At 45.2% G+C, this 144,179-nt stretch overlaps 1 protein-coding gene and 1 pseudogene across 1 annotated transcript; both read right to left on the reverse strand.

The window, feature by feature from the left end:
* Window positions 1-13,699: 13,699 nt before the first annotated feature.
* Window positions 13,700-81,547, reverse strand: LOC123138875 (F-box protein At5g03970-like; annotated as a pseudogene).
* Window positions 81,548-89,372: 7,825 nt separating this feature from the next.
* LOC123135940 (wall-associated receptor kinase 5-like) lies at window positions 89,373-92,966 on the reverse strand. The gene is made up of 3 exons (XM_044555209.1): window positions 92,072-92,966; window positions 91,583-91,732; window positions 89,373-90,538 (listed from the first exon to the last, which is right to left on the reverse strand). The coding sequence occupies exons 1-3, from the start codon at window positions 92,964-92,966 to the stop codon at window positions 89,373-89,375; spliced, it is 2,211 nt and encodes a 736-aa protein (XP_044411144.1).
* Window positions 92,967-144,179: the final 51,213 nt, after the last annotated feature.

Here is a 144,179-nt window from a genome sequence, read left to right on the forward strand (position 1 = left end):
TTCTAAAAAACCTAAATTAGATCATTATTTTTCGAGAAAATCCAGGCCACTCGATATTTTCTACACATTCTAGCACAAGTCATGGCAGAATTCACGAAAAATCCGGCATGACATTTTCTCAAAAAGGACATATCGAGCGCCTGAAATTTGCCAGAACGGAAATTAATCAACACTCCGGCAAAACATAGGCCACTCGGAGGTGTAACCTGAACATGAACGGCCACTTGGGCAACCACATATCCTATTTGAGCAACACAAGATATACATGGAGATTTGGCTGGTCTCACCTCGAGGTCGGAGGGGGTCGGTTACGGGGACGACGGCGGGGATGATGGAGGGGCTCCTTGAATTCTGCAAAAGAATAAAACCCTATAAGTTATCACTAATACATCCCAAATAATTGCTTAAACTAAAAAAATAGCAACAAATATGACATGTTCAACTAGTTTTATTAATTCAACTAGTTCTTACTAAATATAAACTTACTACAAATAGAAAAAAAACTAGTTCTTTCTAAAAAATAAAGTAGTTCAACTAGTTATATTAATTATCTTACTAAAAATGCATTAGTTCTATTAATTCAACTAGTTCAACTAGTTTATTAATTTACTTACTAAACTAGTTCAACTACAACTAAACTAGTTCAACTTGTTTATTAATTTACTTACTAATTATTTTAAACACTTACTAAAAACAATAAAAATAAACTACACTATACAATATTAAAAAAATCTACTATTAATCATACTGCCCTAGTTAAATAGTACCATCACTACTACTAATTAACATCTACTACTACTAAAAATCATTATCTATGAACCCTAAATTAACATCTACTACTACTAAACAACATCTAGTACTAACTAAGCAGAGAGAAAGGGGGTGGGGGGCGACGGAGAGGTAGGGGCGGCGAGGGCGGGATCGGGATTGGGAGGCGGCGGTGCTGGGCGGGCTCGGGTGGCGGCGGTGAGGTCGAGGGCGGTGGGAGGAGGGCTGCCGGCGGAGGAGGGAGGAGGCGCGGTCGCAGGCGGAGGAAGGAGGGCGCGGTGCAAGGAGGAGGGAGGAGGGCGCGGTGAGAGGAGGAGGGACGGAAGGAGGGAGTACCTCGGCGGCGGACGGATGAAGGCGGCGGCGGCGACGCACGGCGACAGTTATCGGCGCGGGCGAGAGTGACTGAGAGGGGGAGAGTGAGTGAGAGAGAGGGTCGGCCACGCGCGTGGGGATAAGGTAGGGTTAGTTGTAGCGCATTTGCCAAAACGCGCTACAGCTAATCGGAGTAGCAGTAGCGCTGTGCAGTGTTGTGTGCTACTGCTAAGTTGGACTAGCAGTAGGGCTTTGCAGTTAAAAGTGCTACTGCTAAGTGTAAGTATGCAAAAATACATTGGCCGTCAATAATCTTTTTGTGTACAATCTGAATTGCCAATATGAGCCCTCTCCGGTAGGAACCAGAGAGGACTCATATTGCGGCCACAAGTTCTACACATAGAGTTCAGTGAAGACCAGTTGGTTGTGATAGTTTCATAAGTAACATATTCAAGGTGGTAAACACCCTGTTCGCGGAGCGAGGTGGGACTAAACTTGTGGGCTGAACTTAGCAGTAGCGATTTTTCCAGAAGTGTGCTGCTGCTAACTTCTATAGCAGTAGCGCGGTTCAATATAGGGCGCTACTGCTATAACTAGCTAGACGGCAAGGTCATGGAAATTAGAGCAGTAGCGCGGTTTATTGCGCACGCACTACTGGTGTTTTCCTTTCAGCAGCGCGTTCTGTTCGCACACGTTGCTTCTAAATAGCAGTACCGTCGTATTTTGAGGAGCACTGCTGGTGAGATTCTGTGTATAGGCTTTTCCCTAGTAATGTCTCTCTCAGCTAGCGAGGTGGGACTAAACTCCCACCACCACGCCGCTGTGCAAGGCCTACTGGTCCCGACTGGTGGCACGAACTGGGACCAATGCCACCCTTTGGTCCCGGTTCCTGGCACCAACCCGGACTAATGCCCCACCTTTAGTCCCGGTTGGTGCCACCAACCGGGACCAAAGGCCTCTGCTTCCCGCCCTTTGGGCTGCTGAAAAGAGACCTTTGGTCCCGGTTGGTGGCACCAACCGGGACTAAAGGTGGGCATTGGTACCGGTTGGTGCCACGAACCGATACCAATGCCCTGGGTATATAAGAAAGCACTTAGCAGTTTCGACGAAATCCATCACTTCTTCGCCCCGACGCCCCTGCTCCTCCTTGTCGCCGTCACCGCCTGACGCCCCTGCTCCACGTCGTCGCCGCCACCGCCGCCGACGCCGTCAGGCTGCTCAACATCGTTGTCGCCGCCGCCACTAATGCCGTCAGGCTACTCAACGTCGTCGCTGTCGCCGTTGACGCCCTCTGCCCCGACGACCTCGGCGATCCCCGTGCCCCTTCCCGCCCCGACGCGTCGCCCACCGTGCCCCACCGCCCCCTGTGAGCACCAGCCTGCTCCCGCTCCCCTCCCCTGTCCCGCGCCCCTGCCCTGCCGCGCCGGCGCCGCCGCCGTTGTGCCCCTCCCCAATTTTTAGATCATGATTGTTAGATGTTTTTTAGATGTACTTGGTTAATTTTCTGCAGTCAATTTTTTGTATTATATATATATATATATGTTGTTAGATGTTTTTGTATATAGATGTTGTTTAGATGTTTTTGTATATAGATGTTTTTAGATGTTTTTGTAGTAGATGTTGATGATAATGATGATGATGATGATGATAACTTCGACATGAGGGGGGGTCGATATACCCCCTCCCCGGTAACATGAGGGGGGTCGATATACCCCCTCCCCGATAACTTCGACATGAGGGGGGTGGGGGTTGATATACCCCCTCCCCGATAACTTCGACATGAGGGGGGGTGGGGGTTCATGTGATGTTTTTTGTGCATATGATGTTTTTTCATATGATGTTTTTTTCATATATGTATTATTTTTTTATTTAGGTTGTTAATTAGTATATATCGATTTTAGGTTAGTGTAGAGGAAAAAATAAAACAAGGAAAAGGAAGAAAAGAGGAAGAAGAAGAAAAAGAAGGAGTGGAAAAAGAAAAATAAGAAGAGGGAGAAGGAGAAGGAGAAAGGAGAAGAAGAGGAGAGGAAGAAGAGGAGAAACAAATAAGAAGAGAAAAAAAGAAAAAAAAAAGAGGAGAATAAGAAAGGAATAGAAGAGAAGAAGAAAAAAATAGAGTAATTTCTTTTTTTTCTCCTCTATTCCTTTCTTCTTCTCCTCTTTTTTTTCTTCTTTTTTTTCTTCGATCTTCTCCTCTATTCCTTTCTTCTTATCCTCTTTTTTTCTTCTTCTTCTTCCTCTTCTTATTTTTTATCGGGTATGTCGTTGTCGATATACCACCTCCCCGATAACTTCGACATGAGGGGGGGGTCGATATACCCCCTCCCCGATTACTTCGACATGAGGAGGGGGGAGGGGATTGAGGGGTCGAGGGGTCGAGGGTCGAGGGTTCTAGGGGTGGAGGGTCGAGGGTTCGAGGGACGAGGGTCGAGGGTCATCGAGGGGCCGAGGGTTCGAGGGTCGAGGGTTGTTGACGGGCGTCGAAGCCCTTTTGAGGCCACCCCAAACCCTATAGAAGCGTCGAGGCCACTAATTAATATAATTCCTTGTTGTGATTAGCTAGCTAGGTCTACGTTTACCACTCATATATCCATCTATCATGTTTGTATAATAATTGCCATGTTGTAATATTTGCAGAAACTATGGAGCACGGCCGAGACGAGGAAGCAGAACAGGTGTTGGGGGACATAATCGCAAACGGAGGTGATGTCATGTCATTTCTCAATGAAAGCGATGGTCTAGAAGGAGAGGGTGAAGAAGGCTACGGTTATCGAACAACGGAGGAGGAAGGACATGATTATGATGGCTCCAGTGACCGAATGCCGGTGCAAGAAGGAGACCGTGATGACGGCTCTGGTGACCGAACAGAGTCCGGCCAGGTATATGTATTAATTAAGCCTGTGCTGACTAGCTAATTGATGCATTCATTGTTTTGGTATCTACACATATTAACTCTCGTCTTTCTTCTTTTTTCTAGCCCTCCGGGTCGAGCTCAACTTCGATAAAGAAGCGAGGCCCGAAGAAAAAGTTGCGCCCGGATGAAAGGTTCACGATCATGGCAATCGCACCCGATGGCCTACTAATTGAACCCCTTCGGGCCAAGGAGGCATTTACTGCTCAGTGCGGGGTTCTTGTTAGGTACATGATCCCGATCAGCGTCGAGTTATGGAATCATCCTAAGAAAGAAGAGCTTCAAGTTTCTTTTGTCGAAGATGCATAGAAAGAGGATCTTTGGAATGCACTGAAGGTAAATTTCACCCTACCGGAAGAGGAGGATTCGGAGAATCCAGTTATAGAGCCATTGATCAAGTCATGTGCTCTCAAGAAGATGGCAGATCCATTCAGGAGGTGGAAGAATGATCTGAAAGCAAAGTTTGTCGACAAAAAGAAGACACCAGAATTCACCGGCCGGTATGAGAAGATCAGAGATCAATGGGACGCATTTGTGGCCAACAAGACATCGGAGAGGAGTAAGAAGAAGTCAGCGACAAACAAGATAAATGCTATGAAGAAGTAGCATCACCATCGCACGGGTTCAGGTGGATACCTCAAAGCCCGGCCGTTGTGGGCCAAGGCTGAGAATGAACTGCTTGCTAAAAGGGTCGAACCAGAGACATTGAACTGGCGAGACCGTCCAAGGACTCGGTTCTTCGGGGTTGGCAGAACCTTGGACCCTGTAACAGGGAAGTGCGTTTGGACGAGCGAGAAACTGTGAATACCCATCATGAAGCTTCGGGACTATATCGCCGCAGTGCAGGAAGGGAGGTTCGTTCTAGATAGAGAGAAAGATGAGCTCACAATGGCCCTCGGGAATCCTGAGCACCCTGGATGGACACGAGGCACGCCAGGCTCCGTTCCGTGGAAGGTCGGGTTTTCGGACGCAGGCGGTTACAAAAACCAGGAGAGGAGGAGGAAACAGGAGCAGAGCGAACAGCAGGAGCTGCACGCAAGGGTACGGAAGCTAGAGGAACGAGAAGCAGTTTGAAGCAAGCGACCTGCCGAAGCTACCCTTGAAGCTACCCCGCCATCTTAGCGGAGAAGCAACGTGGCTTCCACCGAGCCGCTTCAGTTGGAACCTGTCTTCACAGCTCCTGCTAGCTACCCCGTGGATACTATCACGGAGTCTCAACAGTGCCACCTTATGACGCAATGGCAGAACTGCAAAGTCAAGGTGGTTGTCGGTTCTGTTCGACCTACTGAACCTGGCGCAACTTTTCACTGCCATCCAATTCTAGAAGGATATGCTAGGGTGATGGTGGAGAAAATAATAGAGGGATTTGAGGAGCTCGTGCTTGACCACCCTACCGGTGAAGGGGAGACTAGGCTGGGTTCTGCTCTAAAGACTCCATGCCTATGGAAGAAGGAGCTCATCAACCTTCCGAACTGGACGCCTCCACCTCCTCCTCCTCCTCCTCCGGTTAGTCAGGGCACTCCGCCTCCTCCTCCGCCTACTTCTCCACGAGTGTTCAGGGCACTCCGCCTCCTTCTCCGGCGCGTGGGGGCACTGCGCCTCCTTCTCCGCCTGTGCTGGCGCGCCCGACCACCCAGCCTCCTCCTTCTCCGCCTCGTCAGCAAGGGTGGAAGAGATCCGCCGCCGCTCCGGCTGCTCCGGCACGTTGTAGTCCTTCTCCTCTGCCTCGTAAGCAACAAAAGAAGACAGCCGCAGCCGCTCGGCCTGCTCCAGAGTCTAGCGGTACAGCCAGAGACGGGAGGCAATACAGATTCGGTCCATCTCTCAAGACTCCAGAGAAGTTACCATACGAGATGACCGTACAGGAAAATGAGGAGATCTGTCAAGCCCAAGTGAAGGACTACTTCAAAATGCAAGGAACTAAGAGACATCCACCTCCGGAGGAGAAGATAGATCCGGTGAAAGCGAAGCGCACTTTGGACGCCCTGCAGCGACCACCACCGTCTCCGCCGCAAACCAACTATGAGCGCATTACTGAAAAGACATATAAGGAAGCGAAGTGGTTGGGAAGTACTTACAGTGACAAAAGGTTACAAGAACTAAGAAGTGGGAAAAAAATTCCCCAGCTCGGCGAACAAGAGAACCAATCATGCCCCCTGCTCAAGGTGTCTAGCGATATCGTCGCTAATCATCCGGGGATCTTGCCCGGTACCAATCCTGCAGATTATTTGTCCGACAATGCACATTTTGATACAATGGAGGTGGACAAATTCAAATACGAGTATGGGAAGCCTCTCGTCATAGATGTTACTACTCTAACAACGATGATGCGAAGATTCCATGATTGGTACATGGAAACCTGCAGAAAGTTTGCAGGGGAGAAAAAAAGGATACTTTGACGCTAAAAGTTAAAGAGGATCATCACGACATCATTGGAATTGAGTAGTTGTCTGTTCCATTTGAGGAGTTCTTCCAATTTTTCAATCAAAAGGCCCTCGATAAATTAACGGTCACTTGCTACTGTCTGTAAGTACTACTTCTATCATTAAGTTTCTATATATAGCTCGGCTCTTTCATTGCATGTATATATAATTATCCTCACTATATTATGCAGGTTGAAGATCATCGAATGCAGAAAAGCTGAAATGTATAATATTGAGTTCATTAACACAAATCTCATAGATCAATTTACGGTTACATTTCATGCCAAAGAAACCGAGGAGAACTTGCTACGATCGTTAGTAATAAATCAAAACAAAGATACAATACTCTTTCCTTACAACTTCAAGTGAGTGTTACTATCTTGTGCATATTCGGTTTCCCTTAATTATTACTCGAGGTTATGTAATTGATGAGTTATGCATGTGTGCGCAGCTTCCACTATATTCTCCTAGATATTAAGCTTGAGCAACGACTAGTAAACGTCTTATACTCGAGACAAAAAGATCCCTCTGAGTATGCGGACATGTCTAAAATGCTCAAGAAGTAAGTTGACGATCATTATTGCACCATATCGGCAACTTTCTTCATTTCGTGATATCAAGTAATTGATTGCTCTGTCTTGCAGGGTTTGGAAAGTATTCGCCGCACAAGTTTTAGGACTGCTGCGGGAACTGCGATGCAATTACTCGAAAGTAAGTACTACTAGCTAGCTAATTCCGCGCATCTCCCGTTGATTCTAGCTATTTTTATCAATGCCCATTTATAACGCTTCATTATCAATTTGATTGACCTCTATTTCTCGTAAAGTGCTTGTGGCAGGAAGCCGGGAATAATTCATGTGGATACTACGTCTGCGAGTTCATCCACAACGTGATAGCAAAGAATAGGTGGGGCTACTCTAAAAGACAATATGAAGTGCGTAAGCAAAAATATTCACAAGTTTATTTTATTACCATCATTTCTGTTGAGTTTCATTCATATATATGTATTGACCCCCTTATTCAAATTAGATGTGGGAGATGCGGAATGAACTCCTACCACAAGATCGCGTGCGAGTAGTTCAAGAGGAATTGGCTGCATTCTTTCTTGACCACGTCATCAATAAAGCCGGAGAATACCACCATCCATGTGGAAGTTGAGTTCATATATATGTTAGGGTATTGTAAGAGATCTTACACTATATATATATAGACAGTAGAGTCGGATAGATATACGAAAACTTGTTGTTGACCAATCTCTCGGAGAAGGAGAGGTCGATCACTTCTGTATATGTTCATGACGATCTTCTGGACTTAATAGTTTCCTTCATTTGCTTACTAGCTAGCGTGTCGAGTCCTCTCTATACGTAGCGTCGACCAAGCACGGAGATAAGAGAGGACACTTTTCTCTATTAGCTAGCTAATACAATATATGAAACCCCTGAATTAACCCTATAAAACCCCCCAACCCCCCCCCCTCCCTCTTTCAGAAAAAAAACAAAAAACCCAGCAGCTGAAATGCTAACACGTGGAAGCCTTTTGGTCCCGGTTGGTGGCACCAACCGGGACAAAAGGCCCCCCTGCCTGGGCAAGCGGCAGCGGCCACATGGAGCCCCCATCTGTCCCGGTTCCTGGGCGAACCGGGACTAAAGGGAGAGGGCTTTAGTAACGACCCTTTAGTCCCGGTTCATGAACCGGGACAAATGGGCCTCACGAACCGGTCCGAATGGGGCTTTTTCTACTAGTGGTTGCTGATGCGGCTTGAACTACGTCGGTATTTCCCCAAAGAGGAAGGGATGATGCAGCACGGCTAGATATTTTCCTTAGTGACAAGACCAAGGTTATCGGACCAGTAGGAGAACCAAACAACACTATGTAAATGGTACCTGCGCACAAAGAACAAATACTTTCAACCCGACGTAAAAGAGGGGTTGTCAATCCCTCTCGGGTAAAAAGATAGATAAAATTGTAGTAGATTGGATAAATAGATCTCGCGGGAATGCAAGATAAACTAAAAAAAATTGCAGCAAGGTATTTTTGGGTTTTTGGATTAATAGATCTGAAAATAAAAGCGAATAAAAATAGATATCGAAGGAACATATGATAAAGAAGAGACCCGGGGACCATAGATTTCACTAGTGGCTTCTCTCGAGAAAAATAGCTTATGGTGGGTAAACAAATTACTGTTGGGCAATTGATAGAATTTCAAATAATTATGACCGTATCCAGGCAATGATCATTATATAGGCATCACGTCCAAATTAGTAGACCGACTCATGCATGCATCTACTACTATTACTCCACACATAGACCGCTATCCAGCATGCATCTAGTGTATTAAGTTCATGGAGAAATAGAGTAATGCAATAAGAATGATGACATGATGTAGACAAGATCTATTCATGTAGGAATAGAACCCATCTTGTTATCCTTAATAGCAACGATACATACGTTTCATGTCCCCTTCTGTCACTGGGATTGAGCACCGTAAGATCAAACCCATCACAAAGCACCTCTTCTCATGGCAAGAAAAATCGATCTAGTCGGCCTAACTAAACCAAAGATTCGAAGAAGAAATACGAGACTATAAGCAATCATGCATGTAAGAGATTAAAACTCAAATAACTTTCATGGATAAAATAGATCTGATCATAAACTCAAAGTTCATCGGATCCCAACGAACACACCGCAAAAAAGAGTTACATCAAATAGATCTCCAAGATACCATTGTATTGAGAATCAAAAGAGACGAATCCATCTAGCTACTAACTATGGACCCGTAGGTCTACAATGAACTACTCACGCATCATCGAAGAGACACCAATGAGGGTGATGAACCCCTCCGTGATGGTGTCTAAATTGGATCTGGTGGTTCTGGAACCTGTGGCAGCTGGAATTGTGTTTCTTCGACTCCTAGGGTTTTTGGATTTTCAGGGTGTTACAACATACACAAGGCTTATAACCGTGTTGAATGGGTTTTCGTGGAAGAGATCTTGCTGAACTTGGGTTTTCATGAGGATTGGGTCAACCTGGTGATGCAATGTGGGACTACAGACGAGTATTCTATTCACTTTAATTCTATTGAAACTGGTACTTTCAAACCCACAAGAGGTTTACGTCAAGGAGATCCTCTATCACCATACTTATTCCTATTATGTATGGAGGATTTAACTGCATTACTTGCACATGAAGAGGAGGCTGGGAATCTACTGCACATAAAGGTGTACAGAGAGGCCTCATTAATATCTAATCTCATGTTTGCAGATGACTCATTGATCCTTATTAAAGCACATATGGACAATGCCGAAACTTTAAAGAGAATCTTGGACTTATATTGTGCTACATCCGGACAATTGCTGAGTTTGGATAAATCTAGTGTTTTCTTCGGTCCCAATACTGATGTTCATGTCAAGACCCAAATTTTGTGCTTTGCTAAATATCATGACAAAAGCGCACAATGATAAGTATTTGGGATTGCCGTCTAAAGCGGGGATGGATAAAACAAATTGTTTTCAGCACTTGATTGATCATGTCATGCAGAGGGTGAATGGTTGAAAAGAGAGGCAATCATCATTGGGCTATAACGAAATCCTTCCCAAGTCAGTTGCACAAGCTATACCATCATATGCAGCTAGATCAGGAGGGTGCCGGTCCAAACGTTTTGGTCAAGTAAGTAATGTTAAGTTAGTAGGAACCAACGTGTTGGTCACGCGCCTTGCCACGCGTTACCCTCCAAACGACAGGCAACCCAATATGAATAATCGTTTTTAAATACAATAGAATGAAATAGTATGCACAGTGATTTTAGCGCACTCGAGTTGTCTGATTACAATGATAAAACTATAGAAGTATCAAATACATTACATGAATCATACAGATGGCAACTTGTGTACATAATCCCTCTATGCTATGTATGGCTAAATGATAGCGAGTAAAAGGCCATAGAGTAGTCCTTCACAGTAGATGTATGGTTGCCTCATGTCTGTCGCCACAACATCTGGCTTGATGGTCGTATACTGAACTCATCGAATGGTCAACAAAATGATACATCCCATACAAAATTGGCAAACCAAACATACCTGGTAATCAAATACTGGGACAGCCTAATCATGAAATAGAAGTGCGGGGAAATATTTACTTATGCATTGATGCTATTTACAAATGCTCTTAGTCTCAAGTTTATTTGCAGCCAAACTCCAAACCATTCATCAGATTGGCTACTGAAAATTGATCAAGTGAATTTGGCCATGAGTTGAAAGGTAAGATATACATAAATGTAGTAAATCGTGTATATATATGTAAGAAAAGATAAATACTGAATACTAAAAACTTTTAGTAATCTATACGTCATCTGAAGTGGGTTACAGCAATCGTCGACAAACCAACATGTTCAGTACTCCATTAACTGGCAGTTTAAACATCTATTGGCTATTGTCTTGCGTTGCACCAAACAAAGCCCTCCTTGCACCTATTTGTCCATAGACCTATACACCATAGCATTGGTTGTTAGATCAACAAGCAAAGAGCAATAACCTAACATACTTTATACTGAACCAGCAAGGCAGCATGCCATTATTGGCTTCTGCCTACATGTCTAAACTGAACCAGCAAGTCAGCACGCTATTTATTGACCAAGCAACATTGGTTTAGGTCAAAGTATGTTAGGTTATTGCTATTTGATTGCAGCAGTATATAAGGTCAGGTCATGGCTCAAAAGTGTTAATGTTATAATTAAACCATAAGTTCTTAATGAACTACATGCATTTCACAATCAGACAATCTTGTCACACATAAAGAGGGAAAAGCCAAAGAGCAGATGTCATCTTATAGCTATAGGGACTAAAGCCCTTGGTTTGTGTGGCTACTCTAGCAGACTATCTAAGACCCATCTCTAGTATAGAAAAACAGAAATCCAGGAGAAACATTTTAATTAGTTCTCCACTCAGCTACTGCCCTGATGTGTCCTTATGGTGAATGATTGATGGTGTATATTTTCCTGATAGTTCTTTGTATACCAACGTCTTAATTTTATCATTTTGCATTTCTCCAAACCTTTCATCCTCACTGCGATCCCCTGAGATGCATTATCCATAGACAATGTACTTTCTAATAAAACATGACGGTGAACTTGAACAGAGTAATTTACCTAGCTACAACTGTTAAACACATATCTTGTACAGGTTTAGCATGTCGCTTTGTAACACGCTATGAGGCCTTCAGGCTCACGGCATGGTAGTTAGGAGGTTTATTCTTTTTGTGTTTTATCTCTCTTATCTCCTAAATCCTCCTGTAATATATCTCGATGGTTAGCCTTGACGCCGCCATCTCCTGTACCGACTCCCACAATCAATATATACTCCGCGGGTCTCCATGTATGGAGATTGAGATGCTTAACCATAGGTTTCTACATGGTATACAGAGCAGTCCCTTCCATCACATCTAGCGCCATTAACCTTCACCCACCATGTCGTCTTTCACCTCTGTCATGTCCCCTGGCCTCAACAACAACACATCTAAACCTCTTACCCGCACCAACTATATCCTATGGCACGCTCAAGCCAGATCACAGATCATGGGCGCCGGCCTATACGGTTACCTCGATCAAACCATCTAAGAACCTTGCAAAACAATCACCACAAAGACCACCGGCGACAAGGATCAGGTTGTTGTGAACCCTGCCTATGCCCCCTGGTTAATCCAGGACGAACAAATCGTAGCCTATCTTCTCAGGAATCTGTCCAACGAGGTTCTCGTCCAGATTGCGTCGCTTGAGTGATCACATGCGATCTCGTCCAGAATTAAGCGGAACCTAAATCCACCTCATCAAAACATTGAATCCTCCTAATACCCCCATGTGTAGGAGCAGAACAGGGCAGAGACTCTTCTTCCAAAGCAACTAAGCAAGCATCTTGGACCCGGTCGGCAAATCTCATTGATACTTAATCCAAAACCAAAACTATCGTCAAAAATCCATCTCACTCATATTAAAAGTGCAGACATCATGCTGCAGTGTCCTCAAAAAACCATTTCGGTCATATGCAGAATACTACTGAAAATTATAGCTTAGCATACTAGAGAGGGAAATTTTGATAATAATCGGAGTACTGACCGCAGCATGAGCGAGAGGGAGAGAGAAGGGGGGCAGTAGTACCGGGAGTGGGCTGCTGCTGGGTGTCGTCGGGGACGAAGGCGCTGCCGTGGAGGAGGGGTCCGGCTTCATTGATTTTCCGCCGCTGCTTCTCCCGCTGAGCATCAGCAGCGTCGCCTCATGCTTCTCCCGCTGGGCACTGAGGAGGAGAGGGAGACGAGCGTGCCGAGGGCGATGCAGGCAAGGACGGCGAGCAGGACCTGGTAGGACGCCGGGGCTGCGGGCGACTGGGGGTCCTCGAGCGCGAGGAGGACGGGGGCGGGGAGGGGCACCTCTGGTGGAGTGGAGGGGGTGGGCGTAGCGTGCCGTCCTTGCTGTCATCGTCGCGTGGGGATGAGAGGAAGGAAGAGGATGCAGCGGTGTGGGGCTGGCCCTGGATGGCAGCGGGGCAGGGAGGCACGGGCCGGGCGGGAGGAAGAGGAGAGGGGGCAACGGCGGCGGCGCGAGTGCTGGATGGGTGCCTGGGCGAGCGACCGCAGCGGCGGCGGGGCAGAGAGGCGGGTTAGGGTGTGGAGAGAGAGAGAGAGAGAGAGTGTGTGTGTGTGGAAGGAGGTCGCGCAACAGGAGCGGGCCCATTTTATATCGTAGGACGTGAAATGATGAAAATGCCCTTGGCGGGGCACCGGAATTACACGCGGTGGCAGACGTTTTTTATCACTATTCATTCCTACAGTGCCGGGATCTGATCCGACGGCGTAGGTCATCCAACGGCTCGATCCGACGGCCCAGATCGCATCAAGCAGCCAGATCCAACGGTCAGAAATCCAAATCGCTGAGGAGACTCGGTGGAACAGTCCTCTCTTATTTCTGGATGTCAATCTTTAAAATTCCTAAACAAGTTTGTAAAGGAATATCTGACTCGATGTTGCACTAATGTTGGGGGGACAGTGACAACCAAAAGAGAATGCATTGGTGGATATTATGTGCGCCGAAGTGCAAAGGAGGTACGGGGTTTAGAGACATCCACTATTCTAATTTGGCTCTTCTAGCAAGACAAGCATGGAGGTTAATAGATAATCCAGATTCTTTGTGTGGTACTGTTCTGAAGGCAACGTATTTTCCTAATGGAGATTTGCTCAGTGCTAAATTAAGAAAGGGAGCTTCCTTCCTAGACAAGATCTTAAGGAGCTGCCTGTGTTTGTCCGTTCGCATTTTTTTCTTCAGAAAGTAACACTGCCGATGCACTCCATTAAACTGAAACGTTGGACAAGTCGGCAGCACACAGATTCAGTACAAACTGAGGTAGATGGCCAGCCCACACAATCTGGTTGCCATCCCCTAACAGAGCGCCTAGCACATACATTTTCTTTTTACATTGTCATATGCAACACACGGCAATTATGTAATTGCCATGTGCTTGCTTTAGCTTGTTGAAGCAGCGCCAAAGCTTCAGCATGTAGTGCGGAGCTGACTCCCTGAAGATGACCCGACGTCATCACAAAGAAAGCGCCCCGATGCCGCGGTAAGGCCCGATCATTCCTCGCAACAAAACCCCAGCCCCTTGAAAGAAAGGGAAGCTTGACGGATCGCCCCATCACAATCAGCGTCAATTTTAGCATGGCTGAGCAAAGGGAACGCCCACAGCAAGGAACTGATCTTTTCACTTTCGGAGATTTGTATTGCAATCCATACGTGTACAGAGCTGCAAGAGACCACCTCCTGTAAGCAACCTACAACCTGAAACCTCAACCTGACACAACATGAGACATAAGCAAACGATACAACTGACAGACGAGCTTGCCTTGGCGTGCTTGTTTAAAAGGCACCAAGCAAATGAACCGCGAGAGTAACCCAACACTAATTATTAATCCAAGCAAGTCACCGTGTCCTCATACAGAACATAGACGATAGACAGGTAAGTTTGCAAAGGCCGGCACAGAGGGCCAAATTATGGGTATAGCACATGGCAGACCCCGTGAACAGCATAGAAATTGGAAGAACCTACAGCACCATAACCATTTTCTGCATCTCGGCCACCGGAATTCAATCCTAGATAGCTGCAGAGCAGCCAATTTCATCAGTCAATGTTAAAGCTATGTATCACAATACATTCAGAGAAAAAACGTTAAAGTTATGTATCTCAATTTTTTGTACGACTCAAACAGTACACATTAACTTCACTGGTATTGTGGAAATCATGCCAAATGCTCCGAAACTGGACCGTCTCAGCGGTCAGCATCAGCAGACAAACCAACACTAGAAACAGAGAACCGCTACAGGAAAAGGGTTCATTTTTATCACCACACCTTCAACTCTTATTGTTAGGATATTCTCAAGTTTTTGGCTACATCTGTTATTCTGTTCTCAGTGAAGGCAAAAATCAAATAAAATCAGTGGTCCAAATAACTCCATTACAGGGAAATACTGGACATCCTAGCTTATCGAATCATTTGAAATATTCCTTGTTATCATGGGCACACAAGGGGCTCATGGGGCAACAAACCCAAACCATCTAGTTTATAGCTCATAGACATACTTTTCAGAAATGTACGAGCTAGCTAGTCGCTCACAAATAAAATTTAATTGAACTCATGTAGTAAAAGCCTCAACTGGGGATTGTGCATTGTCTTATTAACAGACACAGTTCCCTCGGCCCAAAATAGATGCATTATTCTTTCTTGACAACAACAAAAGCAATGCTTTGACCACTAGTTTACTGGTAATATTAATATGTCAGTAAAAAATACAATTTGTGACAAAAGCAGTGTTTACAGTGAATCTTTTAGTCATGGCATTTCGATCATATGTTTATAAAGTCTTAAGCACCTAAAGTGACCAAAAGTGCAGAAAATAGACTGCCGGCAAAGCATTGATACATATAGCTTGGACCAGACAAATCATGTTAGTGGATCATGGCAGATTACATATGCAAATTAGATAGACACTGAGAGATATGCTGAGAATAATATTTACGCAAACTGCCTTCTACTAGAACAATCATCCGTAAAACTGCAATAAATTGAGCAAAAGGATAAATAGAAATACAAAAATTAATGAAAGCATACTCTTTGAGTGTTTCTGACGATCATCAGTTCACTAGGTACAATAATGACCAAAATAAGAGCAGCAATGTGAAATGATATAGCTATCCCGTTTATATGAAGGAAGCATGAAGCAAATGGTCGTCATGCATAGTTATCAAATACTCACGTAGAGGTAACACCATATAAATCGCATTAGGATTTGATAGACCCATAACCACGAAAAACTAATCAAAGGCATGTAGCAACTAGTAGAAGTAAAACAAACAAAAAATAAGTCCATGAAGAACACAAAAGAGGATGTACTGATTATGTTACCACTTAACATATTCACAGAGGGGAAGGGTAATGAGTTTTGACTCATCTGGGAGCTAGAGGGAGAAAAACCTGCATTATCAGAAGGAACTGGGGGAGTACTGAGGAGGTAACTGAAAGCATGGCAGTTCGATTGAACAGGAAGGCAACCGGAAGTATTCACATCCAGTAGAGAGGGGATAGAACATTAGCAAATAAAAGAGAAGTCAGGTGGTTAAAGGCATATGGAAGAGAAGCAGGGCCTGGAGAAGACGTCAAAGATGCAGTCTGCCATCAATGCAAGGAGGTGACCGGGTGAACATGTAAGCAAAGAGTTGTGGATGATAATAAACAGATGAAGACAGTTTGCTAGCTCTGACTTGAACAACAAGAATTTCAGAAGTGAAACTGAACAATAGACCAATTGCAGGCCATCGCCAGGCTGCAGAGAATATACAAGACTATATACCACTAACAGATTTATTTTTTCTAACAAATCATAATCATTACATACAACGCCACCACACAAGAATCAGAATAGAAATACAGGAAACAATCGCTATATGTTTAAGAGGTCAGCAAGCAGCGAAAGGAACAAGTGATATGACACTACTTAAAATTGTTAACTCAACAGGAAAGGATGAACCATATATGCCATGAACCAATTATCAAAAATTAACTTGGTTTTGTCATAACGAACATGTCAAGACATGCTTTACCTGCAGCGTAGACACTTCTGAATGGATGATAATGAGAAAGGGGGTAGGTTCCAGAAAGCTTCTTGAACTTCATTGACTCAAGATGGACCGTTAAGACGATGTGATCTGCCCACACGAATACCACATTATTTTCCTCCTCGAGCCCTGGTATCAACATGTTAGTCTCCTGAGATTTCAGAGAAAGTAGCTTGTCCAGTTCAGTGGTTCTTCCAAGCCCCCATGAAGCAACACCATCACAATCAGTCTTCATCTTCCACAATTGGATGCTGCAGTCTGTCTGGATGAGTAAACCAAGGCCCCCACCCTCTGCCCGCATAATCAACATGTACTGGCCCTCTTCAAGGATATCCACTGGAACCCTTATCACAGCTAGGCTTTGATTCTCCAAATCAAACTAGAGAATTCCATCCATATTCCAAGCAAGCTTCCAGTAAAGGGAATCCCCAACCAGCACAGCAGGCTTGTCAATCGAAACCAAGGTGGGAGCATCACTCATTATAACGTCAGGTGGAAGCTGTGTTGAGACCAGATCACCCCACGCGCCGGTCTCTGACGAGTAAGCGCAGGCAAGCGCTCGCCTGTGTTGCTCGTCGTCGTTGTCTGCCACTACCAACACCACTTGGAAGTGCTGCGCATCGTCTCCGGCCGCATGAGCACGAAGCACCGCCCCATTGATCGATGTCTTCTCTGCATGTACCGCAACCCCCGGGGGCAAGACAAGGCGGCGCTGGTCGCCGGTGACGGGGTCCCACACCAGGATCTGGTTCTTAGGTTTGTTGGAGATGAGTACCAGGCCATGGCGGCATCCGAGGGGCATGAACCGGTCGCCGTCGCCGCGCTGCAAGGAGAAACGACCGGGGGAGACACGATCCGGGGCGTCGAGAGTGGGTACGAAGGGCAGGCCGTTATTCCTGCGGAAGAAACCGAGGAGGGGAGGGCTGCGGCGGTGGCGGATGCGGAAGCGGCGGGAGAATCCTGGGTCGGAGACGAGGAGGCGCCAGCGCTTGCAGACAGCGGAGGCGCGGGGCAGGGAGGAGGGCTGCGGGGGCAGGCGGACGAGGATCTCGGGGAGCAGATCGTCGTCCTCCAGTGGGCTCATCGCCGGCGAGGGGGGTTGGGGGTGGTGGCGGCGGCGGCGGCGGCGGCGCTGCTCGTGCCGTTGTGCGGGCTGTACGCGATGTGGTAGGTGGAGTCGAAGCAGCAGCACCCCAAAATGAAATGTGGAAATGGATCGGCCCAAACTTACACTGAAGATATCCTTTTGTATGTTTTTTTTTTCTCGCACAAGTGTGTATCATATCTCTCCTATGATCCTATCTATAGTATCTACACTATCTAAATCTACGTGATTATTAAAAGAGCAAACATGAATTCTCATATATCTATATCTATATCTATATCTATCTATCTATCTATATCTATACCTACTATTAAAAGGAATAGGTATTCTTGGTTTGGTTTAGTCCTTTTCGTTTGATTTACACACGCTAAGCGATCTGGACCAGGTACTTGTATGTTTATGGGCCTTTTATGGGCTTTCATAGAGACCGCAAAAAATAATTGGGTCAAAATAAATCAATATTGTGGGAATTGAACATAAGACCTCCTGTCTAACTCTTCCATGTAACAACCAACGACTTATGCGTCTTTCACATTTACTAATCCCAACTCGCTCTAAATATATGAGTGGAAGTAATCATGTTTAGCGCGAGCTAACTAAGCGAATGAGCTAATAAAGGAAGGATTGTTGGCTTAAATAGAATATTTAAATGGATGTGACTAATTAAAGAAAGAATTATGGATAAACCGGTGGAATAACTAAATGAAAGATTGTGGTCTTAATAAATTCAACATGAAGGATTTGAGGTAAAAAAGTAGGATAATTAAAAGGAAGGATATGTAGGCTTCAATGTGTTGGGGCTATTAAATTAGAAAAGAAAGGATTTGATTCCCTATTAAAACTGGTGAGGACGTCATAGTAATTAATAAAAGGATTATACTTAAATCACTAAATGCCATTAGAAAAAGAATTATACTTAAATGAAATCAGTGAAAGATTATGCCTGGCAAAGAAAATATGAACACGGCTAAATATCAACGTATTTTTTTTATGTTTATTTTGTAGAAGGATGTTGCGTTGCAGCTTCATAGTGAATCTGGTACTCTGGACATTATGTTTGCACAAAATATTATTTTTTTCTGTTGCAACGCACAGGCATATGTGCTAGTCGACATCAAAAAATATACAAAGGATTACTAGGGATGTTTGATCAATCAAATAAAATCATATTCGACAGTATCTGCCACACAAACTAATGCCCCTCATTAAATGTTCTGCGGGCAGACCACCTCGCGCACTTTCTTCATCCTCAATTATCGGGGATTACTATGCCATAATTGTTGGGGAACGTTGCAGAAAATTAAAATTTTTCCTACGGTTTCACCAAGATCCATCTATGAGTTCATCTAAGCAACGAGTCAAGGGAGTGAGTTTGCATCTACATACCACTTGTAGATCGCGTACGGAAGCGTTCGAGGGAACGGTGATGATGGAGTCGTACTCGCCGTGATTCAGATCACCGATGACCAAGTGCTGAACGGATAGCACCTCCGCGTTCAACACACGTACGGTACGGGCGACGTCTCCTCCTTCTTGATCCAGCAAGGGGGAAGGAGAGGTTGAGGAAGAAGGCTCCAGCAGCAGCACGACGGCGTGATGATGGTGGAGAGGCAGTACTCCGACAGGGCTGCGCCTTGACTTGGGTGTTCAGCCCTCCCCTCACCCCTCTATTTATAAGGGAAGGGGCAAGGGGGGCGGCCCCTCTAGATGGGATCTAGAGGGGGGGCGGCGGCCAGGGAGGGGGGACTTGCCCCCCAAGCAAGGGGGGGCGCCCCCTCTAGGGTTCCCCCCAACCCTAGGCGCATGGGCCCAAGGGGGGCGCGCCCAGCCCTCCAGGGGCTGGCTCCTGCCCCACGCAGCCCATGTGCCCCCCCCCCCGGGAGGGGTGGCCCCTCCCGGTGGACCCCCGGAACCCTTCCGGTGGCCCCGGTACAATACCGATATGCCCCCGAAACCTTCCGGTGTCCGTATGACAACTTCCCATATATAAATCTTTACCTCCGGACCATTCCAGAACTCCTCGTGACGTCCGGGATCCCACTCACTTTCTTGTAAACGCAGGCTTCTCCATAAGTCTGCGTAAACCCAAACGCTTTGATCATCTCATCAAAGCGAATGTTCCAACTCCGAGATGCTTGCACCAGCCCATAAATGGATCGCTGGAGCTTGCATACTTTGTTAGCATTCTTAGGATCGACAAAACCCTCCGGCTGCATCATATACAGTTCTTCCTTAAGATGCCCGTTAAGGAATGCCGTTTTGACGTCCATCTGCCATATCTCATAATCATAGTATGTGGCAATTGCTAACATGATTCGGACGGACTTAAGCTTCGCTACGGGAGAGAAAGTCTCATCGTAGTCAATCCCTTGAACTTTCCGATAACCCTTAGCGACAAGTCGAGCTTTATAGATGGTGACATTTCCATCCGCGTCCGTCTTCTTCTTAAAGATCCATTTGTTTTCTATCGCTCGCCGATCATCGGGCAAGTCAGTCAAAGTCCATACTTTGTTTTCATACATGGATTCTATCTCGGATTTCATGGCTTCTAGCCATTTGTTGGAATCTGGGCCCGCCATTGCTTCTTCATAGTTCGAAGGTTCATCGTTGTCCAACAACATGATTTCCAGGACAGGGTTGCCGTACCACTCTGGTGCGGAACGTGTCCTTGTGGACCTACGAAGTTCAGTAGCAACTTGATCCGAAGTACCTTGATCATCATCATTGTTTTCCTCTTCAGTTGGTGTAGGCATCACAGGAACATTTTCCTGAGCTGCACTACTATCCTGTTCAAGAGGTAGTACTTCATCGAGTTCTACTTTCCTCCCACTTACTTCTTTCGAGAGAAACTCTTTTTCCAGAAAGGATCCGTTCTTGGCAACAAAGATCTTGCCTTCGGATCTTAAGTAGAAGGTATACCCAATGGTTTCTTTAGGGTATCCTATGAAGACGCATTTTTCCGACTTGGGTTCGAGCTTTTCAGGTTGAATTCTTGACATAAGCATCGCATCCCCAAACTTTTAGAAACGACAGCTTAGGTTTCTTCCCAAACCATAATTCATACGGTGTCGTCTCAACGGATTTAGACGGTGCCCTATTTAAAGTGAATGTAGCTGTCTCTAGAGCGTATCCCCAAAATGATAGCGGTAAATCGGTAAGAGACATCATAGATCGCACCATATCCAGTAGAGTGCGATTACGACATTCGGACACACCGTTACGCTGAGGTGTTCCAGGCGGCGTGAGTTGTGAAACGATTCCACATTTTCTTAAGTGTGTACCAAACTCGTGACTTAAATATTCTCCTCCACCATCCGATCGTAAGAATTTTATCCTTCGGTCACGTTGATTCTCTACTTCATTCTGAAATTCCTTGAACTTTTCAAAGGTCTCAGACTTGTGTTTCATCAAATAGACATACCCATATCTACTCAAGTCATCAGTGAGAGTAAGAACATAACGATATCCTCCGCGAGCCTCAATGCTCATTGGACCGCACACATCGGTATGTATGATTTCCAACAAGTTGGTTGCTCGCTCCATTGTTCCGGAGAACGGGGTCTTCGTCATTTTGCCCATGAGGCATGGTTCGCATGTGTCAGATGATTCATAATCGAGAGACTCTAAAAGTCCATCAGCATGGAGCTTCTTCATGCGCTTGACACCAATGTGACCAAGGCGGCAGTGCCACAAGTATGTGGGACTATCGTTATCAACTTTACATCTCTTGGTATTCACGCTATGAATATGTGTAACATTACGTTCGAGATTCATTAAGAATAAACCATTGACCATTGGGGCATGACCATAAAACATATCTCTCATATAAATAGAACAACCATTATTCTCGGATTTAAATGAGTAGCCATCTCGTATTAAACGAGATCCAGATACAATGTTCATGCTCAAACTTGGCACTAAATAACAATTATTGAGGTTTAAAACTAATCCCGTAGGTAAATGTAGAGGTAGCATGCCGATGGCGATCACATCGACCTTGGAACCATTCCCGACGCGCATCGTCACCTCGTCCTTCGCCAGTCTCCGCTTATTCCGCAGCTCCTGCTGTGAGTTACAAATGTGAGCAACGGCACCGGTATCAAATACCCAGGAGTTACTACGAGTACTGGTAAGGTACACATCAATTACATGTATATCAAATATACCTTTTGTGTTGCCGGCCTTCTTATCCGCTAAGTATTTGGGGCAGTTCCGCTTCCAGTGACCCTTCCCCTTGCAATAAAAGCACTCAGTTTCAGGCTTGGGTCCATTCTTTGACTTCTTCCCGGCAACTGGCTTACCGGGCGCGGCAACATCTTTGCCGTCCTTCTTGAAGTTCTTCTTGCCCTTGCCCTTCTTGAACTTAGTGGTCTTATTGACCATCAACACTTGATGTTCTTTCTTGATTTCAACCTCTACTGACTTCAGCATTGAAAATACTTCAGGAATGGTCTTTACCATCCCCTGCATATTGTAGTTCATCACAAAGCTCTTGTAGCTTGGTGGGAGCGACTGAAGGATTCTGTCAATGACCGCCTCATCCGGGAGGTTAATGTCCAGCTGGGACAGGCGGTTGTGCAACCCAGACATTTTGAGTATGTGCTCACTGACAGAACTATTTTCCTCCATCTTACTTCATATCTCTCGACCCAGGCATGAGCTTGGAAAACTAGTTTCAGCTCCTCGAACATCTCATATGCTCCGTGTTGCTCAAAACGCTTTTGGAGCCCCGGTTCTAAGCTGTAAAGCGTGCCGCACTGAACGAGGGAGTAATCATCAGCGCGAGTCTGCCAAGCATTCATAATGTCTTGGTTCTCTGGGACGGGTGCATCACCTAGCGGTCCTTCTAGGACATATTGTTTCCTGGCAGCTATGAGGATGATCCTCAGGTTCCGGACCCAGTCCGTATAGTTGCTGCCATCATCTTTCAGCTTGGTTTTCTCTAGGAACGCGTTGAAGTTCATGTTGACATGAGCGTTGGCCATTTGATCTACAAGACATATTTTGCAAAAGTTTTAGACTAAGTTCATGATAATTAAGTTCATCTAATCAAATTATTTAATGAACTCCCACTCAGATTAGACATCCCTCTAGTCATCTAAGTGTTACACGATCTGAGTCGACTAGGCCGTGTCCGATCATCACGTGAGACGGACTAGTCATCATCGGTGAACATCTCCATGTTGATCGTATCTTCTATACGACTCATGTTTGACCTTTCGGTCTCTTGTGTTTCGAGTGAAGGAAATATGCCCTAGAGGCAATAATAAAGTTATTATTTATTTCCTCATATCATGATAAATGTTTATTGTTCATGCTAGAATTGTATTAACCGGAAACATGATACATGTGTGAATACATAGACAAACATATAGTCACTAGTATGCCTCTACTAGACTAGCTCGTTAATCAAAGATGGTTATGTTTCCTAACCATAGACATGTGTTGTCATTTGATTAATGGGATCACATCATTAGGAGAATGATGTGATTGACATGACCCATTCCGTTAGCCTAGCACTTGATCGTTTAGTATATTGCTATTGCTTTCTTCATGACTTATACATGTTCCTGTAACTATGAGAATTATGCAACTACCGTTTACCGGAGGAACACTTTGGGTACTACCAAATGTCACAACGTAACTGGGTGATTATAAAGGAGTACTACAGGTGTCTCCGAAGGTACATGTTGAGTTGGCGTATTTCGAGATTAGGTTTTGTCACTCCGATTGTCGGAGAGGTATCTCTGGGCCCTCTCGGTAATGCACATCACTATAAGCCTTGCAAGCAATGTGACCAAATGAGTTGGTTACAGGATGATGCATTACGGAACGTGTAAAGAGACTTGCCGGTAACGAGATTGAACTAGGTATTGGATACCGACGATCAAATCTCGGGCAAGTAACATACCGATGACAAAGGGAACAACGTATGGTGTTATGCGGTTTGACCGATAAAGATCTTCGTAGAATATGTAGGAACCAATATGAGCATCCAGGTTCCGCTATTGGTTATTGACCGAGAATAGTTCCAGGTCATGTCTACATAGTTCTCGAACCCGTAGGGTCCGCACGCTTAACGTTACGATGACAGTTTTATTATGAGTTTATAAGTTTTGATGTACCGAAGTTTGTTCGGAGTCCCGGATGTGATCACGGACGTAACGAGGAGTCTCGAAATGGTCGAGACATAAAGATTGATATATTGGAAGCCTATATTTGGACATCGGAATTGTTCTGGGTGAAATCGGCATTTTACCGGAGCATCGGGAGGTTACCGGAACCCCCCCGGGGGGTTATTGGGCCTACATGGGCCTCGAGGGAGAACAGGGAAGGAGGCAGGAGGGGGCCGCGTGCCCCTCCCCTTCCTGGTCCGAATAGGACAAGGGAAGGGGGGCGCCCCCCCCCTTTCCTTCCCCTCTTCCTCCTCTTTCCCCCCTTCTCCTATTCCAACTAGGAAAGAAGGGAGTCCTACTCCCGGTGGGAGTAGGACTCCCCCCTTGGCGTGCCCTCCTTGGCCGGCCTCCTCCTCCCCCCTGGCTCCTTTATATACGGGGGCGGGGGGGGCACCCATAGACACACAAGTTGATCTACGGATCGTTCCTTAGCCGTGTGCGGTGCCCCCCTCCACCATATTCCACCTCGGTCATATCGTCGCGAAGCTTAGGCGAAGCCCTGCGCCGGTAGAACATCATCATCGTCACCACGCCGTCGTGCTGACGGAACTCATCCCTGAAGCTTTGCTGGATCGGAGCCCGGGGATCGTCATCGAGCTGAACGTGTGCTGAACTCGGAGGTGCCGTACGTTCGGTGCTTGGATCGGTTGGATCGTGAAGACGTACGACTACATCAACCGTGTTGTGCTAACGCTTCCACTTACGGTCTACGAGGGTACGTGGACAACACTCTCCCCTCTCGTTTCTATGCCATCACCATGATCTTGCGTGTGCGTAGGAAATTTTTTGAAATTACTACGTTCCCCAACAACGGCATCCGAGCCTAGGTTTTATGCGTTGATGTTATATGCACGAGTAGAACACAAGTGAGTTGTGGGCGATACAAGTCATACTGCTTACCAACATGTCATACTTTGGTTCAGCGGTATTGTGAGATGAAGCGGCCCGGACCGACATTACGCGTACGCTTACGCGAGACTGGTTTCACCGTTGCGAGCACTCGTGCTTAAAGGTGGCTGGCGGGTGTTTGTCTCTCTCACTTTAGATGAATCGAGTGTGGCTACGCCCGGTCCTTGCGAAGGTTAAAACAGCACTAACTTGATGAACTATCGTTGTGGTTTTTATGCATAGGTAAGAACGGTTCTTGCTAAAGCCCGTAGCAGCCACGTAAAATTTGCAACAACAAAGTAGAGGACGTCTAACTTGTTTTTGCAGGGCATGTTGTGATGTGATATGGTCAAGACGTGATGCTATATTTTATTGTATGAGATGATCATGTTTTGTAACCGAAGTTATCGGCAACTGGCAGGAGCCATATGGTTGTCGCTTTATTGTATGAAATGCAAACGCCCTGTAGTTGCTTTACTTTATCTCTAAGCGATAGCGATAGTCGTAGAAGCAATAGATGGCGTAACGACAACGATTCTACGATGAAGATCAAGGTGTCGCGCCGGTAACGATGGTGATCACGATGGTGCTTCGAAGATGGAGATCACAAGCACAAGATGATGATGGCCATATCATATCACTTATATTGATTGCATGTGATGTTTATCCTTTATGCATCTTATCTTGCTTTGATTGACGGTAGCATTTTAAGATGATCTCTCACTAATAATCAAGAAATGTTCTCCCTGAGTATGCACCGTTGCGAAAGTTCTTCGTGCTAAGACACCACGTGATGATCGGGTGTGATAGGCTCTACGTTCAAATACAATGGGTGCAAAACAGTTGCACACGCGGAATACTCAGGTCATACTTGACGAGCCTAGCATATACAGATATGGCCTCGGAACACGGAGACCGAAAGGTCGAGCGTGAATCACATAGTAGATATGATCAACATAGTGATGTTCACCATTGAAACTACTCCATCTCACATGATGATCGGACATGGTTTAGTTGATTTGGATCACGTGATCACTTAGATGACTAGAGAGATGTCTGTCTAAGTGGGAGTTCTTAATTTAATATGATTAATTGAACTTAAATTTATCATGAAACTTAGTACCTGATAGTATTTTGCTTGTCTATGTTTGTTTGTAGATAGATGGCTCGTGCTGTTGTTCCGTTAAATTTTAATGCGTTCCTTGAGAAAGAAAAGTTGAAAGATGATGGTAGCGGTTACACGGACTGGGTCCGTAACCTGAGGATTATCCTCATTGCTGCACAGAAAAGTTACGTCCTGGAAGCACCGTTGGGTGCCAAGCCTGCTGCTGATGCAACTGATGACGTTAAGAACGTCTGGCAGAGCAAAGCTGATGACTACTCGATAGTTCAGTGTGCCATGCTTTACGGCTTAGAACCGGGTCTTCAACGACGTTTTGAACGTCATGGGGCATATGAGATGTTCCAGGAGTTGAAGTTAATATTTCAAGCAAATGCCCGGATTGAGAGATATGAAGTCTCCAATAAGTTCTACAGCTGCAAGATGGAGGAGAATAGTTCTGTCGGTGAACACATACTCAAAATGTCTGGGTATAATAATCACTTGATTCAACTGGGAGTTAATCTTCCTGATGATAGTGTCATTGACAGAATTCTTCAATCACTGCCACCAAGCTACAAGAGCTTCGTGATGAACAATAATATGCAAGGGATGAACAAGACTATTCCCGAGCTCTTCGCAATGCTAAAAGCCGCGGAGGTAGAAATCAAGAAGGAGCATCAAGTGTTGATGGTTAACAAGACCACCAGTTTCAAGAAAAAGGGCAAAGGGAAGAAGAAGGGGAACTTCAAAAAGAACAGCAAGCAAGTTGCTGCTCAAGAGAAGAAACCCAAGTCTGGACCTAAGCCTGAAACTGAGTGCTTCTACTGCAAGCAGACTGGACACTGGAAGCGGAACTGCCCCAAGTATTTGGCGGATAAGAAGGATGGCAAAGTGAACAAAGGTATATGTGATATACATGTTATTGATGTGTACCTTACTAATGCTCGCAGTAGCACCTGGGTATTTGATACTGGTTCTGTTGCTAATATTTGCAACTCGAAACAGGGACTACGGATTAAGCGAAGATTGGCTAAGGACGAAGTGACGATGCGCGTGGGAAATGGTTCCAAAGTCGATGTGATCGCGGTCGGCACGCTACCTCTACATCTACCATCGGGATTAGTTTTAGACCTAAATAATTGTTATTTGGTGCCAGCGTTAAGCATGAACATTATATCTGGATCTTGTTTGATGCGAGACGGTTATTCATTTAAATCAGAGAATAATGGTTGTTCTATTTATATGAGTAATATCTTTTATGGTCATGCACCCTTGAAGAGTGGTCTATTTTTATTAAATCTCGATAGCAGTGATACACATATTCATAGTGTTGAAACCAAAAGATACAGAGTTAATAATGATAGTGCAACTTATTTGTGGCACTGCCGTTTAGGTCATATCGGTGTAAAGCGCATGAAGAAACTCCATACCGATGGGATTTTGGAATCACTTGATTATGAATCACTTGGTACTTGCGAACCGTGCCTCATGGGCAAGATGACTAAAACACCATTCTCCGGAACTATGGAGCGAGCAACTGACTTGTTGGAAATCATACATACTGATGTTTGTGGTCCAATGAATGTTGAGGCTCGCGGCAGATATCGTTATTTTCTCACCTTCACAGATGATTTGAGCAGATATGGGTATATCTACTTGATGAAACACAAGTCTGAAACATTTGAAAAGTTCAAAGAATTTCAGAGTGAAGTAGAAAATCATCGTAACAGGAATATAAAATTTCTACGATCTGATCGTGGAGGAGAATATTTGAGTTACGAGTTTGGTCTACACTTGAAAAAACACGGAATAGTTTCGCAACTCATGCCACCTGGAACACCACAACGAAATGGTGTGTCCGAACATCGTAATCGTACTTTACTAGATATGGTGCAATCTATGATGTCTCTTACTGATTTACCGCTATCGTTTTGGGGTTATGCTTTAGAGACGGCCGCATTCACGTTAAATAGGGCACCATCAAAATCCATTAAGATGACGCCTTATGAACTATGGTTTGGCAAGAAACCAAAGTTGTCATTTCTTAAAGTTTGGGGCTGCGATGCTTATGTGAAGAAACTTCAACCAGATAAGCTCGAACCCAAATCGGAGAAATGTGTCTTCATAGGATACCCAAAAGAGACTATTGGGTACACCTTCTATCACAGATCTGAGGGCAAGATTTTCGTTGCTAAAATCGGATCCTTTCTAGAGAAGGAGTTTCTCTCGAAAGAAGTGAGTGGGAGGAAAGTAGAACTTGATGAGATAACTGTATCTACTCCCTTATTGGAAAGTAGTTCATCACAAGAACCGGTTCCTGTGACAACTGCTCCAATTAGTGAGGAAGCTAATGATATTGATCATGAAACTTCAGATCAAGTTTCTACTGAACCTCGTAGGTCTACCAGAATAAGATCCGCACCAGAGTGGTACGGTAATCCAATTCTGGAAGTCATGTTGGTTGACCATGATGAACCTACGAACTATGAGGAAGCGATGATGAGCCCAGATTCCGCAAAATGGCTAGAGGCCATGAAATCTGAGATGGGATCCATGTATGAAAACAAAGTATGGACTTTGGTTGACTTGCCCGATGATCAGCAAGCCATTGAGAATAAATGGATTTTTAAGAAGAAGACTGACGCTGATGGAAATATAACTGTCTATAAAGCTCGACTTGTTGCGAAAGGTTTTCGACAAGTTCAAGGGGTTGACTATGATGAGACTTTCTCACCCGTAGTGATGCTTAAGTCTGTCCGAATCATGTTAGCTATTGCTGCATTTCATAATTATGAAATTTGGCAAATGGATGTCAAAACTGCATTCTTGAATGGATTTCTGGAAGAAGAGTTGTATATGATGCAGCTAGAAGGTTTTGTAGATCCAAAAGGTGCTAACAAAGTGTGCAAGCTCTAGCATTCTATTTATGGACTGGTGCAAGCATCTCGGAGTTGGAATAAACGCTTTGATATTGTGATCAAAGCATATGGTTTTATACAGACTTTTGGAGAAGCCTGTATTTACAAGAAAGTGAGTGGGAGCTCTGTAGCATTTCTGATATTATATGTAGATGACATATTATTAATTGGAAATGATATAGAATTTCTGGATAGCATAAAGGGATACTTGAATAAATGTTTTTCAATGAAAGACCTCGGTGAAGCTGCTTATATATTGGGCATCAAGATCTATAGAGATAGATCAAGACGCTTAATAGGACTTTCACAAAGCACATACCTTGATAAAATTTTGAAAAAGTTCAAAATGGATCAGGCAAAGAAAGGGTTCTTGCCCGTACTACAAGGTGTGAAGTTGAGTCAAACTCAATGCCCGACCACATCAGAAGATAGAGAGAAAATGAAAGATGTTCCCTATGCTTCAGCCATAGGCTCTATCATGTATGCAATGCTGTGTACCAGACCTGGCGTATGCTTAGTAATAAGCTTGGCAGGAAGGTACCAAAGTAATCCAGGAGTGGATCACTGGACAGCGGTCAAGAACATCCTGAAATACCTGAAAAGGACTAAGGATATGTTTCTCGTATATGAAGGTGACAAAGAGGTAGTCGTAAATGGTTACGTCGATGCAAGCTTTGACACTGATCCGGACGATTCTAAATCGCAAACCGGATACGTGTTTTTATTAAACGGTGGAGCTGTAAGTTGGTGCAGTTCTAAACAAAGAGTCGTGGCGGGATCTACATGTGAAGCGGAGTACATAGCTACTTCGGAAGCAGCAAATGAAGGAGTCTCGATGAAGGAGTTCATTTCCGATCTAGGTGTCATACCTAGTGCATCGGGACCAATGAAAATCTTCTGTGACAATACTGGTGCAATTGCCTTGGCAAAGGAATCCAGATTTCACAAGAGGACCAAGCACATCAAGAGACGCTTCAATTCCATTCGGGACCAAGTCCAAGTGGGAGACATAGAGATTTGCAAGATACATACGGATCTGAATGTTGCAGACCCTTTGACTAAGCCACTCTCACGAGCAAAACATGATCAGCACCAAGACTCCGTGGGTGTTAGAATCATTACTATGTAATCTAGATTATTGACTCTAGTGCAAGTGGGAGACTGAAGGAAATATGCCCTAGAGGCAATAATAAAGTTATTATTTATTTCCTCATATCATGATAAATGTTTATTATTCATGCTAGAATTGTATTAACCGGAAACATGATACATGTGTGAATACATAGACAAACATATAGTCACTAGTATGCCTCTACTAGACTAGCTCGTTAATCAAAGATGATTATGTTTCCTAACCATAGACATGTGTTGTCATTTGATTAATGGGATCACATCATTAGGAGAATGATGTGATTGACATGACCCATTCCGTTAGCCTAGCACTTGATCGTTTAGTATATTGCTATTGCTTTCTTCATGACTTATACATGTTCCTGTAACTATGAGAATTATGCAACTCCCGTTTATCGGAGGAACACTTTGGGTACTACCAAACGTCACAACGTAACTAGGTGATTATAAAGGAGTACTACAGGTGTCTCCGAAGGTACATGTTGAGTTGGCGTATTTCGAGATTAGGTTTTGTCACTCCGATTGTCGGAGAGGTATCTCTGGGCCCTCTCGGTAATGCACATCACTATAAGCCTTGCAAGCAATGTGACCAAATGAGTTGGTTACAGGATGATGCATTACGGAACGTGTAAAGAGACTTGCCGGTAACGAGATTGAACTAGGTATTGGATACCGACGATCAAATCTCGGGCAAGTAACATACCGATGACAAAGGGAACAACGTATGTTGTTATGCGGTTTGACCGATAAAGATCTTCGTAGAATATGTAGGAACCAATATGAGCATCCAGGTTCCGCTATTGGTTATTGACCGAGAATAGTTCTAGGTCATGTCTACATAGTTCTCGAACACGTAACGATGACAGTTTTATTATGAGTTTATAAGTTTTGATGTACCGAAGTTTGTTCGGAGTCCCGGATGTGATCACGGACGTAATGAGGAGTCTCGAAATGGTCGAGACATAAAGATTGATATATTGGAAGCCTATATTTGGACATCGGAATCGTTCCGGGTGAAATCGGCATTTTACCGGAGCACCGGGAGGTTACCGGAACCCCCCCGGGGGGTTATTGGGCCTACATGGGCCTCGAGGGAGAAGAGGGAAGGAGGCAGGAGGGGGCCGCACGCCCCTCCCCTTCCTAGTCCGAATAGGACAAGGGAAGGGGGCGGCGCCCCCCCTTTCCTTCCCCTCTTCCTCCTCTTTCCCCCCTTCTCCTATTCCAACTAGGAAAGAAGGGAGTCCTACTCCCGGTGGGAGTAGGACTCCCCCCTTGGCGTGCCCTCCTTGGCCGGCCGCCTCCTCCCCCCTGGCTCCTTTATATACGGGGGTGGGGGGCACCCATAGACACACAAGTTGATCTACGGATCGTTCCTTAGCCGTGTGTGGTGCCCCCTCCACCATATTCCACCTCGGTCATATCATCGCGAAGCTTAGGCGAAGCCCTACGCCGGTAGAACATCATCATCGTCACCATGCCGTCGTGCTAACGGAACTCATCCCCGAAGCTTTGCTGGATCGGAGCCCGGGGATCGTCATCGAGCTGAACGTGTGCTGAACTCGGAGGTGCCGTACGTTCGGTGCTTGGATCGGTTGGATTGTGAAGACGTACGACTACATCAACCGCGTTGTGCTAACGCTTCCACTTACGGTCTACGAGGGTACGTGGACAACACTCTCCCCTCTCGTTGCTATGCCATCACCATGATCTTGCGTGTGCGTAGGAATTTTTTTTAAATTACTACGTTCCCCAATACCGAGGCCATGTCTGTACATGCTAGGCTCGTCAAGTTAACCCTAAGTGTTCTGCATGTGTAAATCTGTCTTACACCCGTTGTATGTGAACGTAAGGATCTATCACACCCGATCATCACGTGGTGCTTCGAAACGACGAACTTTAGCAAAGGTGCACAGTTAGGGGGAACACTTTCTTGAAATTATTATAAGGGATCATCTTATTTACTACCGCCGTTCTAAGTAAACAAGATGCATAAAACGTAATAAACATCACATGCAATTATATAGTAGTGACATGATATGGCCAATAGCATACAACTCCTTCGATCTCCATCTTCGGGGCTCCATGATCATCTTTGTCACCGGCATGACACCATGATCTCCATCATCATGATCTCCATCATTGTGTCTTCATGAAGTTGTCACGCCAACGACTACTTCTACTCCTATGGCTAACGCGTTTAGCAATAAAGTAAAGTAATTTACATGGCGTTCTTCAATGACACGCAGGTCATACAAAAAATAAAGACAACTCCTATGGCTCCTGCCGGTTGTCATACTCATCGACATGCAAGTCGTGATTCCTATTACAAGAACATGATCTCATACATCACAATATATCATTCATCATTCATCATTCATCACAACTTCTGGCCATATCACATCACATGACAATTGCTGCAAAAACAAGTTAGACGTCCTCTAATTGTTTTTGCATCTTTTACGTGGCTGCAATTGGGTTCTAGCAAGAACGTTTTTGTTGGAAATATGCCCTAGAGGCAATAATAAAAGTGTTATTATTATATTTCTTTGTTCATGATAATAGTCTTTTATTCATGCTATAACTGTATTATCCGGAAATCGTAATACACGTGTGAATACATAGACCACAATATGTCCCTAGTGAGCCTCTAGTTGACTAGCTCGTTGTGATCAACAGATAGTCATGGTTTCCTGGCTATGGACATTGGATGTCGTTGATAACGGGATCACATCATTAGGAGAATGATGTGATGGACAAGACCCAATCCTAAGCCTAGCACAAAGATCGTGTAGTTCATATGCTAAAGCTTTTCTAATGTCAAGTATCTTTTCCTTAGACCATGAGATTGTGCAACTCCCGGATACCGTAGGAATGCTTTGGGTGTACCAAACGTCACAACGTAACTGGGTGGCTATAAAGGTGCATTACAGGTATCTCCGAAAGTATCTGTTGGGTTGGCACGAATCGAGACTGGGATTTGTCACTCCGTGTAAACGGAGAGGTATCTCTGGGCCCACTCGGTAGGACATCATCATAATGTGCACAATGTGACCAAGGGGTTGATCACGGGATGATGTGTTACGGAACGAGTAAAGAGACTTGCCGGTAACGAGATTGAACAAGGTATCGGGATACCGACGATCGAATCTCGGGCAAGTACAATACCGCTAGACAAAGGGAATTGTATACGGGATCGATTGAGTCCTTGACATCGTGGTTCATCCGATGAGATCATCGTGGAACATGTGGGAGCCAACATGGGTATCCAGATCCCGCTGTTGGTTATTGACCGGAGAACGTCTCGGTCATGTCTGCATGTCTCCCGAACCCGTAGGGTCTACACACTTAAGGTTCGGTGATGCTAGGGTTATAAAGGAAGCTTGTATGTGGTTACTGAATGTTGTTCGGAGTCCCAGATGAGATCCCGGACATCACGAGGAGTTCCGGAATGGTCTGGAGGTAAAGATTTATATATGGGAAGTCCTGTTTTGGTCACCGGAAAAGTTTCGGGCGATATCGGTAATGTACCGGGACCACTGGGAGGGTCCCGGGGGTCCACCAAGTGGGGCCACCTGCCCCAGAAGGCTGCGTGGGCCAAGTGTGGGAGGGGACCAGCCCCTAGGTGGGCTGGTGCACCCCCCACAAGGGGTCCAAGGCGCAAGGGAGAGTGGGAGGGGGCAAACCCTAGTCCAGATGGGCCTTAAGGCCCACCTAGTGGGCGCCTCCCCTCTCTCCCCCTCTTGGCCGCCTCCCCAAGTCCCATCTAGGGCTGGCCGCACCCCTTGGGGTGGGAAACCCTAAAGGGGGCGCAGCCCCTTCTCCCCTATATAAATAGAGGCCTGGGGCTGCCCATAACACATGAGAACCTCTCCCTCTATTGGTGCAGCCCTGCCTCTCCTCCTCCTCCTCTCCCGTGGTGCTTGGCGAAGCCCTGCTGGATTGCCACGCTCCTCCATCACCACCATGCCATTGTGCCGCTGTTGGATGGAGTCTTCCTCAACCTCTCCCTCTCTCCTTGCTGGATCAAGGCGTGGGAGACGTCACCGGGCTGTACGTTTGTTGAACGCGGAGGTGCCGTCCGTTCGGCACTAGGATCTCCGGTGATTTGAATCACGACGAGTACGACTCCTTCAACCCCGTTCTCTTGAACGCTTCCGCTTAGCGATCTACAAGGGTATGTAGATGCACTCTCCTTCCCCTCGTTGCTGGTTTCTCCATAGATAGATCTTGGTGACACGTAGGAAAATTTTGAATTTCTGCTACGTTCCCCAACAGTGGCATCATGAGCTAGGTCTATTGCGTAGATTCTTTGCACGAGTAGAACACAAAGTAGTTGTGGGCGTTGATTTTGTTCAATATGCTTACCGTTACTAGTCCAATCTTGTTTCGACGGTATTGTGGGATGAAGCGGCCCGGACCGACCTTACACGTACTCTTACGTGAGACAGGTTCCACCGACTGACATGCACTTGGTGCATAAGGTGGCTAGCGGGTGCCAGTCTCTCCCACTTTAGTCGGAACGGATTCGATGAAAAGGGTCCTTATGAAGGGTAAATAGCAATTGGCATATCACGTTGTGGTTTTGCGTAGGTAAGAAACGTTCTTGCTAGAAACCCATAGCAGCCACGTAAAACATGCAAACAACAATTAGAGGACGTCTAACTTGTTTTTGCAGGGTATGCTATGTGATGTGATATGGCCAAGAAGAATGTGATGAATGATATGTGATGTATGAGATTGATCATGTTCTTGTAATAGGAATCACGACTTGCATGTCGATGAGTATGACAACCGGCAGGAGCCATAGGAGTTGTCTTTATTTATTGTATGACCTGCGTGTCATTGAAGAACGCCATGTAACTTACTTTACTTTATTGCTAAACGCGTTAGCCATAGAAGTAGAAGTAGTCGTTGGCGTGACAACTTCATGAAGACACGATGATGGAGATCATGATGATGGAGATCATGGTGTCATGCCGGTGACAAGATGATCATGGAGCCCCGAAGATGGAGATCAAAGGAGCTATATGATATTGGCCATATCATGTCACTACTATATAATTGCATGTGATGTTTATTATGTTTATGCATCTTGTTTACTTAGAACGACGGTAGTAAATAAGATGATCCCTTACAAAATTTCAAGAAGTGTTCTCCCCTAACTGTGCACCGTTGCTACAGTTCGTCGCTTCTAAGCACCACGTGATGATCGGGTGTGATGGATTCTTACGTTCACATACAACGGGTGTAAGACAGTTTTACACAGCGAAAACACTTAGGGTTAACTTGACGAGCCTAGCATGTACAGACATGGCCTCGGAACACGGAGACCGAAAGGTCGAGCATGAGTCGTATAGTAGATACGATCAACATGAAGATGTTCACCGATGATGACTAGTCCGTCTCACGTGATGATCGGACACGGCCTAGTTGACTCGGATCATGTAATCACTTAGATGACCAGAGGGATGTCTATCTGAGTGGGAGTTCATAAGATGAACTTAATTATCCTGAACATAGTCAAAAGATTTTGCAAATTATGTCGTAGCTCGCGCTTTAGTTCTACTGTTTAGATATGTTCCTAGAGAAAATATAGTTGAAAGTTGATAGTAGCGATTATGCGGACAGTAGAAAGCTTATGTCCTTAATGCACTGCTCAGTGTGCTGAACCCCAAACGTCGTTTGTGGATGTTGCGAACATCGGACATACACGTTTTGATAACTACGTGATAGTTCAGTTAAACGGTTTAGAGTTGAGGCACCAAAGACGTTTTCGAAACATCGCGGAACATATGAGATGTTTCGAGGGCTGAAATTGGGATTTCAGGCTCGTGCCCACGTCAAGAGGTATAAGACCTCCGACGATTTTCTTAGCCTGCAAACTAAGGGAGAAAAGCTCAATCGTTGAGCTTGTGCTCAGATTGTCTGAGTGCAACAATCACTTGAATCGAGTGGGAGTTGATCTTCCAGATGAGATAGTGATGTTTCTCCAAAGTCATTGCCACCAAGCTGCTAGAGCTTCGTGATGAACTATAACATATCAGGGATAGATATGATGATCCTTGAGATATTCGTGATGTTTGACACCGCGAAAGTAGAAATCAAGAAGGAGCATCAATTGTTGATGGTTGGTGAAACCACTAGTTTCAAGAAGGGCAAGGGCAAGAAGGGATACTTCATGAAACGGCAAATCAGCTGCTGCTCTAGTGAAGAAACCCAAGGTTGAACCCAAACCCGAGACTAAGTGCTTCTGTGATAAGGGGAATAGTCACTAGAGCAGAATTACCCTAGATACTTGGTAGATGAGAAGGCTGGCAAGGTCGATAGAAGTATATTGGATATACATTATGTTAATGTGTACTTTACTAGTACTCCTAGTAGCACCAGGGTATTAGATACCGGTTCGGTTGCTAAGTGTTAGTAACTCGAAATAAAAGCTACGGAATAAACGGAGACTAGCTAAAGGTGAGCTGACGATATGTGTTGGAAGTGTTTCCAAGTTGATGTGATCAAGCATCGCACGCTCCCTCTACCATCAAGATTAGTATTAAACCTGAATAATTGTCATTTGGTGTTTGCGTTGAGCATAGACATGATTGGATTATGTCTATCGCAATACGGTTATTCATTTAAGGAGAATAATGGTTACTCTATTTATTTGAATAATACCTTCAATGGTCTTGCACCTAAAGGAATGGTTTATTGAATCTCGATCGTAGTGATACACATTTTCATGCCAAAAGATATAAGATAGTAATGATAGTACCACTTACTTGTGGCACTGCCATGTAAGTCATATTGGTATAAAACGCATGAAGAAGCTCCATGTTGATGGATCTTTGGACTCACTCGTTTTTGAAAAGTTTGAGACATGCGAACCATGTCTATTGGTGTATACGCATGAAGAAACTCCATGCAGATGGATCGTTTGGACTCACTTGATTTTGAATCACTTGAGATATGCAAATCATACCACATGGGCAAGATGACTGAAAAGCCTCGTTTTCAGTAAGATGGAACAAGATAGCAACTTGTTGGAAGTAACACATTTTGATGTGTGCAGTCCAATGAGTGCTGAGGCATGCAGTGAATATCGTTATGTTCTTACTTCACAGATGATTCGAGTAGATGTTGAGAATATTTACTTGATGAAACACAAGTCTGAATTATTGAATGGTTCAAGTAATTTCAGAGTGAAGTAGAAGATCATTGTGACAAGAGGATAAAATGTCTATGATATGATCATAGAGATGAATATCTGAGTTACGAGTTTTGGCACACAATTAAGACATTGTGGAAATTGTTTCGCAATTAATACCGCCTGGAACACCATAGTGTGATGGTGTGTCCGAACATCATAGTTGCACCCTATTGGATATGGTGCGTACCATGATGTCTCTTATCGAATTACCACTATTGTTCATGGGTTAGGCATTAGAGACAACCACATTCACTTTAAATAGGGCACCACGTAATTCCGTTGAGATGACACCGTATGAATTATGGTTTAGAGAAACCTAAGTTGTCGTTTCTTAAAAGTTTGGGGCTGCGACGCTTATGTGAAAAAGTTTCAGGATTGATAAGCTCGAACCCAAAGCGGATAAAATGCATCTTCATAGGACACCCAAAACAGTTGGGTATACCTCCTAATTCAGATCCGAAAGCAATATGGATTGTTTCTTGAATCGGGTCCTTTCTCGAGGAAAGGTTTCTCTCGAAAGAATTGAGTGGGAGGATGGTGGAGACTTGATATGGTTATTGAACCATCACTTCAACCAGTGTGTATCAGGGCACAGGAAGTTGTTCATGTGGCACCTACACCAATTGAAGTAGAAGCTTATGATAGTGATCATGAAGTTTCGGATCAAGTCACTGCCGTACCTCGTAGGGTGACAAGGATACGTACTACTTCAGAGTGGTACAGTAATCCTGTCTTGAAGGTCATGTTGCTAGACAACAATGAACCTACGAGCTATGGAGAAGCGATGGTGGGCCCAAATTCCGACAAATGGTTAAGAAACCATGAAATCCGAGATAGGATCCATGTATCAGAACAAAGCATGGACTTTGGTGGACTTGCCCGAGCCATTGAGATAAATGGATCTTTAAGAAGAAGACGGACGTGGACGGTAATGTCACCGTCTATGAAGCTCGACTTGTGGCAAGGAGTTTTTCACAAGTTCAAGGAGTTGACTACGATGAGATTTTCTCATCCGTAGCGATGCTTAAAGTCCGTCGGAATCACGTTAGCACAAGCTGCATTTATGAAATCTGGCAGATGGATGTCAAAACGAGTTTCCTTACCAGTCGTAAGGAGAGGTTGTATGCGATACAATCAGAAAGGTTTTGTCGATCCTAAGGATGCTAAAAGGTATGCTAGCTCCAGCGATCCTTCCATGGACTGGAGTAAGCATCTCGGAGTTGGAATGTGCGCTTTGATAAGATGATCAAAGATTTTGGGTTTATACAAAGTTTATGAGAAACTTGTATTTCCAAAGAAGTGAGTGGGAGCACTATAGAATTTCTGATGAGTATATGTTGTTGACATATATTGATGATCAGAAATGACGTAGGATTTCTGGAAAGCATATAGGGTTATTTGAAAAGTGTTTTTCAATGGAAAACCTGGATTAAGCTACTTGAACATTGAGCATCAAGATCTATAAGGATAGATCAAAACGCTTAATGGTACTTTCAAATGAGCACATACCTTGACATGATCTTGAAGGTGTTCAAGATGGATCAGTCAAAGAAGAAGTTCTTGCCTGAGTTGTAAGGTACGAAGTTAAGACTTAAAGCTCGACCATGGCAGAATAGAGAGAAAGGACGAAGGTCGTCCCCTATGCTTAAGACATAGGCTCTACAGTATGCTATGCTGTGTACCGCACCTGAAGTGTGCCTTGCCATGAGTTAGTCAAGGGGTACAAGAGTGATCCAAGAATGGATCACAGACAGCGGTCAAAGTTATCCTTAGTAACTAGTGGACTAAGGAATTTTCTCGATTATGGAGGTGGTAAAAGAGTTCGTCGTAAAGGTTACGTCGATGCAAGCTTAGCACCTATCCGGATAGCTCTAAGTAGAGATACCGGATACGTATTATGGGGCAACAATTTAGAATAGCTCCAAGTGGAACAGTTATTTGGAATGGCTCCAAATAGAACGTGGTAGCTACATCTAGGAGATGACATAGAGATTTGTAAAGCACACACGGATCTGAAAGGTTCAGACCCGTTGACTAAAACCTCTCTCACAAGCAACATGATCAAACCCAAAACTCTTTGGATGTTGGTCACATGGTGATGTGACCTGTCAGTGTTAATCACATGGTGATGTGAACTAGATTATTGACTCTAGTGCAAATGGGAGACTATTGGAAATATGCCCTAGAGGCAATAATAAAAGTGTTATTATTATATTTCTTTGTTCATGATAATAGTCTTTTATTCATACTATAACTGTATTATCCGGAAATCGTAATACACGTGTGAATACATAGACCACAATATGTCCCTAGTGAGCCTCTAGTTGACTAGCTCGTTGTGATCAACAGATAGTCATGGTTTCCTGGCTATGGACATTGGATGTCGTTGATAACGGGATCACATCATTAGGAGAATGATGTGATGGACAAGACCCAATCCTAAGCCTAGCACAAAGATCGTGTAGTTCGTATGCTAAAGCTTTTCTAATGTCAAGTATCTTTTCCTTAGACCATGAGATTGTGCAACTCCCGGATACCGTAGGAATGCTTTGGGTGTACCAAACGTCACAACGTAACTGGGTGGCTATAAAGGTGCATTACAGGTATCTCCGAAAGTATCTGTTGGGTTGGCACGAATCGAGACTGGGATTTGTCACTCCGTGTAAACGGAGAGGTATCTCTGGGCCCACTCGGTAGGACATCATCATAATGTGCACAATGTGACCAAGGGGTTGATCACGGGATGATGTGTTACGGAACGAGTAAAGAGACTTGCCGGTAACGAGATTGAACAAGGTATCGGTATACCGACGATCGAATCTCGGGCAAGTACAATACCGCTAGACAAAGGGAATTGTATACGGGATCGATTGAGTCCTTGACATCGTGGTTCATCCGATGAGATCATCGTGGAACATGTGGGAGCCAACATGGGTATCCAGATCCCGCTGTTGGTTATTGACCGGAGAACGTCTCGGTCATGTCTGCATGTCTCCCGAACCCGTAGGGTCTACACACTTAAGGTTCGATGACGCTAGGGTTATAAAGGAAGCTTGTATGTGGTTACCGAATGTTGTTCGGAGTCCCGGATGAGATCCCGGACGTCACGAGGAGTTCCGGAATGGTCCGGAGGTAAAGATTTATATATGGGAAGTCCTGTTTTGGTCACCGGAAAAGTTTCGGGCGATATCGGTAATGTACCGGGACCACCGGGAGGGTCCCGGGGGTCCACCAAGTGGGGCCACCTGCCCCAGAAGGCTGCGTGGGCCAAGTGTGGGAGGGGACCAGCCCCTAGGTGGGCTGGTGCGCCCCCCACAAGGGGTCCAAGGCGCAAGGGAGAGTGGGAGGGGGCAAACCCTAGTCCAGATGGGCCTTAAGGCCCACCTAGTGGGCGCCTCCCCTCTCTCCCCCTCTTGGCCGCCTCCCCAAGTCCCATCTAGGGCTGGACGCACCCCTTGGGGTGGGAAACCCTAAAGGGGGCGCAGCCCCCTTCTCCCCTATATAAATAGAGGCCTGGGGCTGCCCATAACACATGAGAACCTCTCCCTCTATTGGTGCAGCCCTGCCTCTCCTCCTCCTCCTCTCCCGTGGTGCTTGGCGAAGCCCTGCTGGATTGCCACGCTCCTCCATCACCACCACGCCGTTGTGCCGCTGTTGGATGGAGTCTTCCTCAACCTCTCCCTCTCTCCTTGCTGGATCAAGGCGTGGGAGACGTCACCGGGCTGTACGTGTCTTGAACGCGGAGGTGCCGTCCGTTCGGCACTAGGATCTCCGGTGATTTGAATCACGACGAGTACGACTCCTTCAACCCCGTTCTCTTGAACGCTTCCGCTTAACGATCTACAAGGGTATGTAGATGCACTCTCCTTCCCCTTGTTGCTGGTTTCTCCATAGATAGATCTTGGTGACACGTAGGAAAATTTTGAATTTCTGCTACGTTCCCCAACAGTTTTCTTACCTACGAATAACCACAACGTGATCTTGTCAACTTCTATTTACCCTTCATAAGGACCCTTTTCATCGAATCCGCTCCAACTAAAGTGGGAGAGACAGACACCCGCCAGCCACCTTATGCAACTAGTGCATGTCAGTTGGTGGAACCGGTCTCACGTAAGCGTACGTGTAAGGTTGGTCCGGGCCGCTTCATCCCACAATACCGCTGAAGCAAGATAAGACTAGTAGCAGCAAGCAAGTTGATAAAATCTACGCCCACAACAAAATTGTGTTCTACTCGTGCAATAGAGAACTACGCATAGACCGAGCTCATGATGCCATCTATGAGTTCATCTAAGCAACGAGTCAAGGGAGTGATTTGCATCTACATACCACTTGTAGATCACGTACGAAAGCGTTCGAGGGAACGGTGATGATGGAGTCGTACTCGCCGTGATTCAGATCACCGATGACAAAGTGCTGAACGGACAGCACCTCCGCGTTCAACACACGTACGGGCGACGTCTCCTCCTTCTTGATCCAGCAAGGGGGAAGGAGAGGTTGAGGAAGAAGGCTCCAGCAGCAGCACGACGGCGTTATGATGGTGGAGAGGCAGTACTCCGACAGGGCTTCGCCAAGCACACAACGGAGGAGGAGAGGTGTTGGGGAGGGGAGGGGCTGCGCCTTGACTTGGATGTTCAGCCCTCCCCTCACCCCTCTATTTATAAGGGAAGGGGCAAGGGGGGCCGACCCCTCTATATGGGATCTAGAGGGGGGGCGGCGGCCAGGGAGGGGGGACTTGCCCCCCAAGCAAGGGGGCGCCCCCTCTAGGGTTCCCCCCCCCCAACCCTAGGCGCATGGGCCCAAGGTGTTGGGTTTCGTAGTAATTTAAAAAAATTTCCTATGCACACGCAAGATTATGTGATGCATAGCAACGAGGGGAAGAGTATTGTCTACGTACCCTACGCAGACCGACTGCGGAAGCGATGACACGACGTAGAGGAAGTAGTCGTACGTCTTCACGATCCAACCGATCAAGCACCGAAACTACGGCACCTCCGAGTTCGAGCACACGTTCAGCTCGATGACGATCCCCGGACTCCGATCCAGCAAAGTGTCGGGGAAGAGTTACTTCAGCACGACGGCGTGGTGACGATCTTGATGAACTACAGCAGCAGGGCTTCGCCTAAACTCCGCTACAGTATTATCGAGGAATATGGTGGCAGGGGGCACCGCACACGGCTAAGGAATCGATCACGTGGATCAACTTGTGTCAACTTGTGTGTTTAGAGGTGCCCCTGCCTCAGTATATAAAGGAGCCAAGGGGGGGAGGAGGCGCCGGCCAGGAGGAGGTGGCGCAGGAGGAGTCCTACTCCTACCGGGAGTAGGACTCCCCTCCAATCCTATTCCAACTAGGAATCCCCAAAGGGGGAAAGAGGAGAAGGGTGGCCGGCCACCTCTCCTAGTCCTAATAGGACTAGGAGAAGGGGGGGAGGCGCGCAGCCCTGGTGGGCAGCCCTTTCACCTTTCCACTAAGGCCCATGAAGGCCCATATGGTTCCCGGGGGGGTTCCGGTAACCCTCTCGGTATTCCGGTAAAATCCCGATTTTACCCGGAACACTTCCGATATCCAAATATAGGCTTCCAATATATCAATCTTTACGTCTCGACCATTTCGAGACTCCTCGTCATGTCCGTGATCACATCCGGGACTCCGAACAACCTTCGGTACATCAAAATGCATAAACTCATAATATAACTGTCATCGTAACCTTAAGCGTGCGGACCCTACGGGTTCGAGAACAATGTAGACATGACCGAGACACGTCTCTGGTCAATAACCAATAGCGGGACCTGGATGCCCATATTGGCTCCTACATATTCTACGAAGATCTTTATCGGTCAGACCGCATAACAACATACGTTGTTCCCTTTGTCATCGGTATGTTACTTGCCCGAGATTCGATCGTCGGTATCCAATACCTAGTTCAATCTCGTTACCGGCAAGTCTCTTTACTCGTTCCGTAATACATCATCTCACAACTAACATATTAGTTGTAATGCTTGCAAGGCTTATGTGATGTGTATTACCGAGAGGGCCCAGAGATACCTCTCCGACAATCGGAGTGACAAATCCTAATCTCGAAATACGCCAACCCAACATCGACCATTGGAGACACCTGTAGTACTCCTTTATAATCACCCAGTTACGTTGTGACGTTTGGTAGTACCCAAAGTGTTCCTCCGGTAAACGGGAGTTGCATAATCTCATAGTCATAGGAACATGTATAAGTCATGAAGAAAGCAATAGCAACATACTAAACGATCGGCTGCTAAGCTAATGGAATGGGTCATGTCAATCAGATCATTCTACTAATGATGTGACCTCGTTAATCAAATAACAACTCATTGTTCATGGTTAGGAAACATAACCATCTTTGATTAACGAGCTAGTCAAGTAGAGGCATACTAGTGATACTCTGTTTGTCTATGTATTCACACATGTATTATGTTTCCGGTTAATACAATTCTAGCATGAATAATAAACATTTATCATGAAATAAGGAAATAAATAATAACTTTATTATTGTCTCTAGGGCATATTTCCTTCAGTCTCCCACTTGCACTAGAGTCAATAATCTAGTTCACATTGTCATGTGATTTAACACTAATATTCATATCTGTATATGATTAACACCCATAGTTCACATCATCATGTGACCAACACCCAAAGGGTTTACTAGAGTAATAATCTAGTTCACATCGCTATGTGATTAACACCCAAAGAGTACTAAGGTGTGATCATGTTTTGCTCGTGAAAGAAGCTTAGTCAACGGGTCTGTCACATTCAGAGCCGTATGCATTTTGCAAATATTCTATGTCTACAATGCTCTGCACGGTGCTACTCTAGCTAATTGCTCCCACTTTCAATATGTATCCAGATTGAGACTTAGAGTCATCTGGATCGGTGTGAAAACTTGCACCGAGGTAACTTTTACGACGGGCTCTTTTATCACCTCCATAATCGAGAAATATTTCCTTAGTCCTCACTAAGGATATTCTTGACCAATGTCCAGTGATCTACTCCTAGATCACTATTGTACTCCTTTGTCAAATACTGAGCAAGGTATACAATAGTTCTGGTACATAGCATAGCATACTTTATAGAACCTATGACTGAGGCATAGGGAATGACTTTTCATTTTTTTCTATTTTCTGCTGTGGTCGGGATTTGAGTCTTACTCAATTTCATACCTTTGCAACACAGGCAAGAACTTTTTCTTTGACTGTTCCATTTTGAACTATTTCAAAATCTTGCCAAGGTATGTACTCATTGAAAATCTTATCAAGCGTCTTGATCTATCTCAATAGATCTTGATGCTTAATATGTAAGCAGCTTCACCAAGGTATTTCTTTGAAAAACTTTTATTCAAGTATCCTTTCATGCTTTGCAGAATAATTCTACATTATTTCTGATCAACAATATGTCATTCACATATACTTATCAGAAATGTTGTAGTGCTCCCACTCACTTTCTTGTAAATACAGGCTTCACCGTAAGTCTGTACAAAAACTATATGCTTTGATCAACTTATCAAAGCGTATATTCCAACTCCGAGATTCTTGCACCAGTCCATAAATGGATCGCTGGAGCTTGCACACTTTGTTAGCTCCCTTTGGATCGACAAAACCTTCCGGTTGCATCATATACAACTCTTCTTCCAGAAATCCATTCAGGAATGCAGTTTTGACATCCATCTGCCAAATTTCATAATCATAAAATGCGGCAATTGCTAACATGATTCGGACAGACTTTTAAGCATCATACGAGTAAGAAAATCTCATCGTATTCAACACCTTGAACTTTGTCAAAAACCTTTTTCGACAAGTCTAGCTTTGTAGATAGTAACACTACTATCAACGTCCGTCTTCCTCTTGAAGATCCATTTATTCTTAATGACTCACCGATCATCGGGCAAGTCAATCAAAGTCTACACTTTGTTCTCATACATGGATCATATCTCAGATTTCATGGCCTCAAGCCATTTCGTGGAATCTGGGCTCATCATTGCTTCCTCATAGTTCGTAGGTTCATCATGGTCTAGTAACATGACTTCCAGAACATGATTACCGTACCACTCTGGTGCGGATCTTACTCTGGAAGACCTACGAGGTTTGGTAGTAACTTGGTCTGAAGTTTGATGATCATCATCATTAACTTCCTCACTTATTGGTGTAGGAATCACTGGAACTGATTTCTGTGATGAACTACTTTCCAATAAGGGAGAAGGTATAATTACCTCATCAAGTTCTACTCTCCTCCCACTCACTTCTTTCGAGAGAAACTCCTTCTCTGGAAAGAATCCATTTTAGCAACGAATGTCTTGCCTTTGGATCTGTGATAGAAGGTGTACCCAACAATTTCCTTTGGGTATTCTATGAAGACGCACTTCTCCGATTTGGGTTCGAGCTTATCAGGATGAAACTTTTTCACATAAGCATCGCAGCCCCAAACTTTAAGAAACAACAGCTTAGGTTTACTGCTAAACCATAGTTCATACAGTGTCGTCTCAACGGATTTAGATGGTGCCCTATTTTAAAACGTGAATGCAGCTGTCTCTAATGCATAACCAAAACGATAGTGGTAAAGAGATATCATAGATCGCACCATATCAAATAAAGTGCGGTTATGACGTTCGGACACACCATAACGATGTGGTGTTCCAGGTGGCGTGAGCTGTGAAACTATTCCACATTGTTTTAATTGAAGACCAAACTCGTAACTCAAATATTTGTCTCCGCGATCAGATCGCAGAAACTTTATTTTCTTGTTACGATGATTTTTCCACTTCACTCTGAAATTCTTTGAACCTTTCAACTATTTCAGACTTATGTTTCATCAAGTAGATATACCCATATCTGCTTAAATCATCTGTGAAGGTGAGAAAATAATGATATCCGCCACGAGCCTCAATATTCATCGGGCCACATACATCGGTATGTATGATTTCCAACAAATTTGTTGCTCTCTCCATAGTACCGGAGAACGGTGTTTTAGTCATCTTGCCCATAAGGCACGGTTCGCAAGTCCCAAGTGATTCATAATCAAGTGGTTCCAAAAGTCCATTAGTATGGAGTTTCTTCATGCGCTTTATACCAATATGACCTAAACGGCAGTGCTACAAACAAGTTGCACTTATCATTATTAACTTTGCATCTTTTGGTTTCAATATTATGATTATGTGTATCACTACGATCGAGATCCAACAAACTATTTTCATTGGGTGTGTAACCATATAAGGTTCTATTCATGTAAACAGAACAACAATTTATTCTCTTACTTAAATGAATAATCGTATTACAATAAACATGATCAAATCATATTCATGCTCAACGTAAACACCAAATAACACTTATTTAGGTTCAACACTAATCCCGAAAGTATAGGGAGTGTGTGACGATGATCATATCAATCTTGGAACCACTTCCAACACACATCGTCACTTCACCCTTAACTAGTCTCTGTTTATTCTGCAACTCCCGTTTCGTGTTACTAATCTTAGCAACTGAACTAGTATCAAATACTGAGGGTTTGCGATAAACACTAGTAAAGTATACATCAATAACATGTATATCAAATATACTTATGTTCACTTTGCCATCCTTCTTATCCGCCAATCACTTGGGGTAGATCCGCTTCCAGTGACCAGTCCCTTTGCAGTAGAAACACTTAGTCTCAGGCTTAGGATCAGACTTGGGCTTCTTCACTTGAGCAGCAACTTGCTTGCTGTTCTTCTTGAAGTTCCCCTTCTTCCTTTTGCCCCTTTTCTTGAAACTAGTGGTCTTGTCTACCATCAACACTTGATGTTTTTCTCGATTTCTACCTTCGTCAATTTCCGCATTACAAAGAGCTTGGGAATCGTTTCCGTTATCCCTTGCATGTCATAGTTCATCACGAAGTTCTACTAACTTGGTGATGGTGACTAGAGAATTCTGTCAATCACTATCTTATCTGGAAGATTAACTCCCACTTGATTCAAGCGATTGTAGTACTCAGACAATCTGAGCACATGCTCACTAGTTGAGCGATTCTCCTCCATCTTTTAGCTATAGAACTTGTTGGAGACTTCATATCTCTCAACTCGGGTATTTGCTTGAAATATTAGCTTCAACTCCTGGAACATCTCATATGGTCCATGACATTCAAAACGTCTTTGAAGTCCCGATTCTAAGCCGTTAAGCATGGTGCACTTAAACTATCAAGTAGTCATCATATTGAGCTAGCCAAACGTTCATAACGTCTGCATTTGCTCCTGCAATAGGTCCGTCACCTAGCGGTGCATTAAGGACATAATTCTTCTGTGCAGCAATGAGGATTTAACCTCAGATCACGGATCAAATCCGCAATATTGCTACTAACATTTTTCAACACAATTTTCTCTAGGAACATATCAAAATAAACACAGGGAAGCAACAACGCGAGCTATTGATCTACAACATGATTTGCAAAATACTACCAGGACTAAGTTCATGATAAATTTAAGTTCAATTTAATCATATTACTTAAGAACTCCCACTTAGATAGACATCCCTCTAATCCTCTAAGTGATCACGTGATCCAAATCAACTAAACCATGTCCGATCATCACGTGAGATGGAGTAGTCTCATCGGTGAACATCATTATGTTGATCATATCTACTATATGATTCACGCTCGACCTTTCGGTCTCCGTGTTCCGAGGCCATATCTGCATATGCTAGGCTCGTCAAGTTTAACCTGAGTATTCTGCGTGTGCAAAACTGGCTTGCACCCGTTGTAGATGGACGTAGAGCTTATCACACCCGATCATCACGTGGTGTCTGGGCACGACGAACTTTGGCAACGGTGCATACTCAGGGAGAACACTTCTTGATAATTTAGTGAGAGATCATCTTATAATGCTACCGTCAATCAAAGCAAGATAAGATGCATAAAAAGATAAACATCACATGCAATCAATATAAGTGATATGATATGGCCATCATCATCTTGTGCTTGTGATCTCCATCTCTGAAGCACCGTCATGATCACCATCGTCACCGGCGCGACACCTTGATCTCCATCGTAGCATCGTTGTCGTCTCGCCAATCTTATGCTTCCACGACTATCACTACCGTTTAGTAATAAAGTAAAGCATTACATCGCGATTGCATTGCATACAATAAAGCGACAACCATATGGCTCCTGCCAGTTGCCGATAACTTGTTTACAAAACATGATCATCTCATACAATAAAATTCAGCATCATGCCTTGACCATATCACATCACAACATGCCCTGCAAAAACAAGTTAGACGTCCTCTACTTTGTTGTTGCATGTTTTACGTGGCTGCTACGGGCTTAAGTAAGAACCAATCTCACCTACGCATCAAAACCACAACGATAGTTTGTCAAATAGACTCCGTTTTAACCTTCGCAAGGACCGGGCGTAGCCATACTTGGTTCAACTAAAGTTGGAGAGGCAGTCGCCCGCAAGCCATCTCTGTGCAAAGCACGTCGAGGGAACCGGTCTCGCGTAAGCGTACGCGTAAGGTTGGTCCGGGTCGTCTCGTCCAACAATACCGCCGAACCAAAGTATGACATGCTGGTAGGCAGTATGACTTGTATCGTCCACAACTTACTTGTGTTCTACTCGTGCATATAACATCAACATCATTAACCTAGGCTCGGATGCCACTGTTGGGTTTCGTAGTAATTTAAAAAAATTTCCTACGCACACGCAAGATTATGTGATGCATAGCAACGAGGGGAAGAGTATTGTCTACGTACCCTACGCAGACCGACTGCGGAAGCGATGACACGACGTAGAGGAAGTAGTCGTACGTCTTCACGATCCAACCGATCAAGCACCGAAACTACGGCACCTCCGAGTTCGAGCACACGTTCAGCTCGATGACGATCCCCGGACTCCGATCCAGCAAAGTGTCGGGGAAGAGTTACTTCAGCACGACGGCGTGGTGACGATCTTGATGAACTACAGCAGCAGGGCTTCGCCTAAACTCCGCTACAGTATTATCGAGGAATATGGTGGCAGGGGGCACCGCACACGGCTAAGGAATCGATCACGTGGATCAACTTGTGTCAACTTGTGTGTTTAGAGGTGCCCCTGCCTCAGTATATAAAGGAGCCAAGGGGGGAGGAGGCGCCGGCCAGGAGGAGGTGGCGCAGGAGGAGTCCTACTCCTACCGGGAGTAGGACTCCCCTCCAATCCTATTCCAACTAGGAATCCCCAAAGGGGGAAAGAGGAGAAGGGTGGCCGGCCACCTCTCCTAGTCCTAATAGGACTAGGGGAAGGGGGGAGGCGCGCAGCCCTGGTGGGCAGCCCTTTCACCTTTCCACTAAGGCCCATGAAGGCCCATATGGTTCCCGGGGGGTTCCGGTAACCCTCTCGGTATTCCGGTAAAATCCCGATTTCACCCGGAACACTTCCGATATCCAAATATAGGCTTCCAATATATCAATCTTTACGTCTCGACCATTTCGAGACTCCTCGTCATGTCCGTGATCACATCCGGGACTCCGAACAACCTTCGGTACATCAAAATGCATAAACTCATAATATAACTGTCATCGTAACCTTAAGCGTGCGGACCCTACGGGTTCGAGAACAATGTAGACATGACCGAGACACGTCTCTGGTCAATAACCAATAGCGGGACCTGGATGCCCATATTGGCTCCTACATATTCTACGAAGATCTTTATCGGTCAGACCGCATAACAACATACGTTGTTCCCTTTGTCATCGGTATGTTACTTGCCCGAGATTCGATCGTCGGTATCCAATACCTAGTTCAATCTCGTTACCGGCAAGTCTCTTTACTCGTTCCGTAATACATCATCTCACAACTAACATATTAGTTGTAATGCTTGCAAGGCTTATGTGATGTGTATTACCGAGAGGGCCCAGAGATACCTCTCCGACAATCGGAGTGACAAATCCTAATCTCGAAATACGCCAACCCAACATCGACCATTGGAGACACCTGTAGTACTCCTTTATAATCACCCAGTTACGTTGTGACGTTTGGTAGTACCCAAAGTGTTCCTCCGGTAAACGGGAGTTGCATAATCTCATAGTCATAGGAACATGTATAAGTCATGAAGAAAGCAATAGCAACATACTAAACGATCGGGTGCTAAGCTAATGGAATGGGTCATGTCAATCAGATCATTCTACTAATGATGTGACCTCGTTAATCAAATAACAACTCATTGTTCATGGTTAGGAAACATAACCATCTTTGATTAACGAGCTAGTCAAGTAGAGGCATACTAGTGACACTCTGTTTGTCTATGTATTCACACATGTATTATGTTTCCGGTTAATACAATTCTAGCATGAATAATAAACATTTATCATGAAATAAGGAAATAAATAATAACTTTATTATTGTCTCTAGGGCATATTTCCTTCACAAGGGGGGGCGCCCAGCCCTCCAGGGGCTGGCTCCTGCCCCAGGCAGCCCATGTGGCCCCCCCCGGGAGGGGTGGCCCCTCCCGGTGGACCCCCGGAACCCTTCCGGTGGCCCCGGTACAATACCGATATGCCCCCGAAACCTTCCGGTGTCCGTATGACAACTTCCCATATATAAATCTTTACCTCCGGACCATTCCGGAACTCCTCGTGACGTCCGGGATCCCATCCGGGACTCCGAACAACTTTCGGTAATCACATACAAGTCTTCCTAATAACCCTAGCGTCGCCGAACCTTAAGTGTGTAGACCCTACGGGTTCGGGAGACATGCCGACATGACCGAGACGGCTCTCCGGTCAATAACCAACAGCGGGATCTGGATACCCATGTTGGCTCCCACATGCTCCTCGATGATGTCATCGGATGAACCACGATGTCGAGGATTCAATCAACCCCGTATGCAATTCCCTTTGTTAGACTGTATGTTACTTGCCCGAGACTCGATCGTCGGTATCCCAATACCTCGTTAGTCTCGTTACCGGCAAGTCACTTGACTCGTACCATAATGCATGATCCCGTGACCAAACACTTGGTCACTTTGAGCTCATTATTATGATGCACTACCGAGTGGGCCCAGTGATACCTCTCCGTCATACGGAGTGACAAATCCCAGTCTCGATCCGTGTCAACCCAACAGACACTTTCGGAGATACCTGTAGTGCACCTTTATTGTCACCCAGTTACGTTGTGACGTTTGGTACACCCAAAGCACTCCTGCGGTATCCGGGAGTTACACGATCTCATGGTCTAAGGAAGAGATACTTGACATTGGAAAAGCTATAGCAAAAAAAACTACATGATCTTGTGCTATGCTTAGGAATGGGTCTTGTCCATCACATCATTCTCCTAATGATGTGATCCCGTTGTCAATGACATCTAATGTCCATAGTCAGGAAACCATGACTATCTGTTGACCAACGAGCTAGTCAACTAGAGGCTCACTAGGGACATGTTATGGTCTATGTATTTGAAGGAAATATGCCCTAGAGGCAATAATAAAGTTATTATTTATTTCCTTATTTCATGATAAATGTTTATTATTCATGCTAGAATTGTATTAACCGGAAACATAATACATGTGTGAATACATAGACAAACATAGTGTCACTAGTATGCCTCTACTTGACTAGCTCGTTTATCAAAGATGGTTATGTTTCCTAGCCATGGACAAAAGAGTTGTCATTTGATTAACGGGATCACATCATTGGGAGAATGATGTGATTTACTTGACCCATTCCGTTAGCCTAGCACTTGATCGTTTAGTATGTTGCTATTGCTTTCTTCATGACTTATACATGTTCCTGTAACTATGAGATTATGCAACTCCTGTTTACCGGAGGAACACTTTGGGTGCTACCAAACGTCACAACGTAACTGGGTGATTATAAAGGAGTACTACAGGTGTCTCCGAAGGTACATGTTGAGTTGGCGTATTTCGAGATTAGGTTTTGTCACTCCGATTGTCGGAGAGATATCTCTGGGCCCTCTCGGTAATGCACATCTTTATAAGCCTTGCAAGCAATGTGACCAAATGAGTTGGTTACGGAATGATGCATTACGGAACGAGTAAAGAGACTTGCCAGTAACGAGATTGAACTAGGTATTGGATACCGACGATCAAATCTCGGGCAAGTAACATACCGATGACAAAGGGAACAAAGTATGTTGTTATGCGGTTTGACCGATAAAGATCTTCGTAGAATATGTAGGAGCCAATATGGGCATCCAGGTTCCGCTATTGGTTATTGACTAAGAATAGTTCTAGGTCATGTCTACATAGTTCTCAAACCCGTAGGGTCCGCATGCTTAAGGTTTCGGTGACAGTTATATTATGAGTTTATGAGTTTTGATGTACCGAAGGAGTTCGGAGTCCCGGATGAGATCGGGGACATGACAAGGAGTCTCGAAATGGTCGAGATGTAAAGATCGATATATTGGACGACTATATTCGGAGTTCGGAAAGGTTCCGAGTGATTCGGGTATTTTTCGGAGTACCGGAGAGTTACGGGAATTCGCCGGGAGAAGTATTGGGCCTTATTGGGCCATACGGGAAAGAGAGAGGGGCTGCCTAGGGCAGGCCGCGCGCCCCCCCAAGGCCTAGTCCTAATTGGACTAGGGGGAGGGGCCGCACCCCCTCCTTCCTTCCCTTCTCTCTTCCCCTTCCTTCTCTCCTACTCCTACTAGAAAAGGTGGAGTCCTACTCCCGGTGGGAGTAGGACTCCCCCCTTGGGCGTGCCTCCTCCTACTTGGCCGGCCCTCCTCCCCTTGCTCCTTTATATACGGGGGCAGGGGGGCACCCCATGACACACAAGTTGATCTACGGATCGTTCCTTAGCCGTGTGCGGTGCCCCCCTCCACCATATTCCACCTCGGTCATATCGTCGTGAAGCTTAGGCGAAGCCCTGCGCCGGTAGAACATCATCATCATGACCCGTCGTGCTGACGGAACTCATCCCCGAAGCTTTGCTGGATCGGAGCCCGGGGATCGTCATCGAGCTGAACGTGTGCTGAACTCGGAGGTGCCGTACGTTCGGTGCTTGGATCGGTTGGATCGTGAAGACGTACGACTACATCAACCGCGTTGTGCTAACTCTTCCGCTTACGGTCTACGAGGGTACGTGGACAACACTCTCCCCTCTCGTTGCTATGCCATCACCATGATCTTGCGTGTGCGTAGGAAATTTTTTGAATTTACTACGTTCCCCAACAGTGGCATCCCAGCCTGGTTTTATGCGTAGATGTCATATGCACGAGTAGAACACAAGTGAGTTGTGGGCGATACAAGTCATACTGCTTACCAGCATGTCATACTTTGGCTCAGCGGTATTGTGAGATGAAGCGGTCCGGACCGACATTACGCGTACGCTTACGCGAGACTGGTTTCACCGTTACGAGCACTCGTGCTTAAATGGGACTGGCGGGTGTCTGTCTCTCTCACTTTAGCTGAATCGAGTGTGGCTACGCCCGGTCGTTGCGAAGGTAAAAATGGTTCTTGCTAAGCCCGTAGCAGCCACGTAAAATTTGCAACAACAAAGTAGAGGACGTCTAACTTGTTTTTGAAGGGCATGCTGTGATGTGATATGGTCAAGACGTGATGCTATATTTTATTGTATGAGATGATCATGTTTTGTAACCGAAGTTATCGGCAACTGGCAGGAGCCATATGGTTGTCGCTTTATTGTATGAAATGCAAACGCCCTGTAATTGCTTTACTTTATCACTAAGCGGTAGCGATAGTCGTAGAAGCAATAGATGGCGTAACGACAACGATGCTACGATGGAGATCAAGGTGTCGCGCCGGTGACGATGGTGATCACGACGGTTCTTCGAAGATGGAGATCACAAGCACAAGATGATGATGGCCATATCATATCACTTATATTGATTGCATGTGATGTTTATCCTTTATGCATCTTATCTTGCTTTGATTGACGGTAGCATTTTAAGATGATCTCTCACTAATTATCAAGAAGTGTTCTCCCTGAGTATGCGCCGTTGCGAAAGTTCTTCGTGCTGAGACACCACGTGATGATCGGGTGTGATAGGCTCTACGTTCAAATACAACGGGTGCAAAACAGTTGCACACGCGGAATACTCGGGTTAAACTTGACGAGCCTAGCATATACAGATATGGCCTCGGAACACGGAGACCGAAAGGTCGAGCGTGAATCATATAGTAGATATGATCAACATAATGATGTTCACCATTGAAACTACTCCATCTCACGTGATGATCGGACATGGTTTAGTTGATTTGGATCACGTGATCACTTAGATGACTAGAGAGATGTCTGTCTAAGTGGGAGTTCTTAAGTAATATGATTAATTGAACTTTAATTTATCATGAACTTAGTCCGGGTAGTATTTTGCAAATTATGTTGTAGATCAATAGCTCGCGTTGTTGCTTCCCTATGTTTTTGCTTCCCTATGTTTTTATATATGTTCCTAGAGAAAACTATGTTGAAATATGTTAGTAGCAATGATGCGGATTTGATCCGTGATCTGGGGATTATCCTCGTTGCTGCACAGAAGAATTATGTCCTTGATGCACCACTAGGTGACAGACCTATTGCAGGAGCAGATGCAATAAAAGTTTGGCTAGCTCAATATGATGACTACTTGATAGTTTTGTGCACCATGCTTTATGGCTTAGAATCGGGACTTCAAAGACGTTTTGAACGTCATGGACCATATGAGATGTTCCAGGATTTGAAGTTAATATTTCAAGCAAATACCCGAGTTGAGAGATATGAAGTCTCCAACAAGTTCTATAGCTAAAAGATGCAGGAGAATCGCTCAACTAGTGAGCAAGTGCTTAGATTGTCTGAGTACTACAATCGCTTGAATCAAGTGGGAGTTAATCTTCCAGATAAGATAGTGATTGACAAAATTCTCTAGTCATCATCACTAAGTTACTAGAACTTCGTGATGAACTATAGTATGCAAGGGATGACGAAAACAATTCCCGAGCTCTTCGTGATGTTGAAATCAACGAAGGTAGAAATCAAGAAAGAGCATCAAGTGTTGATGATTGACAAGATCATTAGTTTCAAGAAAAGGGCAAAGGGAAAGAAAGGGAACTTCAAGTAGAATGACAAGCAAGTTGTCACTCCCGCGAAGAAGCCCAAAGCTGGACCAAAGCCTGAAACTGAGTGCTTCCACTGCAAAGGAAATGGTCACTGGAAGAGGAAATGCCCTGAATATTTGGTGGATAAGAAGGATGGCAAAGTGAACAAGGGTATATTTGATATACAGGTTATTGATGTGTACCTTACTAGTGTTTATAGTAGCCCCTGAGTATTTGATACTTGTTCGATTGCTAAAAATTAGTAACTCGAAACAGGAGTTACAGAATAAACAGAGACTAGTTGAGGGTGAAGTGACGATGTGTGTTGGAAGTGGTTCCAAGATTGATATGATCATCATCGCACACTCCCTATACTTTCGGGATTAGTGTTAAACCTAAATAAATGTTATTTGGCGTTTGCGTTGTGCATGAATATGATTTGATCATGTTTATTGCAATACGGTTATTCATTTAAAATTAGAGAATAATTGTTGTTCTATTTAAATGAATAAAACCTTTGATGGTCATACACCCAATGAAAATAGTTTGTTGGATCTCGATCGTAGTGATACACATATTCATAATATTGATGCCAAAAGATGCAAAGTTGATAATGATAGTGCAACTTATTTGTGGCACTGCCGTTTGGGTCATATCGGTGTAAAGCGCATGAAGAAACTCCATAAAGATGGATTTTTAGAATCACTTGGTTATGAATCATTTGATGCTTGCGAACCGTGCCTTTTGGGCAAGATGACTAAAAACTTCGTTCTCGGGAACAATGGAACAAGCTACTGACTTATTGGAAATAATACATAACGATGTATGCGATCCAATGAGTGTTGATGCTTGTGGCAAGTATCGTTATTTTCTGACCTTCACAAAATGATTTGAGCAGATATGGGTATATCTACTTGATGAAACATAAGTCTGAAATAATTGAAAGGTTCAAAGAATTTTAGAGTGAAGTGGAAAAATCATCGTAACAAGAAAATAAAATTTCTATGATCTGATCGTGAAGACGAATATTTGAGTTACGAGTTTGGTCTTTAATTAAAACAATGTGGAATAGTTTCACAGCTCACGCCACCTGGAACACCACAACGTTATGGTGTGTCCGAACGTCGTAACCGCACTTTATTGGATATGGTGCGATCTATGATGTCTCTTATCGGTTTTACCACTATCGTTTTAGGGTTGTGCATTAGAGACAGCTGCATTCACGTTTAAAAGGGCACCATCTAAATCCGTTGAGACGACACCGTATGAACTATGGTTTAGCAGTAAACCTAAGCTATCGTTTCTTAAAGTTTGGAGTTGCGATGCTTATATGAAAAAGCTTTTCAACCTAATAAGCTCGAACCCAAATAGGAGAAGTGTGTCTTCATAGACTACCCAAAGGAAACTGTTGGGTACTCATTCTATCACAAATCCAAAGGCAAAACATTCGTTGCTAAGAATGGATCCTTTCTAGAGAAGGAGTTTCTCTCGAAAGAAGTGAGTGCGAGGAAAGTAGAACTTGATGAGGTAATTGTACCTTCTCCCTTATTGGAAAGTAGTTCATCATAGAAATCAGTTCCAGTGATTCCTACACCAATTAGTGAGGAAGTTAATGATGATGATCATGAAACTTCAGATCAAGTTACTACCAAACCTCGTAGGTCTTCCAAAGTAAGATCCGCACCAGAGTGGTACGGTAATCATGTTCTGGAAGTCATGTTACTAGACCATGATGAACCTACGAACTATGAAGAAGCGATGGTGAGCCCAGATTCCGCAAAATGGCTTGAGGCCATTAGATCTGAGATAAGATCCATGTATGAAAACAAAGTATGGACTTTGATTGACTTGCCCAATGATCGGCGAGACATTGAGATTAAATGGATCTTCAAGAGGAAGACGGACACTGATAGTGTTACTATCTACAAAGCTAGAATTGTCGCAAAAGGTTTTTGACAAGTTCAAGGTGTTGACTACGATGAGAGTTTTTCACTCGTATCTATGCTTAAGTCTGTGTGAATCATGTTAGCAATTGCCGCATTTTATGAAATCTGGCAAATGGATAAACAAAACTGCATTCCTTAATGGTTTTCTTAAAGAAGAGTTGTATATGATGCAACCAGAAGGTTTTGTCAATCCTAAAGGTGCTAACAAATTGTGCAAGCTCCAGCGATCCATCTATGGACTGGTGCAAGCATCTCGGAGTTGGAATATATGCTTTGATGAGTTGATCAAAGCATATGGTTTTATACAGACTTTTGAAGAAGCCTGTATTTACAAGAAAGTGAGTGGGAGCTCTGTAGCATTTCTAATATTATATGTGGATGACATATTGTTAATTGGAAATGATATGGAAATTCTGGATAGCATGAAAGGATACTTGAATAAGAGTTTTTCAAAGCAAGACCTCGGTGAAGCTGCTTACACATTGAGCATCAAGATCTATATAGATAGATCAAGACGCTTGATAAGATTTTTCAATGAGTACATACCTTGATAAATTTTTGAAATAGTTCAAAATGGAACAGTCAAAGAAGGAGTTCTTGCCTGTGTTACAAGGTGTGAAGTTGAGTAAGACTCAAGACCCGACCATTGCAGAAAATAGAAAAAGAATGAAAAGTCATTCCCTATGCCTCAGTCATAGGTTCTATAAAGTATGCTATGCTGTGAACCAGACCTATTGTATACCTTGCTCTGTGTTTGGCAAAGGAATACAATTTTGATCTAATAAGTAGATCACTGGACATGGGTCAAGAACATCCTTAGTGAGGACTAAGGAGATGTTTCTCGATTATGGAAGTGATAAAAGAGCCCGTCGTTAAAGTTACAACGATGCAAGCTTTTACACCAATCCAGATGACTCTAAGTCTCAATCTGGATACATATTGAAAGTGGGAGCAATTAGCTAGAGTAGCTCTGTGCAGAGCATTGTGGACATAGAATATTTGCGAAATACATACGGCTCTGAATATGACAGACCCGTTGACTAAGCTTCTCTCACGAGCAAAACATGATCATACCTTAGTACTCTTTTGGGTGTTAATCACATAGCAATGTGAACTAGATTATTGACTCTAGTAAACCCTTTGGGTGTTGATCACATGATGATGTGAACTATGGGTATTAATCACATGCAGATGTGAATATTGGTGTTAAATCACATAGCGATGTGAACTAGATTATTGACTCTAGTGCAAGTGGGAGACTGAAGGAAATATGCCCTAGAGGCAATAATAAAGTTATTATTTATTTCCTTATTTCATGATAAATGTTTATTATTCATGCTAGAATTGTATTAACCGGAAACATAATACATGTGTGAATACATAGACAAACATAGTGTCACTAGTATGCCTCTACTTGACTAGCTCGTTATCAAAGATGGTTATGTTTCCTAGCCATGGACAAAGAGTTGTCATTTGATTAACGGGATCACATCATTAGGAGAATGATGTGATTGACTTGACCCATTCCGTTAGCCTAGCACTTGATCGTTTAGTATGTTGCTATTGCTTTCTTCATGACTTATACATGTTCCTGTAACTATGAGATTATGCAACTCCCGTTTACCGGAGGAACACTTTGGGTGCTACCAAACGTCACAACGTAACTGGGTGATTATAAAGGAGTACTACAGGTGTCTCCGAAGGTACATGTTGGGTTGGCGTATTTCGAGATTAGGTTTTGTCACTCCGATTGTCGGAGAGAGTATCTCTGGGCCCTCTCGGTAATGCACATCTTATAAGCCTTGCAAGCAATGTGACCAAATGAGTTGGTTACAGAATGATGCATTACGGAACGAGTAAAGAGACTTGCCGGTAACGAGATTGAACTAGGTATTGGATACCGACGATCAAATCTCGGGCAAGTAACATACCGATGACAAAGGGAACAAAGTATGTTGTTATGCGGTTTGACCGATAAAGATCTTCGTAGAATATGTAGGAGCCAATATGGGCATCCAGGTTCCGCTATTGGTTATTGACCAAGAATAGTTCTAGGTCATGTCTACATAGTTCTCGAACCCGTAGGGTCCGCACGCTTAAGGTTTCGATGACAGTTATTATGAGTTTTTGATGTACCGAAGGAGTTTGGAGTCCCGGATGAGATCGGGGACATGACGAGGAGTCTCGAAATGGTCGAGACGTAAAGATCGATATATTGGACGACTATATTCGGAGTTCGGAAAGGTTCCGAGTGATTCGGGTATTTTTCGGAGTACCGGAGAATTACGGGAATTCGTCGGGGAGTATATGGGCCTTATTGGGCCATACGAGAATAGAGGAGAGAGGCCGAAAGGAAGGAGGCGCGCAGCCCCCCTCTGGTCCGAATTGGACAAGGGGTGCGGCCCCCTTTTCCTTCCTCCTCTCCCCCTGTTTCCCCCTTCTCCTACTCCAACAAGGAAGGAGGGAGTCCTACTCCCGGTGAGAGTAGGACTCCCCTTGGCGCGCCCCTCCTAGGCCGGCCGCCCCCTCCCCCCTTGCTCCTTTATATACGGGGGCAGGGGGGCACCTCTAGGGAAAACACAAGTTGATCTACGGATCGTTCCTTAGCCGTGTGCGGTGCCCCTCTCCACCATATTCCACCTCGGTCATATCGTCGCGGAGTTTAGGCGAAGCCCTGCGCCGGTAGAGCATCATCATCGTCACCACGCCGTCGTGCTGACGGAACTCATCCCCGAAGCTTTGCTGGATCGGAGCCCGGGGATCGTCATCGAGCTGAACGTGTGCTGAACTCGGAGGTGCCGTACGTTCGGTGCTTGGATCGGTCGGATCGTGAAGACGTACGACTACATCAACCGCGTTGTGCTAACGCTTCCGCTTACGGTCTACGAGGGTACGTGGACAACACTCTCCCCTCTCGTTGCTATGCCATCACCATGATCTTGCGTGTGCGTAGGATATTTTTTTTGAAATTACTACGTTCCCCAACAGTATTCGCACGCGTATTACGATTTCCGGATAATACTGTTATAGCATGAATAAAAGACAATTATCATGAACAAGGAAATATAATAATAATCCTTTTATTATTGCCTCTAGGGCCATTTCCAACAATAATTTTCTCTCTAACCACGTGATACCTTGTCGCTCCTCTTTGTGTTGTCCGGACTTGAGTGTGGATTGCGGTCGTTGCCCGCCACACCTCCTCTATTGTCCCATGGGCACAAGCGCGGATCGCCGTCGCCGCTGCCACTTGTCCTCTCCTTTCCGCATGGGCGCGAGCGTGGATTGTCGTCACCGCTGTCTGCTCCTCTTCTGCTCCCCCATGGAGGAGAAGCACTTTCGCAATCAAGAAGATCAGAGACTTGATCTCTGGATCAATAAATTCTTTATCTGTAGGTATGCATTGTTGTCATGGTGATGGTTGTGTCTTGGGTTGGAGGACCGGGAGCAATTCCTCCATGTTCGGATGCTAGCACGCTCTCTAGCCCATGCATGCATCCAGGGGCGGAGCTTCGTTGGGGGCGAACCGGGCCATGGCCCGCCCAGGAATCTGGTGATTATTTTTTACACTTCTTCTTCGGTACAAGCCCCTCTAAACACATCAACGGTGGATATTTCTTCATACCCTTTCATAATAAAGGGTAGGATAGTCTTTATTAAGAATACGTCACCCACCGATACGAAAGATTCGCCTACAATAATGGGCCGGCCCATTTGGACGCGCACAATTTTAAGGAAAAAGGAAGAAAAATGGAGAAGTGCCAAGGATCGAACCCACGTCTTTAAAATAGCGGGCAACACCGCTAGCCAGTCGGCCTCGGATCAAGTTGGGGATAGAGAGCAGGGCGCAACCCAGTTGAAGTGTTTCCGTTTATATGTTATTTTTATTCCTATTTATTCTTCTTTACTTTTATTTTTCCTTTTTGTTATTCTTATGTTTTCCTTTCTATCATATGCGCGAAATTTTTAAAATAAAAAATCAATTTCGTGAATTTTTATGAAATTTCTCAATCTTTTTCAACTTCTCAAACTTTTTTCTGCAACTTTTTTAGGTATTTTTTTTACATAATCAACAAAATTCAAAATTGATGTTTTTTTTTCAAATCTGTGAATGCTGGGGCAGGCCCAACAGGCGCCGGACTGGAGCGATGCCATCATACTTGGGCCAAGGTCTAAGCGTTTTTCTTCTTTTCTTATTTTTCATTATTCTTTGATATTTTCGTTACTTCATTTTTCTCTGTTTTGCAATTTATTATTCTTTTTGAAATTTCTTCAAAAACTTGAAATATTATTTGGAATACCAAAAAAGTTCTTGTTTACAAATATTATTTAAAGTTTTAAAAAATACTCTAGAATTCTAAAATATGTTCCCATTTTTTCATTTATATTCACAAATTTAAGAAATGTTTTTGTTTCATAAAAATTTGATTTTTTTGAAAGTACATGGTTTCAATTTGTGTTCAAAACATTTCAACTATTGTTGGGAATTTTCTTTTTAAAAAAGTGATCAAGTTTGTAAAATTTCATACACAATTTTAAATTCAAAATTGTTGATAAATTTCAAGAAGTGGTTAGGACATAACCAAATGCTCATTGGTAGTGATGGAATTTGCAAATAACAGAAGCATTCAAAATAGGGAAAACATTCGAATTGGTCATACAAGGCCATCAAAAGAATTGAGGATATTTAAGGGATGTCGAGAAACGAGGTACTCCCAAACGAACCCTTCGGGTCTACCCGAACACTCTATGTTGAAGATAGTTTTTTTTTCCGAAAATCTCAAGACTGACCCCAACTTTTGCAAGCATGTGGTCATGCCCATGGTAGGCATCCATGCCTAATTTGAACGACTTCTGACACCATACGCACGTTGCAACACGTCTGACCATGTATTTGCCTTTTTTCACCGGAAAAACTCTAGAAAATGCAAACCATGTCAAAAATCCAATTAACTTGGTATGGTGCCTTGAGTTAATCATACAAGCTACTGAAAAAAAAATTGTGGCCATTTGACAGATTTTCAAACAACGTGCTTTTTTTGCGGGGTCAAACAATGTGCTCCCAAACGGACCCTTCTGACCTACCCGAACACTCTTTATTGAACACGGTGTATTTTAGGACATCCTTCAAATGACCCCAACCTTTGCAAGCAGGTGGTCATGCCCATGATAGGCATTCATGCTAGATTTGAACCACTTCAGGCACCGTATGCATATTGTGATACGTCTAGCCATTTACTTGGCATTTTTTAATCAAGAAAACTTTAGAAAATGCAAAACTTGTCGGAAATCCAAACAACTTGGCATGGTTTTTTGATTTTTTTTCATACAAGTCCATGAGAATTTTTGGAGTCATTTCGAAGGATGTCAAAAAACAACGTGCTCTTAGACGGAGCCTTCTATCCACTCGGACATCGTCCGTTGAATATGGTCTATTTCTTGCCATTCTTGAAATGAAGCCATTTTTAGCATGCAAGTGGACATGCTCACGGTAGGCATTCATGACTGGTTTGCACGGTTTTCAACACTGTATGCAAGTTACGAATATTTGTATTTAATGAACAACATGAAAACGCAAAGATTTTTTGAAACTTGGAACATATTTTTAAAAGCATGATTTTTTAAAAAGAAAAAATAAACAAAAAGGAAAAATGAAAAAGAAACAAAAACATAGAGAAAAAAGAAAAAAAATGGTGGGAAAAGATTGGTTTGCTACAGTAACCCGGTCGCTGAGGGACAATGCGCCGGCCCGCTCGTTGGGGCAAACTATCGGGGATTTGCATAGACCTTGAAGTGGGCGACGATACATGCGCCAACCCCCTTTCAGCTTTTTCACGGTGCGGCCTAGCACTTTTGGGAACCTTTATCGTTTTTTTACCTAATGTTTCTTTTCTGATATTTTGGTTTTCCATTTTTCTTTCTTTTTTTCTTCTTTTTTTTCTTTTTCCTTTTCTTCATGTTTAATATATTTTTAAAATCTACATAAAATTTAAAAATGTTGTATTTTCAAGTATTTGGCGCAAATTTAAGAATTGTTCCAGTTTTAAATTTTCTTCGGACATGTTAAAATTGTTTGCTTATACAAAATATTCATAAAACAATACTCACAAAATAAAATAAATGCTCGGATATTTAAAAAAAATGTTCTCTTTTTCCAACTTTGTTCAGAAATTTAAAAAACATTCATGTTTAAAATTTGTTCGCAAATACCAAGAATGTTTGGTGGAGTTTAAAAAATGTTTGGGAATTTAAAAAATATCCTTGTTTTCAAAGTTTGTACACAAATTTAAAAAACGCATAAATGAGTTTTTTCGTAAATTTAATAAAAACTCGGGGAATTAAAGACATCCTGTTTTAGAAAAAAAACCACAAATTAGAAAATTATGCGTATTTTTTAATTTTTACATAAATTCAAAAACACGAGGAATTTGAAAGAATGTTCACATTTTCAAGAAAATTTTCGTTATATTGGAAAATGATCTAGCTTTCAAATTTTGTTCCTGTTATTGAAAAATCTTGGAACTTTCCACTTATGTGCAGGTTTGTCAGAAAAGGTATAGAAATTCCAAATTTTATTCAGATTTTTTTTCAAAAACCTGGTCATGTTTTTCAAATTGTTTGTAAATAATTCAAAATTCTGTACAGTGCAGGAAGGGATTCTGCGACATTGAATGTGCCGTTGTTGTTAATTCATAAACTCTTTGCGCCTGGAATAGTCATTAGCAGCCGTTGACTCTAGTGGCTAGCAGAACTCGGTTATGACATGCAGGTCTCCAGTTGGATTCGTGCCAATATTGCTTCTTTTCGCTATTTTTGTCGCGCCAAGGCCGGCCCAGTCGCTGTCACCTCTCTACGTATACGTTCCAGCGACCCAGTATAATTTGCGAAAAGTTCATCTTACCCTTTATACGTTTTGTAGGGGGTTGTATACCTATTTTTCATATGTATGCTTTGCTTCGTAACCCACTCAGCCGAGTTACAATCGATCCAAGTCTCGAGGGTGAGGTTTGGCATGAGCGATACAGTAGGAACAGCAGCTGCCGGCCGGCTACGCTGCACCTGCAACTCGCGCAGCTCAAATCTCGCGTCGGAGAGCCAGCGCCCATCTCCCTTCCAGGCTCCCAAGTCCTTCCTACCTTTGGCCCTTCCCCGGCCGCACAGATCGCACAGCCTCGTTGCCGCTAAATACGTGCTTCCTGCTGCCTGCTCCACTGTTCCGCTCGCCTTCTCGCGACCTCATCATGGCAAAGGCCCTTCTTTCCAGGCTCCGGTCTCCACACCGGCCAGTTATGGCCCTGACCGTCGGGATGCTGCCGCTGTGCCGCCCAGATGCCTCCGACCCTTGCCTCTCCTCTGACCACTGCAGTACACCGTGCAACCAACCAACTAGGTTCGCCGGTCCGCTGTCGAGTGCCGACGCCGTGTGGAGCTCAACTCTATGTTCACCTCCTGATGACGCTGCTGCTGGGTAGTTTCTAATTATTTCTAGAGCAGCATGCTTTTGTTATGAGTTGAGCAGCATTAATGCATTTTATTATCAATTCATATGTAGAATTACACGATAAAGAGATATTTTCCTTTGTGCCTGACGCGTAATATTTTTTGATAAGTGCATTTTAGTGTAGGAAGATCATTGCAACAAGGCATAATAAGGTAGAAGATGAGTCTCTTAGTAGTAACTTGTTTGCTAACATACAGGATGAAAATTCACTAGTAGAAAAAGGGTCAAACGTGAAGCACATTAGTGCCGGTTTGTATTTGAGCCGGCACAAATGTATACATTAGTGCCGGTTCCAACGGCTAGCCGGGCCGCTCTCATTAGTACCGGTTCGTGGCTAACCTTTAGCACCGGTTCGTGCCACGAACCGGTACTAATGAGAGTGGTGGCAGGATGTTGTCAGTCTGGGCCCCCTCCAGCACCTTTAGTACCGGTTCTTGGCACGAACCGGTACTAAAGGTAGTCCTACATAAACCCTTCGTCCAACCGAGCTCGCTCTGTTCTTCCCCTTTCCCCTCTCCTCTCTGTTCTTCCCCTCTTCCTCTCGAGCTCATCACACATTTTGCCCAAAATTTGTCAAGATTTGAAGGCCCCCATCCATTCAAATGATCACAAAGGTTAGCAACTTTGTCCTTTCATCTCTCATTGCTAGATTAGCTCTTGCAATGCTTTATATAGTTATTAATTTGTGAGTTTAGTAATTTGGGAGGAAATATATATATGTGCTAGTATTTGATTTATATGCAATTTGAGGTTAAAATAACACTTAGTTTGCATATGTAGGTGTGGTTTACTTAGTGCCTTCTAAATCTCCGTCGTAACCACCGTCGATCGCCAGCACCGTCCAGTCGCCGGCACCACCTTGTGGTGAGCCTCTTGTTCATGAAATTTTATATAAAAAATTGATGTTTGTGTGATTTGGATATATAGTTACTCGTATAATAATTATCTTACCCGTACGTTATTTGTTATACATAGTGCCATGGTTTTGATATCCGTCCCCGTCGGCCCTCGTCCTTGTTATGATTCGGATGTGGTATATTCTCTTTTAAAACTATTTGTTGCATTTCGTGTTTATGACAAATTATGCCCATCAAGTTGACATAGATATTTTTATCTAGGAGGTATGTGAACCAGAAATTCCAACCGACCCTATTGTCGAGAGGTTAAATTTAGTTGAAAGAGAAAACGAGTACTTGAAAGAAAAATTGAAAAGAATTGAGGGGGAGAAGATGGAATTGGAGTTGCATGTTGCCGATGTCGTCGATGATCACAAGATCAAGAAGGAGAAAATGCGCTTGAAGATTAGAAAGATTAGAAAATATGCCATCGATAGTGAGGCTTGGTATCATTATGCTGTTGGATCAATTGTTACCTTAGTTGCGATCTTGATCGCATTTGTTGTTGCATTTAAATGCTTTAGCTAGAGAGTTATTTGTTTGTTGCATTTAAGTGTTGTATGAACTTTATGTATGAACTTGTATTAATTTGGTCTATTCGGTGTTGTGTAATGAAGATGAGCCGGCAATGGATGTACGATGACGATGCTCTCCCCAGTTCGTTGAGGGCGTGCATACTTTTCTGCTTGCGGCTGAGGCAAACAAGCGGGCGGATGGTTTTATGCCTTGTCCATGTGCTGGCTGTAAGAATGGTCGCAATTACTCTACGTCAAGAACCATTCACGTCCACCTGTTTGAGTCCGGTTTCATGCCCCACTATAATGTTTGGACCAAGCACGGAGAAAGAGGGGTTATGATGGAAGACAATGAAGAAGAAGAGGACGACGACAGCTATCCTGGCCATGGGTTCCCTGAATACGATGATACAACAATGGGGGAAGAAGCTGAGCCGGTAATGCGGGAAGAAGCTGAGCCGGCAATGCGGGAAGAAGCTGAAGAAGAGGCATCAGATGAGCCCGTTGATGATCTAGGTCGGGCCATTGCCGATGCAAAGAGAAACTGCGCAAGTGATTTGGAGAAGAAGAAGTTGCAGCGCATGTTAGAGGATCACAAAAAATTGTTGTACCCGAATTGCGTAGGTGACAAGAAAAAGCTGGGCACCACACTGGAATTGCTGCAATGGAAGGCAGAGAATGGTGTATCTGACAAGGGATTTGGAAAGTTGCTGGTAATGATAAAGGATATGCTTCCAAAGGACAACGAATTGCCCGAGAGTACGTACGAAGCAAAGAAGGCTGTCTGCCCTCTAGGGTTAGAGGTGCAGAAGATACATGCATGCCCTAATGATTGCATCCTCTACCGCGGTGAGTACGAGGATTTGAACGCTTGCCCGGTATGTGGTGCATTGCGCTATAAGATCAGCCGCGATGAGCATGGTGATGTCGAGGGCGAGCGCCCCAGGAAGAAGATTCCTGCCAAGGTGATGTGGTATTCTCCTATAATACCACGGTTGAAACGTTTGTTCCAAAACAAAGAGCATGCCAAGGCGATGCGATGGCACAGAGAAGACCGTAAGAAAGACGGAAAGTTGAGAGTACCCGCTGACGGGTCGCAGTGGAGAAAAATCGAAAGAAAGTACGGGAAGGAGTTTGCAGATGACGCAAGGAGCGTATGGTTTGGTCTAAGCGCAGATGGCATTAATCCTTTTGGGGAGCAGAGCAGCAACCATAGCACCTGGCCTGTGACTCTATGTTTGTATAACCTTCCTCCTTGGTTGTGCATGAAGCGGAAGTTCATTATGATGCCAGTGCTCATCCAAGGCCCTAAACAACCCGGCAACGACATTGATGTGTACCTAAGGCCATTAGTTGAAGAACTCTTACAACTGTGGAATGGAACAGGTGTACGTGCATGGGATGAGCACAAACAGGAAGAATTTGACCTAAAGGCATTGCTGTTCGTGACCATCAATGATTGGCCTGCTCCCAGTAACCTTTCAGGACAGACAAACAAGGGATACCACGAATGCACGCACTGTTTGGATGATACCGACAGTATATATTTGAATAGTTGTAAGAAGAATGTGTACCTGGGACATCGTCGATTTCTTCCGAGCAGGCATCCCGTAAGAAAGAAAGGCAAGCATTTCAAAGGTGAGGCGGATCACCGGACGAAGCCTCGCCACCGTACTGGTGCTGATGTACATGATATGGTCAAGGATTTGAAGGTGATATTTGGAAAGGGTCCTGGCGGACAACCTGTTCCAAAGGACGCTGACGGACGCGCACCCATGTGGAAGAAGAAATCTATATTTTGGGACCTGCCATATTGGAAAGACCTAGAGGTCCGCTCCGCAATCGACGTGATGCACGTGACGAAGAATCTTTGCGTGACCCTGCTTGGCTTCTTGGGCGTGTATGGGAAGACAAAAGATACACCTGAGGCACGGGAGGACCAGCAACGTATGCACGGAGAAGACGGCATACATCAGGGTCATGCAAGCTACGCTCTTACCAAAGAAGAGAAGGAAATCTTCTTTGAATGCCTGCTCAGTATTAAGGTACCGTCTGGCTTCTCGTCGAATATAAAGGGAATAATAAACATGGCAGAGAAAAAGTTCCAGAACCTAAAGTCTCATGACTGCCACGTGATTATGACGCAACTGCTTCCGGTTGCATTGAGGGGGCTTCTACCGGAAAACGTTCGATTAGCCATTGTGAAGCTATGTGCATTTCTCAATGCAATCTCTCAGAAGGTAATCGATCCAGAAATCATACCAAGGTTACAGAATGATTTGGTGCAATGTCTTGTCAGTTTCGAGTTGGTGTTCCCACCATCCTTCTTCAACATCATGACACACGTCCTAGTTCACCTGTGCGAAGAGATTAACGTTTTGGGTCCTGTATTTCTACACAATATGTTCCCCTTTGAGAGGTTCATGGGAGTCTTAAAGAAATATGTTCATAACCGTGCTAGGCCAGAAGGAAGCATCTCCAAGGGCCATCAAAATGAGGAGGTCATTGAGTTTTGTATTGACTTTATTCCTGACCTTAAGCCGATTGGTGTTCCTGAATCGCGGCATAAGGGCAGACTGGATGGAAAAGGCACGCTAGGAGGGGAACAAATAATATGTATGGACGGACATTCTCTCACTGAAGCACACTACACACTTCTACAGAATTCCGCCTTGGTGGCTCCGTATATGGATGAACACAAGAATTTGCTACGCTCCAAACACCCGGAGCGGTCTGATGACTGGATTACACGTGAACAAACCAGGAGTTTCGCCAGCTGGTTGCAGACACGTACCGTGCATGACACCTCTATTGAAGATGACCTGTACTTGTTGTCCCAGTTACCATCTTCGAATATAATGACTTCTAAAGGGTACGAGATAAATGGTAATACATTTTACACGATCGCCCAAGATGAGAAGAGCACCAACCAAAACAGTGGTGTCCGCTTTGATGCAGAAACCAAGACGAGAAAGGAAACATATTATGGTTATATACAGGACATATGGGAACTTTACTATCGACGTGGTTTAAAGATCCCTTTGTTTCGGTGCAAATGGGTCAATATGACACGAGGTGGGGTAACGGAAGACCCGCAGTACGGAATGACAACAGTGGATCTCAACAATCTTGCGTATGCAGATGAACCATTCGTCCTAGCCAATGATGTGGCACAGGTTTTCTATGTGAAGGACATGTCTACCAAGCCAAGAAAAAGAAAAGATAAGGAAGCGAATGCATCGTACGATGAGCCAAAGCGGCACATAGTTCTTTCTGGGAAGAGAAACATCGTGGGAGTGGATGACAAGACAGACAAGTCAGAAGATTATGAAAAGTTTGATGAAATTGCTCCATTCGCAGTGAATATTGACCCGAGCATCCCGTTAAATGATGAAGATTTTCCATGGTTACGGCGCAAAGGGACACACGTGAAGAAAAAGTTTCACACCCAAAAATCTGGGATGTGATTGGCTTCACTAGCTATCATCACTTTCTTCTGTGTTTCGCACCGAGAGGGGAATCTCTGTAATAGTTAGGGTAGTTATGTGTTTTGGCATTTGAAACGCAAAGAAATTTTATGTGCAAACAAATTCTTTCATGCCTTTACTGATTTTTAAAGTTAAGTTATTCACAAACTAGTGATTCACACTAATTTCAAATAATTCAAAATTTAAACTATTCAAATTTGAAAACTACGGGCACTAACAGAAAGTTTGTAATTTTTTGTACCTAAAACAAAAATGTTCACAAAGAAACTCTAAATACACAAAAAAACACAAAAATAAATAAAGCAAAAAAGTAATAAAAAAAAGCCCTAACAGAAAGTTTGTAATTTTTTGTACCTAAAACAAAAATGTTCACAAAGAAACTCTAAATACACAAAAAAATAAATAAAGCAAAAAATAAAATAAAAAAAGCCCGCCTACTAGGCCAGAGCGGCCTGCATACGACTAGAAACCCAACCTGTCGTTGGGCCAGGATGCAGGCCCGCAAAGGCCAAGTGGGCCCACAGGGCTGCAAAGAACACGTAGGCCCAGTAAGCCTGCTTTGGAGAGGAGCTCGAGAGAGCGACCGCACGGGGGTTTATAAACCAGTGCGGTCGCCCCTCGGCTAGCGAGGTGGGACTAAACTTGCCGCACCGCACCTGCGCCAGCGCACCCCCTTTAGTACCGGGTCGTGGCACAAACCGGTACTAAAGGGGGGCCTTTAGTACCGGTTTGTGCCACCACCCGGTACTAAAGGGGGTCGCTTCCCGCCGCTTGGCCTGGCCAAAACAGACCTTTAGTACCGGTTGGTGGCTCCAACCGGTACTAAAGGTCCATCCTATATATACAACACTTAAAAAATTTCAGTTTCCTCTGTTTCTTCCCTCTGTTTCCTCTCCCTCTCCGTCGCGCCGCCCTGCCCGATCGACACCGTCCCGTCGACGTGCCGCCCGCCCTCGTCCGACCCGGCCGTCCCGCCCCGTCGCCGCCGCCGTCGTCTCCGTCGCCGCCCCGGGCCCGCCCCCGTCCCGTCGCCGCCCGTCCCTCGCCGCCGTCTCCGTCGCCGCCCCGTCCCGTCGCCGCCCCGTCCCCGTCGCCGCGCCTCGCCGTCGCCGTCGCCCGCTGTGAGCTCTCCCCCTCTAACCTCTCTCCCTCGCCCCCGGCGGCCACCATGGGCGCCGCCCCTCCCGGCCCCGAGCACACACACACACACAAGCGCATGAATTAGTATATAATTTAGATTATTTAGATTATTATTGTTTTAGTTATCAAAACACACACACACACACAAGCATGAATTAGTATATAATAATTTTTAGATTATTGTTGTTTTAGTTATCAAATTTTTTATATGGAACACACACACACATATGTATGAATTAATGCTTTATTTATTACGTATTTGTATGTTTAATTAGTTTAGATTATTTAGATTATTATTTTTTCACTATTATATATGTATGAATGCATGTTAGATGGATATAATTAGTGTTTAATTAGTATGGAAATTTTTTATATAATGTTGTTTTTCAGTTTTTTAATGGATGTATAGAAGTTGTGTTTTCTGTTTTAGTGTTAGATGCTTAATTAGTATGAAATAGTATATAGATTTTTGAAATAGTAGAAATGTTAGAAATTTTAGTTATCAAATCCAATCATTAAAAAAATATTACTTTTTGCGGGCATATAGCTAGTATTTGTTCTCGACGATGCCCGGCCCGCATCCTCGCCGTCGACCCGTCCGCGACGACGTCCAGCCGACCCATGTCCGGGACTGGGCTCCGCCGGGCTGGCACTGGGAGGTGCTGCCTGGAGGGGCGCGCCGCTTGATGAGGAACCCGGCCCCGGGTCCCGTCGTCGACCCTGATCTCGTTTGGTGGCGTTCGCGTGGGCCAGTTTCGGTGCGGAGGGACCCGGCCCCGCCGGAGGTGGTACGTCGCCGTGTCAGGGAGGAGGACGAGCACGTCCATCGCTACATGGTTGCGTTAGAGGGCGGCAGGTTCTCCAATACCTGGCAGTATCTTCGGGGATCTCACTTCAGCTATGATCCTGTGAGGGTTCCTTCTCTTTGGGTGTCCACCGCCCGCGCCGCAGGAACCGCGAGTGTCCTAGATTCTTCTGTAGTATTCGATCTTTAATTAGCTAGCCAGTGATGTACTATTCAATATTATATATTATTCGAGACGATGTATTCGAGATTATATCTATTATTCTAGACGAAGTATTCGAGATTATATCTATTATTCGAGACGATGTAATTTGAATACTAAATTGTTTTATATTTCTTTTGAATTAGTTAAATAAAAGCTATGGCAGACAATACCGACAGAGAGGGAGAACAGACCATGTTCGATATGATACGCGGGCCAGATGATGATCAGAATGAAGAAGATTATGACGGCTCCGAATTTCTAAACAACACCGGAGAGGGTGATATGATATTCGATCGCGACGACCGAATTGATGAAGTCATGAACTACGATTATGACGATGACGAAGAACATGTTGATCCTGAAACAACAAAGACCGGCGAGGTATATATATTTATATAAGCAGGTATCTGGTGATCATCACATGTTTTAAATGACTTGAAGATATATTAACGAATCGATCTTTGTTCTTTCAGCCATCCGGATCGAGCAAATCTTCAGGCAAAAGGACGAAACGAGGCCCGAACAAAAAGTTGAAGGAGGGCGTAAAGTACAATATCGAGGCAGTCAGACCTAATGGCGAACCATTAGCGCCTAAGAAGATTGCGGACAAGTTCGTTCGTCAGTGCGGAGTTCTTGTGAAGGACCAACTCCCGATCTCCCTTCAAGAATGGAGAGAGCCAGCAAAAGACAAAAGACAAAAAGGCAAAGAGGACGCTGCTCCACGTCCAGATGTTACTTTTGTCGACAAGAATCAAAAAGATCTGCTTTGGGATACTCTCATGGAACATTTCACCCTACCAGATCATTTCACAGAAGCAGATGTGCAGAAAGTCAAGGACGCTGCTCTTAGGAAGATGGCGGTTGCATTCAAGAACCACAAGAATCGTGAATGGGACAAGTACGTCAAGGGAGGAAGGAAGACTCCAGTATTCGAGGGAACACTAGAGAACCAACGTGCTCATTGGGACGATTTCGTGAAATTCAAGGATTCGGAATTAGCTAAGGAACGGTCGAGAATAAACAAGAAGAATGCCGAAAAAAAGGATAAGTTCCATAAGCTGGGGCCAGGTGGCTATGCGGTGGCAATGCCTAAGTGGGATAAGTCTGAGAAAGAGATGGAGGATGCAGGTGCCACTCCGGTTACTAAGAGCTGGCCCCCCAGGGTCAGGACTTGGTTCTATGCGCATGGGGGGGAGTTGGACCCGAAGACAGGCAATGTTTCGACGAGGGCAAGTCTGAAGGGAGCCGACGATGCGATACTTGTTGCAATAGAAGAGGCACGATCGGGGGTGTTCCAGCCCAACAGAGAGAACGACGAGCTTACGCGTGCCCTGGGAAATCCTGAACACCCGGGAAGAACACGAGGCAAGGGCGCTATTCCGTGGTATGAGGGGTTTTCAGACTGGAACACCGACTACAGAACCCGTGCGAGAAAGAAGATTGCGGAGGAGAAGAAGAGGAAGATGGAGGAGGAGCAGAGGAAGCGGGACTATGAATGCCTTCAAGGCCTAGAAGCAAGTCAAGCGGAATTGGTAGTCAAATTCCAGCGGCAGCAGGAGCAGATCGACTCACTTACCCAGCAAAGGGGGTCTCAGCAGCTGCAGCAGCTAGCGAATGATCCAGCATTGGATAGCACCGCCCCATCCATGCCGAGAAGCAGCGTGGGTTCCGCCCCGGACGATGCAATGCTGGGTAGATACCCCGTGGATGACATCACGGAGAACACTAGCTGCGAGCTACACGTTAAAATGAAGAACATATCCATGAAGGTGGCGGACGTCGTTGCTTTTACAAATCCCCCCGAGGCAACCTTCCATTGCAACCCGATTCCAGCGGGCTATGCTCGTGTCTTGGTTGATGAGGTGGTGGACCCATATTCGGAGCTAGAGCTTGACTATCCTGGAGGTGACGACGAGCGCTTTCTCGGAGACGCCAAACGTCGTATCATCCTATGGAAAAAGGATTGCATCATCTTCCGAAGGCCACCAACACCACGTCAGCCGACTCCTCGTCGAAGTCCGCCACCGAGTCAGCAGTCTCCCGCTCCTGCAAGTCCACCAAGTCCGGCAAAGTGTCAGGCCACTCCTCCTCCAAGTCCGGCAAAGTGTCAGGCCACTCCTCCTCCTCCAAGTCCGCCACAGCGTCAGACGTCCACTCCTCTTCCAAGTCCGGCACAACCTCAGGCCACTCCTCCTCCAAGTGCGGCACAGATTCAGGCGGCCACTCCTCCTCTTCCAACTCAGCCCCGTCAGCCGTCTCCGCCGCCTCAGCAATCACAGAAGAGACACCCCGCAGCTATGGTGCGTAGCGGTACAAGTCGTGGTAGTACAGGAAGTACAGGCGGAGGCAAGCGATATAAATATGGTCCAAGCCTCACGCCTCTTCTGCAGAGGGCTTATGACAGGTCCGAGGAGGAAATCGCAGCCATATCGAAGTCCGAGGTGGAAGCCCATTTTGCACCGAAACCGCCACTGCCGCCAAGGGAGAAAGTGCCTGAGGAAACTATTGACCACTTCATTCGTATGGCTGAACCACCAGCTCCCAAGCCTATTGAAACAGACTATGAGCGCCACATCAGGAAGTTAAATCGAGCACGTCTACGTAAGGAGGCGAGCTCGGGATCGAGCAAACAAGAAGCAACTGTCAAAAAATGTGGGAAAACCATTCCCCAGCTGGGAGAACAGGCGGCGCAATCGATCCCCTCGCTTGTTGTGCCAACAACACGTGACAGTACGCGCGCCCAATATTATTGTGGGCAAACAGTTTACGTTCCTGAGGTGGGCAATGTGGTAATAACGGAGGAGCATATAATGCAGGCTGAAGTTCTCAAAATCACTGTTGGACAACTCCTCGAGATCGAGCCCATGCCTGTGCTTAGAGAGGATGAAATAAAACGGAAATATGTCCGGGGCCAACCTTTGGTCGAGCCAGACAAGGTCAAGAACCTCCCAACGAGAATGTATGAATTGCATCAATGGTACATGAACATTACCAAGATTTCCGATCGATTGTCCCTCATGGTGAATGTCAAGGAGGAGCATTACTACCATGAGAAAGCTGTGTCCGTTGAGTATTCTGAACTGTTTCAGTTATACAATCAAGACGCACTCGACAAATCTATCGTCAGTTGCTATTGTCTGTAAGTGATTTCTTTCTGTAATTTAAGTCTCAAGCTAGCTGTAGTGATCCTTTTGATCAATCATTACCTGTAATTATCCTCACTATATTCTTTTCTGTGGTATTATATGCAGGATGAAGATGTATGAAATGAGAAAAGGTGGACGCTATGGCATTGGGTTCATTGACCCAAACACTGTTAATGAATACACATGGAAAATAGATGCACGTCATCAAAAGGCCGTAGAAGACAGCATGCTAGAGTTCTTGAAGCGCCTCAAATACAATGAAGATATACTACTTCCTTACAACTTCCAGTGAGTCACACTGTCTTGTACTACAAATTCTCTGTTTTTGCCTACTAGCTAGCTACATGTTTTTGCTTACATATGCCCGCTTAATTAAGACATGCAAACATGTGTGCATGCAGATTTCACTGGGTCTTGTGTATCATTAAAGTTGACGCCGGAAGAGTTGAAATACTGGACTCATTACTCAAAGAAAAAACTGACTGTAACATCTTGTTTGGGATAGTCAACAGGTAATTTCAATCATTATTAACTATATATCTCGGCCTATTTAGTTCGTGATTTCATGATATGAACTATTTAATAACCCCTTAATTCATTTTATTTGTCGGCTGGCAGGGCTTGGGCAAGGTTCATCAGCGTCACGGAAGGCGAATGGAAAGAAAATCTTAACTGGAAAGACCCAAGGTAAGTAATTAAGTAGTACTAGCTAGCTAGCTAGCTGCCATCTCTTTAATTATCATGCTTGATTAATTATTATCTGATCAAATTCCATTCTCGTAAAGGCCCTGAAGCAGGCGCAGGGGATTGATCTGTGTGCATTCTGCGTTTGCGAGAACATTCGCATGATGGCGTCCGAAAGGAGCAGATCTCAAAGACAGGAATGGGTACGCTTGTCAAAACACTATTCACAATTTTTACACCATTATCGATATCTAGTCACACAACTAATACACATGCATATTGATCTTCTTCTTAACAGTTCAGAGAGGTGCGGGCGAAGCTTCTAGAAACGGAGCGCGTAGAAGCACTTCAAGAGGAAATAGCGGGATTTTTGCTCGACCAGGTCATAAATCCGAAGGGAGAATACTATTACCCGCTACCGCCCCCATGAAAACCACTTCCAATTGTCATCGTGCTCCGAAGGCACCAATTAGGCTAATGCCACTGGCTCCGAAGGCAACATGCATATGTAGGAGAAATTGTATATAGCTATACATGTGTGTATGTGTGAATTAATTAATATGATGGTTTGTGAGACATTAATGATATCTATATGCATGATTGGTTCTACTAGAAATTCTATATATATATATATATACAATGTGTAGTATCGTAAAATACCAGCAAACGAAAAAGAATTAAAATGGAAACACAAAATTAAATGAAAAAGAAATCATAAAACTAAAAAAAACCAAACCTTATAGTACCGGTTGGTCTTACCAACCGGTAATAAAGGGCTCCAGCCCCCTGGAGCTGGCTCGTGCCACGTGGTTTCCCTTTAGTACCGGTTCGTGCTGAACCGGTACTAAAGGGGGGGGGGCTTTAGTGCCCACACTTTAGTGCCGGTTATGGAACCGGCACTAAAGGGCCTTACGAACCGGTGCTATTGCCCGGTTCTGCACTAGTGCTATGACGACTCGTATTATGAAGCCCAAGACGACACTTGAAGATGGCGGTTCAGTTAAGGGCCCAAAAGACCAAAGGCGACTTAAGGCCCGTAGAGATAAACCGCCATATGTATGTAACTTGTATTGCAAGGCAGGAATAGAGAGAGACCGAGCCGAACACTGTTTATGAGCTGCCCAGAACTCTGAGAGCCGTTGAGCGTCGACCTCTGTATATAAAGGGACGACCCGGCGGCGGTTCAGGGCGAGTAACATCAGATCGAGAACTAGGTCAAGCGGATTCGCTCCCTGGTAATCGAGACATAAGCAATCCAACTCAAAATTGGATCATAGGCTTTTACCTTCACCGTAAGGGGCCGAACCAGTATAAACCTCGTGTCCTTTGTCCCGATTAACCCGTTTAAGCTTCCTAGTTGCGATGGCTCCACGACTAAGTCCTTTCACTTGGACATCTGACGTGACAATTCCATGACACTAAGGGCATGTGTAGCAGACCTCCAAAAGCTATTTCATGGGAAATGTTTTTGATTACGAGATTGAGCATCGTCTACCAGATCCGTTAAAAACTAGATCACTCCCATGAAGCTGCATATATGTTGATGTTGATAGAAGATTGAATTCGGTTTGACATAGTAGGGTATCTTTAGCATATCCCTAAAAGAGATATTTGAGGGGAAATGTTTTGTTTAGGGGATTAAGCATTACTACCATGAACTAACACCTTTAGTTCCTCGAATATAACCTTTTCCCCTACCCCCCCCCCCACCACCACCAAAAGTAGCCCAAATATGCTGTAGAGTGGGTTGTTCTTAGTAAAATAGGGACATGCCGCGATGCTTCCCGCTCGTCCGCCACTTTCCAGCCCCTACCTTGACGCCACCACCGCTCGTCCCATTTTTGGCTGTTCTCGGCCCCGATGACCAGCGAAATGGACCATCCCCATCCCCACCACACCCCTTGTCTATGGATGGCAATGAGGCCCCCTTCCCCACGAACCCATGGGAAATTCATCTATTAGGTGATGGGTAGGGGTATACTTTAAACCCGCAGTCTAACAAGGGGATGTATCCCATCCGCGTTCCCCGTTATGCCCCGTTATAAGGTCATGTGTATGACAGCCTTTTATATATATAATATTGTAATATTTTGTATCCTCAAAGAAATATTGTAACATTTTCTCAGGCATTGTAACTTTTAGTAAAATTTAGTCTATGAAAGTTATGTACTATGTGTTACAGAACCTAATTATTCTTACATGGCCAAATGATAATATCATGTTGTCAAAATCTTGCGGTGATCTTGTCCAGTGACAGAAAGGACAATGGAACATATATATTTGTACTATAGATACTAAGAATAAAACGACCGGGCTTGACCATATAAATTGACCTTATTTTGTTTATATTATATCATCTTACTTAATGCTTTGCTCTCTTTACATGAACTTACTTTGAGATGCAAGAAGGATAGCGGTCTTGGGGTGGAGTAATAGTACTAGATGTAGTTGGATTAATGGTCTACTTGTCACGGACGTAATGCCTATATAACGATTATGCCTTGGATGATCTTCATAACTATGTGCAATTCTGTCAATTGCCTAATAGTAATTTGTTTACCCATTCTATATGATGCTTTCGGGAGAGATTTCTCTAATGAACCTATGGTCCCCGGGTCTATTCTCTATATATGTAGAAGTTCCTACAATTTCTATCTATTTGCTATCATTATTCTAGTTACTACTATCCTTCACTCTCTTTACTATTATTCGCTTTTAACATTGTGGCTAGCAAAAATAAGGAGAGTGACAGCCACCTTGCTGTTGTTGGATGTAAGTAATTATTTTGTTTGTGTGCAGGTACTGCTAATGTTGTACGTGTGTTGCCTCCTACTGGTTCGATAAAGCTTGGTTCTTAACTGAGGGAAATACTTTCTGCTGCCGTGCTACATCATCATCCTCTTTGGGGAAATCCAACAACTCTTATTTTTATTTTTTTAGAAAAGGAGTGTGACCCCCGGGCCTCTGCATCTGGGCGATGCATGCGGCCACTTTATTAATTATTCTCACAAGACCTAACAAAGTCATACACCAGTAAGACTGAAGCCATCGTCTAAGCAACAACTGTCGCTACACCTATCCAGTTGATGAAGGGGCGCTGATAGTCTGGGGCTAATACCAAACAGACATCGTAGCTAAACCTAAACATCTAAGACCTGAAGTCCCAATCAGGACGCCTGCCTGGTATGGGGCACCTACCAGTCTGGCGCACTCCTCAACTAGGATGCCTGCCGGGTATGGGGCCGCCGCAGCCACCTGCCACGAGTCCATCTTCAGAGTTGTACTGTTGCATCTACCGTGCTAGGTCTCTCAGCCATCGACACCACCACGACGCCAGACAACGTCGTCCTCCTGCGCGAGTCCATCCTCCCACACCGAACTCCGAATCTGCACTGCGCCACGCCGTCCAGATCCGTCGCCATCAATGTATGGATGAAGCACCGCTCCACCAAAGAAGCCGTCTGCTGGTACCGCGAAGCCGAGTGCACCTCCAAGAATGCCGCCCCCAAGGGGGTTACGACACATGATTGCCGCCAACATCCGATCAGCTGATCTAGGGTTTCCCGCGGAGGTATTGAGTGGAGTTGGGAGCTTCACCTTGATGATGCCTTCATGAAGGAAACGATGATAAGGGCATCATCATCACCGTCTCCGGCCATCGACCGAAGATCAGGTTTTCACCCGGATCCGTCCTAAAAAATCCACCCAACAACCTGTGCACCCTCTCGACCGCCTTCAAAGCCCCAGATCCAGCCGCCTAGATCCGGCGACCAACCGCAGCAACAGTGCCACCGTGGGACCCCTTGCGCACCGGCCACTGCCGGAGTGTGCCACCACTGGAGCCTAGGAGAAGGGCTCCCACCCCGCCTCGCCAAGCCACGAGAGCCGCCGAGAAGGATCCTGCGCGCTCGTCGCCGTCTCTGATCTGAACCAATCCATAGCAGATCACCGTCACATATCCGCCTTGGACAGGGACTGCACCACGCCATGCTACCGCAGGAAGCCCGAGCTTCACCGCCCGGAGTCCAGACAGAACTTCGCCACTGCCACCAGCCAAGTTCCGCCGTCGTCGACCGGCCAAGCCGCCGGTCACTGCATGACCATGCGAGCATAGCCAGCCGGCTGACCAACTCCGAGAAGAAGGCCACCACCACCAAGCCTAGGGCTGGCGCCCCAGACATCCTCGTGTTGCAGATCAAGTCCAGGAGCAGTGCCCCGCCGACGGTGATTGAGATCGATAGCACAATGAATTAGCCCGGCATGAGTCAAGGCCAGATCCGCCGTTGCTGGTGCCGTCCTCCCCCGCCGCCGCCGCACCACTTCCATGTCGCCGCCGATCTGCGCCACCATCGCCGATCTGGCCGGAGAGGAGCGCCGCCTCCCAACCAGATCGAGATCCGAGGAGAAACCGTCGCTGCCGCCACGCCACAAGGGCTTTGCCCTGTGACGCCCCGGGCGACGGCGGCGAAGGGGAGCGGAGGAGGGGCGAGGCTGTAGGAGGAGGGCGGGGGCTCCCCGGTGTGGGGCGGCGCCGCCGCACGGGGGAGGGACGGGAGGAACGGGAGGAGGGATGGGACGGACGGGCTTTGCTAATCGGCCTGGAAGTTGACCACAATAGCGGACGGGCTTTGCAAAGATGGTAACAGGACGAACAACTCTTATGGTAGTAACAACCGCCAATATCGGGTTAAATCGGCAGATCTCGGGTAGGCCCCCCCGAGCTGGTGATCTTAGCAAGATGGTAACAGGACGAACAAGGGACACAACTTTTATCCAGGTTCGGGCCCTCTCGAAGAGGTACAACCGTATGTCATGCTTCTGTTGTACTGATTCTATTGGATTACAAGGTACTTGATGATTTACCTCGAGATAATATGTGAATGTCTGATTCTCTACCCTACAAGCTAAACCCCCAGGCTTACATAGGGACCAGGGATTCTTAGGGTTTATATAACGTCGATTACATCTAGAGATAAACATGTTGATAATACAAATGTAACTTGTAGTATGCGCCAAGTCTTCGGAAGATTCCATCTTAAATTTTAAGCACGTAGAAAGACATGACAGTCTTAGCCCACTTGATGATGATCCAGGGGTCCACAGCCCGACCCACTACAAAGGGGCCGACGTGGTAAGCACCCCTAACGAGGACACCGTCATCGAGGCCTAGCAAATCTCGTAGAATGTCAACCTCAAGCACTAGAAAGTGTATTTTAAGGCTTCGTGACCGTTTAAGGCCTAGGAGCCAGAATTGTCCTTATATATCCAAGAGGGGACCAGATGAGGTACTCAGGTACGTACTCTAGGGCATGTCCTGTTCACTACCAGGGCATGTTTTTCTATTTCCTTTGGTGTTGGACGGCCATTCGGTTAGCTGACTAATATTTCGACTTCAGTTTTTTATGAGTTGGCTTATAAGAAACAAAAAATTCTTAACTTTCCTCACAAAAGTATAGATAAACGAAATTAGTTTTTCTTGTCGATACTCGATAGACCAAATCAAAGCCAAATGATTTTATGTTATAACATCCACAGAAGTGATATGCGCACGGAAGCAAAATAACCCCTTTCATTAGTATATTGCTGCCACAATTAATCACAGAAGTGATATGAATATATGATCCATCAATCGATGAACTCTTCAAATCTTGGAAGTTCTAATCATGGTTACATTTCTTGTTGCAGTTGTGGTTTTGTGGACATACGTACGCCACTCTTATCGATTTGCTGCTACATTCATGTCCGTTCAACTACATACGAACGATCATGGTCGAGCAGCTTTTCCGATCATTTCCTTCTTTTATTAACACCAAACTCCTAGTAGCAGCCACGATCGCATTCGCCGTCTGCAAATAGCAAAATCATAAGAAGAATAACACAGGTTCCAATGCTTTTCCATGGAAAAACTAAACAAGCGGAACAAATTGTCAGTTAACAGCTGCTGAAGTTTCAGTTTCGACAGAAATAGGTGTTTGGTTTTTCTTTGTCTGTTTGTTTTTCGACAGTAGTTTGCTTTCTTCTGAGATAAGCCGAGCTGCGACTCGGACGTAGTTTGTTAGCTGAACCTGCGGCTCTGACCTGATCGTGGGATGGCACGAAGGAGATGGTCATAGCCGCATCACGGGCAACGCGCGGGGAGCGCTGGGATGGCAGCACTCACGACCCGGACGTGGCCTAGTTTTCCGTTTTCTGTTAGCTATGTAATCGCTGAAATAAGAAGAGAAATAGAGATCAGAAAAGCTGCAAGTTTTGCACGCAGCACAAAAAACATCTTGGTCTTCCTCTCTCGTGTGAGCTCGAGCGTTTAGGTCTGATAAGTGGCATCAGAGCCTCGTTGCTAGGTCCTGTGATGGCAGCTGATGATGGCAAGAAGAAGGCAGGGGATGCCGACACCGACCACAGCAGCAAAGGCTTGCCAAAAGCCGCAGCCGGCCAAGGGCGCGAGCTGGCGGTGGCGAGGCAGTTCGCTCCGGTCGTGTCGGGTCACGCCAACGTGCCACCATTGACCCGCACGATCTACGCTGAGTGGAGCCTTCTCATGGAGGTCGGGATGCAGGCGAGAGGGATGTGGCGCGCGATCCTGGGCGCGGAGGATCTCGACGATGAGTACGGGTACCGCAACGACAAGGCCGCGATGGAGTTCATCCTCCGATTGGTGCCGCCTGAGATGCTGCCCATCCCAGCGCTCCCCGGTCGAGAATTAGCTAAGGAACGGTCGAGAATAAACAAGAAGAATGCCGAAAAAAAGGATAAGTTCCATAAGCTGGGGCCAGGTGGCTATGCGGTGGCAATGCCTAAGTGGGATAAGTCTGAGAAAGAGATGGAGGATGCAGGTGCCACTCCGGTTACTAAGAGCTGGCCCCCCCAGGGTCAGGATTTGGTTCTATGCGCATGGGGGAGTTGGACATGAAGACATGCAATGTTTCGACGAGGGCAAGTCTGAAGGGAACCGACGATGCGATACTTATTGCAATAGAAGAGGCACGATCGGGGGTGTTCGAGCCCAACAGAGAGAACGACGAGCTTACGCGTGCCCTGGGAAATCCTGAACACCCGGGAAGAATACGAGGCAAGGGCGCTATTCCGTGGTATGAGGGGTTTTTAGACTGGAACACCGACTACAGAACCCGTGCAAGAAAGAAGATTGCGGAGGAGAAGAAGAGGAAGATGAAGGAGAAGAAGAGGAAGCGGGACTATGAACGCCTTCAAGGCCTAGAAGCAAGTCAAGCGGAATTGGTAGTCAAATTCCAGCGGCAGCAGGAGCAGATCGACTCACTTACCCAGCAAAGGGGGTCTCAGCAGCTGCAGCAGCTAGCGAATGATCCAGCATTGGATAGCACCGCCCCATCCATGCCGAGAAGCAGCGTGAGTTCCGCCCCGAACGACGCAATGCTAGGTAGATACCCCGTGGATGACATCACGGAGAACACTAGCTGCGAGCTACACGTCAAAATGAAGAACATATCCATGAAGGTGGCGGAAGCCGTTGCTTTTACAAATCCCCCCGAGGCAACCTTCCATTGCAACCCGATTCCAGCGGGCTATGCTCGTGTCTTGGTTGATGAGGAGGTGGACCCATATTCGGAGCTAGAGCTTGACTATCCTGGAGGTGACGACGAGCGCTTTCTCGGAGACGCCAAACATCGTATCATCCTATGGAAAAAGGATTGCATCATCTTTCGAAGGCCACCGACACCGCGTCAGCCGACTCCTCGTCGAAGTCCGCCACCGAGTCAGCAGTCTCCCGCTCCTGCAAGTCCACCAAGTCCGGCAAAGTGTCAGGCCACTCCTCCTCCTCCAAGTCCGCCACAGCGTCAGACGTCCACTCCTCCTCCAAGTCCGGCACAGCTTCAGGCGGCCACTCCTCCTCGTCCAACTCAGCCCCGTCAGCTGTCTCCGCCACCTCAGCAATCACAGAAGAGACACCCCGCAGCTATGGTGCGTAGCGGTACGAGTCGAGGTAGTACAGGAAGTACAGGCGGAGGCAAGCGATATAAATATGGTCCAAGCCTCACGCCTCTTCCGCAGAGGGCTTATGACAGGTCCGAGGAGGAAATCGCAGCCATATCGAAGTCCGAGGTGGAAGCCCATTTTGCACCAAAACTACCACCGCCGCCAAGGGAGAAAGTGCCTGAGGAAACGATTGACCACTTCATTCGTATGGCTCAACCACCAGCTCCCAAGCCTGTTGACACAGACTATGAGCGCCACATCAGGAAGTTAAATCGAGCACGTCTACGTAAGGAGGCGAGCTCGGGATCGAGCAAACAAGAAGCAGCTGTCAAAAAATACGGGAAAACCATCCCCCAGCTGGGAGAACAGGCGGCGCAATCGATCCCCTCGCTTGTTGTGCCAACAACACGTGACAGTACGCGCGCCCAATATTATTGTGGGCAAATAGTTTACGTTCCTGAGGTGGGCAATGTGGTAATAACGGAGGAGCATATAATGCAGGCTGAAGTTCTCAAAATCACTGTTGGACAACTCCTCGAGATCGAGCCCATGCCTGTGCTTAGAGAGGATGAAATAAAACGGAAATATGTTCGGGGCCAACCTTTGGTCGAGCCAGACAAGGTCAAGAACCTCCCAACAAGAATGTATGAATTACATGAATGGTACATGAACATTACCAAGATTTCCGATCGATTGTCCCTCATGGTGAATGTCAAGAAGGAGCATTACTACCATGACAAAGCTGTGCCCGTTGAGTATTCTGAACTGTTTCAGTTATACAATCAAGACGCACTCGACAAATCTATCGTCAGTTGCTATTGTCTGTAAGTGATTTCTTTCTGTAATTTAAGTCTCAAGCTAGCTGTAGTGATCCTTTTGATCAATCATTACCTGTAATTATCCTCACTATATTCTTTTCTGTGGTATTATATGCAGGATGAAGATGTATGAAATGAGAAAAGGTGGACGCTATGGCATTGGGTTCATTGACCCAAACACCGTTAATGAATACACATGGAAAATAGATGCACGTCATGAAAAGGCCGTAGAGGACAGCATGCTAGAGTTCTTGAAGCGCCTCAAATACAATGAAGATATACTACTTCCTTACAACTTCCAGTGAGTCACACTGTCTTGTACTACAAATTCTCTATTTTTTTCTACTAGCTAGCTACATGTTTTTGCTTACATATGCCCGCTTAATTAAGACATGCAAACATGTGTGCATGCAGATTTCACTGGGTCTTGTGTATCATTAAAGTTGACGCGGGAACAATTGAAATACTGGACTCACTACTCAAAGAAAAAACTGACTATAACATCTTGTTTAGGATAGTCAACAGGTAATTTCAATCATTATTAACTATATATCTCGGCCTATTTAGTTCGTCATTTCATGATATGAACTATTTAATAACCCCTTTATTCATTTTCTTTGTCGGCGGGCAGGGCTTGGGCAAGGTTCATCAGCGTCATGGAAGGCGAATGGAAAAAAAGCTTCAATGGGGAAGACCCAAGGTAAGTAATTAAGTAGTACTAGCTAGCTAGCTAGCTGCCATCTCTTTAATTATCATGCTTAATTAATTATTATCTGATCAAATTCCATTCTCGTAAAGGCCCTGAAGCAGGCGCAGGGGACTGATCTGTGTGCATTCTGCGTTTGCGAGAACATTCCATGATGGCGTCCGAAAGGAGCAGATCTCAAAGACAGAAATGGGTACGCTTGTCAAAACACTATTCACAATTTTTACACCATTATCAATATCTAGTCACACAACTAATACACATGCATATTGATCTCCTTCTTAACAGTTCAGAGAGGTGCGGGCGAAGCTCCTAGAAACGGAGCGCGTAGAAGCACTTCAAGAGGAAATAGCGGGATTTTTGCTCGACCAGGTCATAAATCCGAAGAGAGAATACTATTACCCGCTACCGCCCTCATGAAAACCACTTCCAATTGTCATCGTGCTCCGAAGGCACCAATTAGGCTAATGCCACTGGCTCCGAAGGCAACATGCATATGTAGGAGAAATTGTATATAGCTATACATGTGTGTATGTGTGAATTAATTAATATGATGGTTTGTGAGACATTGATGATATATATATGCATGATTGGTTCTACTAGAAATTCTATATATATATATATATATATATATATATATATATATATGCATAACGTGTACAATGTGTAGTATCGTAAAATACCAGCAAACGAAAAAGAATTAAAATGGAAACACAAAATTAAATGAAAAAGAAATCATAAAACTAAAAAATCTCCAAACCTTATAGTACCGGTTGGTCTTACCAACCGGTACTAAAGGGCTCCAGACCCCTGGAGCTGGCCGTGCCACGTGGTTTCCCTTTAGCACCGGTTCGTGCTGAACCGGTACTAAAGGGGGGACCTTTAGTGCCCACACTTTAGTGCCGGTTATGGAACCGGCACTAAAGGGCCTTACGAACCGGTGCTATTGCCCGATTCTGCACTAGTGATTGAAACAGAACAAAAGGGACCAACTAGTGACTAATGCCTACAAAAATTTGGCTCTTCCTTAGCTTGGCCCGCCCAGCCTTTTCTTCCAAGCTCCGCCACTGCATGCATCAATCTTCAGCAGCTCCTCCTTTTTCTTCTCCACGTGCTCTCAAAGTCCGTCGGATCCCAGATTATCAAGATGGGAATTTCTAGCATCCAAAGCTGGATCCAAGTAGGATCTAAATAGTCGAGATTTGATGGCCGGACGTCTGATGATCCGCAGTGGAAAGAAGCGTATGGAGGAGCGGTTCATGATCCACCCCTACGATCGACCAGCAAGATAGCCGGCGGCAATCGTTGCAGCACCCGAGCGCTGGCCTTCTACACTAGAGATCTAATCGCTGCCATTGTTAACTTATGTCCCCGTGCTTCTGGAGCAGTAGCTGTTAGAAATCTCATGTCCAAGATTAATCTATACTAGCATAAGACACGTTTGTATGCACGTATTGTCTTGGTTAAAGTGCAAACAAGATATTTCTCGCAAAAAAAATGCAAACAAGATATGTATCTTTACATGTTGAGGAGTACATAAAAAAACAGCCACAGAAGATTTTCAATGTGAAGTTTTCTCACCACCCGCACATGAGGGTGTAGGTGTAGTGTGTGGACAAGTCTAGAAGAATGCCACCGAACTCATTTTGGCGCCAAAGCGCAAAAACGAATCCCAGAAACTGCATCCACTGAATCAGTTATGTTTGTATGACAAACGATAGTGATTCACTTTGTGGGAGAGACCAATGGCTAATAAGGGCTTCCATGTTAGGGTCGGTGGCTAATCCAAGTTTAAAATTTATTATACTATAGTAGTAGAGATATATCTATACTTTTATTCTGTGCAATTCGAAGAAGCATCTATGTTTAAGTTTCTAGCGACAATACTCATTGAACATTGAATGTGGTCAATGCATGAAAACCTAGCATTGGCTAATTTTCTATTTGCACGGAGAACTTTTCGCCGAGAATGCTGGGTCAGCTGACATGTTCTCAAAATGATGATTATTGACTTATGATGCAGCCACCTTTCTGTTTTTTTTTCTTGTCTAACTTTTTTTAGAAAGGTCATCATGGCTAGCTTTATTGATTTAACATAGGCATTACATCGTCCACAAGCGAAGAGATCAGACAACCCGGGGGCTCGTCTGTCCAGTTTAAAGAGGTCTTATTACAATAAGAAAAGTTAGCTAGCACATGCGCCGCTTGATTGGAAGAACGAAAATAATGCTTGAAGACAACCTTCCCTATTAAAGAAGAAACATCCACACATTTCTGCGAAAATTGTTGTTGCAGCATCCCACCATCTAGATTGGCCCGCCACCCCATGGTGTTGTGTGATTGTTATTTTTCTATATACTAGGGGCAACATGGTCATTTAATAATCTCTAGGAAGGGACTAGGGACTTTTTAGTCTCTGGAAACAAACAGGGAGGGACTTTTAGGAACTAGGAACTTTTTAGTTGGGACTAAAAAAAGTCCTAAGACTTATGAACCAAATAGGGCCTAAGTTTCTAGCGACAATACTCATTGAACATTGAATGTGGTCAATGCATAAAAACCTAGCATTGGCTAATTTTCTATTTGTAGCGAGAACTTTTCGCCGAGAATGCTGGGTCAGCTGACATGTTCTCAAAATGATGATTATTGACTTATGATGCAGCCACCTTTCTGTTCCTTTTCCTTGTCTAACTTTTTTTAGGAAGGCAATCATGGCTAGCTTTATTGATTTAACATAGACATTACATCCTCCACAAGCGAAGAGATCAGACAACCCGGAGGCTCGTCTGTCCAGTTTAAAGAGGTCTTATTACAATAAGAAAAATTAGCTAGCACATGCGCCGCTTGATTGGAAGAACGAAAACAATGCTTGAAGACAACCTTCCCTATTAAAGAAGAAACATCCACACATTTTCACGAAAATTGTTGTTGCAGCATCCCACCATCTAGATTGACCATCACAAAAGTTTATGCGTTTAAGGAATCTGATTCGCCTCCACACGAGGAAATCCTAAGAAGTTTGCAAACATCAGACCATCACGCATCGCTGTTGCTTCAGCCATCATTGCATCTGCAACATGAGGTATATATTTCCTTGTCTAAGTTTGTTTCGATAGAATCCTCAGCTCTGAGATTCCTCTCACTTATTCTTCTATTTTCTGCCGTGCGATGGGGATCCAACGGCTTTGGAAAAAGGACAGCTCCAAGATTCCGGTGCCGCAACTAAACAACACCGGCCAGGCGCTCTACGGCGGCGGCGCACGCCGCCGCATTCCGCCCCAATCTGGCGGGGTCCGTCCGCCTGCTCCGTCGAGGTCCACCCGCCTGCTCCATCAACCTCCTCTTCAACCACCTGACCTCCTCCCGCCGGCATCCCCTGTGGGAACGGCCTCCTCCGCCGTGCCTACAACGCCGGTGCGTTTCTCCAGGCGCGCGCAGATGGGTGAGCCGGACTAGCCCCAGCCACGGCTGACGGTCTCGGCGGACTCCCTCTCCTCCTTGCCCCGCGGTAAGGAACCCGCCGAGTTCGCCTTCGTCATTCGGTCTATAATTCCCCTTCCAATTCCGCCCAATTGGATCCCCGCGGTCGTACTCAGGTTGCTGAACTTCATTTTGTTACATCATTCTACTTCTAGATTATGTCGAGTAGATCACTAATTGTTCTTCAATCAGGATCCTAACACATTTCTTTTGTTCATCAGGACATCCATGCAGGGACTTAAACTCATGGACATGGCATCATCCTTGCTACAAGAGATATCCCCGGCCGGCCGGCGGCCACGGTGACGCAAAGAACCAGTCCGACGTCTGCTCCCTGCCTTGGCGAACAAGTGAGGGTGTGTGTGTCAGACTTATGGCACAACTGAAGTATGTCTCTGCATTTTGTTATTCATCTCTTTCTTATCTTATTCTGTGTTTACAATCCAAATGTAGGTTAGGGATCTAGAAAACATCATGTCCTGGAATATAACGGTGAAAATAAAAGAATCTAGCAAGTGATGTATGTATTCTCATGACAAAATGGAATATAACGGCGGCATGGCAAGTGCAGAGACCCCGACAGAGTCAAGATGACATTTCCTTGATTTGGAACATCCAACCAAGTGAGTGAGCCCAGCCCACACAACCGAGTAAATCAGTGAACATCCCTGAAAAAGGAAAAGTAAATCACTTGACGTATTGGCGCAGTTTCAATACCAAACTTGATCACATTCTCACACCCAGTCCTCCACTGATCTTCTTTGAGTGATTTTGGAAACTTCTATGAAAGCTCGCACAAGTTCAAATGGCTAGCACTGAATGTGTCTACATTTTGTACCATGATACATTTATTCTTGCTAAATTATGGTGTGTCTATGTAATACCCAAGAGAGTCTTGCACCGAAATCCACATACAACTAAAGGAAAAGGTTAAATGAACAACAAAAGTGCCAAAGCATAAAATTCGCAGTGTTTTTGTTCACCTCATAAGGTAAAAACTGCTTGGATTTATGGGCATTCTTTCATCCTTCTCTGTGCACTCAGAACTTTGTTCTATTTCAATCAGACCGAGAAAGCTATCTGTCTCATCACGCTGTATCCAAGGATGCCTCGAAAGCTTCCTTAATCTGCTAAGCTCCTCAGATACCTCTTTCATCGAGGGCCTATTTTCACTGCACGTTTCCAAGCATTGCCTAGCTAGATCTGCTACCCCTACAATCAACTCCATGTTCTCATGACCTTTTATTTGATTGTCGAGCATATTATCAAGATTGTTCCCTTTCATAGCCAGCAGGAAACTCGACGACAGGCTCTGGCATACCTCAGGACCTTCAAGTTTCAGTGGCTCCTCCCCAGTTAGGATCTCTAGAAGAACAACACCGAAGCTATAAACATCGCTTTTGTCTGTCAAGCAACATGTCTGCATATATTCGGGGTCCAGATAACCACATGTCCCTTGAACCATTGTGACGAACTGGGCTTTGTCAGTTGGTGCTATTATAGATGCCCCAAAATCTGACACCTTTGCCATGTAATTCTCATCAAGAAGGATGTTAGAGGTTTTCACATCACCATGTAGAATTGGTGGGTTTGCGTAGGAATGTAAAAATGCAAGCCCCTCAGCTGCCTCATTGACGATCCTTAGAAGAGAACTGAAAGGAAGATGCTCTTTATGGTTCTTGCCGTGAATAAGATCAAACAATGTTCCTTTTGGGATGAACTCATATACTAGCATGGGGACTTCCACCTCAAGGCAACACCCCAATAGCTTGACAATGTTCTTGTGATTGATCTGGGAAAGAATCAACATTTCTTTGCCAAATTCCTTCTTCTGCCTATCATCAACCAATGCACTCCTTTTAATTGCCACTGGAGTGATATCCTTAATTATTCCCTTGTACACAGTGCCATTGCCTCCATGTCCAAGAATCTGGCTTTCGTCAAATTTATTGGTTGCTTGTTTCAGTTCTGCTTCAGTAAACACTGTAAATGAAAGTCCCTGATCTGATTTCATCTTCTCAAACAATAGCATCCCTCCATGCTGCTGAAAATACTGTTTTTTGACATTCGCAAGCTTTCTTCTCTCAAATATTACACGTATGCAGAAGATGATAATCACCAGGATGATAACACCGATGCTAATGCCTGTAGAAATCAACATGAAAGGTGTTTCTGTTGGTCAAATTGATCCCACAATGTATATACTGAAAGCATGGTAAAACAAATGCTGTGGTAAAGTGGACTAAAGGGTCGTGATGCAATATAATTATACCTTCTAAAAAAAATCATAGACGCTTGTTTCTGGACTTACTTTTTGTGTTTCTATCAATTTTCCTTATTTCATTTATTTATTTTAAAGCTTCCTCGGATAGACTTGTTGCATGCCCAACACAAGGAGACACATCACTATGTGCTTGCCTGGGTAGTGGTAGTTCTACTATTTGGGCCCTCTTTTGCTAAATACAATTAATATCTTTACGTACTGTTGGCCATTGTTTTTTTTTTTTTTTTTTTTTTGAGAATGACTACCCAAATAGTTACACAGAGGTGTTACATTCAGATAGCATAAGGCCGCTTAACTGCTCGGGGACGTTTGCAATCAAAAACAAATCATCGTGTTGCCTTGCTCTAGCGGCTAGCTCGTGTGCCAGTTGATTGCATTCCCTGGGTATGTGTTTGATACTGACCGACTCAAAAACAGTCATAGCATCTTTGATCTCGCATATAATCTGAAAGCAGTCCGAGCGATTTGACCTCCCCTTCTCCAGTTCCTTGGCAATCAGTACATTGTCTGTCTCTAATATAATCTTGCCATTAAAAACCGAGGACAACGACTGGAGACCAACCAACATTGCCTGTCCCTCCGCTTCCTCAACAGACCTGCATATCCTAGTCCGGCAACTAACAGACATGAGAGCCAATCCTCTATGGTCCCTTGCAACAGCTCCAACACAAGTTTCACCAGTTCTCGCACTGAACGCCGCATCTGAATTTAGTTTGACACTCCCAATCGCTGGTCTCTCCCATCGATTCTGATCAACAGTGGGTTGGATAGGTGCAACAGCTGACAGTGAAGCGATCCTTTTGTCCCCGACACCATCGGTTGACAGTGCCAGGTTCCTCAGCTCTTCCTCATAATCGATGTTTTCTATACAAGAAAGGAAATGCTAAAAACATCTAGTGGTTTACCTATGATTAGGGTGATGTCTGGGTTACAAGATTTTGTTTCCATTACAAACTTTCTGCCTGGAGAACATGAACAATAGTACCCTCCTATAGTGTTGTGGCATGTTGCAGACTTCGGGCATATACTTGAATTCTTCTCACATTCATTGACATCTGCAACAACAAAGAACCAAATTATTTGGGGTCAAGTGATTGATTGAATAGTAATGCATGAAAAAATCGGCATATGTGTATTGACAAATACAAATTTCAAATGGCATAATGAGTGTAACGTTTGCCATTCTTCCACCAAAGTAAAGATAAATTACATTGTAGAGAGAAAAAATGAGGTAAATGTCCTAACTAGATCTAAACTATAGATGAAAAAAAAGGCAAAACAGATTGTAAAACTCAAGTATTTCCAGCCACCAAAATCGGGACAGACAGCATGTAATGATATTTCTCTTAACTATTACTCCTCATAAAACGATTGCACATGATCTAAAGATGCACAGGGATCAAGCAAAGAAATGAACTTGCCTCTGCATCTGACAAAGAGGTAAGGGTTCCCTTCATATCCGTCGGTGCAGTTGCATAGATACCCTTGGCCGTTAGTCGAGTTCACACACATGCTGTTCCTGCTATGGCACGCGTAAGAAGGCATGTCTTGGGCCACTTCACAAGTTTCATTTCCGACCACCCAGTCCAGCACCAGCGGCTTCCGCCCATCGTCAGTATCATTGAACCTTGTAGTGGTTATGAAGTCCGAGCTGAAACTAAATGTCTCTGTCTCCACCATGGCAGCGTAGCCACATGGGTTGAAAAGCGTACTATTGGAATTATGGTAAACGTTATAAAAACTGAAGCTATAGCCCCTTAGACCCTTTGGTATATCGTTTTGGCAGCAGCCTGCGCCAACACAAGAACCATTTGTCAGTGCTGCCGGGCTCTCACACACCGCTGCGCATGCTGTCGTGTACTTTGCAGTGCTTCCCAAGTTGTTGATGTATGCGAGCGTGTTGCAGCCAATAACTATGAGCTTGTTGTGTACATAGGAGAAGCGGTACGGGCTTTGCGAGAAGTCAAGGGACCAAGCGTTCTGTACCATTGATCTTGAACTTGTATTGTAGCAGTATGTCGAGACGTCGGAGAAAACTCGGACTTGACCGCGGGGCACTGAGATGCTCAGAACCTCCACCGACTCAACAAACATGAACGGCTTGTCGGTGCCATCGGCAGTCCTCCGGCAAATGACCTCGAAACCTTTAATAGCACAACCAATACTAATACCAAACGGATAAGGGATGTCGACATCACCACATCGTGTTTTGCATCCGGGGCCTGGCTGCGCTGATGTAGAGGCTAGGTGCAACATGACTGCAACAACTACCAGTAGCACGAAAGCCATGTTACTTGTCTGAAACTGGAGTTGCCCAGAAGATTCTGCTGCACAACACTACAGGAAAAGAGGGGAAAAATTAGTGAGCAAACTAATGGCCATTCAATTCAACTCTAAAAGTTGTAGGCGACACTTCCTGTGTACTTTTCGTTTCTATGTTGTCGAAATATACCTGAAAATTCTAGCATGGCTGAAGAATTTTAACAATGCTTTGTAAATGTCAAGCTGCTATAATCTTGTAGATGAAATGCTGTGAAAATTCTGTTGAGCTTGCAATCTTAATATATAAATGACAGAAAAAATATATTAATACTAGAAGGCCTTTTCATCTTTTGTCTGACTGTCTCCATGTCTAGATTTGAATTATGCAAGAAATTGTTTCTCACCTTTGGATTTCTGGCACTGAATTCACATGCATGCCTTGTGCAAATATGAAGACCGTGTTTCCGGCTTGTAAGTTTTTGGTTGTTTGCAAAGTTAAACAGTCTAATTTTTACTTCTTAGATACAGATAATCCTTGGTCGAAAGATTTTGTTGCTGTCCAGGCCATCTTGAAGACGTTTGGTGATGCATCCAGGCTGAGAACTAACATTGCGAAGAGTGTGGCTTATCCTACTTCCTGTGATGGTATCGATTTATCTCGTATGCTGTGTGATTTTGGTGGAGTGCAAGCTTATTGGCCATGGGTATCTGGGTTTGCCTGTAGGGTTCAGAAAGCCGAGCTACAGCCGGTTGTGCTTGACTAGGCTACCAGCAAGCTCTCGCCATGGAAAGAGCGACGTCTCAACAGGACTGGAAGACTGGTGATTATTAACTGGGCTGTGACTGCAACTTGCTACCTACTTCCTGACCATTTGTGAATTGGAAGCGAGTGTGCGCGCCAAAGATGTTCAGTCGAGCCCTTGGGCTGTGGTGGGAATGGTTCAGGTGGGCTGATGAGAAGAGATAGACAGCTCTTTTCCTGCCGCACCCCCATCTCCCTTGGGGATGGCAGCTTGGCCATTCTCAGGAAGGAGCGTTGGTCGGAAGGGGACGCTCCTTGTTTTTTGGTGCCCTGGAAATCTTGAGGCTGGCACGGTACAGAAGTTGCCGGTTAAGGATGCGAGGGTTGCAGCGGATCAGTACTTAACTACTAAGTTGCAGCTGAACCAATTCATGCTAATTTGAGTGGCGTGCCACACAACAGCGTTTGCCGCCTGTGTGATCAGGAGCGAGACAGTGCTGCCCATCTGACCCGGCGTTGCTGTTACACGAAGGAGGTGCGGCATTGATTTCAGAATTCCAACGCTAGAGTGTGCTCAATTGTTTCTCGGCATTGACAATCCAGGGGTGGCGGAGGATTTGCTCGGGCAGCGGCTCACCGAGGTGAGAAGAAGAAAAACTGTAATCCAATTCGGAGTAGTAATTTCGAACAAAAAGTACCTGCGTGTGTAGCTGGGATATGGAGGGAGTCAGGGAGGTACGACGATCCAGTTCGTGCCCAACTGAAGCGTTGCGCGGTGTGCAGCAGCTCTGCTCATGAACATGAACTCATCCTCAAGCAATGGCCGTGGTCTGCACCCGTCGGTAACTCTTTTTTCCCCTCCATCCAAAGAAAAGGGTGTAGGGCCATTTTTGTACTGTCCTTTTCAGAAGGGAGACTTGGCCAAACTCCCCCATTGGCTTAGCTTGTTTTGTTCGCCGGGCGGCCAGATGGCAAAAGCTCCCCTGACTGACTTATGTCCATGGAATTTAGGAAGCAGATAAACCAGGCAGCAGGATCCAGCTTCCGTTTGACTGAATCAACAAATTTAGAATATGGTCTTGCAGGCGAATTGGTGGTTAGCATACGCTGTCTATGGAAATCAGGACTTGTATAATGGCTGGGGTGTGGTGTGCAGTGCTCATCTGCCATCGACGACACTGTCGACACTTGTAAAATGTAGAGGTAGCAAACACATATACTACTTACTCCTCTGTAAATTAATATAAGACGTTTTATATTTGTTTACAGAGGAAGTACATCATAAACAAGGGACTCCGAAGAAATAGGATTGATCCGTTCATGATTCAACAATATTGTGTTTACAGTCCTATTTCTGAATATTTAGAAAAGGACAATGTAAGAAAAAATGACATAGCATTCATGCATTACCAAAAAAGCCGTGTTGGCGCCGACCTTCTTTACAAGTGCGCGCATTGAATTGACGAAGCTAGCTTGGCCAAACTTTTTTTTTGCTAGAATATGGCTTACCAAAATATTGTAAATACTAAATAATATTGTAAGATCTGAAGAAACATACTTAATGCTTTAACAACAAACATGTACTGTAGATGTGTTGTGAACCATATAAAATATAATTTGTTATTAATGCATTTTTTAGCCACACAAAAAACATATAGCGGATGCAAATTGGACCTACTATTTGCCAGTGTGGATCCTCAAATATTTGTGTGTAGCTTACAAATAAAAGTGTTCTTCCATACAAAATTTTAAAGAATATACAACACCTACAATATGTACATGTGTAACAAGATGTACTTTTGAATTTCCCCCAAACAAAAATTTCATTTAGGCAAACAAATACACGTGCCTTTACTGATCGTGGGCTTCAGTGTCCAGCACAGTTTTAGGCCCTCAGCATCATTTCACTACGCCCAGTTTTAGAGCCTATCCTTCAGGGCATCTACGGTGGTTAGAGGCTGGGACCCACGGTTGGCTGCTAGAGTCAGCTCAAAACTTTGTAGTGTATACTAAATTTTCTTTGCCTCTAAGGTGTCCCTACAATGTGTAGAATACTATTTTTTCAAAGGAACCATTTTTCTAGCTGCTTGAGACACTCCATCTATGACATGTAGGGTCAGTGAAATATTTTATTAAAAGAAAAGGCTTGGAGGCGGCCTCCAAGCATAGCGTCGATGCTTAACAAATTTGAGCTAGAGGCTATGTCCATAGTGTATTGCGCCTGCCGCTGGAGGACGACGACCTGCTCTCCGAGATTCTCCTCCGGTTACCCCCACAGCCGTCCTGCCTCCCCTGGCCCATGCTTCACTTGTCTGCAAGCGTTGGCGCTACCTCGTCTCCGATCCAGGTTTCTGCCGCCACCGCCACTGCCGCAACCCCCCCCCCCCCCCCCCCCCCCTCATCGGTTTCTTCCAAGTACACCATGAGATCTCCTTCATACCTACCCTCAACGCCCCAGATCGTCTCGCCCGAATGCTTCTCCTTGCAGCGGACGACGGCCACCGCCGCTTCCTCTCCCTTCGTACATGGCCTCGTACCCATCTTCCTTTGGAAGCATCTCCAGCTACTCGTGTGGGACGCCATCACCAGCGACCAACACCACATTGTCGTTCCCACGGCGCTTTCTACAAAGAAAATCCGGATTAGCGTTCCCCTTGGTTCGACATGGACGAATCACCAATTAGCGGGGCGGTGCTTCGCTCTGCTGGAGACGGCCACCACTTCCATGTGGCCTTGGTAGGCAACAGTGAGAGACAAATTATGCAAGCGGTGTATGGGGCAATCTTATCACAACACCACTTCAATCTGAGGATCCTGCCCATTTTTGCATCGGGGTTTCTACGGTTAAGCCTACTATGCTGGTTGGGGATTCTCTTTACTGGTTGCTTACTGGGAGTTCGGATGAGATCCTTGAATTTGATATGGATAGGCGAAAACTAGCGGTGATATCTATGCCAGTAAATGACCTCAGTTGTTTCCACTTCTCGATGATACTGGCAGATGGCGGTGGACTTGGTCTCTTTAGTTTGTCAGGCTGCAGTGTCTAATTTTGGAAGAGAAAGACCAATTGTGATCAAGGGCGGAGTTAGGCTAATGCAAGGGTATGCAACGCATACCCAATGTTGTTTGCAAATTGTTTTCAGTATATAAGCTCCTATATGCATGTATGTAACGTATTTTTTTTAAAAACAAGGCAAAAGATTTGCCATTTTCATTGATTAAGGGAGAAGGTTTAAGACAAACGACCGCAAAGCGGGAGACAAATATCTACTCTCGCGGCATTACAATACTCAAGTGGGTGGCACCGGCAATAGCCCAAAGATGGGCCTCCTCTTTTATCTTCGCGATGAGCATCATCGTCGTAGCGGCGATGTTACGGAAAACCCTTCCATTACGCTCTTTCCAAATCTCCCAAGACATGAGCATGAACAAGGAGGCGATAGCCTTTCTCTTATCTCCACGCTCAACCACATTTTTAATCCACCATTCTCGAACCGAAACCTCATTTCGCCAGCTCCTCACCACATCACCATGTATACCAAGCCATGTTGCAACCTTGATCCAGACACGCTGGGAGAACCTACATTGGAAGAGAAGGTGTGCTGCGGTTTCCTGGACTTGCTTGCAGAGCAGGCAAAGGTTGCAGTTCGGCCATCCACGACGGTGCAATCGATCAGCTGTCCAAACTCTGTTTTGAATTATCAACCAAGCAAAAAATTTGCATTTCGGAGGGGCCCAACCCTTCCAAACAGCAGCAGGCATGATGCTTGTCGTGTGTCCCGCAAACTGCGCCATATAGGCCGTCGACGCCGAGTATTCTCCATGAGACGTGAACTTCCGTAGGATAGTATCATGCGCAACATTGTCGAGAGTCATGGGCTCACCATGGAGCATATTCAGGAGTTCGCCTTGCTATGGGAAAAGCTATCCTCTGTATGTAACGTATGGCAGCCTAGCTGTACGTACAGGACATGAGAAACGAGGAAAAGAACGATTCAACGCCACTTGGGCCTTTATTGGGCTGCGACGTTGCTACTAGGCCTTATATTGAGGCTTAACGCTGGCCGGATTGATGGAAGTGGAGGAGACAGCTCGACCAGGAGCCAACGAGCCTACGATTCTGCTGATTCAACCGCGGCCGTGCCCCATCATGAAACAGAGGCACATCGCCACGCCGCATGCCTGCATCGGCCATCAGAAGCAACCACCGCATCATCTCTCTTGTCCGCCGTCGCAGATCGCCGCCTCTCACCGATTGATCTCCTTCGCGTGCCCACGTCTGTCGCAGTACACACTCGGCAACGTCATGGCACGCACCGGCGCACGAATGGATCTGCCATCTACTCCCTCCCCTCCGTTCCTAAATATTTGTCCTTTTATAAATTTTAAATGGACTACCACATACGGATGTATATAAACATATTTTAGAGTAGATTCACTCATTTTGCTCCGTATATAGTCACTTGTTGAAATTTTTAGAAAAAACAAATATTTAGGAATGGAGGGAGTAGAAGACATGTTGGCAACGGAGGCGTGCACAATTCAACCATCTTTTGATTCTTCTTTGTGAGTGTTTAATCATGATTTTGTCTTTAATCTGTTGTAGTCAATTTTGAGACCGGTTTGCATTGGCTCGCTATAAACCTTGAGAAGAACCACAATGAAACCAAGGTGAAGTTTATGCATCTAAATTTCTGAATTATGAACATTCAAATTTGTAAAACTTTCCACCATGCCACCTTCATAGTATTTTTTAAGCATAAATTCGTCATGCAAGTAAAGGAAGACACAATCATTTCTCGCTTCCAAAACGGTGATCGTAGAATTATATTATGATTCTCCTTGTTCTTGCAAAATGTAACTGAATTGTTGGACACATTGTTGCTACAAAAACTATATTTTTTAACTCCGCATACCCATGTCGAAAATCCTAGCTCCGCCACTGATTGTGATGATGTTGCTTCATGGGTGTTTGGAAGAACTATTGAAATTGACAAGCTACTTCACTAGAAAGCAGAAATGATACTAGGGTTTGCCGAGGACAATAATGTGGTTCGCCTGTGGGAAATTGACGGTCTTGTCATGTTCCATCTTGAGTCACTACAGTTTGAGAAATTCTTGGGAACCAACATCACGACTCACTATCACTCATTTGAAAGTGTCTATACTCTAATGTCATGCTTTACATCGCGGATATATTAAAACCAAGTTATTTTTTATAACTGATTTATAGAATATTGTGCACACCCTTTCATGTTAAGAAACTTCTCTATGGGTGGACCCCACCCATGCCGGCCTAAGGAAAGTTTGCCCTCGATCGAATCCGGCGTGCAACCAGCAGAATCTCTTTTCAAACCGATCTCCTTCCATTATCTCGACCCTTGCTTATTACTAGTGGTTGGGGTGCCACCCTGTGGCGCCGCTTGAGAGGAAGTCATGCATGTTGGAGATATGCCCTAGAGGCGATCATGTATGATGATATTTCCTATGTGTTTAGGAATAAAGATAGTCCTTGGACATTATCAATGATGTATATCAGCAAGTACGTGACTTGTTTGTGGGATTGTGCATTGTATGATTACTGTCCTAAAAGATCCCTAGTCGAAAGGGTTGTGTGGACGCGCAGCCGACTAGACTAGCATATGACTCGGTCGATGGCTTGGTCTCACTAGCCATGGAGCATTGGATGCTAACCGGATAATATGGACTCAGAAGGATCTAGTCGGATCCGACGTAGTCGGATCCGAGTCGAGATAAGGTTCGATTCGGACAGACCCAACTATGAGACGCAGCGATATGTCATCTGCGAGTCTCTAGTACAACATACGTTCTATATCCTAAGACCTGAGCTGGCGCACGTACCCGGGATGGTGATAGACTTGCTTTGGGCCAACCAAACGCTACTCCGTGGCTGGGTAGTTACAAAGGTAGGTTTTGGACTTGTCCAGACCCATGCTGCGAGACATGGTCGAGCAAGATGGGATTTGCCCTTCCGATCCGGAGAGATATACTCTAGGCCCCTCGTGTGATCCTACCAAGATAAGCATGGCCATGCGATTAGGATTATGAGATAATCCGGTTTGTGGTTGGCATCACTAGAACAAGAAAGAGGTCGGGCTAGCACAAGGATGACAGACTTGCCTTGAGCCCGACAACATATATTATGTCACAAAGGGAACAGAAGTGTGATGTACGGGTTCGCCTAACCAGCTTCATCGGACACTTGGAGTCAGCACGCTTTGCTAGAGGCCGCTACTGACTAGCCGAGTTGGATGTGATCTGACTCGCGACCAAGTGAACGAGAACCTAAGGGGTCGCACACTTAAGGGAAAGAACCTGTGAGGCCCGGTCCGACTCCACGAGTCAGAAGTGATCCTACTCGGATTCGGATCCAGGCCGAACAGACTATGGGCTTTAGGATCCGTGCGAGGCCCAAGTGTTGAGCCCGCGACGGATGCCTATATAAAGTGGGGGTGCGGCACACTCATTTGGTTGATCGCTTCGGCGCTGTCACTAGGGTTTGCATGTGTTGCGAATAGCCACCTCCACTCGCTGCCGGTTGTGTGATCGGACCTAGCAGCCCGCTGCACGATGTTCCTCCTGCACGCGCGGATACCGTTAGAGGCGGTGCACTTGTGCCGCTCCGGCGAACCTGTCGTGGAATTGTCACGTCAGATGTCCTAGCGTAAGGACTTAGGTGTGGAGCCATCGCAACGTAGTTAGCTTGAAGGGGTTAAACGGGACAAGGGACACAGAGAGTTTATACTGGTTCGGCCCCTCGCGGTGGAGGTAAAAGCCTAATCCAGTGTAGGGTGGTATTGTTGGGCTTCGATTACCAGGGAGCGAATCCTCTTGACCTAGTTCTCGATCTCTTATTTCCTACCCTAACTCGCCGCCGGGTCATCCCTTTATATACACAGGTTGACGCCCGGCGGCTTACAGAGTTCCGGCCGGCTCATAGACAACGTGTCCGGCTTGGTGACTAACTAAACCTGCCATACAATACAAGTTATTCATATGGCGGTTCATCCTCTTGGGCCTTAAGTCACCTCTGGGTCTTGGGCCATCAACGGGCTTGCTATGACCCACCATCTTCATTGATAGTCGTCAGTGGTATGACCCGGCCCCTCCTGGGCGGTCCATACCCAGCAGTTATATCCCCAACATTAGGCCCCAGGTTGATTTGAACTTGTTCATATCAATCTTCAATACCTGACTTGTAAGAATCTGCATCACTTGTTGTAACCCGCCATGACGTCAGCTCTCAAAATATTCTTAAACCGCCATGATGTCATTTCACATTAACTTCGCACGAGCACCAAAACATCTTAACTGATCCTTATCTTAATAAACATCCCAAAAATCGAGGCGTCCATATAGCCACATGATGATTTCGGCCTCCTTGATTCCCGTGCATGCCTTGTATTCGCCCCTTATAAATAGGGATAGGGGTCTTTCTCATTTTCCCCTCGCTTCCTTCTTCGTCTTCCTCCTTCGCACAGCCGCACATCGCTCGGGTCCCACCGCTGCGACCTCCAACCACTGCATCAGCTCAGGCCGCTGCATCGACCTGACTGGACCAGAGAACTCCGGCGCGCCACTGCCGATCCTCCTCACCTGTAAGTGCACCTCCCTCTTTTACTCAGATCCACATTAGGGTTTGGGTCGTTCGTCGTTGTTCTTGCCATTCTTCGTTGCTTGCCTCAACTTTAATAGGTTTTATCCTGGATAGGCCGTATATCTTGCGCGGAAGTAGTTTTACCATCATTTTCATTATTAGAACAACATCTCTTTATAGAAAATCACACCAGAGCATCACAACCTTTCATTACCGCCGCCTTAGGTTTAATTTCACAGTCTTTTCTAAACTGCCATAGATTCGAAATAATAGCTTTTGCTTGTGAAAACTGTTTGTCCATCACTTAGCAAAATTTTCACTTGATAGATTCCAAACACCAACACTACCATGGCGGCTTATGATATAAACCGTGACCCATCATATAACATTAGGTCCCGTTTAAGCCGCCATCATCCACTTAAGTCAGTAATCTGGCCATATCCTTCTGGTTTAACCAAGCTGGCTTGTTCATCCTCATAATTCAATTCTCCGGCTTAACAATGCGCATATTCTGAACTGGATCTCCATAGCTTTTATCCCCGTATAGCGGTTTAAACAATAATTTGTAACTTGTCAGATATCTGCCGATTTAATAACATCGTGAATCACGTTGTCTAGGCCGTGCACCCAATCATGACCAAGACCATTACGTCATGCGACTGGGTCCCATCCATCGTTACCGAGGTAATGCTCAAAGACTATGTCAAGATTGGTTTCTTACCGGCCAAAGACATCATTCACTAGCGTGCTCCTAAACCAGATGAAATCAAACCTCAGTCGCAGGACGATGAAGTTATCGTTTTCACTGATCACATGAACCGGGGATTCACTACAAAAAAAGACACATCCGTGACATTTCGGGCTGAACGAATTTTTTTCCTGTCATACATATGACACTTCTATGACGATAATTATGACAAAACCCGGTATCATCATAGATGTGGTGGGCTCCTACTTCTATGACAAAAAATCATGACAGAAAATGGGCTTTTCATCCTGGGCGGGCCGGAGACGCAGCCGCATGACATTCTTTGGGCCGTCCATGACGGAAAAAACCGTGGTAGAAGTGAGGGGGAGGAAAATTTCTGGGAGTTGCCGGTTATGGTGGGAGGTCGGGGGCGAGCGATGCGCGTTTCTCTCGTACACGTACGCGCGTGTGTGCGAGGCGTTGGCTCTAACTAAACCCGAGCGAGGCATTGGCCTCTAACTGAACCCGAGCGATTGCACTGCAGGCTACGCGTTACTGAACCCGAGCGATCGATCGATGGCTGTTAACTGAACTCGATGGAGCGATTCCTTCGCTACTGCTGCTAACTGAAGCCGATCGATTGGATGAACAGTGAGCGTTGTGGGGGCGGGGGGGGGGGGGGTTGGATGAAGAGTGAGCGGTGGCGTTGCCTCTGGATGAACAGGACCCCGTGGTGTGGAGGGCTGGATGAACAGTAGACGGTGGAGGGGTGGCCGTGGAGGGGTGGTTGAACAGGACCCCGTGGTGTGGAGGGCTGGATGAACAGTAGACGATGGAGGGGTGTCCGTGGAGGGGTGGTTGAACAGTAGCCGGTGGAGTAGCGCGCGGTGGAGGCTGGATGAACAGGAGCCCGTGGAAGCTGGAGGAGGTCGACGGTAGCCCGTGGAGGCTGGAGGAGGTCGACAATGGAGATGAACAGTATCCCGTGGAGTCCCGTTTTGTGGTACGCCACACCCCTCCCGATGAACAGGACCCCCGTTTCGACCGTAGCGCTCCAACACACGTCCGTTTCGTCCGTTTTGCGGTACGCCACACCCCTCCCGATCAACAGGACCCCCGTTTCGACCGTAGGAGGTCCGTTTCCTCCGTTTTGCGGTACGCCACACCCCTCCCGATCAACAGGACCCCCGTTTCGACCGTAGGAGGTCCATTTCCTCCGTTTTGCGGTACGCCACACCCCTCCCAATCAACAGGACCCCATTTCGAACGTAGGAGGTCCATTTCCTCCGTTGTGCGGTACGCCAGGCCTCGTTTCCATCGCCTGTTCCGTCCAAGCCCTCCCGATGAACACGACCATACATTCCGTTCCGACCCAGCTGGTTGGCTCCCCATGAACACGACGACGACGCTGTTTCTCCGTTCCGACCCAACCATGTACGTATGCGCGAGTAGGCGTTCGAGACCCTGCTCGTATGTACGTACGTGGCCGTATTTTCTTTCTTGCACCCTCGCCGCTGTACGTACGTGTACATGCTATGTGCGCGCCTCTACATAGACACGTGCGCGCCTCTACTACGACACGTGCACGCCTCTACATCGACCAGTATTTACGTACACGTTCGCGACCAGAATGACAACGCTACGTACGCTTCGACTAGGTGGGTCCTGACTGTCAGGCACTTTCTTGCCTACGAAGATGTAGCTGGTGGGTCCCAGCAGTCGGGGGGGCGAATCGTTTTTTTGCCCAAACGCACTTCCTTGCGTGCGAAGATGTAGCTGGTGGGTCCCAGCAGTCAGGGGGCGAATCATTATTTTTTTGCCCGGACACACTTCCTTGCGTGCAAAGATGTAGCTGGTGGGTCCCAGCAGTCAGGGGGCGAATCGTTTTTTTGCCCGGACGCACTTCCTTGCGTGCGAAGGTGCAGCTGGTGGGTCCCAGCAGTCAGGGGGGAAACATTTTTTTTCATGAAATACGGCGGCCCGTCCGGTGGGTCCCCGCTGTCAGGTGGAGGAATAATTATTTTCCGCGTGATAAGGAGGCACTTCCTTGCTGTGGCCGTGGACCCAGCTGTCAGCCTCTCCACATACAGTCCACGTCCGATGGAAGTCGTTCCTTGACCACATTGACCACGCCGCGCCGAGAGCACTAGGGTGGTGGACGACGGCGAGGCCTAGGAAGGGGACGATGGGGAGCCGGGGAAGACGCGATAGTGGAAGCCCACGCGGAGAGGAGTACGAGGGTTCACTGGTTCGGCTACGATGTGAGGCTGCCATCGCCGCAGGGCCTGGCCAGCGGTGGGAATAGTAGGGGGCGGTGAGGCCTCCGCGGCAGCACATCCGGCCACGGGAAGCAGGAGCATGCGGCACGACCGTCGCTGCTTTGGGCGGTTGGAGCAAGAAGACCAGAGGTTGAATAAGCACTACGACCGTTGGATGGACATCGTACGGTCACTGGAGCTAGAATCGTTTATATTGACTAAGTTGACAAAGCCCTCCGTCCCCGTCAACTTAGTAGGCCCACAAGTCACCCTCCCACCAAGGTGGGTCCCAGCTGGCAGGGGGTATTCATTTTTTTTGTGCGTAATAAGGAGGCTCTTCCGGTGGGTCCGAGCTGACAGCAGGGGGAATGTTTTTTTCGCAAAATATGGTGGCATGTCGGGTGGGTCCCAGCAGTCAGGGGCAAACATTTTTTCGCGAAATACTGGTGGCCCGTCCGGTGGGTCCCTACTGTCAGGTGGAGGAATAATTATTTTGCGCGTAATAAGGAGGCACTTCCTTGCGGCCGCCGTGGACCCAGCTGTCAGCCTCTCCACGCACAGTACTCTTCCGATGGAAGCCGGTCGTTGACCACATTGACCACGCCGCGCCGAGAGCACCACAGTGTTGGACGACGGCGAGGCCTAGGAAGGGGACGACGCGGAGCCGGGGAAGACGCAGCAGTGGATGCCCACACGAAGAGGAGTACGAGAGTGAGGCTGCCGTCGCCGCAGAATAACAGGGGGTGTGGGTGAGTAGAGGGATGGCCTGGCCAGCGGTGGGAGTAGTAGGGGTGATGAGGCCTCTGCGACATCACAACCGGCCACGGGAGGCAGGAGCACGCGACATGACCAACGCTGCTTTGGGCGGCTGGAGCACGAAGACCAGAGGTTGAAGAGGCACTACGGCCGTTGGATGGACATCGTACGGTCACTGGAGCTAGAGTCGTTCATATTGACTAAGTTGACAAAGCCCTCCATCCCCGTAAACTTAGTAGGCCCACAAGTCAGCCTCCCACCAAGGCAGTCCCAGCTAGCAGGGGGAGTATTCATTTTTTTGCGTAATAAGGAGGCATTTCCGGTGGGTCCGAGCTGACAGCAGGGGGAACGTTTTTTTCGTGAAATACAGAGACCCTTCCGGTGGGTCCCAGCTATCAGGTGAAGGAATCATTATTTTGCGCGTAATAAGGAGGCATTTTCCTGTGTGGGCCTCTACTGTCAGCCTCTTCCGATGGCTATTGTTTGTTAACCATGTTGACATCGCCGCGCTGAGAGAACAAATAGGGTGGACGAGGGCGAGGCCCAGGAAGAGAACCACCCGGAGCCGGTGAAGCCACCGCAGTGGATGCCCACACTAAGGGGAGAGTGAGCGCTGACTGGTCGGCTGCGGGGTGAGGCTGACGTCACCGGAAAATAACAGGATGTGCAGGTGGTTAGAGGGATGGCCTGGCGGCAGCACAACCAGCCGCGGGAGGAGGGAGCAGGTAGTCCCGCCGGTGCTGGTTTGGGCGGCTGGAGCAGGAAGATCAGAGATTGAAGAAGCACGGCGGCCGTTGGATGGACATCCAACAGTCACTGTTGTGTGTTGACTAAGTTGACAAAGCCTTGCGTACGCGTCAAAAAAAAATTTAGGACAGCGTGATCGTCAACCTAGTAGGCCCAGAAGTCAGCCTCCAAATCTGTGGAAAATAGCATACAACCCATTAGCCATTATTTTCAATAATTTACAGCCCATTTGCTAATTCTTAAGGATATTTGAAGCCCATATTCTTTTTATTAGCATTACAGACCATATATTCTGGGCACTGCTAAAAAATTCAAAGAAATTTTGCATATTTCGGTGTGGTCCGAACTCTTTTAATCACAAAATTTCGACTCACGTTAAAAAATAGTTTTCAAAATATTATATCAAAATAAAATTCAAAAAACAATTCTCCGCAAAAAATGAATGAAATTTAGAATCTTAACTAGCAAGATGCCCGTTCGTTGCACGGAACATGAAGATGCATTTGTATGAGTAGTTTATCTTGTGGGAGAAAAGATGATATTTTAATGTAATTGCCAGTTGGATTTGGTTTTTATAAGAGTAGAGAGTAGAGAAATCCTGAAAAAAATGATATTTTAATGCAATTGCCGGTTGGCTTTGGTTTAAAAATTTACAGCCCATTTCTTACAACTTATAGCCCGTTTTCTGGGGAAGCCCATTTCTTACTACTTACATCCCTCCTCATCTTGAAAGATTTGCAGCCTAGCAGGGCTGAGAAAAGCAAGTAGGCCTCGGTTTTGGTGTTCTCCAAAAAAAACTGGGCTAGCCAATTTGGAAAGAAAAAATATATCAACTGGGCTCGTCATGTGCTTAATAAAAGCGTAAGAGTGGGCTAGACGGGCCACAGGCCCCACACATCGCACAGTTGAGCTCCGTCTCTGAAACTGAAAAACAACTGGGCGAGCTTCTGGGTCCCTGGTGTTATCCGCTCGTTGTGTAATTTTCTCTTTTATTGACTACATTGACAATGGCGTGGAACCTAGTTGTCAAACAATTAGGAGGAAGTATTTTTTTGGCTTGTAATAACGAGGCACCTGGTTGCGAAATGCAATGACCCTGGTGGGTCCCTACTGTCAGCCTCTCCACGTACAGTCATCTCCTGATTCCTCTTGGTTGTTGACCATGTTGACAACGCCAGACAGCGGCGGGCACAACGAGCTAACCAAGGCGGAGAACGACGGCAAGGCCTCGGACAGGAACGAACAACAGCCATGGAAGATGCGGCAGTGTAGTGGCAGGTGGATGGGAGTACGAGGGCAACAACATGCAAGTCAAGCATACAAATGGTACAAAAAGCCCAAGGATTAATTGTTCATCAAATTTTTAGACAAAACCCAGATTTATCATGACAGTAACATCTAACCCAACCACTCTTTTTTGCAGTCACAAACAAATGGATCGGTCTGATCCATAAAATCAATATCCTGTGCAAAAAAAATTATTTCAGGATGTCTACAACTTATTGTAAATATGAGATGAGAACATTTAGAAGCCCATTTGTCCACCTGAAACTTCTTTTTTTGCTGTTCAACATGTTCGTCCGTGAGAAATCTCTTGCTGTAAAAATTAATCCTCATGGACAATAGTAACCTCGCGTTCAACATGAAGAATGTGACAAAGCTTCTGTTTGCCTAGTTGGATGCATATCGTCCCATCGTTATTGTCCTCAAACGAATGTCAAGAGAACTGAGAAAATCCTTGTGCTTATTACACCAATGATTGGTTATATGTTTTTCTCCATGTGGTTCTCCCTAAGTAGACATGAAGATTGAAAACAGTTAAGGTCTGAAAAAAGAGTATGTCGAAAGAACGACAGCTGAACAGTTAATTCTAGTACAATATATACAAGCTTTCAATGTGCATGAAATCATCACCTCTATGTATAAATTCTCCAGAGATCGAAAGCATCGCAGCAAGCCAATAATTATGTCCATATCAAAACTATACATTCCGATATATATGATCTTGACAGAATCCAGCAACATTGATAGGCTATCAATGGACGAACTCTTCATTGAGCATATAACATAATATTAGTACCCAAAGTGTACTCCAAGATGATATAAACTTATGCGCACAAATGAAAAATGCAGCATATGATGACAAATGTGTAGATGATAATATACAGTACCTGAAAAAGTGAGGAGCCAAACACCAACTCCTTGTGATTATTAAACGGGTCACGAATTACACCCAAGGTCTCCAGTTTGGGCGCAGAGACGACAGTTATTTCTGAAGGTGTATAACAACTATGAAGGAGCAACCTTTCAAGTGAAGGGGCATCTTCGATGATGAGCTGCTGTCCTTTAAAACAAATTCCAATGCTTTTAAGGTGAGGCGACTTTATTTGGAGACAACTGATACCGATTTCTATTCCCAAAACAATCAGCAAGCGCTCCACGATAGGGCAACTGGAGTGGATGATGCTGTGCAGTGAGGCCTCCGACAGATAAACCACCACAAGCGAAAGTTTTTTTAGCAATGGGAGTCAAAGCATTTGTACCAGATCGTCTGGTAGATGGCACCGGGCGAAGGTGGCGGTGTGGAGAGAGGAGGAAAACTGCGAGATGGACAACGGTGGTGTGGGCACGAATTTTTGGTATGTTCGTGGTATGAAACTTTCGTGGTAATGGTAGAACTCAAACTGCTGGAGTTTTCTGAATTCAGGGGATGCCAGCCAAGCGTCCACCTTGTCGGGTATGGACAATAGGTAGCTTGTCGGGATGCAGAGGCATTGAACGGGGCCCTGCTGGTGAGAAGAGACGGTGGCTCTGATGAGATCAAATTCAGGAAGGACGGATATCTAACAACAGTCGAGATTGAGGGGCGCGGTGCGCCATAGAGGGCGCCACCAAGTTGAGAGGACTTGTGTGCGGCAGCAATCCTTGGTGGGGAGAAGCGAGATGATCTCCTCAAGGATGACGCCCGGGAGATCCGGGTGGGGGGGGGGGGGCTCACCGCTTCTCCCCGCGCTACCGGGTGCGGGATCTACAACCGGCATCGCCGCTGGCGGGAGCCTCATCTTCTTGGCGCTGGGGCCAGCCGACTCCATTTTCCTTGTGGGCGTCGCGCCGAGCTCACGGGTTTGAGCAGAGTAGCCAGAGACGAGCCTAGTGGCAGTGCGAGTGAGGAAGGAGGGCTGGGGATTTCTGTAGGAGTGGAAGAAGAGGAGCAGGCATTTTCTGTATGAGTGAGAAAGAAGGTGAGCGGGGTTTTCTGGACGAGTGAGGAAGATTGGGGAGTGGGGGGAATTGGGTGGGGAAACGGAAGCGGGAGAGCGAGTTGTTCGTGTTTATAAGGCCCGCGGCACTAACTACTCACTTTTTCCCAAGAACCGCTCTCTTCTTTTGCGTTGCTGCATTGGAGCTGGCGCATGGGCTTGGCTGACTGGCCATGCATGCAGGATGCATGTGCCCGCCGGCCACTACATGCGCCTGGTTTGTTACTAGGCCTATTTAATAGGGTGGTATGGAGTAAATTAAGGAGATTTATTTTCTCTGTGTGCATCCACCAAATTAGAGGATGCGGTACTGGATGCAGACACTCACACTAAACTAACATTCAGAAGAACAAAAGTTCAGCATGTCTATGCATCTCAATGATTCACCATACTATAACCAATATACAAAGCTGTGAGAAGGTGTGGAAATAAAGAAAATCGGTCGATGCTTCTCTGAGCAAAGGGCCTCCCTACGCACGCATTAATTTCCTGGGCATGCTTGTTTCTACTCAATGTTGCGAGCATTTTGAGCATGTTGGCAACTCCACAGCTAGCTAGCTGCCTCATCTTGGAATTGATGCTCACACATTTGCAGCAAACACATGAGGCAATAGAGATGACTCAACATGGGTCCATATTGTGCAGTTCCCCTGATATCATATTCATTGTCCTGAATCTGAAAAGATAGGAAAATAGTAGCTATACTTAAACGGTGTTGCAAAACAGTAGCACATATCAATAGCTCGGCATGACAAAACATGATCATCTGGACGAAGGGGATACTGACCTTCCTGAGGAAGATTACATATAATTTCATAAGTCCTTGGTTGATTTCCACCTTCGGCTGCACTGCTTGTTTGCTCCTCCACACATGACAGGATTGTTCCGCACTGCATTCAGCAAGTCAACGTACGAATAAGCTAATTTCATCTTGCGGTTGTCATTGTACCTAGTTACGAATGTAGGAATACCTGGAGCACCATGAGGTTAGCTGACAGCAGGTAGATGCAGCCATATAAATTTTGTGCGGTGCTACCAAAATTGAGGTTTGTATCCCTTCCCGTGATGAGAATTCTTCTTGAATTTGATAGAATGTGATGGCTTGTTCTTTGCATCAAACTTGCCTTTCCCCTGAGATTTGTTCTTGTTGTTTTGGGGTTGGTTGGGCTGGAAGTTCTTCTCGTGTACCATGTGGGCACTAGAAGCTCCCTCAGCGACCCCAGCACGTGTGTCTTTTGCTCTCGCCTTCTCCTCAAAATCAAGAGTGCTAATGAGATCCAAAATAGAGAACTCATGTCTCTTGTTTTCCAGAGAAGTAGCAAAATCGTTCCATGAAGGTGGAAGCTTGGCAATGATGGTCCCAGCAACAAATTTGTCCGGCAACACACACTTAAAGTACTCAAGTTCCTTAGAGAGTGACTGTATCTCATGAGTCTGCTGAACAACAGAGCGCTCATCAGTCATCTTGTAGTCACAGAATTGCTCCACGACGTACAACTCGTTGCCAGCGCCCGAGGGCCCAAACGTGGCCTCAAGCGCAACCCACATGTCTTTGCCGCTGTCAAACGACATATATGAATCCATAATGGAATCGTCAAGAACACTCAGCAGGGCGGCTTTGAAGAGGGTATACATGTTCTGAAAAGCTTCCTGCTGTGTAGGATTAAGATCACCCTCAGGCTTACCCTTAGTGGCGTCATAGCAGTACATGATCTGAAACCAATATACTGCTCTTGTGCGCCACCTTTTATATTGCACCCCCTTAAAAGTAGGCGGCTTCAAAAGCGCAGCAAAACCACTTGGAGTAAATTGCCTGTGATCAGGTTTTTGGATTGGATTGTTGAATATATGAGCAATTTAGTATGCGATTTAATCCGAATCAGCAGTAAATAGATCATGACGACAATTGCAAACATCAAAGTAATGATACAGACTAAACAAGGAGGACAGAATCACATACTGTACAACGGGAGCAGAACCGATGTGGTTGATGTTGTCACTCATGTCGTTGATGAAGAGGTTACCGAGGTCGGGGAAGAAGGCTGTCGTTGAGGAAGTCGTCGCTGGAAGCAGTCACAGTAGTGTGCTCCCCAAAAACCTGATCGCCCCTCTCCCGTACAGGATCATGAAAGGCGGGGTTCGAAGGACTGCTATCCCTTCTCGCGGTGCACGCTGGAAGGAGGGCTGGAGAAGAATTGCGTGGCGGCGCTAAGATCTGGAATGGTGCGAAACCATATGATACATCGGCAGCTAGGGTAGAGCATGTCAGGTCGGTCGTGCGCATATAATAGTAGGCCTTTGGCCCCCAAACCCCACGTCCAAGTCAATAATAGCTCAAGAAAGTCAATAATAGCCCCACCAAGGTTTGTCTAAAAAAACGGAGTAATTAAGGTGTCCGTTAGTCCCTTTAGTATAAATACAATATCATTAATAATGGCCCCACCTTTTGTCTCACAAAGTATGTTGGAGTATAACCGGCTACACGTTTACAATCCGCTTCTCTTCTCTCTCCTCTTCTCTCTACTTGAACTAAGCACAAATACTATATTTAAATCCTTATAGCCTGCTTATGTCATCTAATTGTAGTACTTGCTCTAATAGTTACTATCCACTGTGTAGTCTGAAATGCCGGGCGTGCAGCGGGCGGTGCCCTCGGTCGGCGTGCCGCTTCAATGGCGGAAGAAGTGAGAGGTCGCGTCGCCCTGACTTGCCATCAATGTGGAGCGGCGGGCTCAGCTGGCGCCGGGTGGGAAGCGCGCGCAGGAGGGGGGAGTGGTTTTTGTTGGGCCAAGAAGGTGAGAAGCCAACTTGGGATCGGTCCGGACGGGGAAATATCATGTGCTCCCATACTCTGCATATGACACTAGTCTATGTTACTACTCCCTCCTTTCCGGTTTATAGAGATGTTTAGAGTAACATAGTAATATGTTACAGTACAAGTTACTCCCCACTATGACCAGCCTTGACCTCTCCCAGTGCTCCACCATGTATAGCTGCTAAGCCTGCCACGTAGGCATAAAATATGATGTGGCACCAATAAACTAAGCACCTATGCATTGAAGACTTGAGTTACTAAGCCATTTAATGCACTTAGCACCTCATCTAAAGAGCATTAATAGTATAGCCAGCAGTTGGCTATAAGCCAGTGCCATGTCATCTACAGCCCATCTTATAGTCAACATGTACAATAGTAGATAAAAACAGTGTACTACTACTTTTTTGTTCTATGGCCCACCTTTCATTCTCACAAAGTGCTTAGGAGCACGTGCTAGAGCTGGCTCTTCACGAAGAGCCTGCTACTACGTCTTGAGCTTGCGTTGGGTTTCCTCGAAGAGGAGAGGGTGATGGAGCAAAGTGTAGCGTAAGTATTTCCCTCAGTTTTGAGAACCAAGGTATCAATCCAGTAGGAGGCTCCTCAAAAGTCCCACGCACCTACACAAACAAACTGAGAACTCGCAACCAACACAATAAAGGGGTTGTCAATCCCTTCATGGCCACTTGCGAAAGTGAGATCTAATAAAGATAGTATGATAAGATAGATATATTTTTGGTATTTTATGATATAGATGCAAAAAGTAAAGATGCAAATAAAGTAGATTGAAAGCAAATATGATAAGAGATAGACCCGGGGGCCATAGGTTTCACTAGAGGCTTCTCTCAAGATAGCATAAGTATTACGGTGGGTGAACAAATTACTATCGAGCAATTGATAGAAAAGCGCATAATTATGAGATTATCTAGGCATGATCATGTATATAGGCATCACGTCCATAACATGTAGACTGACTCCTGCCTGCATCTACTACTATTACTCCACACATCGACCGACTCCTGCCTGCATCTAGAGTATTAAGTTCATAAGAACAGAGTAACGCATTAAGCAAGATGACATGATGTAGAGGGATAAACTCATGCAATATGATGTAAACCCCATCTTGTTATCCTCGATGGCAACAATACAATACGTTCCTTGCAACCCTTTCTGTCACTGGGTAAGGACACCGCAAGATTGAACCCAAAGCTAAGCACTTCTCCCATGGCAAGAAAGACCAATCTAGTAGGCCAAACCAAACTGATAATTCGAAGAGACTTGCAAAGATAACTCAATCATACATAAAAGAATTCAAAGAAGATTCAAATATTATTCGTAGTTAAACTTGATCATAAACCCACAATTCATCGGATCTCGACAAACACACCGCAAAAAGATTTTACATCGAATAGATCTCCACAAGAGAGGGGGAGAACGTTGTATTGAGATCCAAAAAGAGAGAAGAAGCCATCTAGCTAATAACTATGGACCCGTAGGTCTGTGGTAAACTACTCACAACTCATCGGAGGGGAAAAGATGTTGATGTAGAGGCCCTCCGTGGTCGATTCCCCCTCCGGCAGAGTGTCGGCGAAGGCTCCAAGATGGGATCTCGTGGATACAGAAGGTTACGGTGGTGGAAATTGTGTTTCGTGGTGCCCCTGGATGTTTTCGTGGTACGTAGGTATATATAGGAGGAAGAAGTACGTCGGTGGCCGCCCGAGGGGCCCACGAGACAGGGGGCGGGCCCTACAGGCTCTCGGAAGCTTCTTGACTTGCACTCCAAGCTCTCCGAATCACATTCGTTCCAAAAATCACGCTCCCGAAGGTTTCATTCCATTTTGACTCCGTTTGATATTCCTTTTCTTTGAAATACTGAAATAGGCAAAAAAACATCAATATGGGCTGGGCCTCCGGTTAGTAGGTTAGTCCCAAAAATGATGTAAATGTGTAAAATAAAGCCCATAAGCATCCAAAAGGGGTAATATAATAGCATGGAACAATCAAAAATTATAGATACGTTGGAGACGTATCAAGCATCCCCAAGCTTAATTCCTACTCATCCTCGAGTAGGTAAATGATAAAAAAGAATTTTTTGATGTGGAATGCTACCTAGCATAATTCATAATGTAATTTTCTTTATTGTGGCATGAATGTTCAGATTCAAATGAATACAAAATAAAAGTTCATATTGAGATAAGAAATAGTAATACTTCACGCATACTAATCAAAGTAATTATGTCTTCTCAAAATAACATGGCTAAAGAAAGTTATCCCTACAAAATCATATAGTCTGGCTATGCTCTATCTTCATCACACAAAGTATTTAATCATGCACAACCCCGATGACAAGCCAAGAAATTGTTTCATACTTTAATAATCTCAAACTTTTTCAACTTTCACGCAATACATGAGCGTGAGCCATGGACATAGCACTATATGTGGAATAGAATGGTGGTTGTGGAGAAGACAAAAAGGAGAAGATAGTCTCACATCAGCTAGGCGTATCAACGGGCTATGGAGATGCCCATTAATAGATATCCATGTGAGTGAGTAGGGATTGCCATGCAACGGATGCACTAGAGCTATAAATATATGAAAGCTCAACAAAAGAAACTAAGTGGGGTGCATCAAACTTGCTTGCTCACGAAGACCTAGGGCACTTTTGAGGAAGCCCATCATTGGAATATACAAGCCAAGTTCTATAATGAAAAATTCCCACTAGTATATGAAAGTGACAACATATGAGACTCTCTAACACGAAGATCATGGTGCTATTTTGAAGCACAAGTGTGGAAAAAGAGATAGTAGCATTGTCCTTTCTCTCTTTTTCTCTCATTTTTTCTTTTCTTCTTCTTTTTTCTTTTGTTCTTTTCTTTGGCCTTCTCTTTTTTTTCTTTTTTTTTCTTTTTGGCCTTTCTCTTTTTTTGTAAAGTCCGAAGTCTCATCCCGACTTGTGGGGGAATCATAGTCTTCATCATCCTTTCCTCACTAGGACAATGCTCTAATAATTAATATCATCACACTTTTATGGATTTACAACTCAAAGCTAGAACAAGATATGACTCTATATGAATGCCTCCGGCGGTGTACCGGGATATGCAATGAATCAAGAGCAACATGTATGAAAATTATGAAGGTGGCCTTGCCACAAATACAATGTCAACTACATGATCATGCAAAAAGCAATATGACAAAAGTAATGCATGTCATATGAACGGAACGGTGGAAAGTTGCATGGAAATATATCTCGGAATGGCTATGGAAATGCCATAATAGGTAGGTATGGTGGCTGTTTTGAGGAAGGAGTATGGTGGGTGTATGGTACCGGCGAAAGTTGCATGGTACAAGAGAGGCTAGCAATGGTGGAAGGGTGAAGGAGTGCGTATAATCCATGGAATCAACATTAATCAAAAGGACTCATATACTTGTTGCAAAAATTTAGAAGTCATCAAAAATCAAAGCACTACGCGCATGCTCCTAGGGGGATAGATTGGTAGGAAAAGACCATCGCTCATCCCCGACCGTCACTCATAAGGAAGACAATCAATAAATAAAATTGTGCTCCAACTTCATCACAAAGCGGCACCATAGGTGCATGTTACGGGAATCACAAACTTCAACACAAGCATTGTTTAAATTCATAATCACCCAACTAGCATGACTTTAATATCACTACCTCCATATCTCAAAACAATTATCAAGCATCAAGTTGATCATAGCATCCAATTCACTTTCTATGATAGTTTTTATTATACCCAACTTGGATGCTCATCATTCTAGGACCAACTTTTAGGATCATAGCAAATACCATGCTGTTCTAAAAGACTCTCAAAATAATATAAGTGAAGCATGAGAGACTAGCAATTTCTTCAAAATTAAGACACCACCGTGCTCTAAAAGATATAAGTGAAGCACTAGAGCAAAAACTATCAAGCTCAAGAGATATAAGTGAAGCACATAGAGTATTCTAGCAAATTCTAATCAAATAGTCTTCTCCCAGAAGGTGTGTACAGAAAGGATGATTGTGGTAAACTAAAAATCAAAGACTAATATAATACACGACGCTCCAAGCAAAACACATATCATGTGGCGAATAAAAATATAGCTCCAAGTAAAGTTACCAATGAACGAAGACGAAAGAGGGGATGCCTTCCCGGGGCACCCCAAGCTTAGGCTTTTGGCTATTCTTGAATATCTTGGGGTGCCGTGGGCATCCCCAAGCTTAGGATCTTGCCACTCCTTATTCCATAGTCCATAAAAGCTTTACCCAAAACTTGAAAACTTCACAACACAAAACTCAACAGGAAATCTTATAAGCTCCGTTAGTGAAAGAAAACAAAACCACCACATAAGGCACTGCAGAACTCATTCTTTATTTAATTTGGTGTTAAATCTACTGTATTCCAACTTCTTTATGGTTCATAGACTGAATTACTAGCCATAGATGCATTGAAATAAGCAAACAACACACGAAAAACAGAATCTGTCAAAAACAGAACAGTCTGTAGCAATCTGTAACTAACGCAAACTTCTGGAACTCTAAAAATCCTACCAAAATAGGAAGTCCTGGAAAATTTCTTTATTGAACATCAGCTAAAGGAATAAATGCAAAATCACGTTCCTGTGATTTAACAAAATTATATTCGTGCGCGCAAAGTTTCTGTTTTTCAGCAGAATCAAATCAACTATCGTCGTAGGTTATCCTATAGGTTCTACTTGGCACAAACACTAATTAAAAGATAAAAACACATCTAAACAGAAGGTAGATGCAAGATTTATTACTAAACAGGATCAAAAACAAAAAACATAAAGAAAATTGGGTTGCCTCCCAACTAGCGCTATCGTTTAACGCCCCTAGCTAGGCATAAAACAAAGATAGATCTAACGAGTGCCATCTTTGGCACTAAATTCATAAGTAGCACGCATGATAGATTCATAAGGTAATTTGACTTTCTTTCTTGGAAAGTGCTCCATGCCTTTCTTTAAGGGAAATTGGAATCTAATATTCCCTTCATATCAATAATCGCACCAATCGTTCTAAGGAAAGGTCTACCAAGAATAATAGGGGAAGAAAGATTGCAATCTATATCAAGAATGATAAAATCTACGGGCACCAAATTTCTATTTGCAAAAATAAGAACATCATTGATCCTTCCCATAGACTTTTTAATGGTGGAATCCGCAAGGTGCAAATTTAAAGAGCAATCATCAAGATCATGGAAACCTAGAATATCACATAAAGTTTTCAGAATCGTGGAAACACTAGCACCCAAATCACACAAAGCAAAACACTCATAATCTTTAATTTTAATCTTTATAGTAGGTTCCCACTCATCATTAAATTTTCTAGGTATAGAAACTTCCAAATTAAGTTTTTCATCATAAGATTGCATCAAGGCATCAACAATATGTTTGGTAAAAGCTTTATTTTCACTATAAGCATGAGGAGAATTAACAACGGATTGCAACAAGGAAATACAACCTTTTAAAGAAAAATTATCATAATCAAATTCCTTGAAATCCGAGATAGTAGGTTCAATATTATTAGAAGTTGAGGATTCTCCAATCTCTCTTTTACCAAATTTAACATCAAGATCTAAAGACTCTGAATTTTTGGGACGCCTTCTAGGCAAAGTTGATTCATCATCACTCCCATAATCATCAAAATTCATATTGCAAAACATAGATCTAATCGGAGACGCATCAATAACTTTAAGATCCTCATCATTATTTTCATGTATTTTTTCTGGTTTAGCGGCCATCTTATTGACTAAGGTGGCTTGCTTGTCAGAAATTTTTGCTATAGCATTTTCAAGCCGGGTAATTTGAGCGTTAACACCATAGAATTCTTTATTCATATCATCAAGCTCTTTGTTCATAAACCCCAAAAAACTTTTTTGTTCCTTAAGCTCTTTTCTAAAGAAATTATTATGCTCAAATTGCAAATTCATAAAGCTTCTAATATTTGATTCAATCTCATCCATCCTTCTGAGAAGGTGGTCAGGACCCTTAGGCGCAACCGTAAGGTCGAACAAGCAAACAAGCGCACAAAATAAGGCAAGCGAAAATAGAGGAGGAGATTGGGAAAGAGAGGGCGAATAAAACGGCAAGGGTGAAGTGGGGGAGAGGAAAATGAGAGGCAAATGTCAAATAATGTAAATGCGAGGGAGATGGGTTTGTGATGGGTACTTGGTATGTCTTGACTTGAGCGAAGACCTCCCCGGCAACGGCGCCAGAAATCCTTCTTGCTACATCTTGAGCTTGCGTTGGTTTTCCTCTAAGAGGAGAGGGTGATGCAGCAAAGTGTAGCGTAAGTATTTCCCTCAGTTTTGAGAACCAAGGTATCAATCCAGTAGGAGGCTCCTCAAAAGTCCCATGCACCTACACAAACAAACTGAGAACTCGCAACCAACGCAATAAAGGGGTTGTCAATCCCTTCACGGCCACTTGCGAAAGTGAGATCTAATAAAGAGAGTATGATAAGATAGATATATTTTTGGTATTTTATGATATAGATGCAAAAAGTAAAGATGCAAATAAAGTAGATTGAAAGCAAATATGATAAGAGATAGACCCGGGGGCCATAGGTTTCACTAGAGGCTTCTCTCAAGATAGCATAAGTATTACGGTGGGTGAACAAATTACTGTCAAGCAATTGATAGAAAAGCGCATAGTTATGAGATTATCTAGGCATGATCATGTATATAGGCATCACATCCATAACAAGTAGACCGACTCTTGCTTGCATCTACTACTATTACTCCACACATCGACCGACTCCTGCCTGCATCTAGAGTATTAAGTTCATAAGAACAGAGTAACACATCAAGCAAGATGACATGATGTAGAGGGATAAACTCATGCAATATGATGTAAACCCCATCTTGTTATCCTCGATGGCAACAATACAATACGTGCCTTGCAACCCTTTCTGTCACTGGGTAATGACACCGCAAGATTGAACCCAAAGCTAAGCACTTCTCCCATGGCAAGAAAGACCAATCTAGTAGGCCAAACCAAACTGATAATTCGAAGAGACTTGCAAAGATAACTCAATCATACATAAAAGAATTCAGAGAAGATTCAAATATTATTCATAGATAAACTTGATCATAAACCCACAATTCATCGGATCTCGACAAACACACCGCAAAAAGAGTTTACATCGAATAGATCTCCACAAGAGAGGGGGAGAACGTTGTATTGAGATCCAAAAAGAGAGAAGAAGCCATCTAGCTAATAACTATGGACCCGTAGGTCTATGGTAAACTACTCACAACTCATCGGAGGGGAAAAGATGTTGATGTAGAGGCCCTTCGTGGTCGATTCCCCCTCCGACAGAGTGCCGGCAAAGACTCCAAGATGGGATCTCGCGGATACAGAAGGTTACAGCGGTGGAAATTGTGTTTCGTGGTGCCCCTGGATGTTTTCGGGGTACGTAGGTATATATAGGAGGAAGAAGTACGTCGGTGGCTGCCCGAGGGGCCCACGAGACAGGGGGCGGGCCCTACAAGGGGGAGGCCCCCTACACTACTAGGGAAAACCTTATACACAGAAATTTAGCAACAACGCGGGTCAAAAAAGGGCGCTAGTGCTAGATAGCAGTAGCGATTGAAGAAAAACCGCGCTACAGATATAACCTTAGCAGTAGCGCGTGTAGTGGAAAAAGCACTACTACTAATATTCCCATTGCTAGAATGATAGGCTACGCATAGCAGTAGCGGGCTTGGAAGAAACGCGCTACCGCTAGGGCATAAGTAGCAACGCGTTTCCTAAGAAGAGTGCTACTACTAACGAAAATAAAATAAGATGAAAAACAAATAGAAAAGTAAATGAAAATGAAAGAAATAGAAAAAGGAGAAAGGAAAAAATAAAATGTATAGCAAAATAAATGAAAAAGCGAAAAAACGGAGGAAGGCATAGCAGCAGCGTGTGTTTGTAAGAGGCGCTGTAGCTAACGTAGCTGCAGCGCGTGTCCTAGACCCCCGCTATAGAAACAGAAATGGAAATTAAAAAATGGAAGAAAATTACATAGCTATAGCAGCAACACGTTTTGTAAAAACAGCTATAGCTATCTTAGCTATAGCGCGTTTTACCAAACGCGCTACCACTAATTTGACTTAACCAAAAAACCGTTTCCCCCCGGCCACCACTTCTCCCCCAAATTCCTCAAGCCACCCCGCGCGCCGCCGTCTCCCCGATTCGCCATCGCCCCACTTTGCCGCCGTCTCCTGCCGATGTCGACGCCACCAGAGCCGTGCGCCGTCGATGCCACCGGAGCCGCCCCCAACGCCACGGAGCCGCGCGGCCTCGTCAACGCCACCGGAGCCGCCGTCAACACCACCGGATCCTTCCTCGCCACAACTGCCTCCCTCGCCGTCACCAGAGACGCCCCTGCCTCCCTCGCCATCACCGGAGAAGCCCCTGCCTCCCTCGCCACCACAGCCTCCGTCGCCACCACCGGAGCCATCCTCTGTAAGCCCCCACCCCTCCTCTCTCTCATGCATAGGTTAGCTAGTTTAATTAGGTTAATTATCTAGGTTAGGGCAAAAATTTAGTTAGGGATTTGGCAGAGAACTAGTCAGCTTAACTAGTTTAATTAGGTTAATTATCTAGGTTAATTAGTGCAAAAAAATATTTTGGGCTTTGACAGAGAACTAGCTGCGTTAACTAGTTTAATTAGGGTTAATTATCTAGGTAAACTAGATTAACTAACTAGGTTAAATAGGTAGGTTAATTAGGTTTGTTGGATTAATAAGCTAGGTTAAGTAGGTTGGCTAGGTTAGAGGAAAATTTTATTTTAGAGCATTAGGTCAGAAGGGTTATAGAAATGGAGTCCTTTGCAATTTAATTGGGTTCTGTCCTAGGCAGAGAAGGGTTAGAGATAATAATGTGTGTTTGTGTGTGAGAGAGGAATAGCTAGATCAACATAATTTGGGTTCTGTCCTAGGCAGAGAAGTGTTTAGTGAGGTCATTTTGCAAAGGTTTTTGATGTTTGAAAAGACTACTATTTTTCAAGGAAAAGAATTTAGGCAAATTTTATTTTTCACTGAAGTGGTCATGTTATATCTTTTCATTGAAGTTGTTCGATTGTGCCCAAGTGGCTTTGTTGTTTCCAGGGAATGATGCTGAGTGGCCTATGTTTTGCCGGAATGTTGATTCATTTCTGTTCCGGCAAATTTCAGGTTCTCGATTTGTCCACTTTTTAGCAAAGGTCATGCCGAAATTTTCCGTGAATTTCGGCATGACTTGTGCTACAAACTAGGACATATGGAGTGCCCGGGATTTGCCGCACCAGGAAGGAGTCAACATTCTTGCAAAACAATATGCCTTTTTATGTCATTATTCATTTTATCAGGTCTAGAATTAATTGACTAGATTTAATCATAGGAAACATGGCTAGCAATGATGAAGGACAGGGTTCTGGTGATTGCGACGACGTCTACCGGGCGACAGACGAATTTTTTAGCCTTACCGATGATCAACCGATGTTGTTGCTGGGCCCACCGGTGGCATCGGGGACTGAGACCGACACGCAGACCGGTGCTGAGACTGAGACCAGCGCTGAGATTCAGACCGGCATCGAGACCGGCGCTGAGACCGGTGCTGCCTCGGGGAGTGGAGCCGGTGTAGAACCGAAAGCAAAGAGGCAATGAGTTCCTAACAAACTCAGGACTACTAGACTGGTGGTCACGGAGGTGGACGGCGACAATTTTGAGCCAAAGGTGCCCGAGGAAGCACGCGCGTGCTACGACAATCAAATAGGCTGCATTGTACGGACAACCTCCACCATCAACGATGAGAAACTACAGAAGATAGAAAATATGAGGAGCTCCCTTCTAAAGAAGTTTCACCAGATATTCTTGTTCCCGGGCCGGAATGAGAAGGATTATGAAGATCCAGACGAGGACCCGGCAATGAAGAAGATAAACAAACACGCCATGACCAAGTTTAGCGACGCGTTGGCCTCCTGGAAAAATCGAGTGAAAGCAAAGATCAACGACAAGGAACCCTACTCCGAGATTGTAAAGGATAATCCGACAATCACGGAAGAGCAGTTTCAAATATTCAAGGAGGCTTGCAAGGCCGAAGCTGCCAAAAAAAGTCTAAGTACATGAAGGGGCTTCAATAGAGGAACATTGGGAGCCACCACCTCGGAAGCCGTGGTTACGGCGGAAAGAGGTCCAAATGGGCCAAGGAGGACGCGGAAGCCGCGAGTCTGGGCATCCCAGACCCCTTGGCGGATTTCACCGTCCCGCAGGAGCGTGACGTCCTGAGGGCCCGGCACCATTGGGACCCAGTGAAGAAGGTTTACGAGACAACACTGGTCATCACGGAGTTCATGAGACTGCTGGTAATTTTAGTTTCTGATCAATTCGACTGCACACGTTAGTCATATTTGTAAATGATCCTTGTGCCTTTTGCAGAGAGAGCAGCACCGGATTGCGGCCAAAAGCGACTCGCCGTCTGAGGCATTGGCGAGGCCCAAGTGGGACACTCCATTCAACCGGGTGTTGAACATATTGAAACGACAACCGGTGGATACTCGACCGTCGTATGGACGCGTGCACGGTGTCGGAGACAGCGCCACGTGGAAGAAGTACTACCGTGAGACCACGGAGGAGAGAAAGGAAAGATGGAGGTTAACTGAAGAAAACATCGACAAGAAGGTTGAGATTGCGGTTGAGAAGAAATCATCTCAGACAGTCGCAACAGCGGAAGCTGCCACAAAATAGGTGGTTGCAGATTTATCTACTTCCTTGGTGACTGGCGTTTTCACTTGGACAAGGCAAAATCCAGAAAAAAATGCAGAGGACTTCCCCTTGCTGACTTCTTGGGAGCACCTGCTCCCGCACCGGCTCCCGCACCGGCTCCCGCACCTGCTCCCGCACCGGCTCCCGCACCTGCTCCCGCACCGACTCCCGCACCGGACGTGCTCGGTGGTGCCTCGTCTTTGGCTGAGCTCGACGCCCTCACGGTATCTGTCACACCGGCCCCCTTCAATATAAATGTATAATCTCCCGTTTTCGTTGCCTTTCGGATGTCTCACGTCGCAGACTTTTATATGCAGGTCGACGAAACCCCGTGCACCATATTGTACACCATAGGCGAACAGAAGGTGGATGTGGGGAAGGCGACGATAATGGAGCCGAAGGAACCATTGTTCCACAGCCGGCCGATCCCCCCGAACGTCTTCATGGCCAGTGTCAAACCGGGCCACGAGAATTTGCCTCCTCTAATACTAGTGGGGTATGACGACGAGACCCCGCGGCGGCTTGGTGATTGTTGCAATGGGTGGGTCCTGTTGTGGCCAAAGAGTCTGCTTCGTCTGGAGGCGGCTGGGAGCACACCCACGAGCACGCAGCCTTAGCAAGGTATGAACATCAACACCCCACCTACCCAATTAGCATCGGGTGTCGGGTTGGGTGATAGCGGACGGGGTAAGGAGGAGGCTCCATTAGTCGTTGATGACGTCACCCTGGATGAGGATGAGGATGACGATGGCGCTGAATAGTATGTCTATACTGGCGCCTCCTCAGGGTTTGAGCGTCATGAGTCGGTGCCTGAATTACCGTCTCAACGTATTATTGACGACCTTCCGGTAGTACAGAAGTCTAGGAAGAGAGTGAGGAAAGGAAAAAAAGCTGATTCTATGATCCAGCCGCCTCAGCAGCCTCGGCTTCAGGACCGTATAGATACCCCCGATGCGGATAAATGGCATATCCCCGGTCAACCAATCCTACCTGCAACAGCGCTACGGGCCAGATTCAGCGATCTAAGGAGACTTCATGATGATGTGCTGCGGGTAGAGAAAGGCGTCATCGCCTTGAAAGATCCAGGATACCCACTCTACGTGGTTAACGTTCCGTGGCAAATGTCGTACGTTGACAGCTTCCCCGCGGATAAGTTCTTCCTCCGATTCGATTACATATTCGACATGTTTCACGTGAAGAAGCTGGATTTTACGTTTTTCCGCCTTTATGCCTTGCACATGAACTACATCATTGGGGTTGAGTAGATACGTCATATCTGTGTCGCTGACCCGTACTACATGCACGAGGGCTTCTTGGGAGTCTGCACAGAGCAGCGTGAATACGCGAGGGATACATCGTCAGTTTCATGCTCGCCAATAAGGACAAGGAGGCGATTCTTGTGCCTTATCATCCCATGTAAGTCATCCGCGCTGCTATCCTTCCTTCGATTCAATAATTCATTTGCACGGTGGAGGCTAATTAATTTGAGGTGTACTTATTTTGCGCAGCGGCGGGCGCGCCGTCCTCATCATCCTCTACCCCCGATTCTCCCACGCTCTTTACTTGGACTCGTCGAAGAACATTCACAAAAAGGATTACACCCACATCAAAGATGTTCTCGACAGTGCTATGTTTTACTACCAAGCAAGGGGTGGAGAGGTTAGGGACAGGAAGAGAAGGGGTGGCAGGGTCGCCTTCAGCCATAAGACCGACTTCTGCTGCATCCAGCAACCGAATGATTCTCTTAATGATGGATTCTATGTCCTACACCACTTGCTGGAGTACAGACGGGATCACGATAACCTTCACATGTCACCTAGATCTGGCGATGCCCATATTCTGCAATGGGCAAAGGACATAGGAGATATCGAGGATCATCGACTTCGAGCTGAGTTCAATAACATCTGGCGCGAACTTGCCCAAATCATCATGAAGGAGGTCGTCGGAAAAACAGGGATGTTCTACGGAGAAGGACAAATGTCGTGGGAAGACGTCCGAACATGGATAGCCTCTCAGCGTCTCGACATGAAGCCTTTCACTAAGCTCGAGGACTATCTCCCTGACATGGATGGATGGCACGACATGGTGGAGTGATTGTCGATATATGACAATGTGTCCGTTTAGTCCATACTTTCTGTATGACAAAACTTTGAGTTATGCACGGTGAAACTTTATTTGTGATGTAATTAAACCGTCCTCCTCCTCGACTAGCGAAAATCACTCTAGTTAGGGCATTTTGGGTACAATGAACTTTGTTATTTATGCTTATGATATGTTGTTTCTATTTTTGCCAAGTCTGTCTCTTTCTATTGCTCAACTATATATGTTGCATATCATCGACTCATGTGACGATGCAGGTGCATAGATCATAGATGGCGAAGAAGTGCTACGCCAAGAGTATATATACAACAAGTGGCCGGAGTGTCAGGCCCAGGTGTACCGGTTTCCGGTTTCCGAGCGACAAGCAGTAGTTAGTTTAGGTTCACGCTAATGCGAGAGAGGGATACGAACTCATGTACTCAAAGTGATAGCTCTTCTCGCGTATATCATTGTTTAGATGGATGACGATGTATTTGTAAGTAATCGAGACTTGTATCGCTATTTTCGAGATTGATGACGAGAGACCACTTTGTGTTGGATGATGATTATGATGATGACATGATTTGATGAGACTAATTGTGTGTATATGCTATGATTACATTTGTATGTGTATGATGTGCTAAAGATTATTGTATAAAACCTATTCAAATACAAAACAAATATGCAGGAAAAAAACTAAAAAAAACTAGTAGTAGAGAGGGGGGGGGGGAATTTAGCAGTAGCGCCGCCTTACCAGTAGCGCTTCCCTGTAAACAGCGCTGCAGATAATATCAGTAGCGCCCTTTTCTAAAGAGCGCTACAACTATTCATGTATAGCAGTAGCGTCGGACAACAGGCGCTACTGCTATACGTTAGCTGTAGCGCCTTATTAGTAACGCCGGTACCCGCACTACTGAGAGGCCCAAAACCCGTGCTGCTGCTAGGCTTTTCGCTAGTAGTGCTATCTCGTGGGGCCCTCGGAAGCTTCTTGACTTGCACTCCAAGCTCTCCGGATCATGTTCGTTCCAAAAATCACGCTCCCGATGGTTTTATTCCGTTTGGACTCCGTTTGATATTCCTTTTCTTCGAAATACAGAAATAGGCAAAAAACAGCAATATGGGCTAGGCCTCCGGTTAGTAGGTTAGTCCCAAAAATGATATAAATGTGTAAAATAAAGCCCATAAGCATCCAAAAGGGGTAATATAATAGCATGGAACAATCAAAAATTATAGATACGTTGGAGACGTATCACCCGCTTACCTTCTCTCTCCTCTTCTCTTTCCTCCAACTAAGCAGAAATATAATATAGTTTATTCCTTATAGCCCGCTGACTCAGCTCTATTATACTTTCTCTAAGCACATCTAAGCACTTACTAGCACCCCCTTGACCGTGGACCTTGACGGTGTACGTCACCTTGTGTCTCATAATTTTCCTCGTCATCATCTGAGTCCTAGAAGATCTCATCCACATCATCATTAGCATGCAGCCGCCTTGATAGACAACATGCGCAGAAGGAGTAGAGGCGACTGGGGACGCACCACCACCACGTCGTGGGCACTCCGTATGTGCTCGTGTGCGTGCAACGTGCGTGTTTTTCCATCGGTGCTAGCTCTAAGGCCGAGGCTGCGGTCGTATTCATCTCTGACTAGTAGTTGAGCAACGACGGCAAAGAGGTGCTGCAAGAGATGCGTATGCGCCGTTGCGCGCGAGCTTCGCCGTAGCATGATGAATCGGACGTCGCCGCGGATGGCGCATGCCTCCATGCAGCCGAGTGTGTGCGCATGCATGTGTTATTCACGTGCATTCTGCGGCCCAGCCTGTGTGCATGCATGTCTTGTGTATGTGCGTTGTGTGCTCCATACTGTGCGCGTATGTGCATGAGTTGGATCATATGGAGTTAGTGCGTTGGCTTGTGTACATGCGTGGCTTGTTGCGTGGTTATTAATAATTCAATATAAACTACTCCCTCCATTCCTAAATATAAGTCTTTCTAGCCATTTCAAATAGACTACAACGTACGGATGTATGCAGACATATTTTAGAGTGTAGATTCACTCATTTTGTTTCGTATGTAGTCCTTTATTGAAATATCTAAAAAGACTTATATTTGGGAAAGGAGGGAGTATAAAACATCTTCAACTTAGCATCCTGATGTACTGTTTCTAGTGGTTAGCGAAAAGTTCATGTTCTTTTAGTTGTTTATAGGTGGGCAGGCGGCAAAAAACAGGGGAAAATGCGCAAGGTTCCTTGCTCCGCCTTGGTCGTCGAGAATCTATGCTCTTCAACTCTTTTCTTTTACGTGAGCTTTATTCATCCTTTTCCCAACACGCGAGACATCTAGGATCAAGGTGCACGTGTCATGCAAGAAAATGAAGATAATCAGATAAGCAATGCATAAGTGAGTCGTGCGGGGGGGGGGGAGTGGGGGAAAACCCTTTTTCGTAAGTGAGTTGTGCACTTCGATGGCACCTACGCAATATTTTTTCTCCTCGATGGCACGTGAATAGTGCACGTACTCAACGATGGAGCACGGGATGGTAGCAATGACATGGTCAGCCGTTTTTTGGAGAGAGTACGTACTACTAGTAAATAACTTTGATGTGTCCCGTCAACTCGTAGAACGACGAGAAGCATGATTACGCCTTCTCCCTCGCCAACGCGTGCGCGGTGGCTCGCAGCACGAGGAGAAACTTTTGCTTACAAGCGGTGGACGTGCAACAGTTCATTTGGTGTCAGATTGCCAGAAGCACTACTGTAGAACCATCGACTTCCGGAAGAGACGAAGAGCCAAGCGCAAGGTCACCTACTAACCTTAGGCTAGGCATAGTGGGAGTAACATAAGTAGGGGTACCTCCTTTTTTTATTCTAGAAACAACCACACGCGAATATCAAGGTGCTGGTTATGTAGAACAAATTCTCAGCCCTCCTTTATCTCTCTACTCAGCCAGCCAGCAGACGCGCAGAGCCCATCGTCTATTTGCTCACATGCGGCCCCACATGTCAGTGAAAACGCAAGAGGACCCACTGAACCTGCACATCTTTCACCTCGACGTGCTGGCGATGAAAAATAAATCCAATAAAGATCTTCGGTGGCCGCTTTTGGAGTTACTCAAGAGTAGTAAGATTCTATTTACAGTTTAACCCAAGATGCACATCTCGTGGCTTCAACTTATCAACTACTACCTCCGTCTGGGTTTATTGGTCCTCATTGTATTTCGTGTCAAATTTTGACCATAGATTAAACTAACAAAATGTTTATGCATGTTACCAAACATTATATTTTTGAAAACTATGTTCAAATACGAATCCAATGAGATAATTTTTTTTGACATGCATTAACATTTTATTAGTTAAATCCTTAGTCAAAATTTGACACAAACTACAAAGGGGACATGTAAACCAGGACGGAGGTAGTACCACTCTATTTTCTTTCATGACACGACCTAGATGCTGGATGTCCCATTTGTCGGCAAAAGGAGGAAGAACCCGACCAAATCTTCGGTTGTGCTCTCAGATTAGACTAGTTGTGCTAAATTAAAAAAAATTATTGTGTACTCCCTCTGTTCCAAAATACTTGACTTCCATTTGTCCAAAAATGGATGTGCCTATATACTAAAACAGGTCTCGATACATATATATTTTGACAAATACTACCTCCGTCCAGGTTTATTGGTCCCCATTATATTTCGTGCCAAATTTTGACCATAGATTAAACTAAGAAAATGTCTACTTATGTCACCAAACATTATATTTTTGAAAATTCTGTTCAAGTACGAATCTAATGAGATAATTTTTCTTGACATGCATTAACATTTTGTTAGTTAAATCTTTAGTAAAAATTTGACACAAACTACAAAGGGGACCTATAAACCAGGACAGAGTTAGTAGAAGGCATGTATTGTGCAACGGAGGGAGTAGAATGGATGCAAGTTTTTGTATTGGGAAGAAGAGTACATCCATATATTGATAGAGCGTTGGAGTTGGCCTTACAAGTGGGACCGCAGTTGAGGAAACCGACTATCGGCAAACCCCCACCTCGCCCGCCGCGCGATGTCTGAGTTAGAGAAACGATGAGGTTGAAGAGATTGCTCTAGCATGGACTCCAAGAAATATGGTGTCAGATGGAAGTCGTGCCGGTGGCGTGTGCCGTACTCCTGGACGTGAATGCTTGTTCTGGCCCATGCCAGCCTACTACTCCTACTACTTACTATATAGTACTAGTATCGAGGATTCGAGGTGCTGGTTACGTACAATATGGCTACAGTAAAAACACCCGCACGACGCGTGAAGCATGTGAAGCTAGTACAAATAGTGTACTACTATTGTTGATTGGCCTCATCCGATAACCTGTTGCAATGCACGTACAATTATGTATTCGGAAAATATTTTTTTGCCTCATCGCACCACTCACTCACAGAAGCAACTCGAAAGCCATTCATAAATTTAGTAAGTTTATCACAGGCATATCATTTTATTACATACAACAGGTCATCAACCCACATCGACAATGAGGATACATTATAAATACTAAAATTTTCACCACACAACAAATAACAAGAAATGAAATGAACTTCAACTCAACCATTCCTCGGCGATGGAAACGCTTGCTTTGAACCACAAGTGATTCTTCGGGACGGGGCATCTATTGTCGATCTCGAGACCAACGCAGGACTGATCATCCAGGCTGAAGCGGCCTACTATATCAGTACCAAGGTAGGGAACCACGCTAATGTCCGAGGTATAGACACAGTTGCTTCTCATAAATGGTGCTAGTAACGTTGTGTCAACAGCAGCTGGATCGCCTTTCACCATCATCGGATAGTTTTGTCCAAGGAAGAGCGAGTTTTCTCCAAGACTATTAATTCTATACCAGGAGAAGGTGTTGGCGCTAGCACACTAGTATTCATCCCGAATACCATGCAACGTGTGTTGGAATAGGTCCGGAGAGTGCGACCATGGGAGACTACACCTGCTTCCTTAGCAGTAACACCATTAGTGGGCTGTATACACACGAGAAGAGGTGATCCATCAGAATTAGTTGCCAGGCGCCAATGAGTATATGGGCGCTGCTCGTCCTCATGCTCGTGACCATCACCATCGTCATCTCCCCCTTGGTTATAAAATTTTTCAAGTATAGGTGGTGGAATGTTCACAGGACCTTGGAAACACAGGAAGAAGGTTAATTAGTAAAGGGAAACTTGCTAACCCTCATGCATGTGAATGAAACAATTATACTTACAGTGGAAGACAAACGTACCGAAATCATAATGATTCCATGCAAAAATAGTGCCACGAGTGGTGGCAGCAAACACAAGGCCCTCGTATTGAATTGCATCATAGTACTCATGCGTGTACAGAAACTGTTTTTTGAGCAATGTCCATCGAGTCAAACACGCAACGACGGCAACAAGCTTGTCGAAGATAGCAACAACTTCATAGTTGTTGTAATTCTAAGAGCGGGTGGGAACTCGAGAAATTGCTATCTTCCGTAGAAGACATTCACCATGATTGTATTTGAATGTGCGTACAATACCGGTGTGCTCAACCTCTGGGCAGTCTGCTGAGATTTTTGGAAGTGGAACCCGGTCACGAGTGTACACATTCACAAGTTCCCACTCGCAGTTGGACCCAATGTAAACAACCCAATCTCCATTTGCGTCTGCCCAAGCCTTGCCCTCAAGCGATGGCATCTTAACATCATACGTATCATTATCAAGCAGCATCAACTTGCACTGGGCGAGGCCTCCGTCGTGATGGCGCCAGTCATCAGGGTCACGGCGAAGAAGATAGGGGAGATCAAACCGCTCCTTGACTCTTGGGTTCCTTGTAATGATGTTATTAGTTGAGTCAAGAATGGGCTTGAAAAAACCTGCCATGCTAGCCGAGGTGATGACGTCGCACCGATCAATGAGTTCCTCCACCACGTCATCTTTCAGATCGGGGCAAGAATAACGGGGTCGTTTCCATCCTGTTCCCTCCATGGAGAAGACGATCGAACAATGGCAGAAGAAAGGGTGAAGGGCTGAAGGAAAATGAAGGAGGGAGAGGAAGAGCGTGCGACAACAGTTCCAAATCGAGAGGGAAAGGCGAAGAGTCGGTGGACGGTTGCCAGTTTGCCACGGTTCACGAAGGGGCGCCCCGACCTACACTCGGTTCGGAAATACTCCTACTACTCACCGTCGTCTCACTGATATGTTGGAATGGGACCACATGTCAACGAAACATGGTGTGTAATTTCTCGTGCAAAATGCGATCTGGCCGCATTGGCCCGACGTGCCGCATTAGTTTTTTTTGAAAGTTTGCCGCATTAGTTATCGACCTTTATTTTTTAACATGCAATCTGAAAGGATAGCTCCTGTACATCACACGTGAGCGGATATAGTGATGGTTGATTCGCTCGAGCAACTTATTACTATGGGAATATGGGAGTACCAGCGGATTCAAGGAACAGAGAAATGATGGTTGCTTCGTCCGAGCAACTTGCTGTGGTGAAGGTGGGGCTCTGTGATTTGACTGCTCACTAGTCATTACTACTGCGGCGCCACGACCGGGGTGAATCTTTTTCATTTTCATTTTCCCCATGGCAATCGTTTTATATTCTAGGCATGGTACCCGACCCTCCTTCGAGTAAACAACCGCTACACGTGTCAAATTATCACGTGGGCTGCCTTTTCGTACAGAAACGAACTCCACCGTGTACCCGCGCGGGTGTGGCCGGGAACGAGACGTGAGTACGTGCGTCCTGCGTGCACTTCTTCTTTAGGTGCAGGTACGTACGTGGGTGGGTGTGAGAGAGATGGTTTGTGCGAAACAGAGGCAATGTGTTGATGATATCTCAATCAGAAAAATGTAACATATGCAATGTGTGTGAAACGGAGTCATGGACGTGAGATATTGATAGAATTGAAAACAGGGATGAAGTGTGTGGCTGCGCGATCGATAAAGAGTGCCATCGAATTTGTGTTTGCCCACGTCAAAGATACAGGGCGACTGGCCTACTGGAATTTGAGAGGGCAGAGGTGCAGTTCTTCTCCGTGGCATGGATACCTACCTACAACGTTCTACTGTCGGTGTGTGTGTGGGGGGGGGGGGTAGAGACCGGTCGACTAGTATATGTGTGGGGAAGGAGAGAGACCTAGCTATGTATTGAGGGAGATCGATCGACATCCATGGATATGTGTAGCAGAGGAATAAGGTTGGGAAAAAGACAAAGGTAGAGCGTCGGAGGGTTGGTGGTGGAGTGGCGTCTCACAAATGGTGCGAGAGGCCTGCTAGACAAATCGAGGGTATGAGTGCAATATCAATAAGAGAGGGCGGGGGATGTCTGTCTGTCTATGCACGTGCGTGTGAGAGATGGGTCGGGAGGTATTCAAGGATGATGAGGGGAGAAGATATGGTTGTGGTAAGCATGCGTAACTACATAGGAAGATCAACCGTCGTGTGTCCGAGAAAAGGAGAGACATAACTAGCGAGGTAAGTGTATCGGTGCTTGGTGAAAACGAATTATAGTCGACCTGGCTATATGTAGGGAGATCAGTACATATACACGCCTGCATTTGCTAGAAGCAAATAAGGTCTGGAGAGGCAGATAGGGGGAGAGGGTGCGGCTAGGAGGTGGTGCGAGAGGCCTACCATGTTGAGGGGGGAGGAGTGTGCGAGCATGTGATTAATGAAAACAGGGGCGGGAGTGTGCACCTACATGGAATCGTATTGGACATATGGGGGCATGGACGGTGAGAAGAGAAGAGGGGAAGTATATATGTGTTTGTTGTAGGCACACTTGGCTAGAGAGGTATATCGACCGGTGTGTGCCAGAAAGAAGGAGCCGGGGGCCTACACACACCGCTGGTGGACGACCTTAAGAGAAATAATGAACGTGCGCGATGGAGGGGACGCTAAGGGTGTGTGAGGGGGGCGGGCGTGTGCATGCACGATAGAAAGTTAGCGCTAGCTAGCTACAAATAGAAGATGATCGTGAAGGTGTAAAAGACGAACAAAGACATAATTCATTATAAAAAAGTGGATACAGATACTTGAAGAGGATATCATAATGTAGAACATTGATTATAATTTGGGCTAATGTATGGCTTTTGCAACTCAGGTCTAAATACTTGTCATAATGTAGGGGGCAGGGCACTATACTTTGTGTGATAAACACTGTGTACGTATGGAACATGGTTTAGATTATGAATATATAGTTAGTACATCAAATGTACTATTATTTGGAATCAACATCAAGTGTATTCAAAAAATAGAATTCGAGTTCATGTAGTACACATAGTTCATATCTATCTCTATAGTAATCATGTGGTGTGTTATTCAGGTAATACACGAATGATGGTTGAAGTTGGCAACAATCATGATTGTAGATTCTTATTGAAATAGAGAAACGAATTCAAATTTAGTTCGAATTGCAGCGGTAATATAGACATTTGGAATGCACTAAAATGTTGGTATGAGTAGGTTACATGCATTATACAGCAAGCGAAAAAATTTAATCAGACATAACATGGATTCATACTCCCTCCTTCCATCTATATAGGGCGTAATGAGATTTTTAAGACCGCCTTTGACTATTGACAAGATTAATAGTACATGACATGCACAATGTGAAAATTATATCATTGAAAGAACCTTTCACAAACAAAGTTAACGGTGTGCTTTGTGTAAGTTGCATGTCATATATCATTGCTCTAATATTTGGTCAAAGTTAGCATCAAAAAACGCATTAGGCCCTACATAGATGGAAGGGGGGAGTAGCTTTGAATACCATTTCTATAGTAAAACAGGGCAAGACTCTCTCTTTGTGTGGTGTGAATAGTTTTATTTTTTTCGTTTTCTTTTTGGTTGAGGGAAGTGCGAATTGATTTGGTACGTACAAGTACAATATTACTACACGTTAGGCCTGTCCCTAAAATTCAACCCGCGTCTTGTTATATCCCAATAATTCAGATATCGTGCTCCCAAAACTGGCGCCTTCACAACCCGTGCCTTGCTATCCCGAAATTACAATGCGCGCGAAAACTCCCTCCAGCTGCCAAATCCTGACACGCGAAATCCCCCTTCTAACCCTGAGCCGAAAGGGCCGCTAGTTCAAATCGGTGGGGGTACTTCTGTAACACAGCCTACATTTTGGACAAGCGCGTCCCTAAGTCATGCTTCACCCCCTCCCATCGCCCCCTTTTCGCCATTCGAAATCCCAGGCCGCCATAACCTCTCCGCTCCAGCCGCGAAACCCCACCCTCCTTCGTCCGCCACGTCACTGCTGCCCAGCCGGAGCCTCTTCCCCGACAACATCGTCCACCGCAACAGCTCGACGTCCCTCGTCCACCTCCCCGGATGAGGATCCGTTGTCCATCTCGCCGTCCCGCTGGTTCAGCCGCCCCGTCCTCCACCTCCAAGGAGCTGCTCCAACGATCGCCTCGTCTATCGCGGCTGCTCCATCCCCACAGCGCCGCCTCAACCTGCTCCACCGGAACCACAGCATCCTTACCGACTCCTCAGACGAAGCCGAGGCCTACTCGGTGCCACCAAAGAGGTTGTAAGCTCATCGCATCGCACCTTCTCCTTAACTCGACCTCCCGACACTGATGGTGCTCCATCCCGCATCCCCATGGAGCGGCTACCTTGAAGCCGGATCCGCGGGCGACATCTCCACGGCGGCTCTCCCCCAATGCGAGGCCCCTTCGGCAGCGGCGTCCATACCAGCCGGATCTGCTACTGCTGCTCCGGCTCTCGCTCGCTCGCGCTGCTGCTGCTGCTCCGGCTCTCGCTCGATCGCTCGCTCGCCCAGCTGATGCTGCTGCTCTCCCCCTCGCTCGTGTTGCTGCTCTGCTCCGATTAAGCCACACTTCTGTCGACTGAATCGACTTTTGGGTCAATCGATTTTCAGGGGTTGGGGGGGGGGGGGGGCTCGCCGGAGTTAAGGAAGAACCACCCGCAGCGGGGACGGGATCTCGCCAGAGAGGTACCCCACTATCTATCTTTGGGTTCAGGGTGGGGGGTGGGGGCCTAGAGGGCTGTCCGGGGCGGCGGTGGCGAGTTGTTTCGGGGCGGCGAGGCGGCGCTCGGGCCGGCGGTTCGGCCGGTGGTGGCAGGCGGCTCAGGGGGGTGCAGGTTGAAGATGAACTGCAGGCCCTCCCTAAACTACATGTCAAGTGCCTCTCTGCTACCTTTGCGTTCAGTTCCGATAGTAGCATTCAGATTCCACAGTAAATTTCAGTTTTGACAGTTAAGTTTAGAGTCAACAGTTTTTACCTCATCTGTTGTAGTCAGTTGGTTTTTGGTGATGTTAATTTTACATCCATTTTACATCATCTATTGGAGATGCTATTAGAATCCCACTTGAGATTGGCGATGTCTGTCTTGTGCTGCTTCAGCCTTGACGTCTTACGGCTCACCGGAGCTGCTCCAACGACAGAATGATCCATCACAACAGAGCAGTGCCCTGGACACCGTCTACAGATTCCTCAGATCTTCCTCCACACCTCCGACAGCCACCTCTGCCTCAACTGCTTCAGCGACCAACCCAATGATGCTGAGGTCGACACGGCTACGGCAAAGAGGTTGTACACTTGTTGCATCACTTATTACTATACATTCACGTCGATCCATTAGGGCTATTTTGGTTCAATGGAAAAACATAGAAATAGGGAATTTTCCAATGGCACTCTACTATTCAATTATTCATGCATTTTGTTGAAAGGAATGAAGCAAAACATCCACCTGGACCTACTTTTCAAAATCCTATGCATGAAAACAAGACCAAGTGCATTAGTGCCAGAATAACATTGTAACTGTACACGCTTTCATATGGTTTCTCTTTATTTTGGCCATGTTTCTTTGCATTCCTCTGGTCTTCCAATTCCTGTAAACCAAACACCCAAGTTGACAGAAATCATGTGTTTACAAATGCTCTGTTTACCATGTGCATTTTCCTATCCAATTCCGGTGTTTTTCCTATCCCTGCGTTTTAAGAATCATGCAAGCCAAATGAGCCCTTACAGAATTACTTCAGTTACAGGTATGTGTCGAAGGGAACTTTGTGTGGTTTGTCCTTCTCCTGCCGCGACGTCATCCACCTCACCTGAGCTGCTCCATCGACAGAAGCATCCACCAAACCAGACATCATGACTCTCGACCGTCTTTCGCCGCCTCAGATCTCCTTCCCTGCCGCCGGCACCCACCCCAACGGCATCACCATCATCGACTCAGCAGATGAACCTGAGGAGTACACGGGTCCACAAGAGAGGTCGCACTCTTTTGTTTCTACTTATGTTATGCGTTGCTTAAACTTACCTGCTACTTTATCGTCCTGTTCAGCTCTTGGACTCCCAAGTCAGGTCCAAATTAATGTTCAAACTTGAGTTCTAAATTAGTTGTGGGGCACATATCGAGGCAGCAATGAATAGTATGTCTGTCTAATATCTGGTTCACCTAGGGTATGCCTATGTTGTTCATCTTGGGTGGGAAACAAATAGTAAAGCAATCATCATCTGTCTTTTTATTAATTTAAAGCAATCATCAGCCTGCTATAATTATTTTTTGATCCATCCACTGGTTGTTACCATCACTCTAAATTTCTGCATGCTCTCCTTACATAATCTCACCATATTTTTTCGTATGCATGTTAGATATTGTACACAGTCATGCTGAACATGTAGAGAAAAAGAGAAGAGTTTTGCGCGGCAATACAATGTCATGCAGACATCGCTCCATGGTGGGTTCAATGGCAAACCCTTCGCACCCCTCTCCAGATTGTAATCCAGAGGAAGATATCTGTTCTGAGGCGGATTCAGACGCCGCTGACCACTCCTATTTACCCCGCAAGGTGTTTGCTCTACCTTGGCATGATGATGTTAGTCATATCATGCATATGTTGCCTTGCAGTGCCTACTTTTGACATCATATATGTCATCTGCTTAGTTTACACATGTTCTGTTATGCAACCTATTTAGTTTCTATATCATATATGGGAATTATGCAGTCTCATGTCTTTTAGCTAGCCATAATATATGTGAAATGTGCAATGCCATCCTGTTTAACCAGGCATCATATACTTGAATGATATCTTGCCCATCCTTTTCTTCATTACATTTCCATTTGTCGACAATGTTTGTACATTAAACTACTCTTCCTGTGAATCAACCATTTGGGTGGGAGATGGAAAAATCTGGAGTGAAAACAAGGCCTTTAGAGCAGACAGTGCTACCTGTTGAAGCAGATCTCTTGTTGATAGCTCCTCAGAGATGGATTTACAGACAGATGACCAGTCCTATTCCCCCACTGAGGTGTATGCTCTAACTTGGCACGGTTATACTTCTCATATCATGCATACGGTGTCTTGCATTGCATAGTTTAGACATCATATACACAATATTCAACACCATGTTCTTAGTTCAGACATCATATCGAATGCCCTCTGTTTAGCATATAAATCACATATGTGAATTAAATGATGCGATCCTGATTACTTAGATAACATGTAGGTGAATTATGTCATGCGATCCTGTTTAGTTATTCATCATATCTTTGAATTATGTTATGCTATGCTATCCTGTTTAGATAGACATCATATATGTGAAATTATGCCATGCTATCCATTTTAGTTAAACAATATACATGGCAACTATTTCATGCCCTCTTTTTTCCACACTATCTATTTCATCTGTCTCTCATACAATGTATGTACATTCAACTATGTTTCCTGTTTATCAGCCATTTGAATTGGAGCAGTGATGCCAGTATCTAGCGGAATAAAAACACGGTCTTCAAATAAAACAGTGCTACCTCTTGGTGGAGATAGCACCCCGGTTGTACATGCACAAGAACCAGCCCTACCACACATAACCCAAACTCTCGCAGATTGTACCCATACTGCGATGGGCAGAGAACCAGCTTCACCTAATCTAACCCCAACCCCAGCCGATAGTAAGCCAGTTCCTGTTGACACAACACCATCTCCACCATAGAGCTCCCAAACAAGAGCAGTTAGTAAGGCAGCTCCAGTGCCCAAAGGGCCAGTACTATCACGGTGAACCCCAACTCCACCAGTTAGTATGCCTATTCCTGTGGAGGAAGCACAACCAGCTAGTCATAGTTTAGCATCTATCGCATTTGATGTTGTTAAATCGTATGTGTGTATCTTCCCATCTTGGAAATATTATACTGAAGATGAAGGAAAATGCCAGTTGCAGGTGTTTATCCAGGAGTTATGTGTAAGTAATGTTATTCATGGCAATTACTTTGATTCGTTCCATACATCCTACCTCCATGATGGTTATAATACAACAAATTTACCCATTTTTCTCTATAGAGAAGGACCGATTTGGAAACTCAGGATGAGGTAACCTGTGCTAATACCTCTGCTATCTTCAAGAATGCTTGGTGGCAGTATCAGAATTACCTGAAGAAAACATACTTCACCGGCAAAGAAACTCATCAAATTCCCTTACGTTCTCCTGAGACACATTTATTGGACGATGACTGGGAACGCCTTATTCTGTACTGGTCCCGAACCAAGAATGTGGTAAGGTCTATGAGCTCATTTTCTATTTTTAAGTATTATATTTTTGCGTCTTACTGTACTCTGTTCATGTAGAACAAGTGCCTAAACCTGAAGAACAACTGTTCTAATTTAAGATTCCATTGATATCATAGTTCAAAAAAGCGCTAGGCGTTAATTGTGCGTTTTGCCACCGCCTTGCGCTTTACTGACCAAAGTGCATGCTTATGCACAGTTATGCACAGATTAAGCATAGTTATGCGCAATGCATTTTGCCAATGCCTAGGGCCTAGGCGTGCTTAAGCGCTCGCTTAGGCGCGCCTTTTTTAAACTATGATTGCTTTGCTCTTGTACCACTTTATTTACTGATACAAACTTATTTTTAAATTGAAGGATCCAAACAAAACTCCAATGGCACAGATGGTATGTTCACGCATGTTTCTTTAACAGGTTTGCTCTTATCAATAGCTCTTTTGATTTCAATTTCAATTGTGTATACAGTTGACTTTCATATAATGCACATTACTAGCATCACAATAGAGCCAATAGTGTTGTTGTACATGTAGACCCGTGGTACCCATCTGAAATCTTGTTGTGCCGTGTAGTTTCCCACGCTTTGTATTCTTTCACTGCTGCTTTGTCTTAAACTGATATGATTTGAACCGTGTCTCTATTTTGATTTGGCAAGACAATGCAGTGACCATAGAACATAGATATATCTTTGTTTGATGCTTTTATTATGTACTAGTTCTTGGCAATAGAAGACTTGGTAGTTTAATCCTGTCCACCTTACTAATGAACTGGTTCACCGAAATGAGTTTCATATACTAGTACATGCTAAACTTGTTATGTGTCTGCTTGTTTCTTCTTTTAGAATGCTGACAGAATATTGGGGAAGAGTGCCTTATTAAGAAATGGTAAAGGAAGTAATGCAGATAAGGTTCAGGATAGTGACACATCCTTGTTGGTCTCCAACAAAGCTGATAAAACAGCTAAGGAAGACTATCTTGAAGACAGCGAGACAACCCCAAAGTCCTGTCTTGGTTTAGTATTCGAGTTACTGGCCACTACCGCTTGCACAAGCTATTCAAACTCACTGTCTGAATCAGTTCGGTTTCTTGAGTCTCAACTACAAGCTGAAAGACATTGATCAGCTGTGCTGCGACAAGAAGCGGAAGGACTGCGGAAGTCCCTGGAGCATTCAGATGCATACTTTCTGGTGCAACAGCAAGCGTTGGAGGATTTTAGTGCCAAACAGGACAAAGCTAATCAGCTTGCTAAGCTTATTGCCAGCATGGTGGATACCCAGGATACCGTTTCTTGAGCTCTTCTGAAGTTGTTTCAGTTATGCTCTTGTTTTGCTGCCGTGTTTATTTGCACTGGTGGCCAATTTTGTCGGCCAGTGTATGTAATATGCTGCTTTGTTCCCTATATTTGCACTGGTGACAAACTTTGATGCCCAGTGGATGTAATATGTGTAATAGCGGTAATAGGCTAGCATTAATTGCTTGCTTATTTATTTCCTTATTGTCTTGTTTAGTTGTTTGCTTGTAGTCACTGCAGTTCTTTTTCTGTGTTTTTCTAGTGGCCACAATAGCCTATTTTTGGTAACTAGGCCAAAATAATCATGGCAACACACGGACTGTTGTAACCATGGGCCTCCTGCAGGCCGTATGATCCATGGGCCTTCTTCCGGCCGTAGGATCCATTGGCCTTCTATACGGGTCGTAGGATCCATTGGCCTTCTATACGGGTGTTGGTGTCAAAATCGGCGGATCTCGGGTAGGGGGTCCCGATCTGTGCGTCAAGGCTGATGGTAACAAGAAGCAAGGGACACAGATGTTTACCCAGGTTCGGGCCCTCTCGATGGAGGTAAAACCCTACTTCCTGCTTGATTAATATTGAAGATATGGGTAGTACAAGAGTAGATCTACCACGAGATCATAGAGGCTAAACCCTAAGAGCTAGCCTATGATGGTATGATTGTAATTGTGATCGGCCTTCTAAGGACCAACCTCTCCGGTTTATATAGACACTGGAGAGGGCTAGGGTTTACATGGAGTCGGTTACAAGGAAGGAAACACAATATCCTGATCGCCAAGCTTGTCTTCTACGCAAAGGAGAGTCCCATCCGGACACGGACCGAAGTCTTGAGTCTTGTATCTTCACGCTGCAATAGTCCAGACATTGTACACAGTTCGGTTGTCCGGATACCCCCTAATCCAGGACTCTCTCAACGGGCCTTAGGGTCCATGGGCCTTCTACGGGCCGTAGGGTCCACGGGACTTCCACTGGCCGTACGACCCATGGGCCTTCTACGGGCCGTAGATCCATGGGCCTCATACGGGCCGTAGATCCATGGGCCTTCTACGGGGCATATCATCATTTCGCCAATCATGGGCCGTACAATTCGTGGACCATAACGGGCCGTTAATAGACCGTATTTGATAACTCTATGAAAACAGCCCAACGGGTTTTTTTGACATGAAAACAGCCCAATGTATTAACGGTCCGCAAACGGGCCGACTATAACGACGGGCTGAATTTGGCCCACAAGCAGAAAATGAGAGTAATGGGCCGTATGTAACCGAATGCTGCAAATGAGCCCAAGAATCAATGGGCCCTGAGAAGGCCGAAAGATAACTTGGGCTGGAAACGGCCCAATAGAATAACGGGCCGCTAATGGGTATAAAGTGATACACTGTTCATTACGGGCCAGTTTCACCACGGGTTGTTAATGGGCCAAGAGTTACAAAGGGCCTCATATGGGCCGAAAGAAGTCATGGGCCACACATGGGCCGGAAGTTAAAACGGGCTAGAATCATATTGGACGGCCCAGATGACGCTACTGGGCCTAATTCGGATAGGGCGTAACGGGCCCTGGGTTAGCGGGCTGTAAATGGGCTATATGCGAAAAGGTCGTTAATAGGCTTTCAGTGGGCCGGCCCGCCACCTTTTGACCAAGTCAAACATGCCGGCCTTTTCACAGGAATGGGCCTCTGTTGGGCCGTGCCACGTGTCACCGTATCATAGGCGCCTTCGGTCCAATGAGCGGATGACATATGTCCCAACGGTGAGCCGAAACGTGTTTCCTCCAGCCAATGATGATTTTACACGTGGAAAATCCCCATTGCTCGGGGCTGTTAACGGGTTATCAGATCCAAAACCCGACCCGATAGCTTAACGATGTTCCGTTACAATGGATGCCACGTGTCGGTCACCCTTGACGAAAGCACTTCTGTGACGCGCGATTTATCGTCATGGAAGTGGACACATCCGTGATGATAATTTTGGTAATGTCATGGAACACTTCTACGACAGCACATGTATGACTATGTTGATTCTGTCATAAATTTGTCGTGGATGTACATGCATGACAAAAAACACGACCTACTATGACAAACACGTATCATCACGGAAGTGTATTTTTTTGTAGTGATTCTCACCGCCCGGATCAAAATTCTTCCGTGATGTTCTGCATTTTATGCAACTTCATCCTCAAGATATCGGGCCCAATTTCATTTCCAATATTTGCAACTTCCAAGTCTTTTGTGAAGTATACCTTCAAGAAGAACCTAGTGTTGACCTCTTCAGAGAGTATTTTTACCTGAACCGCCAGAATGAATTTAGTGATGGTCCCAACCAAGAACTTGTAGGGATCTCAATTCAGCGATGCAGAGACGCCATTTTCCCGTATGCTCAGCTTCCAAGACATCCCAAAGATTGGAATCAAACCTGGTTCTATTACAAAGATACTTCTCCTGCTGATGAAATCCCTTACCAGGCTATCGCGACCGACGTCTTAACCCGAAGCATCTTCTTCCCGGCCGCCTTACCACTGCTGAACGGGCTAAACTTGCACCTACCTTCTCAAAGGTTAGGGCATTATTGGGCAACGGATTTAACCGGGATTGATCTGGTTCGGTGCTGGGTAGCTTGGAGGATGATACCTTTAAGCCGCTGGCCCGGTTCAATGTGTACATATAATGGCGACACCAAAGATCCACTGCGTTACAGTTCAACGTGTTTGACTGATAAAGCCATCAATGAAATGACTAAGACTCTTCTCAATGAAACCTTGGAGAGTTGCAGTAGAGTGGGTCTGAATCCCTTCTACAAACTTAACCCGACACCGGAGGTAAGTCTGTCCAGTTTATATACTTTACTTCATTGTTCACAGAATCTGGAATTCCCCAACCTTTATTATAATCTTTCTCACGCTGGATCCACTTTCTGGATAAGAGATATGATGAAAAGGCCGCCAAGAAGGCCAGGGCTAAGACCAAAGCCATGAAGAAGACCAAAAAGGAATCCACTGCTTCTGATACTTTTAACATGGATGAAGATGAAGAGTCAGAGGTAGACCTGTTTCCCTTGGCTCCTTTTTTATCATTTTATTGACACTGATTGCTACCAGGATAACATGGAGACCAGCCAGGCGGTTCATGACGAGGTAACCATTATTTCCTCTGACTCACAGCCCTTGCCAAGACAGAAAAATCGACGCGTGATCCGAAAAGTAAGGTTTTCTCACCCTTCAGCTCACATGGATCCCAACTTTATTTTGAAGCAACAATAGCATGAGGACCGGCGCAGAACCCGGACCAGTGGAAGCGGAGAACTTTCCTCCGATTTACCTAACACACCAGCCTCGTGCAAACGCCAGAATGAGGTACTTAAAAGTTCCACCTCCGTTTATTCTAAAATGGGTTTATTCATCAAGCTCTTCATACTCGTGACTCAAATTACCAGGGGACTTCTCACTCTTGGTCCGGCGATTCATCTCAGACTCTGCTTTCGCCTTTCAAGACTGCCCCAGGGTACCAACTTAATATGTGCTTTTCAACATCTCTAAACTCGTACTGACTTTCCAAATCCTCTTGCAGTGGGAAGGCAAAGCCTTGCAAAAAGGCCAAAATGAACAAGCCCACAGAAGACCCCAAGCCTGATGAACTAGAAAAGCAAGCACCAATATTTGAGGCCTCCGTGCAACAGCCGGAGGATCCTGCTGATGACCCGCCACCAGAAAATCGTGGTACCTCTACTGATCATATGGTTGCTGATCCCTTGTTTGCTGAACCGCCAAGCCCAACTAAGCCTCCAAAACTAAACACTGAAGAAGTCGTGGTCACTAGCACTAGTTTTCAATAAGTTGGGAACCCTGTTGCTCTGGCTAAACATTCTGCCAAGGAAGAACTGATCGAGAGGCGCAAGGTCAAATTTGACATGGCCAGTTACTCACATCTGAGCATTAGTGAGATCGTCTCCGGCTATCTTAATCAAGTACACAGCAGTCGTGAACTGGAGATTGACATGGTCAAGCACATGCATCAGAAACATGAGGTATTAATTCTTGCTCTCATATGAGACATATTCCTTTAGCCCCCAAGTCTACTAAGTATGATAGAATAAAACATACAATAGACTTGTTAGATAGGCTTTTAGCTATCTATACGAGTCAAAACCAGTAGGCCCCAAGGGCCGGCTTAACTATTAAGTTGAGCCGGTTCTTCAGTTAATAATGATCAACCTTGCATCTGTAGTCCCCAAGGGCCGGTTGAATCTATCAGAATAAACCGGGACTTATCACTTAATAAAAAATCTCATCTATTCACCCTTGCAAACTGGGTAAACTTTGATAAATGATGAACCGTGGTCACCTGCCATTGCATCATAAAATAAGCTTTGCATCCATTAGCCCCCAAGTGCCAAGTGTTGTTGCTTGCAAACGACTTGGGACTTATCAATATATATAACTCCATAAAAAAACTTTCTGCACCCATTAGCCCCCAAGTGCCAAGTGCTATTGCTTGCAAAGGGCTTGGGACTTATCAATATATACTGTTTCATAATTGTTCATATTTGTTTTTACTTTTCTTTTCAGGAAGCTTCTAGTCAATTTCAATCTCAGTTGACTGACTTGAAAACCCGGCTTGAAACACAAGAAGCTGAGACCCGGAAGGCTGACTCCAAATTCAAGTTTAGCTTGGATGAAAATGAAAAACTCAAGACTGAGTTTA

Source organism: Triticum aestivum, chromosome 6B (genome assembly GCF_018294505.1).
Source record: "Triticum aestivum cultivar Chinese Spring chromosome 6B, IWGSC CS RefSeq v2.1, whole genome shotgun sequence".
Classification (NCBI taxonomy): Eukaryota; Viridiplantae; Streptophyta; class Magnoliopsida; order Poales; family Poaceae; genus Triticum; species Triticum aestivum.

What these genes read in the sequence shown, in the direction of transcription:
- LOC123135940 (XM_044555209.1), bottom strand. Translation starts at nt 92,966, where the DNA reads ATGGCTTTCGTGCTACTGGTAGTTGTTGCAGTCATGTTGCACCTAGCC. An exon ending in CATTTCTTTGCTTGATCCCT is followed by an intron (nt 91,733 to 92,071) that starts GTGCATCTTTAG and finishes TTGTTGTTGCAG; the next exon opens with ATGTCAATGAATGTGAGAAG. An exon ending in AGACATCACCCTAATCATAG is followed by an intron (nt 90,539 to 91,582) that starts GTAAACCACTAG and finishes TGATTTCTACAG; the next exon opens with GCATTAGCATCGGTGTTATC.